At 40.9% G+C, this 104,353-nt stretch overlaps 2 protein-coding genes across 8 annotated transcripts; one reads left to right on the plus strand and one right to left on the minus strand.

Annotated features, from left to right (window-relative positions):
* Window positions 1-11,552: 11,552 nt before the first annotated feature.
* Window positions 11,553-58,898, plus strand: HEATR1 (HEAT repeat containing 1; the record flags this gene model as incomplete). 2 transcript variants are annotated; one of them, XM_082854594.1, is made up of 45 exons in its annotated part: window positions 11,553-11,661; window positions 11,964-12,137; window positions 12,708-12,924; window positions 14,764-14,905; window positions 16,423-16,524; window positions 16,966-17,106; window positions 17,896-18,107; window positions 18,263-18,396; window positions 19,643-19,745; window positions 20,619-20,729; window positions 21,135-21,252; window positions 22,346-22,453; window positions 25,027-25,122; window positions 25,564-25,652; window positions 26,733-26,944; window positions 27,283-27,404; window positions 27,982-28,173; window positions 29,823-30,006; window positions 30,145-30,281; window positions 31,037-31,229; window positions 35,718-35,887; window positions 36,505-36,663; window positions 37,990-38,232; window positions 38,491-38,622; window positions 39,729-39,832; window positions 40,004-40,147; window positions 41,249-41,367; window positions 41,463-41,584; window positions 43,129-43,257; window positions 44,718-44,948; window positions 45,720-45,846; window positions 47,285-47,445; window positions 49,972-50,018; window positions 50,124-50,247; window positions 50,840-50,980; window positions 51,495-51,784; window positions 52,436-52,586; window positions 53,546-53,704; window positions 53,866-54,000; window positions 54,127-54,231; window positions 54,317-54,485; window positions 55,209-55,363; window positions 55,905-56,063; window positions 57,725-57,833; window positions 58,810-58,898. In XM_082854594.1, exons 2-45 carry the CDS (start codon window positions 11,996-11,998, stop codon window positions 58,896-58,898), a joined length of 6,429 nt encoding a protein of 2,142 aa, XP_082710720.1. In that variant the 5' UTR covers window positions 11,553-11,661; window positions 11,964-11,995. The 2 variants fall into 2 exon arrangements, with proteins under 2 accessions (XP_082710720.1, XP_082710721.1); XM_082854595.1 differs by having other exon boundaries at window positions 11,631-11,884.
* A 30-nt stretch (window positions 58,899-58,928) lies between these two features.
* Window positions 58,929-88,131, minus strand: LGALS8 (galectin 8). 6 transcript variants are annotated; one of them, XM_082854599.1, is made up of 11 exons: window positions 87,213-88,131; window positions 80,401-80,563; window positions 70,238-70,326; window positions 69,110-69,320; window positions 68,063-68,182; window positions 67,186-67,242; window positions 66,381-66,407; window positions 65,560-65,648; window positions 64,669-64,834; window positions 61,776-61,910; window positions 58,929-60,198 (listed from the first exon to the last, which is right to left on the minus strand). In XM_082854599.1, the coding sequence occupies exons 2-11, from the start codon at window positions 80,452-80,454 to the stop codon at window positions 60,106-60,108; spliced, it is 1,041 nt and encodes a 346-aa protein (XP_082710725.1). In that variant the 5' UTR covers window positions 80,455-80,563; window positions 87,213-88,131; the 3' UTR covers window positions 58,929-60,105. The 6 variants fall into 6 exon arrangements, with proteins under 6 accessions (XP_082710725.1, XP_082710726.1, XP_082710730.1 ...); XM_082854600.1 differs by lacking the exon at window positions 80,401-80,563 and having other exon boundaries at window positions 58,934-60,198; window positions 87,213-88,127; XM_082854604.1 differs by lacking the exon at window positions 80,401-80,563 and adding an exon at window positions 66,138-66,260 and having other exon boundaries at window positions 60,098-61,910; window positions 87,213-88,129.
* Between the last annotated feature and the right edge of the window lie 16,222 nt (window positions 88,132-104,353).

Here is a 104,353-nt window from a genome sequence, read left to right on the forward strand (position 1 = left end):
GCTGAGTTGGGTCTTAGTTGCGTTGCACAGGCTCCAGAGCACGTGGGCTCTGTAGTTGCGGCACCTGGGCTCTCTAGCTGTGGCCCACGGGCTCACTAGTTGCTGTGCGTGGGTTTAGTTGCCCCGCAGCATATGGGATCTGAGTTCCCAGACCAAGGATCGAACTTCAGTCCCCTGCATTGGAAGGTGATTCTTAACCACTGGACCACCGGGGAAGTCCCTGTAGGGAAATTTATTAAAATGTTAACATAACCCCAGGACTGAACCATTATAATCACCTCCTACTGGCCTCTCTGCCACCAGCCTTCGCTCCTTTGACCCAACCTACAACGTCCCGCCTTATAGAAGATTTGGCTTAGAGCATCTTCCGTATCTGATCTTGGTCTCCCGATCCCACTTCCTTCCTCGCCTTTTTCCTTCTAGCATACCCCACGTTCTGGGCATGTCAGCCTGGCAGTTCTGCGAATTCTCTATTCTGTATCTCCATGCCTTTTCACAGGTGGACCCACTACCCAGAATGACTTGTCCCCCGGTATGTCATCCCCTTGTTTGTTTCTATTCAACATTTCAAGATGCAGCTCAAATGTCACCTTCTCTGGGCAGATGACCTCCCCAGGGAAAGCTGACCCCTTTTGTGCCCTCAATGTCTGGTCTCGTGCCTGTTAAACAGATGGCAGAGGTTATTTTCAATGGCTGCTTTCTGTACTAGACTCTGCTAACGCCTCTTTCTGGGTAAATACAGGCTCTGTGTATCGGTCATCTTTCCAGCATTTATCAAAGTGCCGGGCATACTGTACAGACGTAATTAGTGTTCATTGAATTGACTTGAATTGAATGACATAGTGGCAAATCTGAGTGTATTTGGAGACTCATTTTTTTGGCGATCATGGAATAAGTTCCAAGAAAGCATTGTCGTATAAACTACACTTATAAATCATGCAAACTCAGAACGAATCACATCTGTGGCACAGTGATCCTAGTCCCCTTATTATTGGGAGAAGGAGGTATGAGAAAGATTTCATTCTGTTATTTTTACAGTCTTCTGTGATGTACTTCTTATACAATAGCCATGGTTCCCTAAAGATTCTGTGATCTTTTGAGCTGTTTGAAAGCACATTCAATGAAAACACAAGACTAACCACATGTGTGAAGTAAAATACAATTTGCTTTGTTAGTTTTCATCCAATTAATTTTTTAAAGGTATACCACCATCCCCAACCTTTAAAATGTTCAAAGAATTTTGACGTGACCAATTTTGGAGCTTAAATGGAATGGATTCCCCCTCTACCTATCTGACAGTCCAAAATAATAACTGCCTATACATAAATACCTCACCCTTTAATCTAAGGCCTTCAATTCCTTAATGTCTGCAATTATGCTGATAGCTTAAAATTTTTATAAGTATAATGACTTTTACAGAAAAGTCCTCTGAGATACATACTGAAAAATTTCTCAGTGTCTTTATAAGTATATTAAATGGAGTTAATTCATTTCATTACTCCGTCTGTAATAGAAACCTGATTCCCAGAATGGAATGTCTTTTTCAAAGTATGCTGTTTGTTCCCAGGCTAAAGAAAAGACTTTAAAAAAGAATAGCATAAGGTGTAAACTTCCGGTTATAAAATAAATAAGTACCAAGGTTGTAATGTACAACATGGTGACTGTAGTTAGCACTGCTTTATGATATATAGGAAAATTAAGAGAATAAATCCTGAGTTCTCATCATAAGAAGAAAAATTTTTCCTTTTTTCTTTCCTTTTACTGTATCTATCTACACGAGAAGATGGATTTTAGCTGTACCTAATGCGGTGGTAGGTTAATTATTTCTCAATCAAACTGGAAAAAAATAGCATATCACAAAATGTCCATTTTTATTTAAATACTTGTTAATAGATATTCTCTAATCAATTATATGGAGTTATTGATGAAGAAAAATGTTAACTATATTAATTAAGGTTTAAATATTAGAGGCTGACTTAAAATGGAAAATGACATGTAAAAATGGTTTGTATGCATAGATAAATTAGAAAAAGACCTTTGATTATATTTTTCATTTTTAGTTGATCTTTGATTATTTTTGTTTAAAACTATCAAATTATAGTTTTAAGTTTATAATTTAAATTTTATACTTATATTAACTGTATATTTAATTATATATAATTATGCTTTTTAAAATCTACCATTCCACACAATAAAGTGACAACAGTCTGTTTACAGCTGTGGAATGTTGGATTGTTACAGACTTCCAGATATGGAATTAGGAAGTTAATGGGTCCAAACATATTTTGAATTCCTGATGCATATTTCCGAATTGCTTCTGAAAGGGTGACACCACTTTATAGTATCACTGGTAATGCATGAAAAGATAAATTAAAAATCTGCTTTTTCCAGGAATAAACAATATTACTTTGTAAAAAAAGTTTGCTAATTTAGTAGATATTTGGTGCATTATTTTAATCTACATTGTTTGCTTTCTAACAGAGTTCAACATTTTCCTGTAAATTTAATAATTGGATTTTGTGTGTGTGAATCATTTGTTTCTGATTTTTGGCTGTTTGTCTATTGAAATCTTAGTGTTTTTCTCATTATTATTATGAGCTAGGTGTTATATGCATACATATATACATATATAATATCTTTTATCTTCTATGTTTGCTGTTTTCTCACTCTGTTGATTGTCTTTTAAAAGTTGTTTAGTTTGTTTACATGTTATTTTAAAAAGCAGAACTACTTAAATTTGTCATTTATATGTAGTTATACCTGCTGACCTTTTCCTCAGTAATTGTTTTCTGAAACTTCTAGGAAGTCCTCTCTCATGACGTCCCCCAAATTGATAAATACGCAATTCCATTATTTTCTGGGTTTTCTAATATTTAAGTTTTTATATAAATTTTTGCCATGTGATTATGATGAGACTTGGTGTCATTTTCTTCTTGTTTCTTGTGTGGGTGTTTATTGAGCTTTCTGGATCTATGGATTCATCATTGTTCATCAATTTGGAAAATGTCCAGCCATTATCTCTTCAAATGTTTTTTCTGCCTGCTCCCTTCCTTTGGGGAGTCCAATTACAAACACATTGTCCAATTGAAGTTGTCCCATAGTTTACTGATGCTTTGTTCATTTTTTAAAAAAATTTTCTTTGCCCTGGGTGTTTCATTTGAATAGTTTCTATTGCTATGCTTTCAAATTCACTAATCTTTTCTTCTGTGATATCTACTTTGCCATTATACCCATGCAGTGTATTTTTCATCTCACACATTGTAGTTTCCTTCTCGAGTAGTTCAATGTAGGTCTTTTTCTTTTCTTTCTAATATCCCATGTCTCTTTTAACTCATTGAACATATGGAATATAGTTATAACAATTGTTTATTGTCCTTGTCTGCTAATTCTAACACCTGTGTTAGTTCTGTGTCTGTTTCAATTGATGTTTCTCCTCACTGCATGTTGTGTTTTCTTCCTTTTTTTCATGCCTCATAATTTTTTTTTATTGCATGTCTCAGACATTGTGAAATTTACCTTGTTGGGTGCTGGCTGTTTTTGTTTTCCTTTAGACATGCTCGAGTTTTGCTCTGGAATGTGGTTAGGTTACTTGGAAACAGTTTCATCTTCCATGTCTTGCTGTTAAGATGTTAGGTGGGATTGGAGCAGTGGTCAGTCAGGGGCAATTATTCCCCACTTCTGAGGCAAAATCTTTCCATGAATTCTATCCAGTCATGAGACTTTCATCTCGCTGGTGACATGAGTGAGATGAAAGCCTCATGATTGGATAGAATTTCATTCCTGGTGAATACAGATATTGTTCCCTCTGATCCTTTCAGATGACTCTTTCCTCAGCTTGAGATAGCTTCCTCACAAGCAAGTGCTGACCATTACCTGAGGCGGACCCTCTGCATATCTTCAGAGCCCTCTCTGAGGTTTTTTCTTCTTCATACTCTGACCCACAATCTCCAGCCACCTTGTCCTCCCTGGACTCTTAGCTCCATTTCTTCAACTCAGAGGGTCCGTTGTGTTCTGCCTGGGTTTCCTCTTCTTGGGCTGCAGCCAGGAGACTCTCCCAAGGCAGTAAACTGGGACAACCATGGGGCTCACTTCGTTTATGTCATGTCTTTCTAGGATCACTGGCAGCTTAGTTGCCTGATGTACAGTGTCTTGAAAACCATTGTTTCATATATTTTGTCCTCGTTTTGGTTGTTTCCAGTGAGAGTGTAAAAATGGTACCTGTTACTCCATTCAGTTCAGAACTATAATTTCTTTAGGTATCTGGAATCCCTTCTTTCATATAGGTTGAAGTGCATATCTATTTTGATTTTTTTTTTACTCCATCCAAATTATTTACCCCAACATTAATTAGTGAAAATTTTCTTCCCTGATTGTTGTTGATATTTACATTGGACTATTTTAAACACGCACTTAAATTGGGGTTTATTTCTGGATCACCTCTTGGGTACTGGGGATCTATTTGTCTAATTTTGCCCCAGAGCTATGCTCTTTTACTGACAGGTGCTTTGTCATATATTTTTAATATGTGATAATGCTAATCTTCCCTATTATACTTTTCCATTAACTGTTCCTCTGAGAATTTTTAATTTTATTCTGTTATTCTTTTATATCCGTTTAAGAGGCATTTTGTCAAATTTAAAAAACCATTCTGGGATTTTTCTTAAGACTGAATTAAATATGGAAATTAACTTGAGGATGGCCCACAGAAATTTTATATAATATTTGTCTTCTTATCCAGGAGCATAATATAGCTATCAATCTTCACCACTCATTCAAATCTTTCATTTTAATTTTCTAAAGGTTTTTATAGTTTCTTCACAAAGATCTTGTGAATATAAGTTTTCTCTCAGGTACTTCTGTGTATGTGTTTGCTATTGGAAATTGACCTTTATTTTTTTTAATTTTTTTAGAACATGTTGGGGGTAGGAGTTTATTAATTTATTAATTTATTTTTGCTGTGTTGGGTCTTCGTTTCTGTGTGAGGGCTTTCTCTAGTTGTGGCAAGCGGGGGCCACGCTTCATTGCGGTGCGCGGGCCTCCCACTATCGTGGCCTCTCTTGTTGCGGAGCACAGGCTCCAGACGCGCAGGCTCAGCAGTTGTGGCTCACGGACCCAGTTGCTCTGCGGCATGTGGGATCTTCCCAGACCAGGGCTCGAACCCATGTCCCCTGCATTAGCAGGCAGATTCTCAACCACTGCACCACCAGGGAAGCCCGGAAATTGACCTTTATTTTGTCAATTTGTTTTGCTACAATTACAGATAAAATGTTCTTGACGCCACATGTGTGCCTGTGCGTCTGTGTGTATATACTTGCACTGATCTGGCTTCCCATATTCCATACTATATCCAGTTGTTTTTAGAACTGAACCCTTGACTTTTCTAGGTATATAATCATGTCACTAGGAAATAATTGTATTTTTGTCACTTTATTTACAATACTTAAATAATTCCATAAAATGGGTCGTGAAACTGGCTACAACATAGAGTTACACTACGAGAAATATTAGTCTGGATCCCAAATTGAACTGAAAATAATTTGAAATCTTCATAGAATCCTTTTAAAAATACCAAAGAAAGAATCCAAATGTAACACAAAACAAAAGGTTTTTATTTTTTCTATTTACTTCTTGTCTATCTAATATCATCTCACACAGGGAACTGCTCTTCAATTTATCCCCAAAACTCCTCTCTCTGCCCCACATTCTTCTTCAAATCCAGCTCACACAGAGCCAAGTCCTTCCCCCACCAGCACCACCCAAAGTTTCCTGGATTTTCTGATAACCCTATTAATTCCACTTTGCTGGCTTTCTTGGTTCTCTACATCACCATTCCCTAACCAACAAAAAAAATCTTTCCAGTGGCAAATATTCAACGGAATTTAAGTTACGATGGGCCTGGGGCAGGGGCGGGAGGTGGATTCAGGCTACCCACACCTACCGTTTAGTGTACTTATCAAACAGATGACTTTGAATGCTTCTCATTAGCTAAGAAACTATAAACATTTTAAAGTCCCGTCATTCTCTAAAATAATGTTGAAAACATTATTTTTTATTACGTTATAATATATGGAAGAGTTAATGAACCAATTTTTATATGATTGTACATAATTTTCAAATTTAAAAAGTTTGAAAACTGCTGCTCCACAGAAGGTACCTGGAGGTATAACTGAAAGCACTCCGGGGTCAGGAAAATGCTCTGGTGCCATCTGCTGGTTCCTGAAATTATACCAGTTGCTCGCGTTGATTTCCAAACCACTTCTTTCAACTCCCAGCTCCCTACCAATGGCTTTCAAAATAACCAGGAAAATCATTGCAATTTTGGGTGGCAAGACCACAGTGCTCAACCTCATAATAATGTAGATTACTTTGTTTGGGACACAACATGAAGAAACAAATTCTTAACTTCTCAGTCATTGAACTAGTCATGTATTTGTTGGCCCTTGACTAAAATGTAGATTTCACATGCTGCGTTTACAGTGCTAATTAGGTACATCTTACTTGGTTTGTCATCAATAGATACATTTTTAAGGAGACAGTATGCCATCAGTTGTAATACATGATGCAAATAATCTGCTAAAAATACAATTTTGAATTTTCTGAATGATTTACTTTTATTATAGTTAGAATAATTCTAAGTTATTCCTGTAACAATGCTACTCTTACTTGCATTCTGATACATATTTCCTGAACAGGAAGGAGATACAGATAGAGCTTACACACATTTACATTCATTCATTCATTTGTTCAGCTCATAAATATTTATTGTCAACCATATATACCATGCACTTTACTGTGTAGCATGGATTCAGCCATAAACTTGAGGAAGCCCTGTCTTCAACACCATCCTTGGACGAGCATAAGGTCTGAACATGGATATCACAAATACATAAGAAATAATTTTTTTTTTAATGTGGAAGCGTGTCCCTCAAAAACTGCCACTTAGGTCTGCACATCCTATAACTCTGAATCTCCAGTCTCTGATTTTTGTATTTAAATTTCAGGGAAACAGGTCTCTTAACCTGCGTCCTCAAATAAAAGAAAAAAGCCTGTTTGAATGTTCTGGTTTGTGGATTGTACTGTTTCTGGACACTGCTTCAGAGTAGGGGGAAGATTTGAATCTGGAAGTGCTTAGATAAGAGAAAGGATAAATTGATGAACTTGTCACAATCTTCCTTTCAGACTGCATGTACACATTAGATTTTTGCATAGTAAAGTATTATTCCTAAGTAGTTCCAAACATGTAGTTTCTTGTTTCCTTTTTTTTTTTTTTTGCGATAAGCGGGCCTCTCACTGCTGTGGCCTCTCCCGTTGCGGAGCACAGGCTCCGGACGCGCAGGCTCAGCGGCCATGGCTCATGGGCCCAACCGCTACGCGGCATGTGGGATCTTCCCGGACCGGGGCACGAACCCACGTCCCCTGCATCAGCAGGTGGACTCTCAACCACTGCGCCACCAGGGAAGCCCATCTTGTTTCCTTTTGTTTTCCAATTTATGGTTCTGGAGGTACTCAGGAATTACTGTACTACAGGTTCTCAAAAATTGGATGTGGTAGCTGAGGATCCTTTAACCACATTAAACAATTCATAGGACTCTTACATTTAAAAACAGGTAGATATAGATATAACATGAATGAAGGGTGATACTGATTCTTTACACTGGCAGCTAGAAGGACATGGATTAATAAACTTGTGAATAATTTTTTATGAAAATATTTTATTGAAATAAGGTTATAAAATTTTCCAAAAAATTTAAAAAATACTTTAACTTAATTTAATTTTATTTAAAATGTTCTCATTATAATCTGTACTTTTGCATTCTTGAAGATAATTCTCTTGAGAACAAGTGAAAAATGATGTATTTATTTTTACATAATTTATATTTTATGAAAATATATTCAAATTTTGTACACTTTGAATGTAATTAAATTTTATTTTTAAATCTCTTTTATCATTTTTGCCAATAGAACACAAATAATACAAGTCTGGATTAAACAACATAATTGGTAATTTTGCTGAAATGAAGGCAAAATTTTATGGGCTAAATATATAGGATATGTATTAGCTCTACATATCTTTATTACTCATCCACAATCAGCAGCCAATCAATATTGTACCCAGACAGTTACAATGGTAATTAAATGCTGCCATCTTTTGTATTTCGCTGTCTTTCGGCCGTATGAAAACATTTTCATGTTATCATTATAATTGTTTACTTGTCAAAATTGGAGGTTATAAAAAAAAAATTGGAGGTTATAACATATCCGAGGTAACAGTGTGTGAGGTTCATTTATAACTCTTAAGTATTTAGACTGACAGGTGTGTGCCCCTCTGTATCCTTGCCCTGGCTCCAATATCATAGGGGCAGGCTCCATGCCAGCCTATATGGAGACAGTATTCTAGTGAGGGGATACGAGAAATAAATAGATATGCAAACAAATCAGATCATTTCAGGTAGCCGTAAGTGACATGAGGAAAATACAAGCATGGTGTATTTGATGGGCAGAAATTAGCCCTCTTGTGATTGGAGTAAATGTCAAGATCAACCCTAGCTGAGATATCTCCACTTTATCAAGAATTGTCACTCAGGTCTTAGCATAAATGTTCCCTCCTCAGAGGGTACTTCTCCAACCACTCAGACTAATGATGCCCTCCCTCTCTGACCCCTATCATATGGCTTTGTATTATTGTCATCAGACCCCTTATTACATTGCCTGATGGTTTTCCGATTTATCTGTTTGCCTTTTATCTGTCTCTTCCTGGTGGGATGTAAGCTCCCCAAGAGTAGAGAACTTACCTGTCTTGTTCACCACCATATGCCTAGCCTGGTATAAAGTACACATGGAATGAATCAAAGTATCCGTGCTCTGGATTAAAGGGGAGTGGAGTGAGGAAGGGCTTTTTAAAAGTCCTTTTTAAAAATCCTTTTAAAAAGAACTCATTCATTCAAATCACTTATGAATTTGCTTTTTTGGGGTAGAGTCCTTGCTATGAAGAGTGATTGAAATAAGGAGTAGAATCATCACTCTGCCATATGACATCCCCCATAAGATGTAAGAATGCATGGTTAAAATACCGTCTCTGAAAACAATGTTTACACTTGCATCAAGAAATGTGTATCACGGGCTTCCCTGGTGGCGCAGTGGTTGAGAGTTCGCCTGCCGATGCAGGGGACGCGGGTTCGTGCCCTGGTCCGCGAAGATCCCACATGCCGCGGAACGGCTGGGCCCGTGAGCCATGGCCGCTGACCCTGTGCGTCCGGAGCCTGTGCTCTGCAACGGGAGAAGCCACAAGAGGCCCGCGTACCGCAAAAAAGAAAAAAAAAGAAATATGTATCACTACGGCTAAAATTTTGGATTTAATGAATGTAAAATGGCACAAGGCATTAAAAGGATTATAAGATAGGAGGAATTGCAGAGCTACAGATGATCTCTAACCAATATTTTAAATTCAAATAACAACTGAGAAAGGACACTTGCTCTGGTCCTCGGCTGAATAATCAAACCAGGAGACAGGCTTATAATCACAAAAACTGAGGTGGTAATAATCAGAAAACAATTAGGAATATATCAAAAGAATTCTTTTTAAATTCTGGAGAAATTAGATGAGAATTCTAGAGAAATTCTGGAGAAAAAGATGCAACTCAAGATCACGGCATATTTTTTTAAATCAAAGCTTTTTGAAATGAATATTACGTTTATGGATCTCTGACTTGTTCTTTTTACTTTGCTAGTTTACTTCTTTTTAAAAAAATATATTTATTTTTGGCTGTGTTGGGTCTTCGTTGCTGTGCGTGGGCTTTGTCTAGTTGCGGCGAGCGGGGCTACTGTTTGTTGCGGTGCGTGGGCTTCTCATTGCGGTGGCTTCTCTTGTTGCAGAGCACGGGCTCTAGGCATGCGGGCTTCAGTAGTTGTGGAACGTAGGCTCAGAAGTTGTGGCTCGCGGGCTCTAGAGTGCAGGCTCAGTAGTTGTGACGCACGGGCTCAGTTGCTCAATGGCACACGGGATCTTCCCTGACCAGGGCTCGGGCCCGTGTCCCCTGCATTGGCAGGCGGATTCTTAACCACTGTGCCACCAGGGAAGCCCTGCTAGTTTGCTTCTAAAGTAAAATTCACACGGTACCATACACCATTGGAACTGACATAAAAATGGTTGAACCAAATACTTGCGGTAACTTTCCATTTATTTTCACTTTGATGAAGCTTTTAAAAATAGGATTTTTTTTTTTAGGCAAAACCAAATATGTCTTTGTGGATAAAAATAGGCCTGATTTTCATTTCTCACTACTTTCACTTCTCCCCAAACTGACTGCTTTTGTAAAGAAAAAAAAAAATTCCTTTGAGAGATCTGTTGTTAAGGATGAAAGAGATACCACCAGAACTTGAAAAACCACACTACAAGGCAATCAACACCCCATGCAAAAGGAGATTATTAACTCTGTAGAAATAACTGAAAAGATTTTTTTGGTTGTTTTAAATGCTGTTAAAGCAAAGCACAACAGAAGATTGTGTTCACAAAAGGGAGAGATCGGCACGGAGTATAGAAGTGAGCCCCCCAAACTGTAACTGTTTTCAACAGTCTCCAGGGAGGAATACTGACACCCTGGCATCGAAGAGCTCCACATCCTAAGAGAAACGAATGCATCCACAAAAGATAGGTAGGATATCCAATTTCACTCCTGTGTCCTGTGCAGCTTCTTGGAGAGGCCAGTTCACTCCATTTGGGCACATACTGCTGCTGTGGGAACAGATTGTTGTATATCCATATGGGACGCTCGTCAGCAACACCAATCTATAGTGACACCAAGAAGACCAATGGTTATCTGAGGCCGGCAGTGGGGTGGGCATCACAGCAAAGGGGCAAGAGGGAACTTTTTAGGGGCGATGGAAACTTTCTATGTCTTGAATGGGGAGATAGTGTTACCTGCTTATTCTTTTGTTAAAACTCATCGAATTGCTAAACTGAAGTGTGTGATTTCATTTGTAAATTACTTCTCACCAGGCTTAGTTTAAACCAACCAACCAACAAACAAAAAACAATGCGTGGCCTCCAAGAATGCAAAGTGGAGGAAGGGATGGCCCCCAAGCCCCTAGACGGGTGTGTCCAGAATGTGCGGAGCGGCTCGCACCGCGATCAGTAGCTCATCGCCTGAAATTCGTAGCTTCTTTTCGTTTTATAGAGGAGGTAAGAAACAGAGAGATGAGAATTCGGTGTAGCTCACACCGCCCAAAGGCGTTAGCGTGGGTATACGAACCCGGGCTGTGACATCACTGCGCGATGCTGCCGGTACCTAGTAAAAGCTGGATACGTATATGCTGAATGAGTGATTCCGGCTACAGAACCTTAAAGCACACAAAAGACCCGCCCAGAAACTGAAACTTCCAGCCACAAGCCAAAAACGGACCACTAGCTCCCAGCTGGCGGACCGCAGATCCTGAGCCTGAAGTCCCGCGCGGCGGAGGGGCGGGGCTTCACTCCCTGGGGGCGGAGTCGCCTTTTTTCATTCCGGCAAGCTTGTACCTCTTCACTTGCCGTAGTGCCTGAAACCGGAAGTTCGCCCGAGGAGTGGTCCACATTTCCGGGCGAGAGCTGGACTTATTGGTACCACGTGGAAGCTGCTGAGAAGATTCGTTGGCCTCTGAGTCCTGCCCCAAGTCGAGCTCCGGGTGAGCAGGAGCTGTGGGTCGGAGTGGTGTACAGGGGAGCGTAAGGTGCCCGCGGGTTTTCGAGTCTCCGCGGAGTCGGGGCTGAGAAACGTTCGGCGCGGCCCCCGGGGCTGTAATTAGCTGTTAACGCTGTTGCTTTAGTGTTTGCACCTCCGGCGTCCGCGAGTCCCTGGGCAGCAGGTGATGTGCCCGCGACCGCGTTGAGTACGGAGGAAATTTGCTTGTACGTGAGACATTTGCTGCTTACTGTTAAGCCACCTTGTTAATTTTGTAGAGGCGTCTCACGGGGTTATGTTTCTTAGCCTGTGTGTTTAGAAATCCGCTGGCCTGAAAGATGACGTCCTTAGCTCAGCAGCTCCAACGACTCGCCCTCCCTCAAAGTGATCCCAGCCTCTTATCTAGAGATGAAGTTGCCTCTTTGTTGTTTGACCCCAAGGAAGCGGCCACCATCGACAGGGACACCGCCTTTGCCATTGGTGAGCTACCCTTTAACTTAGGAAAGCTCTGGGAAGCGTGTGTTTCCAGGATGTTGGTGTATTTTCTTGTTTTCTTTTCTGACCCGCCCTCTTCCTCAGCGGTTTCTAACTTGCTAACCTCATTTACGTTGTTAAGGGGAAAGAGAATAACAAAAAGCCATGCGCTAGATGCGTGAAATGTATATAGGCAGCGGCATCTGAATGTCACAGGTGATAAACAAGGTTGGGGGGTCGTCTAAGCTGTAGAAAGGAGGAACAGTCAAAAGGGGCGGGAGGCTGTGGCTGGAGGGTTGGGGAGGAGCCTTTCTAGGACTGGCCTAATTATTGTATTGAAATTGTATTGTATTGAAAAAAGAAAAAAGGCCCCCTGCCAGAAGGTACTTTCTGTTCTCCTAGTTGGTGAGATGAGATTTATTCTCTATGTTGGAAACTAGAAATCTGTGTTTGGGACTGTATTACAGATTATATATGCTAAAAGAATTCAGAGTTTTAGGCGAAAGTAACACTGTAAAAGAGGGGTGAGATGAGTTTGCTCACAAAGAATTGTTAAATAAAGTGGCCTTTTCCTAGGATGCACTGGCCTGGAAGAGCTGCTTGGTATCGATCCTTCCTTTGAGCGTTTTGAAGCACCGTTGTTCAGCCAGCTAGCAAAAACCTTGGAGCGGAGCGTTCAGACCAAGGCAGTGAACAAACAGCTGGATGAAAACATTTCATTATTTCTTATCCACCTATCTCCTTACTTCCTGCTGAAGCCGGCACAGAAGTGTCTGGAGTGGTTGATCCACAGGTAGCAAATGGAATTACGGAAATAATTATGGGCTAATAACATTTATCTTTTTAAATTTAAAGTTTAAAGTTGAAAAATCAGGTGTATTAAGAGATTAACACAATTTGTATTGGGTGAGGTAAGCATGCCCTTCTACTGTTGAACTCATTTCTGTTGATACTAAGAAGTAGAACTACTGAAGATCTTGAGTAAGTAGTCTAGCCTCATTAGTTCTGAGGGGCTTGTGTCAGTTTGCCGTTACAAATTGTTACTGCGTATTTGGGGCAAAGAGTGTTATTAAACCTCTTGCCAAAATAACAAAAAAAAAAAAGGTTTGGGAACAGGGTAAGAGTATTCTCTAAAATACCGTAACTTAAGAAAAGCAATAATAGCTAATATGTATTGAACATTTGTACACCAGGCCTTCTGGTAAGCACTTTGTGTGCATTATCTCAGCGCTCACGACATTCCTGTGGGGAGATGCTTCTCTTATCCCCATTTTACAGTTGAGAAGACAGGTGTAGAAGAGTTAAGTTGGCTGAGTCACATGACTGGTAAGCAGAGATGCAAATTTTGTTTCCAAGGTCTGATCTTTGCTTTGGAAATTGTCTCAGTAAGTTTATTCAGTTTATTTTCTCATTTATTTGTATTACATTGGTATTACATCATAGTTGACACATTTTAATTTTTTCTCCTATGTATGTTTTAAAAGTAAAAAGGCTTCCACTTCATTAATTAGAGGCATGGGGGTAAGGGAAGCCAGTGAATCATTGAGAAAACATAAGTGTAACCTGGGTCTTCTCATTATCGTATCATTAGATTCATCAGACAAAAAAAAAAAAATCAAACCTGTACTATTTCCCTCTGTCTAGCATTTAATTTACCCCAAATAGATCGTTACTGTAAGGAGTACTTTTTGCGTTTGGTTTTGCATTTATTAATTCAGGTAACTTATTTATTTAGCAAACAGTAAGTTCAATACAAGGATGAATAGGCTGCCCCTTCTTACTCTTTTGAAAGAAATGCCACAGTAAGGGTGTATACAAAGTTTGGGGCATGTGGTGCTGCCTGAAGTAGTTGAGGAAAGCTTCATGGAGAAAGTGATGTCTTGGCTAGTACTAAAGCCATATTATAGAACTAATAAAAGGCAAGGGGTGTGGTGCTGTAAGAAAGGTACAGGTGAAAGGATAGGAGAGTTTAGACAGATGTAAGAGGGATCACCTGGCTGGCAGAGTTAAGAAAAGCATCTTGAAAAAGAATGCATTTGAGCCAGATCTTAAAGACTAGATAGGATGTAATGGATCTGACAGAGTTAATAAATCTGTTTTACGTTATTAGGGTGGCATGACCAATACCAAGTTTTGTAAAGTTCATGTACAAATTAAATATGGTTGTAATTTGATCTTTTTGTTTTATTCAGAGAAGATAATATGATTTTCTTTATAATTAGTCTTCTGGTTTTAGGATTATGATAGTTAGGTGAAGTGAGGAAACTAAGCTGTGGAAGGTGAACTTTGGAGCATGGAGAGAAGCTGAGTGTTGCTGCCCACTTGACCAGTTTGGTTTTCTGTTGGTTTGACTGCAATGATCCCAAAGTCACGTTAATGTAATAATGGATTTAAAAAAAAGTTGAGAGACAGTGAATGGATGTCAATTTTGATAGTGAATATTTTAAAATGCATGAGAATTGGCAAACCCTGTTGAGTACTTTCATGCCTATGCTTTAGGTGAGCTATACCTTGCTTATAGTTGTATTGTTGCTTTAAGTGGGTTTAGCTCATTGATACACCGTTTGGACATGTAAGGACATACACGCTTGTAAGTTTTGTGTCAGTTAGAAGTGTTTGCTTTTTTCCCCAGGTTCCACATCCATCTTTATAATCAGGATAGCCTCATTGCCTGTGTTCTCCCATACCACGAGACAAGAATATTTGTGCGGGTTATACAGCTTCTAAAAATCAATAATTCAAAGCACAAGTGGTTCTGGTTATTGCCAATTAAGGTATGATTGTTGAATGACATGTATCTGTAATCCTTGCAAACCTTCATTAAAGGTATAATTTGGAAAAAATTAAGTCTTTGGTGCTCCTGAGAGTAGACCAAGTATTACGTCCATCACTTTTATTTCCTAACTTCCAGTTGAAACTGTTATGAATAATAGCTGGCTTTCATTTAGTACCTGATATCAGGATAGGCAATTTGTATTATCTTGGATTCTCACAAAATTCTGTTTTTACAGATGAGGACAGGTTCAGAGAATTAAGTTACTTGCCAAAGTTCATGTAACTCTAAAGTGGCAGAGTTGGGATTTGAATCCAGATCTGATTATAAAGCTTGTCTTTCCACTATACCGTGCTGTCTGGCATTTTAAATTTTGGAACTGAGAAGCTTAAAACAAGTTAGAGGTGAAGAAAGGCATAAAATACTTACAAAAATTAAAGGGATAAGGATAACTTGAAGGACTTTGGAAATTATTAAAGTTGTGAAGAAGATGCTAGAAAATTAATTTATAGATGAATAATAGGATGGTTGTCTTACAGGATAGCTCTGGCTGAGATCAGATAGCATGATTTTGTAGTAAAACAACTGACTTGCCATTATCACTTTGTTTGCATCTATAGTAGAGGAAAGCAGATGTATGTTGTTAGCAAGAGTTTTACTGAATGTTGAGCACGGCGATTCAGGCCAGCAGGAGGGCAAATGGGGATGAAAGTAGGTTAATAGGCTGGGCCTGTGGAATGAGTTAACTTGATGGGTGATGACAGGAGGTCCATGGTCAGAATTAGTAAAAAGAAAGGGAATGGGAATTTTTAATTAGAAGAAAAATTTAAGTGTTTGAATGTAAAGCACTTGAACTTAAAGAATGTTCAAGAAGAGAAGGCCAACCTAAAATAAAGCTTCTTAATCCAACTACTCGACGTTCACTCTGCTAATAACATCAAAATTATTTTTCCCCTAGTCTACACACAGACCCTGCTGTTCTCTAGGCACACTTGTTTCAGGTATCCAAACCCCCCTTACCTATTAAAGTTCACTTCAAATTATTTTTTCATTGATTTATTCAAAATTTATTGAGCACTGATACATGCCATGCACAGTGCTAGGCAGTGGGAAGAGCAGTATAAGTTGACCGTGCTCCTCTCTGTTTCTATTACTAGTGTTATTGTGAACCAGTGACGGAACCATAGCACATTGGCTCAAAAACCAAATTTAACCAGTAGAGTTACTAAGAATCTAGAGAATCCAGATTTAGATAAATACATATCAAAATGCAACACGTGATAAGTAAGCGTTTTTCACTGAGTACATCCACACTCATTGCTTGGCTTTCTCTTGAATTTCTAAAGTTAGCACAATTTTATGTGTTAATTTCATCTTTACCAACGGCGATAAGGAAAGACTATATTTCGTATTTATGAACTGCAGCAGTTTGAAGCTGTTACTTTGGTAGGTACTTTAAAAATACTGATGAGTTGATGAATGTCTCAAGTAATAGCTGGTCCTTTCTGTCTATAATAGCAATCTGGAGTGCCCTTAGCTAAAGGAACTGTGGTTACCCACTGCTACAAAGATCTCGGATTCATGGATTTCATTTGTAGTCTGGTGACAAAATCTGTGAAGGTGAGTAGTAAATTGTTTCATGAACATATAATTCCATTAGCAGGTTGCTTCCTCTTCATACAGAAAACAAATGAAGACCTTCTCTATAATGGTGGGACTTTGAAGAAGTGCCCTTTTTTTAAAGGATCTGCTGTTTTGGAGCATGAACAGTGATCAGTCTTTCATCAGCAAAGCTGTTTTTCTACAAAAATAAATTATTCTCTTCCTGGCCAGATTCTATTTACAGTGACTGTTTAAACAAAGACACAGTCTAAAAATGTCAGGAAGGTTGTTCATTCTTGTCATATTTCATTGAACTGTTAGATGTGTTTATGTAATGTTACATATGGTAAAATTAAAGTGTCAGCCTGAAGTAGTTGAGGAGAGCTGTAAATATTTTTATACTTTCATCTGATTGGCCTTTCACTCTTAAAACTGTGTGTGGTTTGTGGTTTTTTCCAGGTTTTTGCTGAGTATCCTGGGAGCTCAGCTCAGTTGAGGGTGCTCTTAACTTTCTATGCTTCTACCATCGTGTCTGCTCTGGTGACCGCCGAGGACTTATCCGACAATATAGTCGCCAAGCTGTTCCCATATGTTCAAAAGGTTGGCCCTGCTCATGTGTAAAGTAGATTTTTTTGTACCTGAAGGAATTTTCTTGCTTTTGAAAATTTCACGTAGACATCAATGTTTTCACATTGACAGTTTATTTCAGGTGGTTAATGAGATTTAATTTATAGGTAAAAAATATGACTTCTTAAAAACTTACCAGAGTGGGATCTTAGGGCTCCTTAGGGATGAATGTTGGCTGTTTGGCCCTGCCATCTTCTCCCAGATCTGTTTTCTTAGCAGTCATGTTACCTCAGCGGAAAGAGAACGGATTAGAAAATCTCTTCAGGGCAGAGGCTCTCTTACCATTCCGTTTGCATTGACTTCTGCTTCTCGGTGTTTCTTCTCCCCAAGTACCTCATTGCGTCCCACCGTCCCGGATTCCCGATGGAGGAACTGCTTTGCTTCCCACTAGTGTCCCAGAATTATTGTCTTTAATTAGGCACTGTTTTTTTCCTGATTGAAGTCTCCCTTACACAGGTGGATGTTTTCATATAAAAGAAGACTCCTTGGCTCCTCTTAGGATGTGTTGTGGAGGTTTGAGTTGGGAGACCTTCTGAGATCCCTTCTGTCATTCAAGAGACTTGTCTCATTTCCATGTCCCCTCAGGAAAAGGGGCCAACATCTTGATTTTTCACTTCCGAGGAGCGTTGACTCTCAGTGTGTGTTAGGTTGTATTAATCTCTAATCTATGATGTTTCCAATTTGTCAAAGTAAAGTAACATTTTAAGTAGGATAAAATAACAGAGTTTGTCGTTTTTCCCTTATATTTTAAAATATATTTAGGGATTGAAATCATCTTTACCAGATTACAGAGCTGCAACGTACATGATAATATGTCAGATTTCGGTGAAAGTGACCATGGAAGATACCTTCATCAATTCCTTGGCTTCACAGATCATCAAAACACTGACCAGAATTCCCTCTCTGATCAAGGATGGATTGGGGTGCTTGATAGTGCTCCTGCAGAGACAGAAGCCAGAGAGCCTGGGGAAAAAGTATGTATAATTGAATTGGCAATGATAATAATTACAAGTGCATGGAGTTATTCTGAATAGTTTTTTTTCATAAGATAAATTTTACACTATTTTTAAAAATTGCCATTCATTGTCTAACTTGTGCAGTCAACATCTTATGTCTTGCTTCTTCAAAGGCCATTTCCTCACTTATGTACTGTTCCTGATCTTGTTACACTACTTCACGGGATTTCTGAAACATACGACATCAGTCCTCTTCTGCGTTACATGCTTCCCCATCTGGTTGTCTCCATTGTTAATCATGTTACAGGTATGTGGTTTTACATGTTGTGTCCAGAAACTTCCTTTCTCAGATGCGATTCTCTTAAAATAGGAACCATATCCTTGTTAATATCTTTAAGATATTTAGAGTTTCTGCTAATTGTTTTTGTGTAATGTATCTATTTTTATGAATAGAGAAACATTTGAGGTGGGAGCAGGTTTAAAGAAAATCCTTGTTAGATGAATAATATGCTCAGTTTTTTGTTTTTTTTTTAATATGTGTTCTCACACAGTCTCTACATGAAAAAGACTGGAATTATTTTAAAACAGAACACTACTCGGTACAACTTACCCTTCTCATTTAGGTATTTAATGAACTTTAGTGATTCATGTACAATAAATATCCAGTTGCCAAAACAGTTTTTCTCCCTTGAGTCATTGAAGATATAAGATCAAGAAAATCTCATGCATGAAAATCCAAATTTAAAAAAAGCCCAAAAGTTAATTAGAAGGTGATTATTTGCATTATACGTTTTTCACCCTTCAATAAATATAGAAAGACAAGGAAGAAATACTTGGTCCTGTTGCTACTGGACTAAGAAAGACATACTAAGAAAGTCATTTCTAAAGTTATATCCATTTATTGGAAAATAAGATTTGCTTAACTCCATCTCAGTTTAAACGTGAGTTTCAGAAACATGACTAGCACGAGTGAAAGTGTACTTTTCCTGTTCTGATGGTGATGAGTAATGAAGCCAGGGCTCACGTTCATTCATAAATGTGGAGTGGAAGATGACAGCTCTTGGTTCGGTAAGGAGGCTTTGAGATGAAGTTTAGCCTGTATTCAGGATAGTTTATTGAGATGTAGATTCAGATCCCAACTTCACCGCTTGTAGTGTGGCCTGGGGAAAGACTATATTCTTTGGACTTCTGTTTCATTCACGAGAGAGGCAAGATAGTACTTGTTTTTTTTGTTTTTTATATTTTTATTTATTTATTTTTACATCTTTATTGGAGTATAATTGCTTTACGATGGATAGTACTTGTTTTTAAAAAATGTAGAGAATTTCAGGTAAAGGATAAATGAGGGTAATGTATACAAAAGTGGTTTGAAAAGATACAAATGACTAAACAGGTGAAGTACACTTTTGAAAATAGGTAAAAAGCTGGATGTCGTTATATATATGTTTTAAAGTTATTCCTGTAGAAAGATTTTCTGCTGTAAAAAAACTTAATAGCATACACATGTGGGAAAAGTTTTCCCCAATCAGTTTTAATTTGTTGTATATGCTTAGGGGAAGAAACTGAAGAGATGGATGGTCAAATCTATAGGAGACTCTTAGAAGCCATACTTACAAATATATACCTGAAGAACAACTTAGACCATTTGTTGGCTAGGTAAGCTGTTACTTTTGACATGCTTTTGATTTGTATTTTTGTGGCTTAGTATACTTTTGAGGGTTGGCTAACAGTTTTCCAGTATCCCTTTATAATGTATTTCTTGCTTTGTCCATGCCATTTCATCTAATTAAAAGTACTTAGTCCAATAATTGTGGCAACAGAAAATGTGATTTCTCTTGTTTGTCTTTAGTGCTTATATGTGGTCATGGAAAGTTAATAGTGAAACTAAATTTGGGTTATACTACATGTAATTTGTGGTTGTTTAAAATTTCCTAGTACTAAGTGGACCAAAATGCCTGAAACTTAATATTGAGGGTTGGCATGAAGTAAAGATAGTTCAGCCTCCTGTTTTCTTTTCTCATTTGAAGGGCAACTCGATGCATTGAAAAGAATGTAGTCATGGTGGTCAGATGTAGGTTTAAATCTTATCGCCTCCGGCTAGTAGAATAGTAAGTTCTGACAGTCAGGCTGCGTGGATCTCGGTTTGCCGTTGTGTATCGTTGGGCAGGTACCTGGTGGTACCTGGTGGGCGTGTCATTTGTGTCTCTTGCTCCCGTAGTTGGCTTGTGAATTCAATGAGGTTAAATATGCAAAGTACTGTTGAGAGCTTGGCTCTGGACTCAGACAGGGGTGGAAAACCTCTACTTTTTATGGCTCAGTAGGGCTCACTGAGTATTGCCTCTTGTTGCTGTTCTTGTTTGACCTCAGGCAAATTATAAGACTTCTTAGTCTGCGTTTTTGTATCTGTAAAATGAGTCTAATTTCTATCTTGTAGATGTCTGACAGAGAATATTTCTAAAGTACCTAGAACGTAGTAGGTATTCAATAAATAGTAACTGTCATGTCTGCGTTATTTGTTTTGTTCTGCAGCCTTCTTTTTGAGGAGTATATTTCATATAGCTCACAGGAAGAAATCGATTCTAATAAAGTATCTTTGCTTAATGAGCAGTTTCTTCCACTTATCAGACTTGTAGAAAGCAGGTGAGTTGTGTGTGTGTTTGTGCCCTTCTTAATGTGTACCTCTTGTTTTATAAAGAGATGATTCACAAGTCACAACTTAATATGGTGAATGAATTGTAAAGATACTGTTCTGCTTTTCAGGAAGGGACAATTATAGGATTTAAATATATTTGAAATATAAGGGAAAATAGGGGTTGTGTGGGGACTATGGAGAGTATAATTTTTTTTATATAGAATTTCTGTTGTTGAAAGAGTCATAGTAACAAACTTGATCAATATCATTTAGTTTTATATGTTCCATTTGTCAAAAATTTAAGTCTCAATCTCAGTAATTTAAAAAATTATATATATTTTTTATACATATATGGTGTGTGTGGTTAATAACTTTGTTACGAATAATGAACTAACTCTTTAATTTCATCCCAGATATCCCAAAACATTAGATGCCGTATTAGAGGAACGCCTAAAGGAAATTACAGACCTAAAAAAACAGGAGCTTTTTCACCAATTTATCTCTCTTTCTGCAAGTGGTGGAAAGTACCAGGTAACTTTTTTCAGGGGAATTATGACACTTATGGGTATTTGTGTGGTTAGTTGAAAAGCTCTGGAAGGAAATTTGCTACTTCACTTCTGTTTGGGAAGTTGCATAGAGAGAGAAGATTTTATACAGTTTGCCTAGTTAGCTGAAGTAAGACTCTGAGGCAGGAATTAAATAATTGGAGAAGGGTACAGTGACTTTTAGATAACTGTAAACCTGGTACTTATTTCTGGAAAAGCATTTGGAAATGTTGTATATGATGCCCATCAGCAATCACCAAAAGATGGCCTAACGTAGGTCTCTAGTGTTCCTTATCCTTTTCCTGTACCCTTATCTTCCCAGTGCAGAACCCACCAGCCACGTGTGGCTTTTTAAGTCATTGATTAGGAAAAGGGAAGTGGATTTTGTTTCATGATTATGCTAGAACTTCAGAAATTTTCTGGTGATTCGCCCTAAGTCTTTATACTAGAAGTTAGACATTTAAGTAGTTCTTATAATTAGCCTTGAAAATAAATGTTAGGAAGAGAAATATGATTGTTTGGGTTTTTCTCTTCCATAATTAGACTTTCGTCTTTCATGGTATTTCATTTCCAAAACCATATGTTGATAGACTTCCTTTGTAGTCTAATTATCAATACATAAATAAAGTTGTCACTAATTTGAGTGTCACTGTTACATCATTTAGATGAATTGCATTCTCTTCAGTGATCAATTTTTTTGATTTATATTTTCATTTAGGCGCTAATACAGTGATTTATCTTAGGTGCTTTTCACCTTGGAATCAGATATACATAAAGAATACAAAATTACTTCATAGAATTACTTCACTAATTTAAACCTACATGTAGACACAAGTATACATGAAATCACAACATTCACAAAACAAATTTTTATCTGCTGTTACTCATACTATGTTCTGGAGACAAAGATTTTTGCTTTACTTTTTACTTTCAGTTTGGTGTACTTTTTGGTTTCTGAAATTAGATGGTTGTTACTGAATAAGTTGGGCAGCTCGGGGTGGTTTTCTCTGGTTCTTCTTGATCATGTGCTGCTCAGATTGAATGGCGAGATCATGTGGTAATTGTGCTGAATCCTGTAGTTTTTAGCAGATTCTGATACCTCCTTGATGCTCAGTCTGAATCATCCACTTGCTCCTGTGAGACTTCTGGCCGTTAATCATCTGAAAAATGTCATGACAACATCAAAGGTTTGTGTCAGATAGCCTTCATTTGTGATGTTTTTACCCTTATGATGAGCAGTGTAATTCTAGAATAAGAAATTGAAGTTACCACCTAGAATCAATACTGTTTAATTATAGAGATAAGCCTAATAAAGAATATGGGCATTCACTGGACAAAGATTTAGGACCATACATGCCAGAAGCCACCATTTTAACCTGTATATGTTTCCATGTTGCAGATGATTAGGTTAGCTTTAGTTGAGAGTTTTTCAACCTGGGATTTATAGATTAATTTACAGAGGGTCATAAATTATCTGAGAATTTTTTAGTTTTGAAATTTGAATTTGATAGTCTTAAGTTTAACATGAGCGTGTTTGGGGACATCAGAATGATAGCTTTTGGAGCCCTGTTCATGATTTCGGTACCTGCCAGTTACATTTGGCTTTAAAATTTTGGTGGCTCCTAATAGTAAGTACAGAAGCTGACTTAATTTGTAAATAAAGCCTTTAGAACAAAATGATATTTTACAAAGACTTTGCAGTGATTCAAATAGAGCAGTATTTTCCAAACTTTAGTCATTCAAGCAAATATTTTGCTGTATTAGCTGACCACTGATGTTACTATTTTTTTTTAAATTTTTTTTTAGTTTCTTTTAAATGGACTCATTTTTTCACATAGCTTTCTTTTTTTTAAATTGAGTTATGGTTGATTTACAATATTATATTTCAAGTGTACAACATAGTAATTCAATATTTTTATAGATTATATACTTCATACAAAGTAAATACAAAATTTTGACTATATTCCCTGTGCTATGCATTATATCCTTGTAACTTAATTTATACCTAGTAGTTTATACTTCTTTATCCTCTTCATCTTTTTCATAGCTTTTAAATCATGCGTTTGAAGTGCTAATTGTATGTACATTTTACTGTAGGTAATACAGTTTGAAATAAGAATGTTCATCTGTTAATATCTAAAATCATCTCATGTACTACCGTTTGCATATTTGGAAAATTTCTAGACTAGATAAAAATGCTACCAGAGTTTAGTTTCTCCATAGCACATAGTAGTATAAACACACTGAACTCTAAAATTGTGTCATGGCCATTAAAACCAGATCATATTACAAGTAGAATTTAATTTCAGCTAATCATAATTACCATGTTAAGTTTATTTAATTTTAAATTTTACTGTTTTTTCTTTAGTTTTTTTACTTTTCAATTGGTAATTAAAAAAATATTTTAAAAATATTTTTGTTCTCTTATATTTTTAAAGAGTTATACATAATTTTTAAAATGGTAGACATATTCAAATTTGAAAAATATTGCTTGGCTTGATTCATTTCTGATCTGGTACAAATTATGTTTCTTTCATAAATTGCTGGTAGGTTTGTCTCATTGATTTGTTGGATAATTAAACTCAGTGAATACTGTTCTTTGTTGTAATAGGAAGATTTCAGCACCTAGAATAAAAAGCAAGATTCCTGGAATCTCTTAATACTCTTGAAGCCATTCTTATCCTTCCTGCTTTTACTCTTAATCCCGTCCTACCCTGTGCTCCTCTGGATTTGTTAGTTTTTTCAGTGAAGGGCAGTGTATACATTCAACTTACAGGCTTTAGTATTGTAATTGCAGTTAATGTCTGTCTTTGCATGCTTTGATTTCCTTTTCCCTTCACTGTTAATGTCTGGACATAGGTTCTGTTCTGTTCTCGAATTCCAGATTGAGCTATTTGGCTACTTGTTAGCTTTTGAGAAAATTTTGGCATTTGGCATTAAACTTTGACTTCAGTTTTATGAATTTTAGGGATTTTACTTTTTGTCTCCCAATGTTCCGACATAAATTATTTTCTGTGGGATTATTTACTTGTTTTTTTTCTTTTCACCACCTACAGGTAGAGATATATTCAGTTTGGTTAGCAGTCTTATTTTTCTGTTATTGTGAATGATTTTATCCTTTATTTTCTTTTGTTACTTAAAAGAAAAATATGAACTTTTGGGGGCAGACTGCACTGTCATCAGCACTTGTCATCATCCTTGTAAAAACCTTGAAAATTAAAAGCTAACTTTTAACACTGCTTACTATGTCTAAAGTACTGTTTTAAGTATTGATATGTATTATTTGATCCTGTAACAACCCTTTGAGGTAGGTATTATTATTAGCCCTATTTTATAGATGAGAATAATGAGACCTAGGAAGGTTATGTAACTTGCTCAAGGTCGCACAGCTAGTAAGTGGTGGAACTGGGATTTAAACTTAGACATTCTGGTTCTTTAGTTTGTGCTCTCCCAAAATCTAGGTTCTCATTTTAACAAGATGAACTCTTTAATGCAAAATTGTATTTTAATTGCACATCTTATTATATTTTCAATGGAAACTGGAAAGAGTTTGTACCAAACAATTATTCATCTAAAAAGGACTTCTACAGTTTGCCTAGTTCAACGCAAGTGTGCTTAGTTTTGAATTCGCATCTGGGCCAGCAGAACCTGTGTTCCTTAACTGGAATTTTGGAGTGCTTTTCACAAAACCATACTTTCTAAAGTAAAGTCTTCAGAGGTTTTAGCAACAACTAAATTAATATTTTTTTCTATTGCTCAGGAGAGTATCGATGAGTCTTTCATTAAAGAAGCTATTTTAACCCGATTAGGTGATGATAGCATAGATGTTGTCTTGTCAGCTATAAGTGCATTTGAGGTGAGTGAATTTGTTGTTCATTGATGTGCATGTTTTGTTTGTAAATTTTTACTTACCCTTCTCACATGAATCTCTGCTCTAGGCAGCAGCGTATTTGGAAATTATTCTTTCACTGGAAATTTGTTCTGTTGAGAGCACAGACTTAAGCCTGGCTGGGGAAAGCACATGGGAGTAATTAGGTCATACAACTTTATATATTTGGAAGTTCTTTTAAAAAGGAAAAGAGCTTTGTGAGTTTTTACCAGTAGTAAACACGTAGGGATCCTGGGAAATTGGATCCTGAATGGCACTTTTGCGAAACTGCTCTCATAGAACTTTTAAATTATACTGGAATTCTTGGGAGATAAATTCTTTATAATTCATAATTTTTTTAAGTTCGTTTAGCAAGCACCATATTTGAAGCAAGCAAAAATTTACTTATGGGTGTTTTTTTCTCTCTAGATTTTCAAACAACGGTTTAGTTCAGAAGTGACAGTTTCAAATCTCCTGAATCTCTTTCAAAGAGCAGAACTTTCAAAAAATAAGGGATGGTATGTATTTGTATCTCCTCATACAAATAAATTAATGAAATTCTTTTCTTTTTAATATATTTATTTATTTATTTATATTTGCCTGCGTTGGGTCTTCGTTGATGGGCGCAGGCTTTCTCTAGTTTTAGCGAGTGGGCTTCTCATTGCGGTGGCTTGTTTTGTTGCGGAGCACGGGCTCTGGGCGCACGGACTCACTCGTTGTGGCTCGCGGGCTCTAGAGCGCAGGCTCAGTAGCTGTGGCGCATGGGCTTAGTTGCTTCGCAACACGTGGGATCTTCCCGGACCAGGGATTGAACCCGTGTCCCCTGCATTGGCAGGTGGATTCTTAACCACTGCGCCACTAGGGAAGTGCCTGAAATTCTTATATTAAGTTCACTTTTATTTGGGTTTGTATGGATTTGTTGTAATATTCTCTATGTTTGAAATTTTTCTTAATAAGATGGAAAAAGAAGTGTATAATGTATGATATAATACTGAGATCTTGGAAGTAGGATGGGAAGGAGCTTTAATTTTTTACTTCATATAATGTATTTCTGTTTTACAAGGATAATATATTATACTTTATAATTAAAACGGTTACAAATATATTAAGTAAAAAATAAGCTCAGAATCACATGATACCTTCTGTAATGTTTTGATGAGCTTTTGTTATTTCATTTTTGGCACCTAAGCTTTTTGCATGAAAAAGTGACTAAGCTCCTTAGAGGATGAGAGCATGTCTTACAGGTTTTTGTGTCCTATTTAGTTCTTAGCATATAGTATGTGTTCAGATAATATTTTTTGAACTGATGAGTGAATCTCTGCTTTCTAGTGGAGTTGAGATGTATAGTGTGATACGTTTTATGTTATAGTTAACCTAATGATTTCTCAAAAAGGAAGATTTGACAGAGTTGGTTTAAAATTAATGTCCCAAATAACTCCTTTGTTAGCATGGATTTTAAGTGTTATCTTGATGTTTCTCAATAATGTGTTTGGTAAAGAGACTAGGATAGTGTCAGTTGAGCTGGAAAAATGTAACGATTTTTTGCTGAACTGAAGTCTCTAGTATGTCTCAACCAAATGTGTTTATGTATCTTTTAGGTACAATGTGCTTGAGATAGCAGCAGACATACTAATTAAAGCAGAGATACTGAGTGAAAATGATCAGTTGTCGAATCAGGTGGTGGTGCACCTGCTGCCATTTATGGTCGTCAACAATGATGATATGGAATCTGCTGAGATGAAAATGGCTATATATTTATCAAAATCAGGAATTTGCTCTCTGCATCCTTTATTAAGAGGCTGGAAAGAAGGTAAGAAATTCAGTTGCTTTTTAGAAAAAGTGAACAGGTGACACTTTAAAAAAAGATAACCATAATTAAAAATTGGCAGTGATTGTTATTTGAAATTGTTCATTGTGTTACATGCCAGCAAGATATTTTAAAATTTTTGCTAATATGGAAAATATACAGTGAAAAGGACACTGACCCACTGAAGAATTCGTAATTTTATGAAAAGAAAAATAAAAAGCAAACCTTCGTAGGAAACTTGTAAAACTTTTGCCTAAATTCATTACTTGACATGATATTTAGGTGAGTGTTAGTAACATAAGGGCCCTCTGGTGTTCAATTCCTTTTTTTTTTTTAAACAGCTCTTGAAAATGTGATTAAAAGCACAAAGTCAGGAGAACTAATTGGTGTAGCAAGTCAGAAGATGATTGAGTTGCTGGCTGACAATATAAATTCAGGGGATCCCTCTTCAATGTTAAAGATGGTAGGTATGTTGTCGAAGTCAACCCCCTGGGTTTCCTTCTCATAATATTATTGGATCCTCAGTGTTTGCTTTACTAGATTCTTCTAGTCATTTTAAAATAACTTTTCCATTCTTGAGTACTTTATTTTGTTTTAAAAACATAGTGTTTAGTATATGTTGCAGATTGTTTGAAATCCTTAACATTTTATGTAATTTATTTCATCCTGGTTGTATATTGGACCAGTAGGAATATAATATCTACTTTTTAAGCTTTTTTCCTCTCATTTAAAATATTGAAGTCATATTTTTTGTTAAAATAGCAAAATATCTAAAAGAGGAGAAATTTTCTTTTGCCTTAGTAAATCTTTTAAAGGCATAAAAACATCCAGTTGGCAAGTGCAGTTGTGTTCGTTATAATTTCTGAAATTATTTATTTTTATGGTTACTCAGAAATCAATGCTTACTACTTTTTTAAGGTTTTATATTTATCATCTCACTCTAAATATGAAATACATGATACCTAGATACGCAGAGGTAGAAAAAATTGTTTTTATGCAAACCAAGAGCTACCATTCATGGAGTCTGTCTATTTTTCAAGGTGGAGGATTTAATAAGTGTTGGAGAAAAGGAGTCCTTTAGCCTGAAGCAGAAAGTGACTTTTCACGTGATCATGGCTGTACTTGTCTCCTGCTGTTCGTCTTTAAAAGAAACTCATTTTCCATTTGCGACAAGAGTCTTCAGTTTGTTGCAGAAAAAAATAAAGAAGCTCGAAAGTGTCATTACTACAGTGGTAAGGAGTGCAAACTCTCTGGAAAGTTGAATGTTAGAAAAGTGACTGCCTGGCCTGTTAATCGCAGCAGAACTGAAAATCGGGGGCTGAGATGCTGAGTCTTTGGATTCTAGGGGTGAAATGTGAGTCAGCCTTGGGTAGCAGTAGATAGTGGATTAGGTGCTGTCTTCCTTTTGCAAGAAATTTAATTGAATCATGGAATTTCACGTTTGTGGTGTTTGTGTCTGATAGTTGACTCTCCCCTGTATCATGTTTATTGGGTAAGTATCCAAGCTATACTTAACTACGTCTAGTGGTGAGGAATTCACTAGATATATTAGTGCTTGAATAAAGTTTGTTTCATTCTGTTGTTTACTAGAATAGATCTTTTGTATTATTTTAATTTGGATTTTGCCAGCATACTATTATCTTTGACAGTCTTAGTAAGGAACATGTTTCAGTTGTTGATATTTTTACGAAACACCACACCTTGGGGTTATAGATTATTTCTTTTAATACCTGCCATGGAATAGTGTCTTGTATTTAATAGTGTCTTGTTTTTATTTGTTTCCCAGACTTCAGAGGGTTCCTTGTTGTAGGAGATGCTCAACAAATCCCATCTTTTTGATGTTCGCTTATACTCTCAGGATTTTATAAGTTCTGGTCATAGCCATTATAGCTAAATTTATGTAAACTTTAAGAGACTGAATCTTCATATTTTAAAAAATAACCCAGGGAATTCCCTGGCAGTCCAGGGGTTAGGACTCGGCACTCTTTTACTGCCAGGGCCCAGGATTGATCTCTGGTCGGGGAACTAAGATCCTGCAAGCCACGTAGCGTGGCAAATAAGTACATACGTACACACCCACATACCCAGATGAGCCCTTCTTAACTTCTTTCTTTGTTTTTTGAAAGTGTGGTGACCGGGACTGTATTTGTTCTCAGTGGTAAAGTGTGGACAAATCGAGTGTTTTATACACACGTAGATAACAGGTGGTTTTATATTTGATGCCCTTTCTGAGAGACCCGAGCATCTTTTCGGCAGTAGCAGCACTTTGAGCCAATGAAATCCCTCACTAGAGATACTATCTTAAAAGTCTGGCTTTGGGTTATTTTACTACCAAGTTGTTATTCTGTGCTCACCTACATGGAGTCTCGTTCGTTGTTTTCCTGCACCATTTCTCATGCTTCCTTTTGGCGCTTGTAGTGTAACATCTAAACACCTTAACGTTTTGCTTCTTGTTTAGAATCATCTGCAAGTTTGGGGATTTGACCATGTACCTTCTTCAGATAAGCAGGAAAAGTATGAAATGAGAAAAGTCCCCTTAAGGATCTCTTGGAAATCCAGTACCTTATTTTTCTGTTTAGAAACGTGCCTACCCTTTATTTGACAAGGATAAATTACATGAATAACATTTGTTTTTAGGGATGATGTTTTAAGAAAACATAGAAAAATGAAGCCATGATGAACTTATTTGTGTCTTGTGAATAGTGATGGTTAGATCTCTTTAAAAATCTGATTAAAACTATTATTCCTCTCCCCACCCAAATACACATATAGACAAGATTTTGCAAATTACCCAGTCATATAGCCATTGCAGTCCATCTGTATAACCCATGTTCAGAACCCCTTTAAACTTGTGCTATTTTTGCTTCCTTTAACATTTCAGGAGATCCCCTCAGAATGGAATTTTGAGCTGATGATGGACAGAGGGATACCACTGGAGCTGTGGGCACATTATGTAGAACAGCTCAAGACTGCCCGGAGGATTGCTGTGGAGGACTCAGTTTTACTCGTGTTTTCACTGAAAAATTTTATTCATGCACTAAAGGCTCCTAAATCTTTTCCTAAAGGTAGGACAAGCTGTGAACCCTTTGAATGTGATACTGTGGAAAACTGAGTTATTGATTCCACAACTTGAATGAGACGTTCTCAGCGGTGTATTTGCATAAGTTTATGCACCGTTTCTCCTTCTCTTAACGTCCCCGTAGACGATACCTGGTGGAACCCTGAGCAGCTGAAAGAAGACAGCAGAGACTACTTGTGCTTGCTCATTGGGCTCTTCGAGCTGGTTCTCAGTGGTGCTGACACCGTCCATTTTCGGGTTCTGATGAAACTTTTCATGAAGGTACTAGCTCCCCTTTTTCAGGCAGACTCTCCCCTTGAAGAAGATGTTGTAGATTCTTTGAGTTATGACAGTTTTTAATGAACATGAAAGTAGACTTGTAGACAGTGGCGAGCGTGTGGTGGTGGATGCAGACCCTGTAAAGCAGTGCTGATTCGTGACACCTGTCGGTAGGTTGGACGGAGACTGACATTGCTGCCGGCCTCCTCATGCGTTAGGCCTGCTCAGGTGTTCAGTAATCACAATGGCCAGATATGCTCGGTTGACTACTGTCATTACCAACGAGAAACTGCAGTTCAGAGAGGTGATTTAGGATATGCAGTCGCTCAGTGAAGAGATTTCATCACGGCACCGTGACCTCCGTGCTGCCACGCCCAGTGGGCAGTTCTTTGCTCTTGTCTTACCTGCCCTCTCGACAGCATTTGACACAGTTGACACTGCTCACTCCACCCTCACAGTACTTTCTTAGTGAGGCATCCCGACATCACTTTTGTCTTGGTTTTCTGCCTGGCAACCTCGTCCTTTCCATTGTTGTTAAATGTGTTCAAGTGCAAAATTACAGTGAGTCGTCTGAATTCTTTCACACCCTTCCCGGTCGGTTAAAGTACCAAGCAGAGAATAATTTTAAGTGACTAGACAAAGCAAAACGTTGCAATAAATTGTTTTCTGTAATTGTACACTAGTGGAAAGAGGATCTGGAACCAGCTTATGTGAGTAAAAATTAAATTACACTTCACTGTGTTTTGTTTTTAATTTAGGTACATCTAGAAGATGTTTTCCAGTTATTCAAGTTCTTTTCTGTTTTATGGACCTATGGTTCTAGCCTTTCAAATCCACTTAACTGCAGGGTGACAACAGTGCTGCAGACTCAAGCTCTTTATGTGGGCTTTGCAATGCTCTCTTCTCAGAAAGCTCAGTGTAAACATCAGCTGGCATCCGCATCTTCTCCAGGTACTACAAGTAGCATCGTTCCGTTCTGTCGTGACCAGATGGTAATTCTTTCTCCACGTGTGGTGTGTGAAGGTTGTAGTTTGGAGAATTTCTTTTTATTTTTTTATTAGTGTGGGTGGATACTCTTTCTGTCTGTGTATGTATGTATTTGTGTGCGTATGTATTTTTGTGTATTTGTAGACTGTTTTTGGTTACTTCTAAGTATTGCTTTTAAGTTCTAAACGTCAGTGGCAAAATCTCACCAAAACAGATACTAAAAATGGCAGGTGGTTAATTATGGGTTTTTAATATCCATCCGTTCATTTTTTGAATAGTAACTGGGCTGTCTAGGGAAGCCAAACCATCATAATACAATTCAGCATTCAACTGATTAATTATTAAATTGGTCTCCATTCAAGCAACCCTCCTGGATTTATCTCTTTCATCAGGTATAAAGTAATATTCAGGTTGGACGCTCACTAATGAAACACCCAAAAATAAAACTTCTGTTTTTATAAAGTAAATTGTAAATTTTGCAAAAGATGCAGAATTTCACAAAGTTGATAAATATGCTGTTGAGAAGTGGATTGACTTGCAAAGCTATTGACAAATGAGAGGATCTGTCAGAATTAGACCCTATAGTGATTGATGATGAGAAAGTTGATGAGGATGATGGAATCATTTAAGTATCAGAGGAATGAGAGTGGCCTGTGGAGAATTTGAACATGCTCTTGATTAAGGTTTTTATTCCCAAATCACTTGTTATAAATTTTCTATGAAAGCAAAGTGAATGATCATACATTTTCCCCAGAACAATTTCTCAATATTTATCTTTTATTAGCTCCTTGAAAGAGCACATAATTACAGTTGTAACCAAAATTTTGTTATATGTGAGATAGATATACAATTTTAAGTTTTACTTACACAATAAAATCCCACGAATGTAATTTTTTCTCCACTACTTACTGAAATATTGCAGTCCCTTTTTAAGGTAGATTTACTTTTAAGAAGGTTTATTCAGGTTTTTCGGATGTGAATTTCCTGGACACTTTTTTTTAACATCTTTATTGGACTATAATTGCTTTACAGTGTTGTGTTAGTTTCTGCTGTATAACAAAGTGAATCAGCTATATGTATACATATATCCCCATATCCACTCCCTCTTGCGTCTCTCTCCCACTCTCCCTATCCCACCCCTCTAGGCGGTCGCAAAGCACCGAGCTGATCTCCCTGTGCTGTGTGGCTGCTTCCCACTAGCTATCTATTTTACATTTGGTAGTGTATGTATGTCCAGGCTACTCTCTCGCTTCGTCCCAGCTTGCCCTTCCCCCTCCCTGTGTCCTCAAGTCCATTCTCTACGTCTGTGTCTTTATTCCTGTCCTGCCCTTAGGTTCATCAGAACCTTTTCTTTTTGTTTTTTAGATTCCATATATATGTGTTAGCATACGGTATTTGTTTTTCTCTTTCTGACTTACTTCACTCTGTATGACAGACTCTAGGTCCATCCACCTCACTACAAATAACTCAATTTCATTCCCTTTTATGGCTGAGTAATATTCCATTATATATATGTGCCATATCTTCTTTATCCATTCATCTGTTGATGGACACTTAGGTTGCTTCCATGTCCTGGCTATTGTAAATAGTGCTGCAGTGAACATTGTGGTACATGACTCTTTTTGAATTATGGTTTTCTCAGGGTATACGTCCTGGGCATTTTTTAAACTTTTTGAATGAATACATTGTAAGCATCTTTCTATATTAATAAATATAGAATTATATATATTTTTTAAATGTCTGCAGAATATTTTGTGTGGAGATACCATAGTTTATTAAAATAGTTATCTACTGTTAAACTTATGAGTTTTCAAAAAAACGAAGTCATAAGTAGTTAGATTTTCTAATTAGGTGTGAAATGTGCTATCCTTTGGCATCAAAGGCAGTGGCTTCTGAGGAATATATGCCTCTTTGTACATAGCATGACCAAAGGACCTAACTTTTCCTCTGGTATTGCTGCAAGATGGGCTCCTTTTCTACCCCTGCTGTCTTGCCTTCTGTCACCTCCCCACTTCCTGAAGTACTTTTGCATTTATGCTGCCTAGATATGTCACAGTTACTCCACTGAAAACAGGAGAGATGCACTCTGTTCTTCATGGAAGCTCAAGGACCACTGGAGTCCCCCAGGGCCTCAAGCAGAGGGCTGCTTCCTCATTGCACCTGTCCTCAGAGCACTCCACTGTGAATCCACAGTGAGCTTCTAGCCATACCTTTTCCCTTAGGAGTCTAGGAAGTGTTGGCTGGTATTTGTTTTCATATATTTACAAGAAAATATTATGCTGTGCAAAAGAAAAAGGGTTTGCAATATTAATATAATTGTATGAGTTAACTTTTTGTCAGTGGCTTGGGAATCTAACCAGTTTTTTCACTTTCTTTGCAAATATGTATTCCAGCTCAGGCTTGCATAGAGCAAGTCTTTGCTAAATGAACAAGAGTTTAACGTTTGTAAGCTGGAGGCTGCTGTTGGTTTGTTATGCCTTATCAATATAGTAAGTTTATCTACATGTTTAAAAGCAAAACTCAAGTATTTTTTTCAGCTTTTATGTAAAATATGCTATTGCAAATCTGAAAACAATTAGTTGGGAGAATGAAGTCACATAGACTTTGAAGTGGAAGGACATACTTAACAGCTGCTTGCTTAAATAATGTAGTTTAACCCACCTTGGGTTCCAGTTACTTACTTGAACATAGTAACCGTAGTAGTTAGTACTTTGTTTTTGAATTTGGCTTTTTCTGAAAGCTCTGCCCCACTCTACTGGGAATTTTAGCAAACAGATATCTTGGCCTGATGCTGCCCTTTGTATGAATTCAACTTCTCAGCTGTTCATTTTTGGCTTTACTTTATAAATTAATGTCATGGAGACCAGGAAGGATTTCCAGCTTTCATATGACCTTCTTGGAAGAGTATGAAAGCTTATCACACTCTTCCTTAGCATTCCAGAAGTAGTGTATGTAGAATGGATCATTTCCAGCAAGATAAAAATCACCAAAATTTGCCCCAGTAAATAGTATGGAATAAAGCTTAAATAACTAATTACCATAAAAGGAATTTAGATGTCTCTTTATCCTGGAGACTTTTCTTCAAAAAACCCTGATTCACTTGATTTCTACCAGGTCCTTGAAGCCGGTTATTTCAGTGTTATTGAAGTGGGCAGGGCATAGAACCAAGGAAAACTTCCAGATTCTTTGTCTAAAACCAACACAACATCCTTACAGATAAAAGGCGATGGCTGTGTTTAATAATGATGCAAAAATTCTAAATAAAATACTTGCTGGGTCCAGCAACATTATTTTAGAAAATAAACATTTCCCCAGAGTTCATTCCAAAATACAAAGTTGGTTCAAAACAAGGTATTCTATTATATAACTGGCTAGAGAAAACCCATACAATCATGTCCAAAGATCTGAAAAGGCATGAGATAGAAATCAGTAATTACTCCTAATTAAGTGACAGCAGAGTAGGAGTAACATGATGAAAATACTTCTCAAATCAAAAGCTAGTATTTTTGCCACGTAATTGGCGAAACAAAAGCATTCCTGTTAAGTGCATCATTTTTACTGAACATGGTTCTAGAAGTATAGTTGGCAAAAATAGATACGTTTCAGATACTAATGAGATGTATGAATGACAAAGCTGATATCCCAGATCTGTGGGGTTCTTAGGTTGACTGTTACATAGGACATCTGCTAGCCATTTGCAAACATTAAAGAAGCTTGACTCCAACCTTATTCTTTAGACAAAAATTTCACCTGAACTAAAGATTTCACATTAAAAAACACTTAGTTTTAGTGTTAGAAGAAAATATGGAATACTAGAGGTAGATACTTTTAAAACTCTTTTAGAGTGGGGAGCACCTTTCAAAGCAGCATGTAAAACTAGAAGAAAAATTCTTCCATAAAGCTATAAAATTTCCACATCAAAAAGAAAGTGAAAACAATCATCTATTCAGGACAAAATATCTGCAAAGTGTCATGCACAGATGGGTTATTTCCTCTGCACTCTTCTTCAAGGATGTATGTACAGGGTGTTTGTTGCAGCAGTTTTAATGCCAAAAGACTAGAAACAATCTAAACTTTTACCAGTAAGGTAAAATCCAGTAACCAGTAAAGTAAAATACAATGGAGCATTTGTATACGGTTTTAAATGGATATTTAACGTAGATATGTATGTACTTATATGGAAAACCTTTCCAGTATACATTGAGATGTGATAGCAGTTGCTGCAGAACAGGGTATGTATGCTGTGGTCTCATTTGTGTGTTTTCAAAAGAATATAACAGAAAATGTCTAACACTTCTCTAGAATAGAAAACAATTAAACAGTGACTGGTCTTCAGAGAGGGAGCTGGAGTTGAGAGGAAAACTTGCATCATGCACCCTTTGGTACTATTGAAGTTTTACACTGTTTCAATGTTTTGAATCGTTACTTAAATTTTTTTCCCTTTGGTTTTAGTGGTGACATCTCTACTCGTTAATCTGGGAAGCCCCATAAAAGAAGTACGTAGGGCTGCCATTCATTGTCTCCAGGCCCTCAGCGGAGTGGCATCCCAGTTTCATCTGATCATAGATCATGTGGTTCCTAAAGCAGAGGAGATCACCTCAGATGCCACCTATGTTGCTCAGGTAAACTCAGTAGCAAAGAAGATTGAGAGTGTGTATGCCCGTGTGGACACATGAACCTTTTTCTCCTTTCTTGACATTCTGCTTTGCAGGGATTTTTTTTTTTTTTTTTTTTTTTTTTTTTTTTTGCGGTACGCGGGCCTCTTACTGTTGTGGTCTCTCCCGTTGCGGAGCACAGGCTCCGGACGCACAGGCTCAGCGGCCATGGCTCACGGGCCCAGCCGCTCCGTGGCATGTGGGATCTTTCCGGACCGGGGCACGAACCCGTGTCCCCTGCATCGGCAGGTGGACTCTCAACCACTGCGCCACCAGGGAAGCCCTGCAGGGATTTTTATTGACTAAGTCATTGAATTTAGAAATTGATACGTCAGTGTCTGCACATCTTTCTTCCCCCATTTTAAAAAGATAGCAATGCCATGTTTCATTTCTGCTATCTTTTTACTGGCTAAAAGGCCAGTGTTTAGCTTTTGATAGTAAGCTACCTGATGGGTAGTGATACCCTTTCCTATTAAGGGTATTGAAAATCATGAGCAGTGTCGCATCATTTGGGAAAGAATCTTCCATAAGTAGTACATGTAACTTTTTTTTTTCCAATCCGGTTTTCTTTTTTTGTATACTAGGATTTGGCTACTTTATTTGAGGAACTACAGAGAGAAAAGAAGCTGAAATCTCATCAGAAGTTGTCTGAAACTTTGAAAAACCTACTTTATTGTGTATATAGTTGCCCATCTTACATTGCAAAAGATTTGATGAAAGTACTTCAGGACGTCAGCAGTGAGGTATGTGCAGTTTAAGTGGGCTGTCCAATCCATGTGATGTTACTAAAGATTATTGTAACTGCTCACATGTGTGTAAGACTTTGTGAGAGTTGCATATATACACTCAGATGTGAACATTTTATTAATTTGGGAGGGGGAAGAGTTGAGGTGGAGAAAAGAGATACAGGATACAAAAAGCAAATATTAGTGAGTTTCTTTCCATTTTAAAATTGTGTGTTATCCCTGTCTCATCACTGATGTGATTTTAAATGAATTTTACAGTTACACAGGGAAAAACACTGGCGATGCACTGCTGAAAAACTGTCAGTTTTTGTTTGTTCTTCAGGTGAAAATCCTCCACAAAATAATATATTTGAACATAAAAGTCTGTGCACATTCCAAAATCATTTACTCATTTTTAAAATGTATGTGGCTGTACATTTTTCTGTGGGGAGAATCCAAAGCTTTCATTATGTTGTCAAGGAAGCCTGTGATTCAAAAGAAAGAGGTTGTGAGTCACATGTTTGTGTGGTGGTTTGTGCTGGTACAGAAAAACTGCTTCTCATCCTTGTGTTCCAAAAACGCCCATGGACCTTACCATTCTTGGACTGACTGCAACTTGAACTAAAAGAGGGATCAAATGGAGTAAAAGCCATTTGATAATATTGTCTTGTTGTAAGCAAACAGATGGCCTTTATCAGCTCTGTGTCGTCCCTGGTATAAACAAGGAATTGACAGTCTTGGTCTGTAAAAAACCAAGTAGTAAATATTTTAGGCTCTGTGGGCCATACAGAATGTGTTGCAGCCACTTAGCTCTGCCATTGTATTGCGAAAGCAGCCTCAGACAGTATGTAAACAAATGAGCATGCCTGTGTTTCAGTAAACAAAATTGACAAAAACAGATGGTCCTCTGGACTTGGCCTGCAAGCCGTAATTTGCTGACTCCTGGTTGAGTTATTAAAGACTTCAGATACATAATTTGAATTAATATTAATTACACAGCATTGGAAATGTAGTGTAGAAAAAGCACAATTTATTTTTATAGTCCAAAACTTGAGTGTGTATTTCCTATTTTCAGAAAGTGTTAGGATGCTCACAGATTATTTTTCCTGTCATCTCTAAAGGGTTTGGAGCTTTTGACTGTTACAGACTGAACTGTCAGAGGGGACCTGGGTGCCTTAGTTGGATTAATAGCTATCCCTGTGTCTTAAGAGGTCATTATTTTATTGGTTTTTCCTCCAGGCTAAGCTTCCAGTCTTGCAGCATATCTTCGGATATCTTTGTACAGCTAGCAAAAACTCGTATCCATATACGTAACTATTTACTAATACATTTTCCGAACTTTAGATGGCACTTTCTCAGCTGTTGCCTGTGATTGAGCAACTGTTAGAAAAGATCCAGAAGGAGCCCTCAGTTGTCCTGAAAGATGAGGTCATGGCTCTGCATCTCATTCTGGGAAAATACAATGAATACTCAGCTTCCCTTTTACATAAGGACCCGAAGAGTCTAGATATATTTGTAAAAGCTGTGCACACAACAAAGGAACTTTGCACAGGAATGCCAACCATTCAGATTACAGCCCTCGAAAAGGTCAGTGATTTCTGTCAGAAACTAAAGCATGTTCAGGGTTTCAAAGATCTGTAATGTCTTACTTCAAGAAAATAGACTGGGCATATCTTAAAGGAATATGATATATTTGACCCATTTTGCAAAACTGAATGATGTACATGAGTCATTTAAACTGACAAAATGGAGACCAGTTTCACATTGTAAAAGAGAATGATAGAAAGATCATGTTTGGAATTGAAGTTTGTTCATTTATCTCAATTGCCTTTTTTCTGCCTCTAGATTACGAAGCCATTTTTTGCAGCTATTTCAGATGAAAGGGTTCAGCAGAAGCTTTTGTGCACATTGTTTGATCTATTGGTGAACTGTAAAAACTCACATTGTGCTCAGACTGTTAGCAGTGTTTTTAAAGGGGTAAGTTGCAAACTTCCTGCCATTTGTTTATTGATGTTTACTCTCTTCCAAGTAATACCATGTTTAAGTTTCCTCCATTTTATAATGCTTTTAGGAAGTCAGATGTTCCCATTAACCAGAATCATGGAAAAGGAAGTCATAGAGAAAGTGCAAAATCAATGTTATAAGTCTTCATCATTATTTTTTTATTATTATTTTTTGCGGTACGCGGGCCTGTCACTGTTGTGGCCTCTCCCGTTGCGGAGCACAGGCTCCGGACGCGCAGGCTCAGCGGCCATGGCTCACGGGCCCAGCCGCTCCGCGGCATGTGGGATCCTTCCGGACCGGGGCACGAACCCGTGTCCCCAGCATCGGCAGGCGGACTCTCAACCACTGCGCCACCAGGGAAGCCCCATCATTATTTTTATTGTATGAAATAATTATAGTTTTGAACACGTAGGGTGTATGTTAGTTTGGATCTTACTCATATTAGGGAGGATCTCCCTCTTATGCAAGAACAGGAATGAATGGTGGCTTCATGTTCAGCTGGGTCGTGGATTATTCTGCTTGGTTTAAATAGCTGTTTAATGACATATAGAATGGAATTGAGAATCTGCTCATTGGTTTATATGTATATTGAAACCTAGCTGTAGATCAGAATAACCACCTAGTTACTTAGTGTTTTGTTTTGTTGTGCTTTTTTAGGAAAATACTTTCACAAAAATAGATAATAGTGTGGTAAAGTCTTAGTATCCAGATTCTGCAGTTTTCAGAATTTTAACATAATTACCTAGATTTCTAAGATGAGTTAAGTGGAACAAATTAAGGCACAGAGCGGTGTACATAATATGCTCTTCTGTGAGTGTGTGTGTGTGTGTGTCTGTCTGTCTGTTTGTCTGTCTGTCTGTGTTTAATCTTTATAGAGCTGTTGGTATATGGAAAATTTCCCAAACAATACATAAGAAATTGTCAGTGATATTTGCCTTTGGGCATTGGACTGGGCTGTAGGGTTGTAGGGGGACGAAGTGGACAGAAACATGTTCATTGTATCTGTTTGAATCAACGTAAACTGCTCTAATTTTAACCCATGGAATCCTGTCATCACCCATTCTTCCTTCATATTCCAGATTTCCGTTAATGCTGAACAAGTCAGAATAGAACTGGAGCCACCAGATAAAACTAAGTCCTTAGGCACAATTCAGCAAACAAGGAGGCAGAAAATGCAGCAGAAGTAAGAGCTATGAATGCAGTGAGAACACTGTTGTCCCCCAGGCCTTGGATGTTTTGGAACCATTGTGATTTTTTGATACCCATCAATTGGGCATAATCGGATACAGTCATTTTTACTTATTAGCATTGATAATGTTTACTCTTCTAACTTTTTGTCTTGTCTGTTTCCCAGAAAATCACAAGATCTAGAATCTGTTCAGGAAGTTGGAGGTTCTTACTGGCAAAGAGCAACCCTCATCCTAGAATTACTGCAGCACAAAAAGAAACTCAAAAGTCCTCAGATATTGATACCGACTCTTTTTAACCTGCTGTCAAGGTAATGACACTTGCCTTTAATCTGTGAGAGAATGAGATTCTAATTCTTGCCCATCTTATTTTATTTAACATTCTCTTTTCACATTCACTTCTTGCTTAGCTAGTCTGTAAAATAGAGCAAGTTGAATACTATAGTTGAAAGATTTAAAGAATGATTATAGGAACCTGTTGCCAGGGCCCGAAACTAACCTTCATCCTGTATTACGTAATAAATGAGCGCTTTCTCTGGCCTACTTTCCTTCCTCACTTTCAACACCATGTCCCCGGGGGCATCATTACTTGTATTTAAGGATATAGCGTGACACCCGCTATATTTTTTAGGTGTGCGTTATTAGATAGCTATAGTGTATGCGTTGCATCGCGGATGTGTGCTCTCGTCCAAAAAGAAAGTAATTCCCAAGGTTGTCCTCTAAGGAGATTTAAAATAGGTTGATGGAAGGTGCGATAGAGCGGAGAGGTAATGTGACATAAGCGCCTGCCTGCACTAGAAGAATCAGAGTTAGAAATCTTACGTCATGTTTATAGACTTGATGTTTTTTGGTTTTTTTAGTAAGTTTATTTATTTATTTTTGGCTGCGTTTGGTCTTTGTTGCTGCTCGCAGGCTTTCTGTAGATGTGTCTAGCAGGGGCTCTAGGCATGTGAGCTTCAGTAGTTGTAGCATACGGGCTCAGTAGTTGTGGCTTGTGGGCTTTAGAGCGCAGGCTCTAGACTTGATTTTTTTTTTGTTTTTTTTTGCGGTCTGCGGGCCTCTCACTGTTGTGGCCTCTCCCGTTGCAGAGCACAGGCTCTGGACGCGCAGGCTCAGCGGCCGTGGCTCACGGGCCCAGCCGCTCCACGGCACGTGGGATCTTCCCGGACCGGGGCACGAACCCGTGTCCCCTGCATCGGCAGGCGGACTCTCAACCACTGCGCCACCAGGGAAGCCCTAGACTTGATGTTTAAATAATGTTAATATTTTATTAACATTAAATGTTTAATGTTAATGTTTTATTTTAAATTAAATGTTTATTTAATATATGTTCTGGACAGTGGTCATTAATGCAGCACTGAAATTGTACAACTCTTTCATTTCCCATCATTTCTCTTCTGGGCATCCTGAAGGTGTTTAGAGCCTTTGCCACCGGAGCAGGGAAGTATGGAATACACCAAACAGTTAATTCTAAGTTGTTTGCTTAACATCTGCCAAAAACTCTCTCCAGATGGCGGCAAAATACCAAAAGGTGTGTGATTTGTTGGAAGGAAAGGGGGGAAGGATTATCTACTCTGAGTATGAATGTACCTACCACTTAGAGATTTTTTATTTCTCGCCCTGTAGATGTTCTCGATGAGGAGAAGTTCAACGTGGAATTGATAGTTCAGTGCATCCGCGTTTCCGAGATGCCTCAGACCCATCACCATGCCCTTTTACTTTTGGGTACTGTTGCTGGAATATTTCCTGTAAGTGTTAATGATTTAAGACTTAAGCAGATATTTTTTTCCGTGGAAATGCGTAGGCCTGCACTGTTCTGAATTCAGTGGACATTCTGGATCTTACAGCGCTGATGGGACTCTTGGCCCTGCTTCTTTAATAGCTGAGACAGTAAGCTGGTTGATCTTACTAAGCTTTGGTTCCCCTTTTTGTGAAGTGGAGAATAATAGTAACCTTCTTCGTAGGATTGTTGTGAGAATGGGATTGGATAATTTATTGTTAGCACTTAGCATGGTGCTAGGTGCAATGTAGCTATCCAATAAGTGGTGGTATTAGTGTTATTTGGAAAAAATCCCGTGAATCCTCAGGTAATCCTCACACAGCTTTCAACCAGTGACTTAAAATTAATTTGATTATAAAGTACGTCAGTTAAAGAAATTGTGTTCCTTATAGAAATACGTCATTTAAAAAATTTTGAAGAGATTGAAAATATTTTCATGTAGGGGATTTAGGTCAGATGTACTTAACCTGGAGTTGGTTCTCCATGACCTTTAGCGGGTCTCTTAATCTACTAAAATCATATATAAGATTTAATGTGTATGGGGTTTTTTTCCCCCTTGGTGTAGAGTCAGTAGATCTCAAAGGGGTAGATATTCCAGAAAAAATTAAGAGTCATTGATATTTTTCTTTTGTTTTCATTGAAATATAGTTCGTATGCCATATGAATATATAGTTAAATGCCACCCATTTAAAGTGTACAATTCAGTGGTTTTACTTTATTCACAGAATTGTACAATCATCACCATTATGTACTTCCTAAACGTTTTCATCAACCCCAGAAAGAAACCCCGTATGCATTAGCATTCACTGCCTGTTTCCTTTACCACCAGCAACCCTGATCTACCTTCCCTATCCTAGACGTTTCCTGTAATGGAATCTTATAATACGTGGCCATTTTTGTGTCTGTTTTGCACTTCATGTAACGTTTCCAAGGTTCATCCGTTTTGAAGCTTGAATCAGTATTCTTTTTATGGCTGGATAATATACCATTGTATGTGTATACCATATTTGTTTATCATTAGTTTACGGACATTTAAGTTGTTTCCACTTTTTGGCTGTTAACAGTTACGCTGCTGTGAACACTCGTATAGGAGATTTTATGTGAATATGTTTTCAGTATTTTCAATAGGAGTGGAATTGCTGGGTCATATGCCAACTTAGCTTTCTGAGAAACTGTCAGACTGTTTGCCAGAGCGTCTGTACCATTTTGTACCCACCAAGTAGTGTCTGAGGTTCTGTGTCCCCACTCCCTCACAGCTGTTATTGTCTTAATATAGTCATCCTAGTGGGTATGAAGTGGTGTCTTCTGATTTGGATTTTGTATTTTCTTAATAATTGATATTGATCATCTTTTCATGTGCTTATTGACCGTTTGTTTATTTGTGGAGAAATGTCTTTGCGAATCCTTTGCCTATTTTTAATTTGAGTTCTTTCTTTTTATTGCTGATTTTAATGAATCTTGATACTTGATGTGCTTAAAATGGAAAATATGGAAAAATGTGTTTTCTTTCAGGATAAAGTTCTACACAACATCATGTCTATTTTTACATTTATGGGAGCCAATGTGATGCGTCTAGATGATACTTACAGTTTTCAAGTTATTAACAAGACAGTGAAAATGGTAATTCCAGCACTTATGCAGGTAAGCTGTCTTTCCACCATCATGGGTGTTATTTTTCTGATTTTTAAGATTTTACATAGCATGAAATTCAAGTAGTGGTAAATACGTGACATGAAAAGCCTTTCTGAAATGCTCAGTTATTTATGTCCCTTAAATTTTAAAGTGGTGAAGCTAAGGAGTACTCTTGGAAATAATGTCTTTTCCAGAAATACCTATAAACATGCCGAGCTGGTTCTGCTGTACTGCCAGTATTACTATACAAGTGCCTTAACATTCCTCTGACAAAGTGCATTTACATTTACTGTGTATCTCAGGACATTGCGTCAGTTTGATAAGACCCCTGTGTAGGTCGATGAAATAGGAAGTTTTAGAGCAAATGTGTTAACATACAATTCAACAAACATTTACCAAGCATTCCCTTGAGAGCTCAGTACGCAAAGAGATGAGTGAGACCTGGTCTCTGCCGGACTAGTCTCGGCAAGGAGTGAAGACTTTGAAACTAAAAAGTAGCCTTGAACATGAATGGGCATGGCTGTCCGCTTGCGTTTTCTGTTTACCCCCACTGTTGTCACTGTCTTTCCTCATGCTATTGACCATTTCAGCGATGACCATATCCAGCACCTCCTCCTTTTAATCTTGGTACAAGGTTGGTATTCTCTGTCCAGCAAGTTAGCCACTACAGGAGACGTATATAAAAAGGAAAATAACGATATGCGTTAATATGGTATATGCCAGGGGTATTTGATAAACACTGAAGAGTTCAGGATAGGGGAAGGTCCACGTGGGCCAGGATGACCACACAGACTTTATTAAGAAGTGGACTTTGAATGGGTCTGAAGAGGAGATAGGATTTGCCCCCTGAAAGGGCAGGCAGTCCCAGCCTGGGGGTGGTGTGCGCAGTGTGTGTGAGGGACGTGGAGAGCCGAAGCGGGTGGAAGTAGGGGCACCGGGCTAGCCATTCGTGCAGGTGTCTGTTCCTTCATCCTTTCATCCATTAGGCTGTTATCGTCTGAGTACCCACACCAGGTGCTTTGAACTTTATTCTGAAAGCAGCAGGGAGCTGATGGCCTTGCCACACTCTGCTTTTCAGATTAAACCGTTCTTCTCAAGGCACAACTCAAATCCTGCTTGGTTTTTGCAGGACGGCCCGAGAGCAGCCTTGCTCTCAGGGCCCGTCTTTGGCATCTGCCATATAGTGCCTCCTGTTAACCTTTTCACAAGTGTATTGTGTCTGGTGGAGATGATACATCTCCTTTGGGGAAGTGCTCACGCCGTGCACTTTGTAGTCCCCTCAGGGCCACAGAGTGCCGAGGACATAATCTGTATATGCTCCTTGGATACTTACCGATTGGTCTTTGATTATTAGAATTCCTTTGATAACTTTTTGGGGGCACATCTGAAGGCCTTTTCGTGTCTGCTTATAGCTTGTCTCTCGGAGGGTTATTTGCTTCTACTCAGTGTCCCTGCTTGCTGTCCTGCAGTCTGATGGTGGCGACTCTGCAGAAGTCACGAGGAACGTGGAGGGCATCGTGGTCAAGATCATGAACGTGTTTGTGGACGCGCTGCCCCACGTGCCCGAGCACAGGCGCCTGCCTGTCCTCGTCCAGCTTGTTGGCACCCTGGGCGCAGAGAGATTCCTCTGGGTTCTCCTCCTCCTGCTGTTTGAACAGTATGTCACCAAAACAGTGCTGGTGGCTGCCTTCGGAGAAAAGGTCAGAGCGTAGGGCGCGGTGACAAGGAAAAACGGGGGGTGTTTCACACAGATTTTGTGTTACTCTCCACTTTAAACGTGGGGCTGGTGGTGCTTAGTGTGCACTACTTAACGGTGTGTGCCCAGAAGGGCTCTTAAAGGTGCTTCTAGCATTCTCTGACATTGCTGCCGGAGCCTGGGGCACCGAGTGCCCTCAGGAGCAGCAGGGCTTCCCCTGAGGGCGACTTGCCTTTTCCGAGAAACTAGGCTGGCGCCACGCTGGGCGGGTGTATTTCAATTAAGCCCCAAAGAGTACAGCTGTACAGGAATTAAGCTGTGTCCTGAACATGGTGTTGAAGCCTTTTAGGGGGCAGGGGAGGAGGGTCGGTGTCACTGAAGTCAGCGAGATGCAGGTGACAGTTTTGAAGAGCCCTGTTTGGAAGAGAGATGCGGGCAGAAGTTACACGTCCAGGGCTGTTTTTAAATGGCTTCTTAGACGTGGGATCCAGGAATAGAGCTAGAGCCTACTCCAAGTAAAGTAATATGTTCATTTCTGCCAGATATCATAATGCAGTTTATCCTGGAATTATGCCTCATAATTCTCATAAATTGGCTTTTTTATTGTAAGAAGCTCAGTACCTGATTCCTCTGGTCATACATGTGACCATAAGGAGCAGCGTGGAGTGGCTTTCTGTGCGAAGAAGTACTTTTAAAACGTTTCCCTTATTTGTACTTACTAAGTAACATAAATTGGAGAGGTACAGTTTACGACCTGTTTCTCTCCTCTACACAGGATGCTGTTTTAGAGGCAGACACTGAATTTTGGATTTCAGTCTGTTGTGAATTTACTGTGCAGCATCAGATCCAGAGCTTGATGAATATCCTTGAGTACTTAATGAAGCTGCCAGAGGAAAAAGAAGGTGGGCGTTAAGTCCGATGTTAATTACTGTTTAATCTGGAAGCTTGAGAGAGGCAGAAGGTAATGCAGCTTGTCTTCAGAACCCATGGTGCATCCTTAGAAGGATTTTTTAAAGTTAGTAATTTTTATTCGAGTATACGGTTGTTACCTTCTCAAATGTTTATGGAAAACAGTAAGTGGGATTTCTGCTTGCTGTTCCTCACACGTTGACTTTCAGACCTCTGTGCCTCTGTGCCTCTGTGTGGGCTGTGGAGTGTTCCAAGTGTCTGGGATGAATTGATGGTAAAGTGACAGCAAGTTAGCAGCATCTTATTAGCTGTATCTTAGTTTCCCCTTAAAATGTGAAGCTTTTTTTTTTGTTTTTTGTCCTCGCCGTGCGGCATGAGGGATCTTAGTTCCCCAACCAGGGATTGAACCTGGGCCACGGCAGTGAAAGTGCGGAGTCCTAACCACTGGCCCACCAGGGAGTTCCCGTGAAGACCTTTATAAGAAGAAAAATAAAGCAGGTACCACAGCAGTGGTAACTAAATATGAAAATTTTATCACGTAGGGGTCTTGAAGAAAATTCCGCTAATTACAGCACCAATGAGGTTGGCTTAAGAAAGGGCTGACGTGTTGACTGTTCTTAGTTCTCTGCCCTTTGGAGCAGAACAGTGAGGTACATTAGAAAGAAGGGTCTGAAGACTCCGCAGGGACTATTGTCTGGGTGACCGGCCGTTTACCTTGTCTGCCCTGCTTGGCCGGGTTTGGGAGGGACAGAGCTGGGAGGCGCCGGTGAGCTGTGTGTGGTGACGTGCTGAGGACGAAGCCTTCATTCTGAGTCACTCTCTAGGACAGTGGTTTTTAAGTGGCCCACCACGGACCCCCAGCCAGGGCACCCCAACCCCTTTCATATTTGATACATTTGAATGTGGGATTCTACAGAGTTTTAGGACAGACATCTGCAGCTTTTAGAGTTCAATGTTGAAGGCAAGGGATGACCCTCCTTTAGTCTGTTGTGGGCCATCAAAGTAAATGTCTCTGCAGCTTTGGAAATGGGGCATGGAGCCAGTTCAGACTCCTTTTGCAGTATCTTTGTCTTCTATTTATTTGTCTCAGTTACCTTATTTTTTGTTTTGTTGGTTTTGTCTTACATACTGTATTCTCAGGGCTGTTTGGGTACTTTCTTGGTAAATATACTCCTATCTTTCACTGATTTAGAAGAGGAAAAACTGGGTATAACAAATTATATATACACATGCATATGTATAATAATATACATGTTGTATATTATGTGTATAACAGAGTAACAGATTTCTCTCTAAAAATTGTATGCATTTGAATGTGGGATTCAAATTTGAATTCAGATTCAAATTACCCTGCTCATTATGTCTGTATCTGTATACCAAAGAATCAGGTCGAAGATGAGTGGGGTCACTTGTTTTGTTGCTCTTTTTCAGAAACCCTTCCCGTATCAGTATCTTACAAGAGCGAATCACAAGAAGAAATGCTCCAGGCTTTTAACATAGATGCTCACACTAGCAAGCAACTGCGGCATTTTAAATTTTTGTCAGTGTCCTTCATGTCTCAGCTCCTGGCCTCCAATAATTTTATCAGAAAGGTGCGATGTTCTTTCAATGTGTTTGCTTTTTCTGAAGGAACTGTGTTTTAGGCTAGTAAAAACAGCTCGGCAAGTCTCTCATGAAAACGTGAGGCATGCCTGTAATAGAAACAGGTAGTGCTCTTCACCTCAACATGAACACCCGTTGGGCACGATCTACTAAGACTGTATATACGTAAACCCTGTGGCTCAGCAGTTCTGTTCTCAAGTGGTATATACCCGCAGAAGTGTGTGAACATGTGCACCAAAAGACATCGACAAGAATGTTCGTGGTAGCATTGTTCATGGTGCCCAGAACTGGCCACAACCCAAGTGTCCATCATCATGGAGTGCACAGAGCGTCTCGTCATAGCTGGACGTGGGTGAACCTCAGTGACACACAGCATAACATCGAAGGAGAGAAGGCAGACGCACAGGAATGCATCCTGTGATTCCGGTCGTATGAAGTTCAGAAACAGGCAAAGCACACCTGTGGTTTTAGACGTGACAACAGTGTCTATCTTTGGGAAGGAGGAAAGGGCAGGGTCAAGTAGCGGAAGGATTCTGAGGCGCTGCTAACCTGCTGTTCCTTCACCCAGATATAGTGAGCTCTACACACGATTCGTGCACCTTTCTGTTTGTGTGCTAAACTTTAAATTAGAGAGAAAGAAGGAAATACAGAAACAAAACGAAGAAATAAAGAAACAGAAAGGAGGATCCAGGGCCATGACCAGGAACGTAAGAATGGCTGAGCATTCAAATATCTGTATTCTGTTTCTGTTATAATGCATGAACAGATCCGGGGGGAAACCTATGATCATTGAAATATTTAGAGAAAGAATGTAGTGAATCCAGCGCTTATTCTTGATTTCAGAAAAATAATCCTCACCACTGTGAGATGGACAGAACTCCTCAGCCTGATAAAGACATCCGTCAGAAGCCTGTGGTTTACAGCACACTTCATGATGAGACATTCACATGCGCCTGTTAATGTCTGGAACAAAAGTGCCCTCTGTCACTATTCCTACTCAGCAAAAGAAATGAAGTGTAAGAATCAGAAAAAAAGAGACTTGATGAACTTGTAGAACTGGTAATTAGCTCAGCAAGCTCACCTGAGAGTGATCAGCGTAGACATTGCTCTGTGTCCAGCAGGCTTGCCGAGGACGGCGGTGCTTCCCAAGCACGCAGGCAGGTCAGTGTGACTGGACATCAGGCGGACACACCCATGCGATGTAAGAAACGTGCTCCATGGCTGGTAGCACCACATGGCAGTGGGGCGAGAAAAGGTCCAAGAACTAGAGCTGGCATGGTCTGTTTTCCAAGTGGGGGGAAGAAAGACTGATCTTACATATAAACAAAAGACAGTTTTAGGTGGATTAAAAACTTCAGTGTGAAAAGAATTACTTAGCACTTTGAGAAGAAAACCAAGGGGAAAACATCGTTGTACCTGGAGGGTGGAAAAGAATTTCTTAAGAACTTCAACCAAAAGCCACCATAAACAATGAAAAGAAAGCCACAGACTAAAAGAAGGGTATTGCTGTTTATAAATCAAGAAGTATCCGTTTCTGTTAGGACAACTGGCAAAGGATATGAATTCATTGAAGAGGAATCACAGATGGCCAATGTGACAAAACAACCTCCCTAGTAAGAAGGAAAATTCAGATTATAGAGGATACCACCATGATGTTATCAAGCTGGCGGGAAGTTTAAAGTTGTTAATACAAGAAGTGGCAAGGCTGGGGGGACACGGTCATTTTTGTACAGTGGTGGGTAGCAGGAGTTGGTACAGCCACTTCAGAAAGTGCGGGGCAGTGTCCATTCAAAGTGAAGATGCTCACCCCTGCTATCTAGCAGTTTCCTTTCTCTATGAAAACTTGCCTAGATGCTCAAGGAGAAAGGTTCTTTTTTAGCACTGTTACTAAAGGGGGAAGAAAAAGGGCCATAAAACTAAATATCTACCAAGAGAGGTGAATGAATAAATAAGTCGTGGTACATGGAGAGGAATACTGTGTGCAGTTAAAACGAATGAACTAGAACAACATAAGTTACCGTAGATAGATCTCAAAAATCTAATATAATCAAGAAAGCATGTTGCCGGCTGATACGTACTGTTTGATAACATTCAGCCACAGATTCAAGTTTGTGGGGCTTGGGGTGGAAGGAGATTGGGATTAGGGAACGATACGGAGGGGACTACAGCTGTGTCCTTAAGTTTAATATCTTAAAATTAGATATGGGCTAACGAAAAGATAAGCACTTTAGAAAACTAATAGGTGTTCATCGTTTGCTGTATTTTTCTGAATCTTTGTAGTACTTTACAGATAGTTTGAATATCTATAGAATGTAATCAAAATAAGTGAAAAGACTAATTAAATTAAGGGAAATGGAGTTATTACAGTATGACGGGGTGATCTGGACCTGATTAAATTGTAATGTCAGAAAACACTGGGGAGTGAGTTGGTCGGTCTCTGATGTTTCATTGCACTTCAAATGATTTTTCATCATCGGCTGTCATATTGTTCTAACGATGCCTTCTTTAAAAATTAGGTAGTTGAAAGTGGCGGTCCTCAGGTGTTGACAGGCCTTGAACAGAGGTATGTTACTTTTTAAAATTCGTATTTGGAAATAATTTCAAACTTTTAATCAAAAAGCTGGAAGGATAGTACACAAGACTCTCTTATGAGTCTCCTGTGTTTCAGGTTGCTAGAAATGGTTCTTGGCTACATTAATGCTGTAGCACAGTCCATGGAAAGAAACGCAGACAAGCTCACTGGGAAGTTTTGGCGAGCACTCCTCAGTAAAGCTTACGACCTGCTGGACAAGGTGGGTGTTTATTTCTCCCTGTCTTCTGTGTTTTACTGCTGTTCTATGTCACCGTAAAGTTATTTAACAGAAAGTTTTACTTTGAGAGTAAACTTAGCAATAGCTTAACAGAAGGCAGCCCAGATTGTTCTTGGAAAAGAATCTCTTGATGACTGGAGATCATTTTATCTGGAAAACAGTTGTTTCCCTACCAATTATGAGAACATGTGCCTCAATAAATATGATGCTTTAAATATTGATTCATGTCCCGCTGTATAATGTTCGCTTTATTCAAGTGGAATAAAAGATACCTATTCAGTGGAGTTTCTAGTTCATCAGTAAAATCGCTGGCTGAGACCACTGTTTAAGGTCTAGCTGAATTGCTTAGCTCCATGGCATTGAGCAGTTCACTTAGTGTGAGCATCCTTTTGTTGTTGTTTGATAAATGTGGTTAGTAATGCCTCCCTAAAAGGTTAGTCTAACAACTAGATAGTGAGTGAAAATGCCTCGCACCTAGAAGGTGTGCAGCGAATGGAAGTCTGTCTTAAATGAGTCATCTTCCCTTTTGTATTTTTTATTTTCCTTTTTTGTTAAATGTAAAACTGCTGTGTAGGTCAATGCCTTGCTGCCCACAGAAACCTTCATCCCTGTGATCAGAGGGCTGCTGGAGAACCCACTGTCTTCTGTTCGCCGGAAAGCTTTGGATCTTTTGAACAACAAATTACAGCAGAAAACCTCCTGGAAGAAGAAAATTGTAAGTGAAGACTGTGCTACAGACCCATTTCCCATTCTTTGTTTTATCAGAGCTGCATTTAACTGCTTGAAGTTTCTCCAGCGGTACAATTTAAATAAGTGTATTATTATCCAAATACAATGGTGTGATGCGTGTGTGTTTAAAATGTGATGCTAATTTTGATAGGAGCCACGTATATACGTGTTATGAGAGCTCTTAGAGTGGAATTGCACCCTAGCAGTATTCTTGCTTAATATGGACCATATGTTGCCTTAACTTTAGCACGATTCTAATCCTCTTTCACTCCACACGGGTAGGGTGCTTTATATACATACAGAATTGGTCACAAGCACATGCGTCCATTTATCAGTAAATAAAGCAGATGGAGAAAAGGTCGCTTGTGTTTAATTGTGTGGCGCAGGACGTCTTGGTCTGATCTCCATTTAGGCAGAGTCTCAAGCAGTAAAACTGGAGAAAAGGACTAGCATTTTGTTTGTAGCTTTAGTTATGTGGGACGGTGGGCTGTCTTTTTCAGGTTTACCACTTCCTGGAACTGGTCCCAGTCCTTGTGGCCATGGTGAAGCATAAAAGAAAGACATTAGAAGAACAACCAATCAACAGACAGACAGCTTTATACACCTTAAAGCTTTTATGCAAGAATTTTGGTGCAGAAAATCCAGAGCCTTTTGTCCCTGTGCTGAACACTGCCGTGAGGCTGATTGCTCTAGGAACAAAGGAGGAGAAGAACGTCCTGGGGGGTGCCCTGCTGTGTGTGGCCGAGGTGATCTCCACGCTGGAAGCCCTGGCCATCCCTCAGCTCCCCAGGTACGTTGAGGGGACCGGACACAAGACCACTGCACGAGGTTTCTGGTATCAGCTGGAAAATAAAACCTTAGTGACTTTTTCCCGAGTGTCAGTAGAAGTTTCATAAAATTACATTTGTTAGAGAAGTGACCTTTTCTTCAAACCGGAAAATAATAACATTCTCGTTTACCTGATGTGTATTGTCCCCCAGTTTTTGCTCCCCTTTGACTAGCGTTCCTCGGAAGCAGTAGGTGACAACACTGCTTCGTAGAGGGGCCCAGCCGGTTGGGCCACAGCTGCCAGGTGCTGGCTCTCGTCGGCTCTGGTGTTTGCCAGCGTGCAGCCTTGCCAGCTGGCCAGGGTTACGCAGCCTGTTAGAGCTTTGCCGTCTACAAATCGAGGCAGCACCAACCTCGCAGGATGCCCGTGGGGCAGTGCGTGCAGGGCTTTTTTGCCCGACACACAGCAAGTGTTAAACTGCAAGGTGGTGGTGTTATTTAAGGTGATGTTGTGTCAGTACTGTGGGCACTGGGAGAGCTCTCGCTCTCGGTCACGTAAACCGTGTAGACGTTTTGTGGGACGTCAGAGATGTAACAGACACGGTTATTTGGATTTTTTCAGAGTGACTTCTGCTCCGTTCTCCTCAAAGAAACTTGTGCCCTTTCTTTCCAGCCTGATGCCGCCGTTACTGACAACCATGAGGCGCGCCCGCGACCTGGCCTCGGGCGAGGTCTACCTGCTCAGCGCCCTGGTGGCCCTGCAGAAGGTGGCTGGGACCCTGCCGCACTTCATCAGCCCCTACCTGGAAGATGTCTTGTTGCAGGTGAGCTGGTGACCACGGGGGGGGAAGGGGAAAGCTTATAGATTTGATCGTTTTATTTGTGCTTGACGTCTTTCGTTTGGCAGGAGGATTCTTATTTCTGAAAAGAGGTGCTTGTTTTTAGTGAATGTGTCCCTTTTTCACTGCCATCATCCCTCCTGTTTAGTCGTGACATTGGTATGGGTGTCACTCTGTCATTAGGCTCTTCTCTTTTTTGACTTTGCAGGATGTATTTCATTGCTTTCCCCCCCATGAGCTCCTTGGCCTTGGTCTGGTAGAGCTTCTTGTAGAAACAGGCATACCCACTTAGTTCTTCACGACCCTAAGGCGTCTGTCAGGGCGGAATGCCTGTGTTGCAGTCCAGACGGCGGGCTAATGGCATTTCCAACTGAATGCAAATGCCCGAGAGTGGCCTCCCGCCCCGCCCCGTGCTGTTGCATTGATCACTGGCCGTTATGAGGTTAGGAGCCTTAAGTGCCGTGATGCAGATGACTTAACCGATTCACATACTGTCCAGCCAGGCCTTGAAGGTAGACTTCTTATAGAAAGGGGCCTCTGCATCTGAGGAGCTTTCTAGATTCTTCAACAAAGCAGAATGTGACTGTCTCTCCTCACAGGCCCCGAATTCCTGTTCTCTAAGATGGTCGTTCTGAGAGCTCTGTGTCCTGCCTTCCACCATCTGCCTGCATCCCTGACTCCCTCTTGGAAAGAGGCATCTGTCCATTTTTATCTATTTAATTTATATTAAATACTACAAATAAATATTTATTTTTATTTTATTTTAACATTCGGGGTTGGCATTAAAAGGAATCCTGTGTTGATGCTGAGTGCACTGAGCTGTCCCAGTCACCAGCGTTTGGACTGGCTTTTCCATCCTTACCAGGACTTTCTGTAAGTGTGTAGACAGATGCTCCCGGCGAGGACCCGTGGTGGCCTTGATCGTTGTTGTTATATTCCTACAGGTGATTCACTTGGAGAAAGTCACTAGTGAAATAGCTCCTACCTCCCAGGCTAATGTCCATCTCATGTCCCTTAAAAAGACCCTGGCTACCACGCTGTCACCCCGAGTCTTACTGCCAGCCATCAACAAGACATACAAGCAGATTGAGAAGAACTGGAAGGTTAGACCGTACTGGGTATTAGACTTTGGAGGAGGGAGATGTGGTACTGAAATGTTTAGATATTCACTTAAAGAAGAATATGGTGGTTTAATTCCATTATAAATGCATTAATGAACTAGAGGAATATTAACAGTTGGCATGTCTCTTGACTGTGTTTTCAGAATCTCATGGGCCCATTTATGAGCATCTTGTGCGAGCACATCGGGGTGATGAGGAAGGAGGAGCTCGCCTCCCACCAGCCCCAGCTCACCACGTTCTTCCTGGAGGCCCTGGACTTCCGCGCCCAGCACTCTGAGGTAGGCGTGTTCCCCGCCCCCGACCCCCCGTCCTAAACTTCTCACCTGACTCAGACCTGTTGTACTTGTCAAAGTTAGGGCTAGATGTCACTACTCTGGCTAACAAATCAGCTTTTCTGTTTTCAGAATGATCTGGAGGAAATTGGAAAAACGGAAAATTACATCATTGACTGTCTCATGGCCATGGTTGTAAAACTTTCTGAGGTCACATTCAGACCCCTGTTCTTCAAGGTGAGCTCTTTTCTCTACTCCTCCTTTTACTCACGTTATCAGTTATAAGATCTGAAGAAGAAACTAATGCTACTTTGTCTTTTAGCTGTTTGATTGGGCTAAAACAGAGGACGCCCCAAAGGACAGACTGTTGACATTTTACAACTTGGCAGATTGCATTGCTGAAAAACTGAAAGGGCTTTTTACCCTGTTTGCTGGCCACTTAGTGAAGCCTTTCGCTGACACCTTGAACCAGGTGAACATCTCCAAAACAGGTAGGTAGCTGACTCCAGGTCAGCTGGTGCCCTTGCTCTGTGCACCTTAGTGAGATGCAGTAAGTGTAAGGAAGGTGAATTCTTTACAGTCAGTTGTCAGACACTGAAGTGTTTCAGCACTTTTTCTTTAGCAGTTAATTAATGTTATTAACTGACTCACTTGGGAGGAAGAATAAATGGGCAGTCCTGTGTTATTGGAAGTAACTCTAAAACATTAAGATTGGTTTATTTTTTAATGCTAATAAGCAGTCTACTTGCCAAACTAAGCAATCTTAATAACCAAGAATCTTTTTTTTTTTTTTTTGCGGTACACGGGCCTCTCACTGTTGTGGCCTCTCCCGTTGCGGAGCACAGGCTCCGGACGCGCAGGCTCAGCGGCCATGGCTCTCACGGGCCCAGCCGCCCCGCAGCATGTGGGATCTTCCCGGACCAGGGCACGAACCTGCGTCCCCCGCATCGGCAGGTGGACTCTCAACCACTGCACCTCCAGGGAAGCCCTTAATAACCAAAAATCTTAACTCTGAAAGAACAGATCACTCCCCCGAGAGACCGTCCATTTAATTTGTGCTCTGCCTTCATCCTGATTGTGATTTCTAGATCATTTTAGAAATAACCTTCTGGTTATAGTTCTGTTAATAGCGATTTGAAGTTAAACACTGGAGATCAAATTGTGAAATTCAGTTTTTTGTTATTTTTGTTTCCATTTGTTTCCCCTATCTACAGATGAAGCGTTTTTTGACTCTGAAAGTGACCCTGAAAAGTGCTGCTTGCTACTGCAGTTTATTCTGAACTGTTTATATAAAATCTTCCTCTTTGACACCCAGCATTTTCTAAGTAGAGAGAGAGCAGAAGCCTTGATGATGCCCCTGGTGGATCAGGTAACCAGTGGAATCATCTTTTGTTAAAAGATAAGGAAGCCATCAGTGTTACATGCCTGCGGGGTTTATATCAACCAGAACCACAGTTTGCTGGTGTTTTTTTCCTTTTCATGAAATTTTTATTTCAAAATTGATTTCTCATTTTTCATGGATATATTAATAACTTATCTTTGTAGCGGCATTTACCGAGTTTTACTTTAAATTTTTTCAAATAAGAGATATGATGTAAGGTGTATTAAGTTTTTAATTCTTAAAAACTGGGTTCATTGAGAATGTGTCAGGGTCTGGCTGCCCTCCTCTCAGAGGTTCTGCAGGGGGAAAGGGATGATGCTAAGGGCTGTGATTCCATTTGAGTTCTTAAAAGGTAGTAAATTTGCTCTCCTTCTCTTGAGAGCAAACAGTACCTGGTTTTTGAGACTAAACAGCACCTTGGTTTTTGAGCCTGCTGATACCAGGAAGGGTAGTAAAGTACTATATACATTGAGTATTTTCTCAAACAGCCATGAGACCCGTTGCTCAGTCCTTGTCTCACTGTTAACAGCTGGAAAACAGGCTTGGAGGAGAAGAGACGTTCCAGGAACGGGTGACGAAGCACCTGATCCCGTGCCTTGCACAGTTCGCAGTGGCCATGGCAGACGACTCGCTTTGGAAACCACTGAACTACCAGATCCTGCTGAAGATGAGGGACTCCTCACCCAAGGTTAGGAGCCGCAGGGCCAGCAGGGATGCTGTGCGCTCTCCCTGGGGCCTCACCGGTCTGCACTGCTGCGTGTCTTCTAGCACCAGGGTTTGGCTGTGTCAGGCAGAAGGTTGAGCCTGGGAAACTTGGTTTTCTCTTACAGGCCATTTATAAATAATGGCAGTCCTCCCCCACCCCCATGGTGTGCTAGGGACGAGCACTAAAATACTTTACACTTTTAAGTATTGAAAAGACTTGAATTCCTCATGTTTCTTATGCACCATTTAAATGTCAGTGTGCTCCCAGAGACAGCATGCTTTGTCTACAGAACATTCCTTTGAGTTAGAGCAGAGTCCCTGTTGTGTATCGATCTCAGGCATAGGACTTGGTGGAGTAACGCACGGTAAGGGCTAGCGGTTGATGCCCATTAACTTGTGGGGGGGAATGAGCGGAAGTTTGGAAGTTTTCAAACTGTTCTAGCAATGAATCGCCATTCCTCAAGCTAATTATCACACTAGAACCTCAGGGGATAAAACAGACTGAAGCAGAATTTTGTTAATAAATTTATTAGTTGAAATTCACAGCATTTATTAGGAAGTAATGAAAACAATGAGGCTGTTTCGATGAACCCCCAAATTTTATTTATTTATTATTTTTCAGATTAATGTTTTTATTACTTTAATTTTTTCTAGTTCAGTTTCCTTTTTACACATGAAAGGATCACAGTGCCCAAAGTTTTCTTTTTCTACATTGGCTTGAAAGGTCTTGGAAGTAAAATGTAATTAACAAAATGTATTTTTCTTCTTATTATGCTAATTCTTCTTCACAGATGTATGGATGGGAACCCCCAAATTTTAAATTGTAGGATCTTAACAAAGTTGCAGCATTAAATTTGTTGTTTTGTAATATGTTGTTTTGATTGTACAATATCAAGAAAATCCTGATTGAACATAGGCAGTAACAAACGTTTTTTCAACAACTCACTTTGCTCTATCCAAATGTTCTTTACCAGAATTACCCAAAACCAGAAAGAAGACTAACATAGCTTTTGTTTCAAAGTGAATCACTAACAAAACAAACAACTGGTTGCATTCCTTGTCAGAGACAAGTCGTGAGCAACACTCCAATCTTTTAAGTTGAAAACTAGGACATTTATGACACAATGAGTGTGTTTTTTAGTCAGGCTGAGGTGAGGGTGTGGCCAGAGCCGGCGCCTGGCCCCTCACACAACCACACTGTGACCCCAGTCAGGGTCCTGAGGACGGGAGTCCTGCATGCAGTGGCCGGGGACGCAGTCCTGCCAGGTCAGCATCACCAGCGGCCAGGCCAGCTGGCGGCTCCAGTGCAGTCACATTTGATGACACACTTGAATTTGCAGGTGGCATTTTTACTGGTTTGTTTTCAGAAAAATGTTATAAAAAGACATTCACATGAAAGGCTTGTAATTCTAGAACACAGATTGAAAAGCACTGATGTATAAGGTTGCCCATATTATAGATGGATCCCGAATTGTTAAACAAACTGGTATTCCAAGATGAAAGTTGGCCAGAAAGTGAAATAAACTCACGTGAGGCTAACAGTTTAAAATTCGGAGCTCATCTCAAGTTAGATCATAAAGTAATACAAGAATACTAGTTTTTTTTTTTTTTTTAATTATTCTTCACCTTTTTTATCCCTTTCAGGTTCGATTTGCTGCTCTGATTACGGTGCTGGCACTGGCTGAAAAACTAAGAGAGAATTATATCGTCTTGTTACCAGAATCCATTCCTTTCTTAGCTGAATTGATGGAAGGTAATTCCCAAACTATTAAGAAATAATTAGAGTGAACTTCTGTGGGAATGTGCCCAATGAGAATGCACATTTGGATAGACTGTGATGAGCTCGTGTCTCCAGCCCTCTGTGCAGAGGCTGAGCTCCTGGTTTGAGTGGGGTGCTCGGGCTGCCTCATTGTCATTTGAGATTTGTTTATAGCATAATCTCACTATCTTTACTTTTGTGTTTTTTTGCTGACGGTGCAGACTATGATACTGTTTTTCTTTAACCTCACGCATGTCTGTGATTGAATATTTTGGTCCACAGATATAGGGTTATTATACCAAAACATCCAGTGCCACTAAGGCTGCAATGGGGTGGCTGCCTGTTAATGACCAGCACTTACTCTGTGCTCTACGTGGATGATGTCGTTAATCCTCACAAGGCATATGCCGTTATCCCCCTTTTATAAAGGAAAAAACTAGAGGCTTTAAGAGATTAAGTAATCTAGCTGATAAAAATGTGTGACAGGTGGAACTGGGGTTTAAGTCCAGGTTTGCGCAGTTCTGGACCGACGGCAGAACGAGCACTGTGCCACCACGCAGCCCAAGAAATAACAGTGCAGCTTATTCGCGGGGTGATGGAGTCGAGTAGACAGATGCCTTCACGTTAGCGATTCACTGCTGATCCAAAACCAGGTGCCTGCACCTTTGTTTCCTCCCTCCTGGACAGGGGCTGTGTGAACTACTAAGAATGGCATCGCTAGGCATCTGGAATTTTCGTTTGTGCACCACTCTTTTGGGGTCTGTCTTATTCTGCTTCCCCAGTCCTAGACCGAAAGAAGGGAATGAAGGCAGGAAGGAGGAAGGCGGAGGAGGGGTTTCCAGGATGGCTCCCGCCTCAGGACTGTGCTTCATTTCTCTCTTCTGGCTGACGGCCAGCGAATGCGAGATGTGAGGAACCAGGCTCTGAGAACTGAGGCAGGAAGACTGACTCATTTTGATTTTGTTTTTAGATGAATGTGAAGAGGTGGAGCATCAGTGCCAGAAGACTGTTCAGCGGCTGGAAACGATCCTGGGAGAGCCGCTCCAGAGCTACTTCTAAAGCCCTGATCTCTGGTATTTCATACTGTTCAGAGGTCAGACCTACTTTTCATATTTTCATTTTGGGTGTTTAGGACCATATTACTTTTGGTGCCGCTAACACCTACTTGGACTTCTTTACAAAATTCCCACCTGGTTTGTGCTACCACATAAGCCTCTCCTGCCAGTTGTACAGAATATACAAAAAGAGTAAATGATACCTGGTATTTTTATACAGACTGCTGTTTGTTTAATTAAGACCATCGATGAGGGTCTTTTCTGAGTGATGTTATTACCATTACATACATGATTAATTTTAGCACCCAAAGCTAACCCCCGTTTAGACTGTAAAGCCTTAACTTTCCTGGTAAAGGACTATCTTTTGTACGTAGCATCGGTGTCAGAGATTTCACTCAAAGCAGCTCTTTACTTCAAGAAAATGAGAGTTATTCAGCACCCAACAAGAATGCTTTCAACTGTAAAGCCATTTGGACTTTTACTTTTCATTTTGGGTAGATGACACTTCAGTCTTAATTTTTGCATGTGCTCATGGAGGGGAGTAGTTGTGGGATGCATTTTCTGCTCTAGAATATGATCGTCTCTCCTTTATCCTTCAGTCTTTTGGGGGGCAGGGGGTGGAAGCAGTAGGCTGTTTATAAAACAGCCACACCTCACTGCTCCCACAAATAATGAGGGCTCAGAAACACCAGGTGGTAAGAGGGAGCCCCTTCAGGGTTAGAAATGCTCACATTTCTATCGGTGGTTAACCCAGGATTACTTTTATGAGGAAAAAAGTAAACAACAGATTTTTTTTTCAAAGCTTTGAAGTTCTCTAATCTCTATACTATGTCATGGTGAAGCTGCAAAGTGAGGGTGCAAATAAAAGTAAACAAATCTGCCTTTATTTTGTTTAAGGCATTTTATTTATTTATGCCTTTTTAAAATTTAAGGCCTCTAAGCACTGTTCCATAGGTGTTCAAATCAAGTCTGAAAGCCCTTGATCTAATTTAATATAGAAACTTAGTGTGGAATCGTGACAAGCAAAGGCTGATTTGCAGTCTGGAGACGGAGTTTGCTAGGAACACATATTTCTCTTCATGAAACATCTCAACAGGATTCATTAATAAATGCTAATGGCTTCTTTTCAAAAAAAATCTTAAGATTTTGTATTTATTCTATCAAAGAAATGGTCAGACTTCTTAGTATCATCCACATAAAATGAACTATGTTTAAGACTTACAGGAAACAAGGTAAGTGGGCTTTTCTTTTTTCCTAAGTGGTCCACCGTTTCCACCATCTGCCAGGCCCTCTGATGTTCTTTTCTGGAGGAAAAAAAAACCTTGGGGGATACTAGACCCTTCTTGCCTTCTACAGCTTTCCCAACATCCTCTCCTCCACCAGTGTTTTTTTGTTTGTTTTAGCTTGGCAAGACTGGGCATAATAAATTAATATGACAAGGTGGAAAAGAATTAAGTGCTACACTGAGTACTTTTTAAAAGTAAGACTGGTAACAGTATTTTTTCCACTATAGGGATACAAATAATACCTAACCAAAAGCTGTTATGAAAATATTCCCAAATCCTGGCAGAATTCAGCCCAGCGATTTAATATAAAATGGTCTGACTGATCTAGCTTTTTACCTCCCCACTCCCAAGGCTTTGAAATTCCCTGGGACAAGATGTGACCTGTAAGAATTCTACAAAGAACTTCTGCCAACTCTCTTCAAAGAATAACAGAAAAAATTACAGAAATGCAACAACAGTTCAACTTGCTGATACAGGTTTGATTTTAATCACTGAAGGGAGAACAGCGTTTTGATCTCAGTCACTAACGATGACGGGGTCGTCTCGGAAGAGGAGAGGCAGTGCTGGTCTGCGTGCAGACAAGCAACAGGCACACACGGCCTCTCTCTACTTCACTGGTCTCTGCTGGTGTATTTTACTTTCTGATAGGGCCTGTTCTATAATCAATCATTAAGTCTAATCTTGACATTGCCTTGTTACCCACAAACATTTTACAAATTGAATCCATCTCTCGTCTACCTTAAACGTTCAGAGGAGACCTCTGACTCACCCTAAATTCCAATATTCTAAAATAGCCATTTACTGGTACAGAAGATCAGTGGCCTGGAGACTGACATCAAGTTAATTTCAGCACCATTTGGTTTTGTTCGTTTTGCTTTGTTCTTTGCCCCTACCTTGTGCTGTGCTCCGCTCTCATAATGATAATTATTTGGTAATGCTGACAGCTAGAAGATATAAATATTATGCTAAAGAAAACTGCCAGATGTAGGCCAACATCAATCCTCTCAACTACAGGATACGATCCAACACTGGGTATGAAGGGCAGCACTGCAGGAAGAGTGGTGTCGCCTATAGTGTCCTCAGGTGATCTAACAGAATAATTCTTTTAAGTGCCCGGTGAGTTTATGTAGTGCGTGGAGGAGAAACAATGGCACAGTGGCAAAGCACGGAAGGTTCTGAGCTGAACAGAACAGGGAACGCACGTGCCTCACTGTGTCCTCCCAGCTCCCAGCACAGTGCTGGCAAAAGACAAGCGCTCCATGCAGGGTGGCTACTGTGTTACAGCAGGCTCTTAATAAACACTTGCTGAATGTGAAGTAGGTTTAAAAAAGGCGGCCAGGGTACAGGAGAGAGAGCAGAAAGGCCTGTTACAATAATGGCTATAAGCTGCTGTTGCCTCAAACGTCCTCACTTTTTGCTTGACAAAGTCTCACTGCGTGACATGGACTGAGGACACCCAGTAGGACTTACAGCTCATTTTAACAATATATATAAACCGTATCATGAGAGTAAGATGCATTTTAACAAGGCCAGTGTTACAGAAGTCACCTGTATTTCAGTTTTTGTAGCACACCTGTCAGCTACCAGCTCCTTACTTCCAGTAAGTGGATATCGCCATCGATTTCCAGCGTGTCGATATGACTCAGGTCTTTAAATCTGTGTCTGTACTCCAGGCTGTGTACACCGTTTACTGCAACCTTGAATTCTCTAACATCACAATAAATTATCATCTGGAAGGAAAGTATACACAACATTAGTGGTGCCCCCGGGCTTAAGAGTTTGTTTCCCGCACACGAACAGGCGCGTCAAGTAAACCATTTGGTTTCCTCTCCCAGCCTGCCTGCGCCGACTCCCTGCTGCAGTTTCCAGGATCTGACTAACGTGTATCTGTAGTGGCACTTTCTGCCTTGTCCCACTCCAGGAAGTGGCTCTCACGTGCCTGGACCCTCACACTGTCCCCAGGGCCTGCTGGCTTCCTGTCCTCAGCACGCGCCCTCTCCTGCCCTGTGCTCCTGGGGAAGTGGCAAGCCGCCCTCCTCGCCGACACTTGGGAGGGAGAAAGTGGCTGACCGTGACACTCGTTCACAGAAGAGCTGGTTCCCAGTCACAGGCTGGTACCAAGGGGCTTGGATCCTCACTTTGCTGCCTCAAACTCTAGGGTCTTGGGCAACTCGGACAATATGAAACCTCAGAAGTTTAGGTCACTTGCTAGGGATTGCAGAGCTGCTTGGTGACCCTGATTCCCATCCTAGCTCAGCACCTCTTGTCGGTTTCTCCAAAGCTCTTCAAAGCTCAGTGTTCTATGAACCTCTGAGTTTTGGAAGAGATTCAGTTCAGAGTCCTCACTGGTGTTAGCCCTTCAGAGTTAACTGCGATCCTTTTAAATTGCTCGTACACCTAAACCTCTTACTTCTGCTACCATGTTCCCCGTGCCAGTCTGGCCACTGACTACCATTTGTTTCCCACCCACACTGCAGAGGCCAGTTGGGTGAACCCACACTGTGCTCTCCCCGGCACTCCCCGCCTCCATCCCCGGAGGCCAGACTGAGGCACAAAATCTGGATCTGCAAAGCGGCCAACTGAGTGTCTTTTTTCTTGTGCTAGGACTAGTAGAAATGGCTGCTGGGGGAGATTAGGAAGAGGGGGAAATTCCATGGATAACAGCAATAACTGACACAGATGAAGGCGCAGGGCTATACAGAGAACTGGGGAAAATAGCCATAACTGGGGATTATATGCCCACAACAATGGTGGAAATCCCAGTTTCAACCAGGTGGAAGGGACCTTTGGTGATGGACATTTAACAAAATCTCAAGAGAACACAAAACACACAGCCTCATGCTCAGAAGGGAAAACAAACTGGCATTAGACGGATGCAGTGGGAAAAGAGTTCTCTAGACTAAGTCAGAGCAAGTGCAGAGCCAGCACCTTATGTTACAAATGGAAGAGAAACGGCAGGCAGCCTAGTGGACACACTGTTGCAAAACCAAGTACATACATGCAAACATGGAACACCAAGATCCCTCAACCACCTGAACAGCTCCTAAGAACATGAATTTGATAAAGAGCTCACAGATGACATTACAAAACCGAAAGATAGTTTTTAAATGATTCCAGCTGGAACTAACAAGTGAATCTGAAATGCCACGGAACAGAAGATACTGTTTAAAAGCAAAGCAATGGCTTTAATGGAAAGATCTGAGAATCTCAATGAAAGCCTATTAAAAAGGCAGGAGTTTAAAGCTATCACTACAAAAAAACTGACAACAGTGATCCCACATGAGGACAACTACTCTTCCTGAAGTAGAAAACTAACAAAAGGAAAAGATTATTTAAGAGAATGTATTATTTTCCTCTTTTATTTTGATACAGTAGTCGCAAACCTGGGGCTCAAATAGGCCAGAAAACAGGTCACGAGTTTCCAGTCACCAACCACAAGGATCAGCTTCCTGCCGGAGCAGCCACCTCTCCCTCCAGTGAACCCACGTCACCCTTCACACCCTGACTGCCGCCTAGTCAGCAACCCCTGTGCCGCCCTTCCGACATCCAGCGACTTGTCCGTATCATCCCCGAAATCTGTAAAACCCAGATTACCTTCACACCCCCACCTCCTTCTGAATTCCAAACGAGTACCCACCACTTCCAGGGAACCTATGATGAGCTCGCTCCTGTCTATCACTCCCCACACCAGGGCACTGCATTAGACAGGAACTTACGGATAAATATTAATGCCAAATCACCACCTTCTGTTCAGCCTGATGTTCACACTTCTAACAACTCTGAGGAGTCTTGCGAGCTCCAACCGTCCAGAGCATGTGACAGTTTAAAATGCTGGAGAAGCCACGACCGAAATCAGTGACCCTGAATGACCACGTGAGCAGTGAGTCACGTAAGCTGGTGAGGGCACCCAGCCAACCCTGCAGCATCCACGTGGCGAGACTCCCCGGAAGCACATCTGGGGAGAGGCTGTGTTAGAACATTCGCACCTTTGGGGGCTCAGGACTACATGCCTTCAAGTCCCGGTAGTCTAAATGTGTCTTTCTTTGAATATATACAAACAGGACCGCCTGGAACAGAGTACTGCCACCTAAGCTGTGTGTCACCGAGACGACGGATAGTGCCGGCAGTCTCATGGCTCCTACGTCCTCACGTTCACTTAGGATTAAACGCGCTACTCCCACCCTGAGACAAGGTTCCTGTTCAAATTCCTATTAACTAATATGGGGTTACACAGAAATTGTCATTATGGAAACATGTCAGATAATTCCAATGCAAATAACGTGGCACTCGACTGGCTTGGCCATTTATGCTGATAATTTGCGTTATAAAAGACGGCATTCAAAATACAATCTCCAAATAAACAAAAACCACACACAACCTCCACATATTAAGTTGGACTCAATTTAAATGGACCATTTATCTTGCATCTTACCCCTGCCCGCAGGATTCTTTTTCCTGTCCCATTTTCAAAAAAGATAATCATCTCACCTCAAAGTACATCCCAGGACTAAAAGGGAAACAGGTAATATTTCTCTCTTCTTCTCCCCAGGACTCCTGAAGAAAAGAATTTCTTACAAATGTTTTAACATTCAGGCGTGGGTTTAGGTGGAGAGCAATATCCCTGGATTTTCCTGATAGTAGATCAACAGCAAAGCTTTTGAGAGAATTTTAAAAAACTAATTAGCCAAGTAGAAGAGAGGAGTCGAGTTTCTGCAATTTTAACAATCAGAATTAAACTCTGATTACACAAAACATGTACACACAAGGACCCAGGAATGCCGATGAAGGTGAAATTTAAAATTCTGAGTCAGCACACCGTTGGTATGTTATTTGCAAAATAAAAATATGAAAAGCTTTAAAATCCACGTTTAAGGCTACAGGAAGAAATTAAACGATTAGAGCGAGCGACCCAAAGGATCATGTCTGCTGCAAGAACAGGGTCCTTCCAAGCAGGAAGTCTCAGCATTTACAATGCCCTGTTCTTCAAAGTGTACTACTTGCTAGGAAATAGCTCTCATTTCAAGCTTTCAGAACTCTGAACACCTCTGGAAAAGGTTCTAAAAGCAGGAATCTTATAAGACCCATGGCAAGGGGAACGAGCCCTAATAAAAGTGATCTGCTCTCACAGAGCTGCCCTGCAGTTCTACAAGGGTGGGCCTCGTGGACAAAAATGCCACCCTCCTGTCTGGCCACAAGAAGCCTAGGTGCCGCCAACTGCTAGTTGTCAGCAGTCTAACTTCATCTGGCTTTAACAGTCTCACTTTTCAAATGAAGCTTATGACATTAGCCCGACTTACACCTCACGAGATTGTTGACAGGGTTACAGCTGGGTTACACGCAGCAGCAGCCGCGTTATTACAGCCACTTACTGATACTGACCCTTTGGCGTTTGTATTTACTTCTCCTTTTATGACAACAGTCCGTCCAGGGCCCATTGAGGAGTTCAGCCTCGCTACGAATGGCAGAGTCTGCAAAGAAATCCCAGTTAGCATCAGGAAGCCTGCAAAAAGGGATCTTGAGGGAAAACTGCCAGAAGACACTGGGAAATGTTTAAAGGCCGTGAACCCCATGAAGGGACAGACCAAGTCTGCCTTGGTCCCAGGTGGGTCCCTGGCTCACAGCAAACACTCCATTTTTCAGACAATGAAATGAATGGATGTGGGGAGGGACCTGACATGCTCTGCCTGAGTGAAATGCCCTCTGAGAAAGTCACCTCGGCTGGCCTGAAGCGTGCACTGCCTTCAGCCCGGAGGGGAAGCGGCTGAGGTAGGGGGAGTTAAAGAAACACACTAACGGCTCAGGGACCTGATGTCCGGTTGACTGATAGCCGTCCAGGACACCAGTGCAAACACAGAGTGGCTGCTTTGGGCTTGTACTGAGGGTAGCAGTTATGCATATCAGCTAACTAACATTAAATACTTGTTAGACAGAATTAAGAAAATTTAGGCTCTTCAAACCTTTGACAAACAGTCGGTAGGTAGTATTTTGGAGCAAGTCAAAGTGTGATTGGCTGGCGAACCTTTGCTCTTGGTGTAGACAGTTCTGGGGGCGATTTTAGAAATGTCTCCTCTATTACTAGGCTGTAGGGAAACAGTCTGCAATAAGGTATGGAATGAATGAACCTGTCTTCCAAGGCTTCAACTATTCATTTCCTGGGCAATCTTATAAAAGGTTCCACAGGTTATAGCAAAAATACTTACAAACTGTGACATGCCAGACTTCTGTACCTATTGGAAGAGAAAGACAAAATACAGATGATTGACAGGGAAGAAATACATTTTATAACATGAGCAGTTGGATCTTACTGGCTGTACCACCCAGAGACTGGGCCGGTAGTGCCTGCTCCACTCTGGGGAAGGGGGGGACATGCAGGTGGCCAGTGCTTCCTGACCAAGTGCTTTGGAGCTGCAGAGTGCCACTCAGGCTGGGAACAGACTGACTGTCCTGTTCATCTGAATCCTATAGCCCCTGCCACAAGCTGAGCCTTTCCCAAAGGCCACATGTGGGCTTCAAACACATTTTCCTTGTTCTTCCCAGGGTGCTCCCCAAATGCTGAGATTCTACTCTGTCTAGGAACGTGCTGAGATCAGTGAGGCCTCACTTTCTCCACACTAATAACAGCAAAAAATGTCTGAACTGCAGTTGTTTCCACAGGGGGAGAAGATACACGTGGAAGTTCGTTTGCCCATGCACTGGCTGTGCTCACTATTTATAAACACCTCCGGACAGCCCTATTCAGCAGTTCAGAGAGTTCTTTGTACAGAAGATTGGTGGGTAGTGGTCAGATCCACTGAGAGTCTAAACAGCAAAACTTATAGCACCTGGCACCCTGAAGTATATGCCTCAATTTTCGAACGATTACTTCCAGCCTGTTAATTACTAAAAATATAAGTTTTCATATTAAAAACATAGTGTTTTTAAAACTCAGCCTGCCTGCCACCTAATTTACATGGCAACTAAAATACATTTTTAAACTGGTGGTTGATTGAGAGATTTAATATTTACATTTTCTTCACTTATCTTTGTCCATTCCAGAGTAGATGCTTGGCTACTTCTTAAATCCTGAAGAAAAGTTCAGATTAATATTTAACATCCATCAGAATTCTAAATATAACCTGCTTGACATATCAAAAAAAATTATAAATGGTATTAAACATGAAAATATGACAGAAAATTATCCAAAAATGCACGAACATTAGCCACCTTCTCCCCTCTGTCAAGCTGGCAAATGTTAAAATCAGAACTAATGTCAAGAAGAATGTGAGCAGGGGCCTCCCTGGTGGCGCAGTGGTTGAGAGTCCGCCTGCCGATGCAGGGGACACGGGTTCGTGCCCCGGTCCGGGAAGATCCCACATGCCGCGGAGCAGCTGGGCCCGTGAGCCATGGCCGCTGAGCCTGCGCGTCCGGAGCCTGTGCTCCGCAACGGGAGAGGCCACAACAGTGAGAGGCCCGCGTACCGCAAAAAAAAAAAAGAAGAAGAAGAATGTGAGCAAATGAATACAGATCTTGAGACTACTTTGTTTTACTCTCTTTGGAGGGCACGTTAGCAATTTCAGTCCTAACTTAAAATGCAGGTACCCTTTGACGTCCCGCTTCTAGGAAACAATCCTAGCGAACTGCTCCACTACGCTCCTGCATCAGGGAAACGGCCCCTCTCCAGCTGTAAAGGCTGTTTGTTTTGTCGTTACTGTTTGGGTTTTTGTTGGAACCATGCTAGATTTGAGATCCTACAGACAAGCAAGCCCTGGTCAATGATCAGCATCCTACTAGTCTGAAAGATTTACTTCCAAGAAATTAACACACTAATGAGGGACATATTTACACAGTTTTCAAGAAAACATCACCAAAGACCCCCTGCCGCCCCCCATGGAAGGGGACTGACCGAGCTGAAGCTGAAACCCACGGAGTGAATGATAACTTTGCCATAAATGCCCAGGGTGTCGATCTTCTCTAGGCTGATCCTGTGGGCGTAGATCAGGGTATGTTTTCCATTGACAGCCACCTGGACAAACACAGAAGACAGGTCCCCCCCACGAATAAAACAGTTAATAAATGCATTTTAGCGGGTACCAGTGCACAGGGCGCCTCCCTCTCCCGCCAGATGTCAGTACTTGTAGGAGTGTCGGGAAGACACGCCGAACACAGTACAGTTTCTGATCTCAAGGAGCTGAAAATCCCATTGGCGGGCAAAAGAAACAGGAAAAAACCAAAGCTCAAGAGCACGGACAAGCATTAAAAAGAACGATCCAGACCCAAGTACTCCCATGGCCAGAGGAGGGATGAGGGGAGAGAGGAGGTTTAGGGGAGAAGTGCTAGTGGGAGCAGGCTCTGAGGGTCAGAGGGGTCTGCACCTCGGGTGGGGAGTCTCCACCTGAGCCGTCAAGTCCTCCACAGGCTCGTGGGCCAGGAGGTGGAGGCGCCTCCAGGACCACACACACCCGAGGAAGCAGCAGGAGCACTGACGACCCACAGCGGGGTTGCTATGAGCTCCTCTGGGTCTAGAATCTCAAGATCCTACGGGACTAGGCTGCGGCAGGATGCAACTTTACAAACCCTGACTCCTAAGCCAGGATCCCATCTGTCAGTTCAGACTCTCCCACCCTGCGGGTCCTGCTGCCTGGGGTTTACTTCCATCCTGAGTGTGAGGCCGTGCCAGGCCAGAAGGAAGCTCAGCCCTGCGAGGAGCAACGATCCAACAAAATCCCGCTGCGCTGGCCTCGCCCTCTGCCAGCACGGCGACCCCGGCGGGGATGCTGGCTGTGCCCACCTCACAGCGAGGTCCCCGCCGGGCCCTCCTCTAGAGGAACATGATAAAGGCAAACTCTTCCTCTGGATTTAGGACACGCAAGGGTGAGTTCACTCATGTGAGAAGCTTCCCTCGTGCTTATTCTCATGAATGAGGATCTAACCCCTGTTCTCCAAAACCTGCCTGGAATTTGTCTTTCAGCACCATGATCACGATCTCAAAAGATTTTTCTTTGTTGAAAGGCATGTCATAGGTGATCTCTTCCCAGCCCCACTTCTCATTTTTCAGAGTGTTGCAAACAATGCAGTTGGCCCTTCTGAACCGTGGATTGAAATGAAAGGCCACGTCCGCTCGAGGTTTCACGCTGCTGCCACACTGTAAGTCCACCTGGAACCTGAGGAGGGGAGGAAACACAGGCCGCGTGAGGACTCAGGAAGGAAGGCGGCCTCGCAGGCCCGGCAGCGCAGAAACCCAGGCCGAGTGACAGCTGACGGATCTTCTGTTCACTCACATGCTTTTGGTGGCGGTCCACCACAAGCACCCACATTGCCCAGTCTCCCCGCAGGTGCGTTCGCCCAGGTGCCCCAAGCTCTGCCGATGGGGTAGAAGTGAAGTGTGCAAGGAAGATTCCTGGAAACGGTCTCTAAAGTCAGTTGGCATCTGCCTTCTGTCCGCCCCCCCACCCCTTCCCCCCAAATAGCACACGGTCCCAGGCAGCTACCCAAACACAACGTGAGGACCAGAGTCCTAGCTTCCAGGAACCACGAGAAAGAGGACCTCACCCTGGCATGGCAGGGTGAGAGCATTAAGAGGCCCACTCCTCCAACAGCTTGCTGGCGTGCGCCCTCAGCCCTCCGGACTGTCCCCTTTAGATGTCACGTTCACATCTTATTTAAACCACTGTTGTTCAGGCATCCACCACACAGAGCCGAGCCCAACTCTAGCTGATACAGCCTCGTCCAGACTCTACCCAAAGCAAGCATTAGATAAAACCACCCAGAACAGGCCTTAAGAGATGGTGTGGAAATGTTACACTGTAACTAGACTGTGTCCCTGTCATCTGACCACAGTTCCCTTCATTAACCGTATCTCTAATTCTTTATACTAAAATCAGACTTACAGCAACAAAAAGTCCAAATAACCTGTATTTCAGTTTCTCATTCCAATTTCCTCAGCACCTTGGCCGGGGCTGCTATGAAAGCAAATCAGGCCTCCGAGTATCCAAATGGTCTCTCCCTCATGATTTTTTGTTGTCCCACAATCACAACAAGTTTATTCTTGTTCTTTTCTCATCTAACAGAATGACTTTACCTGTCTGAGTCACTAGGAACATGCCCACGTAGTACAATCAAAGTTCCAGGCTCCAACTGCTCAGAAATGGTCCCAACATAGGGGATTATCTAGGAAAAAAATAATTTTAACAAATGTTCATTTACAGAATCAAAAGACTACATTCTTAAAGCCTGCACATAAATATTACTCAGCCATGAAAAGGAACAAAACTGTGCCATTTGCAGAGACGTGGCTAGACCTAGAGACTGTCATACAGAGTGAAGTAAGTCAGAAAGAGAAAAACAAATGTTGTATAGTATCGCTTATATGTGGAATCTAGAAAAACGATACAGATGAACTCATTTGCAAAGCAGAAATAGAGGCACAGACGTAGAGGACATATGGGTAACAGCGGGAAAGGAGGGGTGGGATGAATTGGGACGAGGGGATTGACACATATACACTACTATGTATAAAATAGATAACCAATGAGAACCTACTGTATAGCACAGGGAATTCTACTCAGTGCTCTGTGGTGACCTAAATGGGAAGGAAATCCAAAAAGGAGGGGATATATGTATATATATAACTGATTCACTTTGCTGTAGAGCAGAAACTAACACAACATTTTAAAGCAACTATACTCCAATAAAAATTAATTAAAAAAAAAAAAAAGGCTGCACACAAGTCTGCTCAGCCCCTAGCGTTTTCCAGGTCCTTCCTCCCCACCATTCAAACAGCTACACCGGGACAACACGGCTAGGAGGCTCGCAACACCTGCACACCACTCCGAGTTCTTTAGGAAAAGACACATATTATTGCCAGTACTTTTTATGTGGCTGGGGGTTCTGTGACATGCCACACCCCACCCCTCCGTCCTTCCTAAAGTTCCACTGATCCCAACAGCAGGATCCAGAAGAGGCCAGGCCCTAGGCCAGTGCTGACAGAGATAATGACAAGTACTTACTGCCTGCAGAGGGTGCTCCAAATGCAGCCACTCTGCTGCGACTGGGATTGCGTGCCTCGCCTTCCCTGCTGGGCTTCCAAGCTGCACCCCACAGGGTACTGCCAGGAACCAGAGAACTGCTTGATCTGAAGGACGTGCTGTGGGTGCCTGCGGATCTCTCAAGACACAGCACCTCCATGCCCCGACTGGTGGTCCCACACAGGATTCGGGTCTCCCCCTCCCCCCTAATCAGCTGGAAGCCAGCCGCTTTGTCTGGGGCCTGACGTGATCAGATCTTGTCACTCCCCTCCCCCCGATGCTCCACCCTCCCCCAGGGGATCCGCCATCCTCCCAGGCCACTGGCTATGTGGATGCATCTCCTGCACCACAACCACCTCCCTCTTCCCCCTGGGAGCCTCTGACCACACCAAGCAGGCCAGACACCAGCATACCTTACACCAAGCTCACCCGGGTTACATCTATGCTAAAATTGATCCAGGGTAGCTCTGATTGTCAAGAAGAAAGAAATAAAACAAGAGAGGCCGTATAAAAGTAGTTGTAAGTCAGTGGCTCATCGGCTGAAAATCTCAGCTCAAGCACAGTCTCCTCTGTGGAGCCTTGCTCAGACTCCCTGGGCCAACTGAGTTGGCCGCCCTCTGAGGGTCAATCACGGCACTCTGTACTCTGTTCACTTGCAAACAAATGCCTACCCTGCGAGCTGCATGGGGCAGGACTGGGTCGTCACCTTTACACCCCCAGGACAGAGGCCAAGAGATGATCAATATCACTTGGTGAATGAAGGAGCTCTCACCAGCCCGGAAACTGGGCTCTGGCAGGCCTCACATGTGCAAAGGAGCAGCAACTAAGCGGTGCTGAATGGAGTGTTGCTGCCTTAAGCAATAAGACAAGAAATCACCAATCCAGTTGTCACCTGGTGTCATGGCAACTGCTGAAAGCAGCATGGGGGAGATGAGCAAGCTTATCAGACCAGAAAACGAAAAGCATAACAGAGGTACAGAGCATGGCTACAGCTGCACCTCAGAGTGGATGGCTTTCATGTATAGAGAATGTGGAAGCAATTACTCCTCTTGGCCACAGCCCAGGAATAAATAGCAGCATGTTCCATTTTCTAAATCTCTTAATAAAACAAGAAGAGTTTTTGTAACTTGAGATTTTTTTATATGTTCAACTTGTATTTATGCAGATTATTTAATAACACAAAAATGTCAGTGATATAATTATCAGTGAGAAAGTGGCCTACAAAACCCCATACAGTACGGTCTTAACCAAGTTAATGATAAACATTAAAAGGGAAAAAGAAAACACTGCAAAGAAATAAGCCAAAAGGGAGCTTCAAGATGGCGGAAGAGTAAGACGCAGAGATCACCTTCCTCCCCACAGATACATCAGAAATACATCTACATGTGGAACAACTCCTACAGAACACCTACTGGACGCTGGCAGAAGACCTCAGACCTCCCAAAAGGTAAGAAACTCCCCAGGTAGGGCAAAAGAAAAATGAAAAAAGAGACAAAAGAATAGGGACGGGACCTGCACCAGTGGGAGGGAGCTGGGAAGGAAGAAAGGTTTCCACACACTAGGAGCCCCATTGTGGGCGGAGACTGCGGGCGGTGGAAGGGGGGGAAGCGTCGGTGCCATGGAGGAGAGCGCAGCAACGGGTGCGGAGGGCAAAGCAGAGAGATTCCCGCACAGAGGATCAGTGCTGACCAGCACTCACCAGTGCAAGAGGCTTGTCTGCTCACCCGCCGGGGTGGGCGGGGGCTGGGAGCTGAGGCTCGGCCTTCGGAGGTCAGATCCCAGGGAGAGGACTAGGGTTGGCTGCGTGAACACAGCCCGGAGGGGGCTAGCGCGCCACAGCTAGCCAGGAGGGAGTCCGGGAAAAGGTCTGGAGATGCCGAAGAGGCAAGAGACTTTTTCTTCCCTCTTTGTTTCCTGGTGTGCCAGGAGAGGGGATTAAGAGCGCTGCTTAAAGGAGCTCCAGAGACGGGCGCGAGCCGCGGCTAAAAGCGTGGACCCCAGAGACAGGCATGAGACGCTAAGGCTGCTGCTGCCGCCACCAGGAAGCCTGTGTGCGAGCACAGGTCACTATCCACACCTCCCGTCCGGGGAGCCTGTGCAGCCCGCCACTGCCACGGTCCCGGGATCCAGGGACAACTTCCCCGGGAGAACACACAGCATGCCTCAGGCTGATGCAACATCACGCCGGCCTCTGCCACCGCAGGCTCACCCCGCATCTGTACCCCTCCCTCCTCCTGGCCTGAGTGAGCCAGAGCCCCCGCATCAGCGGCTCCTTTAACCCCATCCTGTGTGAGCGAAGAACAGACGCCCTCCGGCGACCTACACGCAGACGCGGGGCCAAATCCAAAGCTGAACCCCGGGAGCTGTGCAAACAAAGAAGAAAAAGGGAAATCCCTCCCAGCAGCCTCAGGAGCAGCGGATTAAATCTCCACAATCAACTTGATGTACCTGCATCTGTGGAATACCTGAGTAGACAATGAATCATCCCAAATTGAGGAGATAGACTTTGGGAGCAAAGATGTATTATTTTTTCCCCTTTTCCTCTTTTTGTGAGTGTATATGTGTATGCTTCTGTGTGTGATTTTCTCTGTATAGCTTTTGCTTTCACCATTTGTGCTAGGATTCTATCCATCCGTTTTTTTGTTGTTGTTGTTTTTTACTTAAAAATTTTTTTCTTAATATTTTTTAGTTTAATAACTTTATTTTATTTTATCCTCTTTCTATTTTTTCTCCCTTTTATTCTGAGCCGTGTGGATGACAGGTGCTTGGTGCTCCAGCCAGGCATCAGCGCTGTGCCTCTGAGGTGGGAGAGCCAACTTCAGGACCCTGGTCCACAAGAGACCTCCCAGCTCCACGTCATATCAAACGGCGAAAATCTCCCAGAGATCTCCACCTCAACGTCAAAACCCGGCTTCACTCAACGACCAGCAAGCTACAGTGCTGGACACCCTATGCCAAACAACTAGCAAGACAGGAACACAACCCCACCCATTAGCAGAGAGGCTGCCTAAAATCATAATAAGGCCACAGACACCCCAAAACACACCACCAGACGTGGACCTGCCCACCAGAAAGACAAGATCCAGCCTCATCCACCAGAACACAGGCACTAGTCCCCTCCACCAGGAAGCCTACACAACCCACTGAACCAACCTTAGCCACTTGGGACAGACACCAAAAACAACGGGAACTACGAACCTGCAGCCTGCAAAAAGGAGACCTCAAACACAGTAAGATAAGCAAAATGAGAAGACAGAGAAACACACAGCAGATGAAGGAGCAAGATAAAAACCCACCAGACCAAACAAATGAAGAGGAAATAGGCAGTCTACCTGAAAAAGAATTCAGAATAATGACAGTAAAGATGATCCAAAATCTTGGAAATAGAATAGACAAAATGCAAGAAACATTTAACAAGGACCTAGAAGAACTAAAGATGAAACAAGCAACGATGAACAACACAATCAATGAAATTAAAAATACTCTAGAAGGGATCAATAGCAGAATAACTGAGGCAGAAGAAAGGATAAGTGACCTGGAAGATAAAATAGTGGAAATAACTACTGCAGAGCAGAGTAAAGAAAAAAGAATTAGAACTGAGGACAGTCTCAGAGACCTCTGGGACAACCTTAAACACACCAACATTCGAATTATAGGGGTCCCAGAAGAAGAAGAGAAAAAGAAAGGGACTGAGAAAATATTTGAAGAGATTATAGTTGAAAACTTGCCTAATATGGGAAAGGAAATAGTTAATCAAGTCCAGGAAGCACAGAGAGTCCCATACAGGATAAATCCAAGGAGAAACACGCCAAGACACATATTAATCAAACTGTTAAAAATTAAATACAAAGAAAACATATTAAAAGCAGCAAGGGAAAAACAACAAATAACACACAAGGGAATCCCCATAAGGTTAACAGCTGATCTTTCAGCAGAAACTCTTCAAGCTAGAAGGGATGGCAGGATATATTTAAAGTGATGAAGGAGAAAAACCTGCAACCAAGATTACTCTACCCAGCAAGGATCTCATTCAGATTTGATGGAGAAATTAAAACCTTTACAGACAAGCAAAAGTTGAGAGAGTTCAGCACCACTAAACCAGCTTTACAACAAATGCTAAAGGAACTTCTCTAGGCAAGAAACACAACAGAAGGAAAAGACCTACAATAACGAACCCAAAACAATTTAGAAAATGGGAATAGGCACATACATATCGATAATTACCTTAAATGTAATTGGATTAAATGCTCCCACCAAAAGACACAGACTGGCTGAATGGATACAAAAACAAGACCCGTATATATGCTGTCTACAAGAGACCCACTTCAGACCTAGGGACACATACAGACTTAAAGTGAGGGGATGGAAAAAGATCTTCCATGCAAATGGAAATCAAAAGGAAGCCGGAGTAGCAATTCTCGTATCAGACAAAATAGACTTTAAAATAAAGACTATTAGAAGAGACAAAGAAGGACACTACATAATGATCAAGGGATCAATCCAAGAAGAAGATATAACAATTGTAAATATTTATGCATCCAAAAGAGGAGCACCTCAATGCATAAAGCAAATACTAACAGCCATAAAAGGGGAAATCGACAGTAACACAGTCATAGTAGGGGACTTTAACACCCCACTTTCACCAATGGACAGATCATCCAAAATGAAAATAAATAAACACAAGCTTTAAATGATACATTAAACAAGATGGACTTAATTGATATTTATAGGACATTCCATCCAAAAACAACAGAATACACATTCTTCTCAAGTGCTGATGCAACATTCTCCAAGATAGATCATATCTTGGGTCACAAATCAAGCCTTGGTAAAATTAAGAAAACTGAAATCGTATCAAATATTTTTTCCGACCACAACGCTATGAAACTAGATATCAATTACAGGAAAAGATTTGTAAAAAATACAAACACATGGAGGCTAAATAATACACTACTTATTAATAATGAAGTGATCACTGAAGAAATCAAAGAGGAAATCAAAAAATACCTAGAAACAAATGACAATGGAGACACGATGACCCAAAACCTATGGGATGCAGCAAAAGCACTTCTAAGAGGGAAGTTTATAGTGATACAATCCTACCTTAAGAAACAGGAAACATCTCAAATAAACAACCTAACCTTGCATCTAAAGCAATTAGAGAAAGAAGAAAAAAAAAACTCCCAAAGTTAGCAGAAGGAAAGAAATCATAAAGATCAGATCAGAAATAAATGAAAAAGAAATGAAGGAAACGATAGCAAAGATCAATAAAACTAAAAGCTGGTTCTTTGAGAAGATAAACAAAATTGATAAACCATTAGCCAGACTCATCAAGACAAAAAGGGAGAAGACTCAAATCAACAGAATTAGAAATGAAAAAGAAGTAACAACTGACACTGCAGAAATGAAAAGGATCATGAGAGATTACTACAAGCAACTGTATGCCAATAAAATGGACAACCTGGAAGAAATGGACAAATTCTTAGAAATGCACAACCTGCCAAGACTGAATCAGGAAGAAATAGAAAATATGAACAGACCAATCACAAGCACTGAAATTGAAACTGTGATTAAAAATCTTCCAACAAACATGGGCTTCCCTGGTGGCGCAGTGGTTGAGAGTCAGCCTGCCGATGCAGGGAACACGGGTTCGTGCCCCGGTCCAGGAAGATCCCACGTGCCGCAGAGTGGCTGGGCCCGTGAGCCATGGCCACTGAGCCTGCACGTCTGGAGCCTGTGCTCCACAACGGGAGAGGCCACAACAGTGAGAGGCCCGCATACCGCAAAAAAAAAAAAAAAAAGTCTTCCAACAAACAAAAGCCCAGGACCAGATGCCTTCACAGGCGAATTCTATCAACCATTTAGAGAAGAGCTAACACCTATCCTTCTCAAACTCTTTCAAAATATAGCAGAGGGAGGAACACTCCCAAACTCATTCTACAAGGCCACCATCACCCTGATACCAAAACCAGACAAAGATGTCACAAAGAAAGAAAACTGCAGGCCAATATCACTGATGAACATAGATGCAAAAATCCTCAACAAAATACTAGCAAACAGAATCCAACAGCACATTAAAAGTATCACACACCATGATCAAGTGGGGTTTATTCCAGGAATGCAAGGATTCTTCAATATACGCAAATCAATCAATGTGATACACCATATTAACAAATTGAAGGAGAAAAACCATATGATCATCTCCGTCGATGCAGAGAAAGCTTTCAACAAAATTCAACACCCATTTATGATAAAAACTCTGCAGAAAGTAGGCATAGAGGGAACTTTCCTCAACATAATAAAGGCCATATATGACAAACCCACAGCCAACATCATCCTCAATGGTGAAAAACTGAAACCACTTCCACTAAGATCAGGAAAAAGACAAGGTCGCCCACTCGCACCACTATTATTCAACATAGTTTTGGAAGTTTTAGCCACAGCAATCAGAGAAGAAAAAGAAATAAAAGGAATGCAAATTGGAAAAGAAAAAGTAAAGCTGTCACTGTTTGCAGATGACATGATACTATACATAAAGAATCCTAAAGATGCTACCAGAAAACCACTAGAGCTAATCAATGAATTCGGTAAAGTAGCAGGATCCAAAATTAATGCACATAAATCTCTGGCATTCCTATACACGAATGATGAAAACTCTGAAAGTGAAATTAAGAAAACACTCCCATTTACTACTGCAACAAAAAGAATAAAATATCTAGGAATAAACCTACCTAGGGAGACAAAAGACCTGTATGCAGAAAATTATAAGACACTGATGAAAGAAATTAAAGGTGATACAAATAGATGGAGAGAGATACCATGTTCTTGGATTGGAAGAATCAACATTGTGAAAGTGACTATACTACCCAAAGCAATCTACAGATTTAATGCAATCCCTATCAAACTACCACTGGCATTTTTCACAGAACTGGAACAAAAAATTTCACCATTTGTATGGAAACACAAAAGACCCCGAACAGCCAAAGCAATCTGGAGAACAAAAAATGGAGCTGGAGGAATCAGGCTCCCTGACTTCAGACTATACTACAAAGCTACAGTAATCAAGACGGTATGGTACTGGCACAAAAACAGAAATATAGATCAATGGAACAGAACAGAAAGCCCAGAGATAAACCCATGCACATATGGTCACCTTATCTTTGATAAAGGAGACAAGAATATACAGTGGAGGAAAGACAGCCTCTTCAATAAGTGGTGCTGGGAAAACCAGACAGGTACATGTAAAAGTATGAAATTAGAACACTCTGTAACACCATACACAAAAATAAACTCAAAATGGATTAAAGACCTAAATGTAAGGCCAGACACTATCAAACTCTTAGAGGAAAACATAGGCAGAACACTCTATAATATAAATCACAGCAAGATCCTTTTTGACCCACCTCCTAGAGAAATGGAAATAAAAACAAAAATAAACAAATGGGACCTAATGAAACTTAAAAGCTTTTGCACAGCAAAGGAAACCATAAACAAGACCAAAAGACAACCCTCAGAATGGGAGAAAATATTTGCAAATGAAGCAACTGACAAAGGATTAATCTTCAAAATTTACAAGCAGCTCATGCAGCTCAATATCAAAAAAAAAACAACCCAATCCAAAAATGGGCAGAAGACCTAAATAGACATTTCTCCAAAGAAGATATACAGATTGCCAACAAACACATGAAAGAATGCTCAACATCATTAATCATTAGAGAAAGGCAAATCAAAACTACAATGAGATATCATCTCACACTGGTCAGAATGGCCATCATCAAAAAATCTAGAAAAAATAAATGCTGGAGAGGGTGTGCAGAAAAGGGAACCCTCTTGCACTGTTGGTGGGAATGTAAATTGATACAGCCACTATGGAGAACAGTATGGAGGTTCCTTACAAAACTAAAAATAGAACTACCATACGACCCAGCAATCCCACTACTGGGCATATACCCTGAGAAAACCATAATTCAAAAAGAGTCATGTACCAAAATGTTCATTGCAGCTCTATTTACAATAGCCAGGAGATGGAAACAACCTAAGTGTCCATCATCGGATGAATGGATAAAGAAGATGTGGCACATATATACAATGGAATATTACTCAGCCATAAAAGGAAACGAAATTGAGTTATTTGTAGTGAGGTGGATGGACCTAGAGTCTGTCATACAGTGTGAAGTAAGTCAGAAAGAGAAAAACAAATACCATATGCTAACACATATATATGGAATCTAAGAAAAAAAAAAGTCATGAAGAACCTAGGGGCAAGATGGGAATAAAGACACAGACCTACTAGAGCATGGAATTGAGGATATGGGGAGGGGGAAGGGTAAGCTGTGACAAAGTGAGAGAGTGTCATGGACATATATACACTACCAAACGTAAAATAAATAGCTAGTGGGAGGCAGCCGCATAGCATACGGAGATCAGCTCGGTGCTTTGTGACCACCTAGAGGGGTGGGATAGGGAGGGTGGGAGGGAGGGAGACGCAAGGGAGAAGAGATATGGGAACATACGTATAACTGATTCACTTTGTTAAAAAGCAGAAGCTAACACCATTGTAAGGCAATTATACTCCAATAAAGATGTTTAAAAAAAAAGAGATAAGCCAAAAATATTACAGCACTTTTCTTGAGGGATGACATTTTAATTTTCTTCTTCATATAGCTGTATATTTTCCAGATTTATATAATAAGTACTTATAATGTTTATAACCACAGATTTTTTTATTATATATTTAATTTTAGGGTGAGAGTTTTTCTTTTTAATTTAAGTATAGTTGATTTACAATGCTGTCCCCATGTCTGCTGTACAGCAAAGTGCAAAGAGCTTTTTGAGACCAACCATCTATTCCCATCACTGCTAATAGATTGTTACAACTGTTAATGAGTTGTTCCAGTCTGAGAAACAACTGCGCTGCAAACTTGGGCCATTTGCTGTTTCAGTTGTCCATATTAACGCTGTCTACTTAGGACAGTACCCTAACTTATCTCAACAATACTCAACTGTTGGACCATGTGAAGGAAACAAATGCCCGACAGCCCGCTCACTTACTCGCGAACATTGCTCCTGAGGAAAGGGGGGAGGGTGGTCTTCTAGGCAACTCTAAGCTTTGAGGCTTTGTTGTTTCAAAAATAATTGATGTAAAACAATAAAGTACAGATCTGAACACGCTAGAGACAATACCATAAGCTTAAGCCCTAGTTAGGTTTGGTGTTACCTGCCCAAGCATCCTAGCTGATTCATATTGCTTTGCCTTTTTTATGTCATTCATTAAATGTCTGCTCTACACCAGGGTCATGTTAAGGTAGCCTGCAGCTGGAAAGAAGTATGAGTCCCGTCCATCCGGGAGGAGCTGATACAGTTGGGAAGAAGTCAGATACCTATGGAAAGATTAGAGAGGAAATGTGACACTGTTTAGCGGTTCAAATTGGAATCTCCTTCCACAGGTGGAAAATCCTCTACCTTATAAACATGAGACCTCATCTGAACTCTGGCGAGAGCATACGATGAAAATCTGTCCATCAGTACCCCCAGCTCAGACTCTGCGTTAGAACTCGTGACAAGCAGCAGCCAGAATCATGCAGTCTTCACTCTGGCCAGGGGGCAGCAGCTACACCTAGGGTCAGAGGCAGCAGTGGCACCGGTGGTGTCGCCAGTGCAAGAAGTACCGCGTTTGTTCAGTGGTGGCGACAGACGTCTCTTAGTGAGAACAGCCCTGCAGCCTGATTTTGGCTGTTGTCTGTGATGCTCTAGTTGACAAGCCTGGTTCTTCAGTCCTGCCTGCTGATAGATATCACTTAATAAATTCCTTCTCTGCTTAAATTAGGGGTTGGCTTCCATGTTTACAACCACAAACCCTGACCAATTCAACATCCACAGAAATGGGGCAGTAAGTAAGTGTCGAATAAATGCTTCAGAAAAATGTATAAACAATAATAACTGAGGTGGCCCAAGCTTATAACGAGGTATGATTTGAGCTGGGAAGAATATGGTTAGGCAGAGAGGAGAAGGAAGCCAGTTCAGGTAGAAATGTCCGTTTACAAAAGCAGAGAGGCAGGAAAAGACAAAACGTATCTGGGAGCCAGTAAATAGTAAGGGAGCAATTAAAGACAGACAGAGTTAGGGTCAGATTTTGGAAGGACATAAGGAAAGTGGGGGTTGGGAACAACAATCCAGTGGGGGTAAAATTCACTGGAGGGCAGGGGATTATTTGTGAGACTGACTCCTTCCGGGAAGCCTAGCACAAGGAGATAAGGACATAATCCAGGCTGATGGCGGCAGACACTGAGGGGGAAGGGGAGGCAGGAGATAAACACGAGCTATTTCAAAGGAAGCTGTCTATCCCGGGCCACCACCTACAATGGTAACACTGGGGAAGAAAGATTTCAGAGGGAAGATGCTGAGTTTGGCTTGGAATACTTTTAGTGTAAAGGGTTGGCAGGACATCTAAAGGAGTGGAACACTCAGGACCAACATTAAGTGAATGGCCAAGACTCAGAAGTCAGAATAGAGATGATTACTAAGTACAATGAGAGCTACTAGATAAACTGAGAGAGAGGAAAAGTCAGGAGCAAAGCCTCAAAGGCTGTCAGATTAGGGGGTGTGCAGAAAGAGTTAACACAGCACACCTGGCTGCTATCTTTGAAAGGCCTCCGTCCAAGGCTGGCCCATAGCTGCTGTCTAGGAACTTGGATTTGGAGAGAGCACCCACCACCCTAGGTGAGAAGGGTGGGTTACCCACCTAAACTGTTTGTGCAAACACTATGGTTTATGCTAAACACCTGCTTTCCTGTTTAGAGTCTGGAGTTTGGGTATGTGCTAGGCAGACGCTATCTACGCATCAAGCCCTCAATAAAAACCCTGGGCAGTGAGTCCCTAATGAGCTTCCCTGGTAAAGAACATTTCACACGTGCTGTCACAACTAGTTGCTGGGAGATTTAAGTCCATCGTGTGTGACTCCACTGGCCGAATACCCTTGAAATCCTGCGCTGTTTCCCCCTGGACTTCGCCCCATGTGCCTTTTCCCTTTGTGATTTTGCTTTACATCCTTTCACTGGGATATATCATAGCCATGGGTATGACTCTATGCTGGTGAATCATCAAAACTGAGGGTGTGTGGGAGACCTCGATGCAAGGGGTGAGAAGAGAAAGAAGAGAGAAGGATCCATCAGAGAGGGCAGGTGTATCAAGGAAGTCAATTTCAAAAACGGGAGGACTGTCAATGTCTTTAACATGGAAAAATAAGGAAGATCCCCCCGGCTGCCCCCCAAATGATACTAAAATGGATATCATACCCTCTGATCCAGTGATTCCACTTCTACAGATTTATCCTGTAAAATACTAGCACATGCGCAGAAAGATGAATCTACAAAGATGTACAGCACAGCACTGGATACAATCATGAAAGGAAATAGCTCTTTAACAGGGGACTGGTTAAATAAGTTACAGTACCTCCATACAGTGGACAAATTATGCAGCCATTAAAAATAAGTGAGTAAACTCTAAACATGCTGGTATCTGCAAAATGTGTTAAATGAAAAAAAGCAAGGTATAGCAGTTTATATGGTATGATACATGCATGTAAAGAAACAGGGTATACAAAAGGTGACACACACAACACATGCACACACAACACACATATTCTCAGGAAGGATATACAAAAATGTGGGAGGAAATGATTGCCTTTAGGGAGGGCAACTGAGCACCAGGTAGAAGGAAAATTCATGTTTTAATGAAACCCTAAAATACTGCTTGAATTTTTAAAAATGATTTACACATATTTTCTTTATACTTTTAAAATAATAATAAAAAAGGAAAAACCACTCAGTTTGATGACATCAATGAATTTAAAATTTTAAAGACAGATTATCGTCAAACTGTTAGGGGCTTGACAGCGTGGAAGGACACTGAGCGAAATGGAAAACCACAAAACGGAAGCTGGTTTGGGAAGGACGATGGGAGTTTCATTTTGAACTCACAGTCTTCAAGGGCTGGCAGGGCATCTAAGAGGGCTGGAGATTCACCCTGGGTGAGAGGGCAGAACTGTACGCAGACTGTATGCAAACTGTATTCATATTCTGGTCAGTAAAGACATCAGAGAAATAAAGACAGACACTGAAGACAAGATTGATAAAGAAATTAAGAGAGTAAAAAATCAGAGGGCAGGGAGGGATAAATTAGGCGCTTGGGATTAATAGATACACACTATTATATATAAAATAGATAATCAACAAGGACCTACTGTAGAGCACAGGGAACTCTACTCAATATTCTGTAATAACCTATGTGGGAAAAGAATCTGAAAAAGAATAGATATGTGTATATGTAAAACTGATTCACTGTGCTGTATACCTAAAACTAAAAGAACATTGTAAATCAACCGTACTCCAATATAAAATTAGAATAAAAAAAAAGAATTAGGATTCAGAAAAAAAAAATCAGAGGGCAGAGCCATGGTGAGGAAATTAAGGCAGCAGAAATCGACTCTCTCAAGATGGAGGTCAGGGACTTCCCTGGTGGTCCAGTGGTAAAGAATCCGGATCCTGAGGCAGGGCACGCGGGTTCGATCCCTGGTGGGGGAGCTAAGGTCCCACGTGCCGTGGGGCAACTAAGCCCGAGTGCCACAAACTACAAGGCCCACACGCTCTGGAGCCTGCGCCCCACAACTAGAGAGAGAAAACCCACACAACTCTAGTCACAACTAGAGAGAAGCCCGCGCACCACAACGAAAGATCCCGCGTGCTGCAACTAAGACCCAACACAGCCAAAATTAAAAATAAAAAATAAATAAAATATTAAAAAAACAAAAAAGGTAAGTCAGCAAAAGAAGAACAAGGGAACAAAGACGGGGAAGGACCTTCAGAGGTTAAAAAGAAAAGATTTTATTGTTTTGTTTTGTAAGGTTAAATTGCAAGGTAGAAACGGAAGTACTTAGAATACTAAGGAAAAAAGGATCAGTGTGGAAGTAAGGTTCTGAAGGAAATTGGAACAGATGAGCTTTTCAGGGCCAGGTGGGATTAATGTTAATAAGTGGTTTGTTAATTAGGAGTGACAACCAATCGGTTTAATTTCTAAATAACTTCTCAACTAACACTTAATCACGTTTTAACTCTATAAACAGCAATAATAAAATATTTAAGCAGATATTGAGTTGCCAAACAAGAGATTTCACTGAGGGCATTTCTGGTATGAAGATACCGTCTTCCAAATTATTCACTCAATTTGAGCGGAAAGAAAACTGAGCCGGGCTCCTCTGGAGGTGCAGTGGTTAAGAATCCACCTGCCAATGCAGGGGACACAGGTTCGAGCCCTGGTCCAGGAAGATCCCACATGCCGCGGAGCAACTAAGCCTGTGCACCACAACTACTGAGCCTGTGCTCTAGAGCCCATGAGCCACAACTACTGAGCCTGCGTGTCACAACTACTGAAGCCCATGCACCTAGAGCCCGTGCTCCTCAACAAGAGAAGCCACCACAATGAGAAGCCCGTGCTCTGCAACGAAGAGTAGCCCTCGCTTGCCACAACTGGAGAAAGCCCACGTGCAGCAACAAAGACCCAACGCAGCCAAAAATAAAATAAAATAAATTAATTTTTTTAAAAAAAGGAAAAGAAAAGTGAGCCGGACTTTTTTAAGTCTTGGAATTCTATCAACTGAACTAGTCAATGAAATATACTAAGTAGGAAAAAATTACACAGGCCAGTTATACAATTTATCTTTTCCAAGAGTTAATATGGACAGAGGGCTTCCCTGGTGGCGCAGTGGTTGAGAGTCTGCCTGCCGATGCAGGGGACATGGGTTCATGGCCCGGTCCGGGATGATCCCACATGCCGCGGAGCGGCTGGGCCCATGAGCCATGGCCGCTGAGCCTGCGTGTCCGGAGCCTGTGCTCCGCAACAGGAGAGGCCACAACAGTGAGAGGCCCGCGTACCACAAAAAAATATATATATATCTATATGGACAGAATTTGTCTACCACAATTTTTAAAATATATTTTAAGTCATTTTTATTGAATTAATTTTAATAACACTGTTTTACCTGGTTGGCAGCTGCCCCAAACCAAACTAAAACAAAGTCATTGTGAATGCTATTCAACATCCTCAAAGTAATCCAGCTTGTTTTTGGAATACATTGTTACAATAGTTACACTTTTTTAAAAAAATAGTTACACTTTCGACATCACATAAGTAAATCGAGCATACTATATTATTCAAAAAGATTTTACGCATTTCATTTAAAAAATCATTCTGCAAGAGGCTTCAGCTTTATCATTGACACATTCTGTACTTCATGCTCTCAAAATAAAAAAGTGCCCTAAAGCTAAGTTTTTTACTGACATTAATGAATAGTATTCAGGGTTATACGCACTAAAATTTAACATTTTACGGTATAAGAGGCAATAAGTGTGGACCAAAACTTTGGAAACATTAAGAAATAAAAACAGAAAGATGGCAGTTCCCTGTCTTCACAAGGCTTAATAAAGAGTATAGCAGAAACTCAATAAACACTTCCTTGTTGTTGAACTGATCTCTAACAAGGTAACCAGAATGCAACAAAATATTTACCTTGGAAAGTTATCATGACCTATCCTCAGAACAGCACAAGGCCACCGGGAGCCCTGAATGCAGCTGCTGCTCGAAAGCAGCACTACTTCTGCAGGCCCCTGTCCTCAGGAAATGAAACATCAGGTGATTTTTGTTTCAACTCTGTAGTCGAGGGTGCTAACCCCAGAAATTACAGGAATCATCATTACACTCTAATACCAAGACATGCAGGAATTTTAAGCTATAAAATTATTTTCTAAATAACATTCAAATAAGACATCTCTGTGATGAAGGGCAGGGCTGAAGGGCATTAACCCGACCATCCAAGCCTCCTGGCTTGCACCAACATTACTTCAGTCCCCCTTGGCAGGCAGCGTATTTTTTTTTTTAAATCTTCGCAGAAAGTCAGTCTACAACTTTGAGATGTTTTTAACTCTTAAGATGCGCAAAATTATTTTAGATGCCTAGCTGACTTCAAATTCACCAAGTCTTCCTTTTTAAACATACTACGATTGAAGGCTATTTCTTCTAAGCCTCATTCCTGCACAACGACAGTAAACCTTAGGGGGAAAAAAAAAGAGCTACAGCTACAAAGTAAATAACAAAAAATTGAATCCACTTACACTAATAAGACTGGTTTAAAGCCTTACTTGAAGCCTTACCAAGAATCTCCTATAAAGGGTTTACAAGAAAAAACAAAAAACGGCAGCAACTTTATCTCAGACCTAAATTCAGGATTCAGCTTCAGACACATGGAAACTAGACATTTCTAAAGATTCTCACACCACATGAAACTGAACAAGTTCATTACTTCCCAGGACGTACACTGAAATTTCCAGCAATTACATTCAGGGGTTCCTGGACCAGCCTGAGGCTGGGACGTGACCATTAGTTTTTCTCATTCTCCATCTCACCACTGGCTTTTGGCCTTCCCCTGCTCAACTACCAAGCAGGATTTGAAAGGCAGAGGGAAAAGCTGAGAAATTAACTTCTCGTGAACAGGTCTAATTTAAAAAGAAAATTAAAATGTGTAGACAAAGAAATCCACTTTCCCCTGAAAATTATGTCTTAGGATGGTCTGAGCCTTCCCTCCACTGTCCTCCCAAGTTCTCCGTTCATAACACGTCTTAGCGTCCTATACAGTTGACCCTTGAACAACACAGGTTTGAACTGTGCAGGTTTGAATCCACTTATACTCAGATTTTTTTCAATAAACACACACCACCTGATGGGCGGTTGGCTGAATCCTCAGATGCAGAACCTTGGGTACCGAGGAGGGCTGACTAGGGAACTTAAACATCTGTGGAGCTCCAAGGGCTGGATCTGGTTTTCAGTCAGGGCGCACTGCAGTCCCACCACATAGCAGGTGCTTTATGTTTACTGAATTTTACCTCTGCCCCTACCCCCCAGCAGTGGATAATTACTATCCAGTTGGACTTGCTCTCAACCCTAGCATAGGCAAAAAGTGATTTTATAGAAATTACTTACCGGGTTACAGATGACATTCTGTAGACTGTTTAAGGACAACATCATTCTTTTCCACCTTACTGTTGACTGGGGTCTCTCTTTTGGGTATGGTCTGAGATTTTAAACAAGTTTCATTTAAAGAATTCCCAGATTGAAACTGAGGCACCTGTGTAAAATCAAAATCGAGGGAAAGGAAAATAAGCACCGATTTTCTTCATAACTATTTTTAAGTACATACATTATTTTACTGATATTTACCAAATAACAGGATGCTATAACAAAGATCTGACTCCAGTTCTTATCTAATGTACTTTACTAAACAATTTTGGATTATGAGTACAGGAAATATTGATTTTAAAACTACATCAGTAGAAAACTTCTAATTTGGAAAATTTATTAAAAATACTTATTACTGGGAGTTCCCTGGTGGCCTAGTGGTTTCACTGCTGTGGTCTGTGTTCAATCCCTGGTCGGGGTACAGGGATCCCGCAAGCCAGGCGGCACAGCCAAAAAACACAGGAACAAAAACTTGCTATTAAAATACTATATCAAATAATAGCAAATACTCCTGTACAGCTATCTGAGATATTCATTTAACTTTTCTCATCTGTATAATGAGAATAACAGTATTCACCTCACAGGTTTGTTCTGCGGATTAAATGAATTAATAAAGCAATGGAATAGTACGTGCTTTATAAGTTTTATCTATTGTTATTAGTAGAAGGGATTGCTCTTCCTCCTCCAAATTAAACAAGTCAAAAGGAAAAAAAAATCCACTGCCTCAAACATTAATTTCCATGTGGCTAAAACAAAGATAAAAGCTTTAAAGGTAAAAGTACCCATCAGTACTACATATAACAGCTCCAGGGAAGACTTGAAGACTAAGCAGAACCAAAAGAGAAATGAAACTCAAGCTTCCTACATTTTACTTCCTCCGATTCTGTCATTATACCAAAGGGCAATATGCACTGATCACATGTATTACTTTTTCTCTATTAAGAAAAAACTGCATCTCCAACCCTGGATGTAACATAAACTGAGTGGTTAAGTTACAGCAAGAGGTGTTAGCTGAGCAGATGCAGGTTGTGAAAGAATTCACAGAAGTATTAACAAGGGAAGAAAAGAAAGTTCTTATTCACTTTCCAAGGGAGGAAAGGGGCCAGAAACATAGAGTGGCATCGGCCCTGAAGGGCGGCGGTCTGAGTCTTTTAACGGGTTTCAAAGGGCAAAGTGCAGGAAAGAGCGGGTGGGTTCACATCTATTTTGGCCCACAGTTGTATTCTGGCTTGCTGTGTTTCTATAGGATGTGGTTTTTCTGAGAATCTGTAACTTTTTGTCTTCAGTAATTTTTCAGTCCTTGGGTGTCTCAAAGAGACATGATAGTGGCCTTTGACAGGCATTACTCTATTTTGAACAATGTCAGATGGGCTCACAAGAGGGATTTTGCAGGTGTAATTAACATCAGCTGATGTCAAGATAGGGCGATTGTCCTGGATTAACTGGTGGGCCCAATGTAATTACATGAGCTCTTAATAAACAAAGAAGCCTGAGAGATGCAGTAGCAGAAGAAATCAGAGATTTGAAGCCTGAGAAGGATTCAACACATTCTTGGTGGCATTTCGATGGAGTGCGGGTGGGCATACACGGAAACTGCAAGAAGGAAACAAACCTGCAAAACAAACTAAAGTATCCCGGAAGTTGATTCTTCCCCAGAGAATAGAGCCCAAACTGAATAACACCTGAACTTCAGCTTGTGACACCCTAATCAGAGTACTCAGCCTGGTCTGCCTAATTTTATTTTTGGTCCCCCTAATTTCTGATCTAAGATCTATTAAGAAAATAAGTGGGTGTAATCAAAACATCAAGTTTTATGCGCTAAATGTATACAATTTCTATTTGTCACATATACCCCAATAAAGCTGGGAAAACAAAAACCCTGCAACCCTCTTGGTTTATAAATGTAACCCCATCTATTAACTTACACATTAGTCAAAACCTCAAAACTGTTTTGCTCCATCAAACTCGGGAAGCATCAACAAGAGCAAAAACAAAGGACACAGAGATGCCACAGCCACATTCATAATTTACATCGTTAGTAGACAGTGACCCAATTTAAGCCACGGGCCCGCGTGAAACCAATCATTCCCAGAAACATCCACAGGCACGGGTCCTGGTGTTATTAACTCTTCGTTCGCTTCCCAAGAAGCCATCACGATGCTGTTGCAATTCAGAGGACAAACGTTTCCTAACGTTTCTTACTGCAGTAAATGACTCTGCATCTCAAAAGAGGATGTTCAGAGCCCGGGAGGGCCACGGAGGTCTGTCATTAAATTTAAAGAACCCGTCATTTAAAACACCAAGAAAGAAACGTCCCCGGATTCCACTGCGCGAAGGCGACGCTCGCTCCCGGGCGAGGAGGTCGCACGTGCCAAGACAGCACCGGACGAGGCGGTGGTCGACAGCGGGGCTTCCTCCGGGGACAGCGCCGGTTTGCCCGAGGGCTGCGACTCCCGACCATCCCTCGTTCCCGGGGCGCAGCGCGCGGGGCACTGCCAGCCGCCCAGCCCGACCCTCCGCGGTGAAGACCCGCGCGACAGGGTTACCGGAGCCGGTCCCGCCCGTCTGACTCTGACACGGGGCCAGAAACACCGCATCCCCGCCTCGGCCGACGAGCCCACCGCCGCGACCGCCCTCAGACTCACCCCGGCACTGGCGTCGCGCTCGGCGTAGGAGGCTGTTCTGCGGCCGCGGCGCGTTGCCCGCGTTCCCGGCCGGGCGTGCGCGGGAGAGAACGGGAAGCGAGAGGAGTCAGTCCGCCGCCATTTCCTGGTTCGCGCGCCCCTGGCGTCGCCGTCGGCCTTGCGTCTGCGTGCGGGGCGCGCTGGCGGCTCCGCTGGGCTAGTGGCTGGTCGGCTGCTGGCCGCTCCCCCGGCGGGACGCCCTGCACGGCCTCGGGGACTCGGACCGCCAGTGGCTTGCTGCGAGACGAGCAGAGAGGGAGGGGGCAGAGTGTGTGCTTCCAAAATTCCCGGGTGGATCTGGCCGCCTCTGCCCCGCCGCCGGGGTTGGGGGGCCGGGAAATGGGGAAGAGAGAAGGAGAGACCTTCTGCTCCCTCGGCCCGCGTGTCCCCGGCCTGCAGGGCCGGTGTGGACTTCGCACAGGCCCCGCCTCGACCCGGTGATGGCCGAGAGGGGCCCACGCGGCCAGAGGGGCCGTCTGTGACCTTCCCTGGTCGCCCGGCTCAGCGGGGTCAGTGCCAGGTATTTATCAAGGTCTGCTTCCTTGTCTGCCATGGGTTAGAGTCCAAACAGTACATACAGTGCAATAAAAGAGAAGCTGACTTGGAGGCATCCCGGTGTTTTGTTTGCCACACCTTTGGGTGTAAATAAAATGCGGGGGGAAATGGGTTCAGTATAGCTGGACTGAGTCCAGCCCGGAGCCCCCATCCAGTGAGTCTAACTTGGACTTCAGCCACTGCGGCTTATCTGCCAATTTTGTGTGTTGTTGTTTTCTAAATTATATACTACCCCGGGGGAAATGTCAGCAGTATAGAGCACAATTCTGAGCACGGTAGATGTTCAGAAATAACCAACTTTTCAGGCAAGTGCCCATAATGACTGCCAGTTTGACCTGTTGGCTGTAAAAAACGTCAGCGAGAAATACAAATAAAGTTATGTAAGCTACCTTGAACAGCTGGTACAGTTTGTTTTCTGTTAGGGATCACAAAGTTCTTATCTTCCTACTTGTCTCTACTTGATTTTTATCCACGTTTCCTTTGAGAGACATGTTTTGGTGTCCCTACTCTGGGCTTTCTCCTCTGTAGCTTTGGGTTTTATTATTTTTTATTTAAATTGAGAAATTCATTACACACCCAATACCATCGAACTCACATTCTGATTCCCTATTACTTTGCTCTCCTATTCATTTTCCAAGTTTGCTTCACTCTTTAGGATCCAACTTCAATAGCTGTATTTAACCCTTAACATACACTGCCTGTGATTTGTACTTATCTTTCTGTGTGTTGTGTTTTATCTATCCAACTCGAATTTAAATTGAGAAGAGGATGTCGTGAATATTCCCCAATGCCTAGTGTAATGCTTTGCATGAAGTAGACATTCTGTAAATATTAGGTTGAAATGATAGGTTATTGATAAAGTGAGGAGCAATTGAATGTCTTCACAACTTTGCCTGGGTTGATTACCTCCCCCATACAAAATAAGCTGAAATAAATACACATCAATGCTCCACTTCTTTGGTAAGTAGAATTTCGGTATAAATAGGACTGTGCAAAAGGGCCAGAAATCCTGTATTGGTGCAGTAATTCTGGATTAAAAGATCCACAAATCCAGAGAATTTATCTTAGAAAAACCCCTTCGTTGGTCCGGTTTTGTTCAATGAGCTCCGTATGTTTTTTATATCTTTTAGAATCAACACGTATGTACTCGATATCCGCCATGACAAGGCACAGTGATAAGTATACAAAGGGCTTTGTAACATTTGCCGTACCGAGCCGGGCCCTCTAGACGCAGAGAAGCGATATAAATATACGGAAGTCCCACTCCTCTTCCTTGGATTATTACAATAGCCTCTTCATTGATTTCCCTGCTTTTTTTTTTTTTGCGGTACGCGGGCCTCTTATTGCTGTGGCCCCTCCCATCGCCGAGCACAGGCTCCATTCGCGCAGGCCCAGCGGCCATGGCTCACGGGCCCAGCCGCCCAGCGGCATGTGGGATCTTCCCGGACCAGGGCACGAACCCGTGTCCCCTGCATCGGCAGGCGGACTCCCAACCACTGCGCCACCAGGGAAGCCCAGATCTCCCTGCTTTTACCCTTCCCCCTGCAGTCTGTTCTCAACACAACAGTCAGAGAGATCATGGGGAAACACAGCCTAAACAATGTTACTTTGCTCAAACCTTCCACTAGCTTTTGCTCGTTCTTTGAGTAAAGATCCAAGTCCTTACACTTCATGACCCGCCTCCACCTCCACACGCTCTGACTTCATTTCCTACTACATTCCTCCTCCCTTGTTCTGTAACAACCGTACTGGCCTTTGTGGTGTTCTTACCGCCTGCCTGTCACACTCCCAGCTCAGAACTTTTGCATGTGATGTTTCCTTTACCTCCTTAAAATTGAGTAATGACAGTGAGTAATGTCGATTCTTAGTGAGGCCCTTCCTGACCACCGTATTTAAAATTGCAAACACCCTCCCAAAACACACACACACACACACAATCCCTATCACTCTTTCTTGCTTTATTTCTCTCTAGCATTTACCACATTCTAATATGCTACATTATTTACCTTTTTATTTTATATTACTTCATCCACCAGACTGCAAACTCCATGAGGACAGGGAGTTTTTTTGTTTTGTTTCTTTGCGGTACGCGGGCCTCTCACTGTTGTGGCCTCTCCCGTTGCGCAGCACAGGCTCCATTCGCGCAGGCTCAGCGGCCATGGCTCACAGGCCCAGCCGCTCCGCGGCACGTGGGATCTTCCCGGACCGGAGCACTAACCTGCATCCCCTGCATCAGCAGGCGGACTCTCAACCACTACGCCACCAGGGAAGCCCAGACAGAGAGTTTTGACTGTTCTTGTTTCAATGGTGCTTAATCCAGTGGGGGACACAGATGGTGATACATTCCGGAGAAGATTAAGATAGGATGATGGCGCTTCCCTGGTGGCGCTGTAGTTGACAGTCCGCCTGCCGATGCAGGGGACACGGGTTCGTGCCGCGGAGCAGCTGGGCCTGTGAGCCATGGCCGCTGAGCCTGCGCGAACAGAGCCTGTGCTCCACAACGGGAGAGGCCACAACAGTGAGAGGGGCCCACGTACTGAAAAAAAAAAAAAAAAAAAGATAGGATGATGTATAATTGGGAGCACTTGGGTGTCTACATTAGTTGCATGCCTAGGAAAGCTTCTCCAAAGAGGTGAAGTCTAAGTTGCTAGTGAATGAAAGAAAGATAGCTAACCAAAAGGAAAAGACAGCTTATGGCATGGGAGAAATATTTGCAAACAATGCAACCGACAAGGGCTTAATTTCCAAAATATATAAACAGCTCAATATCAAAAAAACAAAAAACCCAACAACCCAATCAAAAAATGGGCAGAAGACCGAAATAGTCATTTCTCTAAAGAAGACATACAGATGGCCAACAGGCACATGAAAAGATGTTCAACATCTCTAAGAGAAATGCAAATCAGAGGTATCACCTCACACCAGTCAGAATGGCCATCATCAAAAAGTCCACAAGTAACAAATGCTGGAGAGGGTGTGGAGAAAAGGGAACCCTCCTTCACTGTTGATGGCAATGTGAATTGGTGCAGCCACTATGGAAAACAGTATGGAGGTTCCTTAAAAACTAAAAAAAGAACTACCATATGATCAAGCAATCTCACTCCTGGGCATGTATCTGGAAAAGACAAAAACTCTGATTTGAAAAGATACATGCACCCCAATGTTCATAGCAGCACTATTTACAATAGCCAAGACATGGAGACAACCTAACTGTCCACTGACAGATGAATGGATAAAGAAGATCTGGTTCATATATACAATGGATTACTCAGCCATAAAAAAGAATGAAATAATGCCATTTGCAGCAATATGGATGGACCTAGAGATTATCATACTAAGTGAAGTAAGTCAGAGAAAGACAAATGTATCACTTCTATGTGGAATCTAACAAAAATAATACAAATGAACTTATTTACAAAACAGAAACAGACTCACAGACATAGAAAAAAAATTTATGGTTACCAAAGGGGAAAAGGGGGGAGGGATAAATTAGGAGTTTGGGATTAACAGATACACAGTACTATATATAAAATAGATAAACAACAAGGTCCTACTGTATAGCACAGGGACCTATATTCAACATCTTATAATAACCTATAATGGAAAAGAATCTGAAAAAGGATACGTATATGAATCACTTTGCTGTACACCTGAAACTAACACAACATTGTAAATCAACCATACTTCAATTAAAAAAAAGAAAAGAAAAGAAAGAAAGGAGGCAGCTACATGAAGATCTTAGGGGAGAGCATTCTCAGCTGAAGGAACAGCTAATGCAGTCTCTAAGGCTCTTGAGAATACATTTAGTGTGTTCAGGCACAGAGAGGCCACCAGCATGGCTAAGCATAATAAAAGAGGGGGAAATTATATGACATGAAGTCATGGAATTGGATGAGGTCACCTGGGCGAGTAGATAGACGGAGGAGTTGACCTAGGACAGAGCCCTAGGGAGATTAAAAAACAAAACAATAAAAGAGGCTGGGAAGAGGCAACCATGGAGACCTGCTGAAAATGTGTCTTAGCAACCAAAGAAAGGAAGTGTTTCAAGAGAGTAGAACAACCAGTTGTGGTGTTAAGAGGTCAAGGAACACAGAAGTAACCAATAGATTTAGCAACATGGAGGTCATTGGGGACTGACTCTGAAGTGGGTTGAGACGTGAGGCAAAGAAGTAGTGGGACTAATGACTATAAATATCTCAAGAAATGTCGCTGCGAAGAGGAGCAAAGAAGTGCAGAGGCTAGGGAAGCAGTGGGGTAAAGGGAATATTTTGATTGTCTTGTTTTGTTTTTGTTTTTTAAAAGAGAAGATACTACAGTGGTGCCTTTTAGACTTTTATCAAGTAAACCACAATAAGAAATAAATACATTTAGGGAACCTAAATGTATTTAGTCCAGTGGTTTAGTCCTAAATTTAGTCCAGTGGTTAGGACTCCGTGCTTTCACCGCAAGGGCCCAGGTTTGATCCCTGGTCAGGGAACTAATATCCCACAGCCATGCGGTGCGGCCAAAAAACTAAAAATAAATACATTTACATTGTGACTTGTTACATACGTACTTAAAATCATGGAAGCAAAAATTTCACAAAACGATACTCTTGTCATGCATGAAGCATTCTAATTTTTCTTTTTTTTTTTTCTTGCAGTACTCGGGCGTCTCACTGCTGTGGCCTCTCCTGCCGCGGAGCACAGGCTCCGGACGCGCAGGCCCAGCGGCCACAGCTCACGGGCCCAGCCGCTCCGCGGCACGAACCCGTGTCCCCTGCATCGGCAGGCGGACTCTCAACCACTGCACCACCAGGGAAGTCCTCTAATTTTTCATTTTAAAAAAATATTGTTTATAACTCACTAAAATGTTTGCAAGACTAGATGTTACAAATTATTTGTAGGTAATTGCCTTAGACTTCCAGAGATGAAGGGATCATTTCTGGTTGGATCAATTTCTTTTCCATCTATCTTTTTTTTTTTTTTGGTACCTGGGCCTCTCACTGTCGTGGCCTCTCCCGTTGAGGAGCACAGGCTCCGGACGCGCAGGCTCAGCGGCCATGGCTCACGGGCCCAGCCGCTCCGCGGCATGTGGGATCCTCCCGGACCGGGGCACGAACCCATGTCCCCTGCATCGGCAGGCGGACTCCCAACCACTGTGCCACCAGGGAAGCCCCTCCATCTATCTTTATTGTCCTCTTTCCTTACCCAAGAAGCCACATTCACAAAGTACAAATTTAGAAATAGTGTGATATAAAAATATTAAATATACACACACTACTATATATAAAATAGATATACAACAAGGAGCTACTGTATAGTACAGGGAACTATATTCAATATTCTGTAGTAACCTACAATGGAAAAGAATATGAAAAAGAATATATATATAACAACAAATCACTTTGATGTAAATCTGAAACTAACACAACATTGTAAATCAACTATACTTCAATTAAAAAAATTAAAAGTGAAGTGATATATGTGATATATATGTGATATATATGTGATATATATATATATATGTGATATATATGTGAAGTAATATATAGCCCCAATTTTCAAAAAACTAGTAAAAAACAAATCACATGATTTTAGACTTACAAATTGAAACTGTATATACACTTGCTACTTGGCAGGATTAGTTGACTAAACAAATTCCTGCCATATTTTGTCAACAATGTGAACTATGTTGTTTCAAGCTAGGAAACACCTCTGGTAGTGATTTTGCTTATTGTGGTGTTGCTGTGTTATTTTTGTTATTATAATAATAGTAATTTTTTAAAATGTTGGCCTTCCATTCATTAAATGGTGGTGCCATTGATGGGAAAATATGCTCCCAAATCAATAAGTCTGAGATACAAGTTAGATGTGATAAAACATTGTAAAGAACTTTAAATAATTACTTCTTTTTCACTATGAACTTAGGAGCCAGAACTCTAGAACCTTTAGCAATAATAATGATAAATAAAAGCAATATTAAAGTAAAAATTTGCCACAGAAGTTACAGACTTATGAACTCTGAGAACACAGACTCTGTTCCATTTATTCCCATGGAAAAATTGGTCTTGAACTATGCAGGTTTTAAATTATGCCGTCTTTAGGAGTGCATTCTTTACAAAATCACAGCACTCACATTTCTCATGCGTATGTCTACTTCCCAGGGACGCTTTCATGGTTGGCGTCATCTTCCTCCTCTATCTTCCCCATTCTCAGTGGACTCATTTCCTCTTTGAATCGTCATGCTTTGAACTAATGTCTCCCACACACCAATACTAGTACCACCTATGAGGACTCAAACTCTTTTCTCACCCTCCAGACACCCTGTGTTCAGACTGATCAGGCTTACCTCTTATGTTCTACGGGATCATGTCCCAAATCTAGTCTTTTCAGGTGTGAGAAACAAGCTTCTAGAAGTATGGCTCTGTCATAAAATAAAAGAATCTTGGAGATGGGAGAAATCTTCAGAGTAGTGTGGATTAATTTATCCCAGTGGCTCAAAGAATGTGATGCTATCCCATTTTTAAAATACTTTTCTTGAATGGCTTGGCACACTATGGTATGTTAACTAGAAAATGTTGTATTGTTATTTGACATGAAAATATATCTGAAATTATCTAAAAGTCAAAACAAAATAGAATCCTTTAAAAGTTTTTATATATATATATATAAATTGGGCAACATGTTAGGCTCTAGAGACATGGTAGGTAAAAAATATAGCTTTCCTGGAGCTTAAATCCAGTAGGAGTTAGACATTCAGTAATCACATATATGGATTTTTAAAAGTGCAAAAGAGTGCTGTTAGTAACTGTTAATGTTCATTGTGATCTTTGTTCCTGCAAAGTTGCTGCAACTCATAAAACCATTAAAAGGCCTCCCTCAGCCTCGCTCTCTCAATATTTAACCAACCCGCCATGCACATAGCTAATCTTCTTCCAGCTTGTATTTACACAGCTCATTATAAAATAAACTGACAAGCGAAACCTCAAGGGAAGAATTTCTGTGACAGGTTGAAGCAAGTAAGAAATCCAGGTGGTTTTTCCAAATAGAAAAATGTTATTAAGTCCAAATACTTAATTTTTTATTTTGGAAATTTCAAAACATACACATAAGAGATAGTGTGATGAATTCCCATCCACTCACGGTCCAGCTCCAAAATGGACATATCTTATCAACATGCCCTATCTTGGTTCACCTACTCCTCACCTACTGTCTCCCCACCCCGGCCCACTTTGAAGCAAATCTCAGACTTCATTTAATCTATAAAACTTCAAAACTGGTTGTTAGACTGTAAGGTTAATAAGACCCAGGTTCAGTTTTTTTGGCCAGAAGACTTCATAGGTGGTATGTATTTCCAATCGCAAGTCAGCAGGAGAAGCTGAAGGTCTGGTTGTTTTTCTATTAGCAATAATCACTCCTTGGATAAACCTCACTGGCGATGACATTGCAACTACGCAACACTGGTTGTTTTTCTTTGTATGATATCAAGACTGGTCAGTGGTTTCCGCTGTTCTCAGCCTGATCCATTCATCTATTACAAAGTTCCCATCAGTTTTTGATCAAATGGTTTTAGCAGCTGCTATTCATGTTCACTGCCTAGAGCCATTATTTCACTAAAAATTGAAAAGTGGTGATACATCAATTCCAACATTCCTCCTGCATTTATGAGTTAGAGTTCTTCTATAAGGAAATATTGTTTCCTATTTGGTGACCCCAAGGTGAAGTTTATGCCAGAAAGGCAGGCCAAAAGCTTGATTCCTTCCCTTTACTTAGGAGTTTTCTTAATAATAAGCTGCTTTCCTAGCCTCCACAAAAGGTAACCAATGAGTTGGTTTTTTAAAATGTCATTATGAATTCATGAATATTAATATATTTGATGTGTTTCTTTTTTTCCTGATACTTAAATTATCCCATCTATAGCCAAACGGGACCCCTTTGAGCTGGCATCTGTCTTCTTTTGACACAACATAGTAACCTTAGTTAGTTTCCTTGCTTCCTGGTATGACAAAATATCCCAAGATATCATTTTCATTTCCTGCCAAACTTGGACTTAGCAGTTTCTCCAAGGAAAGTTTTAGTGGGAAATGGTATAGAGAGACTACAATTTTGGAAAGGAGTGTTCATGGCAACTGGGTTGGTTTCTAGACTTCCTCAGTGGATAGAGCTAGGAAAAAAGTTTTTTGATTTTTGTTTTTAATATCTGAGTTTATACTGATTTCACTCAATTTAGGATTACAATGTTTTCATTTAGCTTTTTTATTTTATATTTATACCTCATTTTTCTTATGAAAATCTTAGCTTCTAACAAAATTACTTATTTGCTTTATATATATTTAATAGTTTCAGGATAAAAAGATAAATATTATAACAATATGATTACATAACCAAACTAAGGTTTATTTGCCATCTTTTTCTCTCCTGAGGCTATATCTCATAAGATATATGTAATCAAATTTTTGTGTTTTAAAGTAATTTGACAATACTACCCAAAGTGATCTATAGATTCACTGCAAAATCCCAACAGCATTTGTTCAGAAATAGAAAAAAAGAATCCAAAAAGTTATATGAAATCTCAAGGGAACCTGAAAAACCAAAACAGCCTTGAACATAAAAGAACATAAAAGTTGGAGGCCTCACGCTTCCCGATTTCAAAACATATTAGAAAGTTAGTAAGCAAAACAGGGTAGTACGGGCATAAAGACAGACACACAGACCAACAGAATAGAATAGAGAACCTTGAAATGAACCTTCGTGTATATGGTCAAATGATCTTCAACAAGGGTGCCAAGACCACTCAACGGGGGAAACACAGTCTCTTCAACAAATGACACTGGGAAAATTGGATGTCCACATGCAAAAGAATGAATTTGGATCCTTACCATACCATATACAAAAATTAACTCAAAATTGATTGAAGAACTAAACAAAAACCTAAAACTATAAAATTCCTGGAAGAAAATAGGCAGAAAACCTCATGACATTGGATTTTGGCAATGATTTCTTAAATATGACACCAAAAGCATCGATAATAAATTTAAAAATAGACAAATAGGACTACATCAAACCTAAAAATTCTGTGCATAAAGGACACAACCAACAGAGTGAAAAGGCAACCTGTGGAATGTGAGAAAATATTTGTAAATTATATACCTGATAAGGGGTTAATATCCAGAATATATAAAGAACCCCTACAACTCAACGGCAAAAAGACAAATAACCCAATTCAAAAATGTGCATAGGACTTTAATAGACATTTCTCCAAAGATGATATACAAATGACCAACAAGCATAAGAAAAGGTGCTCAACATCACTAGTAATTAGAGAAATGCAAACCAAAACCACGAGATACACCTCACACTCATTAGGATGGCTGTTATCAAAAAATAATAGTAAGTGTTGGCAAGGATGTGGAAAATCATAATTCTTTTGCACTGTTGGGAATACAAAGTTGCGCACCCGCTATGAAAACCAGTATGAAGGTTCCTCAAAAACTTAAAAATAGGGCTTCCCTGGTGGCGCAGTGGTTGAGAGTCCGCCTGCCAATGCAGGGGACACGGGTTCGTGCCCCAGTCCGGGAAGATCCCACATGCCGTGGAGCGGCTAGGCCTGTGGGCCATGGCCGCTGAGCCTGCGTGTCCGGAGCCTGTGCTCCGCAGTGGGAGAGGCCACAACAGTGAGAGGCCCGCGTACCGCAAAAAAAAAAAACTTAAAAATAGTATTACCCTATGATCCAGCAATCTCACTTCTGGGTATATGTCCAGAAGAACTAAAAGCAGGATCTCGAAGAGATATTTTCATACCCATGTTCATAGCAGCATTATCCACAATAGCCAAGAGGTGGAAGCAACCCAAATGCCCATTGACAGATGAATGGTAAACCAAATGTCATATATTCAACCTTAAAAAAGGGAGGAAATTCTGTCACATGCTACAACATGGATGAATCTTGAGGATATTATGCTAAGTGAAATAACCCAGTGACGAAAAGACAAATACTGTGTGATTCTACTTACGAGGCATCTAAAGTAATCAAATTCATAGAAACAGACAGTAGAATGGTAGTCGCCACTGGCTGGGGGAAAGAGGAAATGGGAAGTTGTTTAATGGGTAGAGAGTTTCGGTTTTGAAAGTTCTGGAGATCTGGTGCACAATAGTATGAATGTACTTAATACTACTGAACCTTACACTTAAAGATGGTTAAGATGGTAAATTTTATGTTATGTGTTAAACACAATTTTTTTTAAAAAGTAATTTGAAATAATGTATCTCTGTGAGGAAGCCACCATCTCAATACACCATTAGACTCATTGGTTTCATCTTGCTTTCAGCTCCTGGGCCTTGCTTTTCATTTATTTCATTTTGGTTTAATTTTGGTTTATAATTTTGTGAAATATAGTACATGGTTTCAAAGCCAAATTTACAGACAAGATACGTTCAAGGAAATCTAACTTCCACCCCTGTCCTCTCCATGCTGTTCCCTCCCTCTTTCTACAGGTAACATAGCTCGATGGTTACCTCTATCTCTATTCATATTCGCCCCTTAGACAAGAGGGGGCACTCCATGAATAGTTTTGCATTTGGCTTTTACTTCACATATAGCTTGAAGATCTCTCTGCACTAGTATACTACAGAGACATTCCTCATTTCTTTTCATAGCTTCATATTACTCCATGGTGTCAACATACCATAGTTTACTTAACCTGTGGACATTTGGATTGTTCATCTATCATAAGTAATGCTTCAGCACATAACTTTGTGTACATGTCCTTGTATATTTGCCACACTGCCTCTGTGGGATTCCTAGAAGTGGCATTTTTATGTCAAAGGTTAAATGCTATGTAATTTTGCTAGATATGACTCCAAGCACTTTTTGAGAATTCATTCAAATTCTCTGTCCCTACTCTACTATAGAAGAAGATCCAGGCTACTCTGATGGGAAAGGGGTATTGGAGGTGAGGCCTGAGAAGCTGTACTGAGAAACCTCTCACTGGAGATGAGAGAGGAACAGAAAAACCAAAGGAGTAAACAGGACCAGGAAACACATGGAAAGTCAAAGTCAAGAAGCCAGGAAGGAAATCTGGGGGAATTCAAATTCAATAGGGACCAGGAGGAGATATGGAAGCTTCAATGCAGGAACAGAAGTGTGGGAATAATGAATGCCCAAAGGTTGGGAGCAAATTGGGAAGTAGTCAAGGTAATTACCCAGAAGAGCAGCTGCTTTTCTCCATTCTCTTCTTGGCTGGCTGGAGCATAATGCAAAGTCACAGAGTCATTGCATATGTTCATAAAATGCACAAGGGCAATTAGCTGAAGGAAGACATGGTAGCTGAAACCCAGTTTGTACTTTACTCACCAAACCGATAAAGTGCTCCATCTTCAGGTGCAAAGGAATAGTGGTAGGGTGTAGACCACCTTTTTCTAACTTGTACAAAGGTGTCACATGGTCCAGCCACGGCCTTGCTCAAGTTAGCTGGGCTTATGGGCCATGCAGAATGGGCAACAATCACTCAAAATCTCCTCCCACCTTAGTAGTTATATTCATTTTTCTTCTATAATTTAGCTATAATATTGCACTTTTAAAGTGCAAGGAACTTTAGGAAAGTGAGGGTAAATTTTATAGTCTTTTGCACTTGAGCCATAAGTAGAGTTGTTTATTTTAATAAAATGGTTTGTTTTAATAACAATGGTTTCCAGGTTAAACAGCCAACTGGTTAAACCTTAGGGTTGTGTGAGGTGAGGCATGTTAGTACTTTTGTTTATTTGGAGATGGGAGAAGCAGGAAAAACAGCAAACCATGAGATACCTGGAGATGATATAGATCTTTATGCGTAAGATCTTGAGCTTTGGCGTTGAGAGAGACAAGGAACTTAATCCTAGCTCGACAATACACTAGTTCAGGTAAGTGCTCTTTAAACACTTCTGCTCACATAACCTCTAATGGAATTTTGAAAAACTATGTAACCTTCCCTTTAACATTGTTCTGAAAGTCCTTGCTTACACAATGAGGAAAGAAAGGGAAATAAAAGGTATACAGCGGGGCTTCCCTGGTGGCGCAGTGGTTGAAAGTCCGCCTGCCGATGCAGGGGACACGGGTTCGCGCCCCGGTCCGGGAAGATCCCACATGCCGCGGAGCGGCTGGGCCCGTGAGCCATGGCTGCTGAGCCTGCGCGTCCGAAGCCTGTGCTCCGCAACGGGAGAGGCCACAACAGTGAGAGGCCCGCGTACCACACACACACAAAAAAAAGGTATACAGGTTTGGAAGGAAGACATAAAACTGTCTTTGTTCACAGATGACATGATCATCTATGGAAAATTTGAAAGAACTGGCAAAAAAATTTCCTGGAACTAATAAGTGATTATTTCAAGGCTGCAGATATAAGATTAATGTACAAAAGTTATTGCTTTCTAATATACTAACAATGAACACGTGGAATCTGAAATTAAAACCACAATATCATTTATATTAGCACTCCCGAAAATGAAATACTTAGGTATAAATCTAACAAAATATATATGAGGAAAACTACAAAACTCTGGTGAACGAAATCAAAGAACTAAATAAATGGAGAGATATTCCATGTTTATGGAAATGAAGACAATATTATCAAGATGTCAGTTTTTCTCTACTTGATCTATAGATTCAATGTAATCCCAATCAAAATTCCAGCGAGCTATTTTATGGATATTGACAAACTGATTCTAAAGTTTATATGGAGAGATAAAAGATCCAGAATAGCCAACACAATATTGAAGGAGAGAACAAAATTGAAGGACTGACACTACCCAAATTCAAGACTTCAAGCTACAGTTATCAAGAATACCATGGTATTGGTGAAAGAATAGACAAATAGATCAATGGAACAGAATAGAGAGCCCAGAAATAGAGCCATATAAATATAGTCAACTGGTCTTTGACAAAAGAGCAAAGGGAACGAAGTGGAGTAAAGATAGTGTTTTCAGCAAATGGTGCTGGAACAATTGGACATCCACATGTAAAAAAATGAATCTAAATACAAACCTTATGCCCTTCACAAAAAATAGCTCAAAATGGATCTTAGACCTAAATGTTAAATGCAAAACTTTTATAAAACTCCTAGAAGATAATATTGGAGAAAACCTAGATGACCTTGGGTATGGTGATGCCTTTTTAGATACACCAAAGACACGATTCATGAAATAAATAATTGATAATCTGGACTTCAATAAAATTAAGGACTTCTTCTTGCAAAAGACAATGTCAAGAGAATGAGAGGATAAGCCCTAGACTGGGAGAAAAAATTGTTGGCAAAGGATACCTCTGATAAAAGACTATTATCCAAAATATTAATATATAAAGAACTCTTAAAGCTTAACAACAACAAAAAACTACCCAATTTAAAAATGGATCAAAGACCTCAATAGACACCAAAATATACAAGGAACTATTAAAACTCAACAATAAGAAAATGAACAACCTGATTTTGAACCAGGCAAAAGACCTGAGCAAATACCTCACAGAAGAGGACATGCAGATGGCAAATAAGTGTACGAAAAGATGCACTACATCATGTGTCATCAGGACAATGCAAATTAAAACAACAATGAAATAACACTACATACCTATTAGAACGGCCAAAATCTGGAACACTAACACCACCAAATGCTGGTGAGGGTGTGGAGCAACAGGAACGCTCATATATTGCTGGTGGGAATGCAAAATGGTAGAGCCTCTTTGGAAGACAGCTGGGAAGTTTCTTACAAAACTAAAGTCTTACCATATGATCCAGCAATTGCACTTCCTGGTATTTGCTCAGAGGCTGAAAACTTACGTCTACACAAAAAGCTGCACATAAATGTTTATACAGCAGTATAATATAACTGTACTTATAACTGCCAAAGCTTGGA

The sequence above is a fragment of the Leucopleurus acutus genome, assembly GCF_964270905.1.
Source record: "Leucopleurus acutus genome assembly, chromosome: 14".
Lineage (NCBI taxonomy): Eukaryota > Metazoa > Chordata > Mammalia > Artiodactyla > Delphinidae > Leucopleurus > Leucopleurus acutus.

Bases quoted from the DNA above. Each gene is read 5' to 3' on its own strand.
- LGALS8 (XM_082854603.1), bottom strand. From the start codon at position 87,257: ATGATGTTGTCCTTAAACAGTCTACAGAATGTCATCTGTAACCCG. The intron at 70,327-87,212 runs GTAAGTAATTTC...TTTTTTTCCTAG, and splicing joins AGAATGTCATCTGTAACCCG to ATAATCCCCTATGTTGGGAC. The intron at 64,835-65,559 runs GTCAGTATCAGT...TTCTCTCAAAAG, and splicing joins GTAAATACAAACGCCAAAGG to CTTTGCTGTTGATCTACTAT.